The following is a 144,179-nucleotide window of genomic DNA, read 5'->3' on the forward strand; positions in this document are numbered from 1 at the left end:
GATTCCTCACATTTTGGTCATCTTCCCTCTTGGTGGGTTGATTTCGGTTGCTGCTGCTTCCTTCACTGATACCAAAACCAGTGTTGTCAGACTGTCTTCGTGGACTAAGGACCTGGAACCTCCCAGGTTTTAGGCCCCCAGCCTTGTGGACTGAGCGACTGCTGGGTGGCTGGCCTCTCCTGGGGAAATCCAGCTGCTTCAGGACCACTATTCCCACAGCTGAGTCCCTGGGCCTCAGGGTTGGGCACCTACACAGTCCTTAGCTTCTTGGGTGTGATTTGGCTGCTGTTACCGTTTTAAGGTAACCTAACCTAAGAAATTCTTTATATATTAAATACAAATATATATCCACACCATTAATTCCAGTTCTCTGGAGAAACATGACTAATAGAGTCACACAGAATAAAAAGACACACAGTGGTTTAATTAATAACATTTATTGCTTTATCAAGGGCATTATTCCACAAAACTGTCCTTTTTCCCTTCCTTTGAGTGGACTCATCAAAGGAGTTTATTCTGTGTGTTTGAAAAATAACTGACTTCATTTCAAAGACTCCTGGAATATACCCAGCCTCAAAACCATTAATATCCCATCAACTACAATGTCAGTTTTAAGTCTGCCAATCAGCTCAATCACTGCAAAAGAAAAAGAAAAAAAAGAAACAAAAACCTTAAAACATAAGTCTATGGTAGTAAAATTTTGAATATTCATAACAGCCTGTGTAGGTTGGTTATAGAAGTTCTTCTCGTGCTCTAGACTGGATGATGTGGTTCACATTTTACACGTAAAGTGATGTGCTAGGAGCATTCATCACTGTCCATTCCTGACTCATTCCAGAAGCCTCAGAGGCACAGACTGAAGAAACCAAGGAGTAAAAAGGAGCAAGGGAGGGCAGTCAAGAAGACAAATACAGGTCTCTCTCTTGTTCAGGCCTGAGATGCTCTGATGGCCTCACCTCTGACTGGTTATAATTAACCTGTTTGGCCCAATGAGTTGAGAGGATAAAATCCTCTACTCCTGCTCACACTGTGGTCCCTTGCCCATCTCCCCAGTAAATTCTATCTCCAGCCACACTAAGGTTTTAAGTTAATGAGGGAGAGCCTAGGGATGGATGGGTCCACAGTTACAGGTAGAGAAGTCACTAGGACGTAAAAGCTCACATCCTGGAACACAGGAATGGGCAGGTCTGCTCTGGGAAGACTGCTTGGGATTCTTTTTTTTACTCTTCCTTATTGATCTTCTGTGAATGTGTTGGGGTCCAGATCTACAGACCTGGTCATTTCTATTGTCCTCTTTCTTGGTCAAGCACATTAAATGGTCTGGTTCCAAGATTCAGGACAAGGTAATGGAGAGGTACCCAAACATCCTCTTTGGGTTTCAAGTCTGAACTGTACTCATCCATCAAGCAGGAAGGTTTGTTAGGGTTTGTCACCTACTATCATGGGACCAGGTCTGTATTCATTATGTCATTTGAAGCTGTATGTAAAACTATCAGAAATCCTATAGGGGGATCCAAAAATATTCTGGGAATTCAGTAGCTATTTGTTCGGGTTTTTTTGTTTTTGTTTTTGTGTTTTTTTTTTTTTTTTTTTTTGGTTTTTCGAGACAGGGTTTCTCTGCAGCTTTAGAGCCTGTCCTGGAGCTAGCTCTTGTAGACCAGGCTGGTCTCGAACTCACGGAGATCCACCTGCCTCTGCCTCCCGAGTGCTGGGATTAAAGGCGTGCGCCACCACCGCCCGGCTGGTTTTTTTTATTAGTGTGTGTGTGTGTGTGTGTGTGTGTGTGTGTGTGTATAAAAGAGGGGGTGTACACCTTTAATCCCAGCACTTGGGAGGCAGATCTCTGCAATTTGAAGCCAGCCAAATCTACAAAGAGAGTTCTAGACCAGTCAGAGATATATAGTAAGACCCTGTTTATTTTTAATGAATAAATAAATACTGTATAGAGAGAGGTGGAGCCTTTGGGAAGTAAGCAGGGAATGAGTGGACCAGTGCTGTAATAAACCTCAGAGAACTCACTCACCTAGGGTCACATGAGTCACAGCAATAGGACAGCTGTCTGTGAACCACGACGTCCCTGACTGGATACCAAAAGGACCACCACCTGCATTTCCCAGCCTCCAAAAACAAGAAGTAAATCTGTGTTTTTTTTTTTAAGACACCAAGCCTGTGGTATTCTATAAAACAACCAAGAGAGACTAAGACAGAACTTGGTATTGGAAGCGGGGTGCTGCTGTACAAGGACCCCAAGTGAGTTAAGTCTTGGAACTGGGGAAAGGGAAGGCTAGAAGAGATCCCTGATTATATTTAGTAGGAACTGTACTATAATGGCTTTGAAAACTACATAACATCACTGAGGCTTTTTTTCAAGTTCAGGTCTGTCCTACCCTGTGTTGCTTCTCCTTGTTTTAGGAGAGCACCAGTAGGTAACCAGACAATATGGCTGAACGTTCTCTGGCCGCAGTAGACACCAGCAATGCTCAACAGCAGACGGCCTGCCTACGATGATAGGATGGCAACACGTGCTAATGACAATCAGATTCACCCCGAAGGAGGGTCCAGGGCATTCACTTCCATCACCTGGACCAAAACAAATGGCTGTTTGCCGTGAACCGGACATCTCTTCCTCTCCCGCTCTATGGTATAAGAAACAATTAGTGAGCCGGGCGATGGTGGCGCACACCTTTAATCCCAGCACTCGGGAGGCAGAGGCAGGCGGATCTCTGTGAGTTCGAGACCAGTCTGGTCTACAAGAGTTAGTTCCAGGACAGGCTCCAAAGCCACAGAGAAACCCTGTCTCGAAAAACCAGAAAAAAAAAAAAAGAGAGGGAAGGGACATTTGCCACAGTGGGACAGACTGCCTCTCGATAGAGAGGAGACCCACAGGTAAATGGTAAAGAAAAAGGGGGGACAACTATGTTAGAACGAGATGTTTAACTCTGATTGAGCATGTTAATTAGGGCAGCGAAAAGGAGGCTTTTGATTGTTGGACTTTAAAACTTCGATAACTGAGCCTTGGTGGTCATCCTCAGGGGCATGAAGTGGCCAAATAAGGGACCAGCCCTTGGCGGCTAGCTTTACAAACATAACCTAACAGTTTAGCAAGACGGAGGGAACGGGGGAAGGGAAAGGCCTGCCTGAGCCATGAGTGCCATGCTTGGGCCAACTAGAGCCCCTTCGCTCGTGAGGTGGCTTGGGGGTGTAAGACGAAGGAAGATGTGTCCTTTAGACTGGGAGGACAGAGATGCCTGACACAGCTTTTCTTACTCCCATCCCTGAGAGCAGATGGAACCTCTCATTGCCAAGTTCTAATGCGCTTCATTCATTCTCTGCACCAAGAAACCAGGCTTGCCAAACACCAACGAGCTGCTGACAGGGAGGTGAGTATCAAACTTCCACAGCTAGATCTGCAGCCAGGAGAGCACTTGACCTTGGGTCAGTCTCCACAGAAGACGGCGAGCACATGGGTCCAAACGTAGAGACTGAAGACAACCAATGTCCACTCAAAAAAAATCTAATATTTTTTTAGTATAAAAATATAGAGGCAACCTCTAAAAGTAATTCACAGCTATTATCTGACAGGGCTCTTTGTGAAAATGGCTACAATTAATTCTTGTTCTAAAAGATACTCAATGGAATAGCTATTATCTCCAAATATTAAGGCATCCAAGAAAATTAGTCTAATTCTGTCATTCTAGTACCATGTAAAACTAGTCCTTGAAGACCAGGGCCCAAAACTCTTCAGATGAAAAGTTTTGATTTCTATCCACCAGCCACCGTAGGGCCTGGGCTTCTCTCTTAGACTGCTGGAAGCTGGGGAGCCACAGCTCTCTCAACGATCTCCCACGCAGGGCCGGCACGGCTGGAGATGCGAAGGTGAACAGGGCAGGCTCTGGGCAACTCAGGTGGCTAACGTCTGCCCTCCATTGTTTGGGTGGCAAGCCCTGCATTGAGAGAAGGAGGAAAGGAATTTAAAACATACAGTAAGGAAATGCAGTCCCCACATTCCTGCCACCAATAGGGGGACACAGCAAACTTTCCACAGAGCAAATACTTTCCCTCCAGTCTCGGCAGTTATATGGTTGAAGTGTCCATGGGGAAAGTACGGCATTTATTGAGACTAGTCTATGCATTGAACACCACCAGATCCTAGCTGAGATAGTCTCACTTAATTCTCCTGGCAATCAAATGAAACAAATACAAACACCATATTTTATAGAGACCGGAAGTGGCATTCTAAGTACAGTCCCAAAACAATGTATCAGCACACCTAAGATGGATCCCAGTTCTTCCCAGAGTCCTCTTCCCTCTCCTGCTTGTTGACTCATTTAATTACTTTTCTCCTGTAGGTCAATGCCCATATCCTCCTCTGCACAGGAAAGCTTTTTAATGTGATTAATATAGCTCTTGATATTTTGATTTAATGTTACTTTTCTATTGCTTTAACAAAATCCCATGATAAAGGCTACTTATAGAGAAAGATGTGTTTAATTGGGTTTATAGTTCCAGAGGGTTAGAGTCTTTGATAGTGGAGCAAAGACGCAGCAAGAGGAATAGCTGAGCGTTCACATCCTCACCTACAAGTAGGAGGCAGAAAGGACACACTGGGAATGGTGTGATTCTTTTGCTACCTCAAAGCCTACCCCCAGTGACACACCTCCTCCAATATCACGCCTCCTAATTCTTCCCAAATAATTCCACCAACTGGGGACCAAGTAATTATATGCTTTTCCCTTCCAAACATCTCCCCCCCAACACGGACATGAAACTTCATGTTCTTTCTGGCTCTTAAAAAAAAAAAAATCACAAATAGGCACATAGCCTCCTTGCCTGTTCTGTAATACACAACCCCAGGATCCCCCAACCCCTCCTGGATTGCCTGCCAAAACAAACAAACCAACCAACAAACAGAAAACCTAAATGGAACTGAAAGGACTCAGTTATCTTTAAGGGACTGGCCACTGGGAGCTTGACCACGTTCCAATGAGTGTATAGACAACATAAATTGGTTTGATGTATTTTTTTCCTTTTTATGTTTTTGGGGGGAGAGGGACACAAAGGCGCGAGGGTGACGGGGGGGGGGGGCGAGAAGTGAGTGTGATTGGGGTGAATTATATGAAATTCCTAAATAATCAATAAAAATATTATGTTGAGCAAAAAACTAAATTGCCTGATTTGTGTTAGTCAATGACTCCTGGGTATGCAACCTGCCCTGGAGTGTGCCTGACATGCAACTCTGTTAGAGAAAGGTGATTTTCTCTCTTTCTCCAACTATCAATTCCAAATAGCTGGAGAGTTAAAAAAAAAAAAAAAAAAAAAAAAAAAAAAAAAAAAAAAAAAAAAAAAAAAAAAACAAGTTTCTCTACAGTGAAATATGCCTGGAATCTGTAATTCAGTTAGTAGAGATGTACCAATAGTAATTTCTTAATGTTGATACATGTACAGTGGGTATATAAAATGTTAGCATTGGCCGGGCGATGGTGGCGCACGCCTTTAATCCCAGCACTTGGGAGGCAGAGGCAGGCGGATCTCTGTGAGTTCGAGACCAGCCTGGTCTACAAGAGCTAGTTCCAGGACAGGCTCCAAAGCCACAGAGAAACCCTGTCTCGAAAAACCAAAAAAAAAATAAAATAAAATAAAATAAAATAAAATGTTAGCATTAGGAAAGGCTAGGTAAAGGGTTTACAGACAGCAGCTTTTCATTGAAACTCTTCTGTGAATAAAATTCATTCAAGAAAAACATTTTTAAAGGCAATGGCAAAATACCTTAAAATTCCCAGGAAAACTAATGTTTCCATAGTTCATATTCAGCTAAGCTGTGTCATACACATTAGAGGATAATGAAGATGTCCCACACAGCTGTCAGGAAGCTACTGGAGGCTGTGATCAAGCAAAATGAGGGAGCAAACAGTGTCAACACGAAAAAGGACAGAATTCCTACGAGGCTATGGAAGCTACCGCGGGCTGACACGCCACATCGCCACAAGCAGTGCGGGAAGCGACAGTGCCCGTAGCACGATTGTGAAGGGTGGCTTTGTCTTAAATGTGTGGGATTATTTGATGCTTTCACCTATAGGCAGAATCATCTTTTTCTAAAAATAGGTTATTCAGCATAAAAATAACAGTGATGTATCAGGTTTATAACTATTATAATCCTAATGTATCTCAAATTTAGAAAGCAGAGCAGTAGACCAAACTTAGAAATAGAATAGCAATTTTGACGCTACCCATGGTTAGGTCAATATTCTTTCTTTTTTTTTTTTTAAACTGCCCGTAGGAAACATAGGCGAAGACACTGGGATGCTTACTTTGAGGGAGAGAGAGGACAAGGGTGAACAGCTTGTTTTTAACATCTGCCATGACCGTCAAGGGAAGTCTGAATTAGTTTACTTGGGAAGGCAAGCCCTCCCAACCCTCCTTATCTTAAGTTCCGTTTCTATTAGTTTTGGCACTGTTACTGGCGCACCACATGTCTCCAGTTCCCAGCACATCTGCTTAGACAAAGAACTAGAGACCAGAAGGGAAAGTGGGGGGCTTTTTAACAAAACCAGAGTACAGGGAGGGAGATTGGAGCTAGAGAATAAGGGGCAAAAGCAGACAAAAGGGACGGGGGCCGGTCAGTCACATTGTGTCTCTGACTTAGCTTTTATTAGAGTAGACAAGAAAACTGCACCTCCCTCTCGGACCAGGGGAGGAAGAAAAGAGTCATCACTGTGTTTCTGGCAGTTTTAAACTTTGTGTCAGTTAAATGCTATCTGTAGACCCTAAGATTCAAGGTGCGCGTGTGAGAAAGGAGGCAGCTAGCTGAATTTACTAGCTGGGTTCACCTGTTAGTTTGTGCCAGCCATGCGGCGAGAAGGGCGAGCACAGCGCCCACTGCTTTCGGTTTACCTTTTAGTTTTGTGGCCAGTTCGAGAACCCACGTTTCCCTTCAGATTTCTTTTTTTAACTAAGCCGTAACACGCAGTTTAAAGACTGTTTTCTGAAATGTTAGCAACTGAACGCTGTAAGTTGCCATTTTGACAAGCAGCCACCTCTCCCAAATCCCTAACTCTTGCCCCACCCCCACAACACTGCACCAAGAGTTCTTTACTGAGGCACTTCCGAGCACAGAGACCCAAACTGCAAGCTGTGAAGAAATGCTCAGACTTAGACTCCAACATGGGGTTGCTTTGACCACGCATTGTGTTGGAGTACCCCTGGGCAGGAGATAAAGAGATTCCACAAAAGGATACCAAGGTGAAAATCAGAAACAGTGGTTCACATTCTCAGCTGTGGAAGAACCAGAGGCAGGTAGTTAAGAACTGACCACCAAGGGGCAACTTGGGATGCATACAAAACACCACACACCTGTCCCGACTGATGGAGGATAAACTAAGCTGTCTTTAGAAAGTCATGGAATCAGTGGTACTGGGAATGCGCTGGAGACAAAGACAGTCTGAACCATCAGGCAGCTAGTAACTGTATTGGCCCCGTCTGGGAGTCCTCCTCCACCATGATCCTCCACGGATGTTTCTATGAGGCCATCAGCAATAAAAGCTTTCTTCTGCCACTCAAGAGAAGGGTCTACTGAATGCTGTAGTGTCAGGTTCCATCTGCAGGTAACACTACAGAGAGAAGAGGCATAAGCAATGCACTGTGGCTGCCTAAGGGTCTACCAGGAAACTTTCACAACATGATCTGCCGTGTGTTTGATGAAACGGCGATGGCATTTTTAGAAATAACTAAGTTTCCGCACCTCCTTCCAGCTGAGGACTTGAGTAGGCAAACCAGCTGTTTCTAAAATAATGGGTCTTCAAAGACTGTGCTTCCAAAGAGAATACGCCTCCTAGGCCAAGAGATTCCGAGTCCTACGATTCTGAACTCTTCCAGTCTGTGAGGAGCTGAACTGCTAAGAGTGAGAATCCCTCCCCAGGAAAGGGAGTGTGAACTGTAGCGTTGGGCACTAGACTGGAAAGGGATGGCTACCACACAGGTAACGAGGAATCAGCCAACATTTCCCCAGATTCCTAACGGTCAAGAATGGTCTACCATACAGTGTGGGACAGCTGGGAGGCCCCATGCAAATAAAGCTCAAATGCGCTCACTGTTCTTCTCTGTGAGCTTCCATGGAACACCAAGGAGGAATGAAAACACAGAGCAGAAAACACAGAGGGTCCCCCTCTTTGGTGCAACGTAAGAACGGTGGACATTCAAGAATTCCAGGTTCTTTTCTCATAAGGAAAACCATCTAGTGTCACTAAGCGATTCTAAGAAACTCCTTCTACCCCTAGATCTTCTTCAGTGGGGAAAACAAAACCAAAAATATCATCTTTCTAATGGTTGTAGAAAGTCTAGAAATGATTTTGTGACCAGCAGGCCACGGTGATACTAGAAGTCACCTGCCATTGGCGAGGGACATGGAATTCTCCCATCCAAACCGACCAGAAATATAAAGTATAATATGTCATGGGAAGGAGAATCATGAAAATCTACACAGCCTTACCCCTTGATGGAGGAAATCAGAGCTGGCCTGAGTTTAAGGCTTCCAAAAACAAAAGTCAGCATGCCCCACCATGAGCATGCCCCACCATGAGCATGCCCCACCATGAGCATGTCCCACCATGAGCATGCCCCACCATGAGCATGCCCCACCATGAGCATGCCCCACCATGAGCCTACCACTTCATAATCCACAGCAGCAGTCTACTATATGGCAAGAGGAAAAACATTGAAGCCTGTGGCAAATTAAAAGCAAGCAACAATGGTCTAGGAGCGCTGCTCAGTGGTGGAGTACTTGACTAATACATACAAAAGCCAGAGGGTGATCTGGGGCGGCGGAACAAACACAAAAGCAAAATCCAGCTCCACTCTTAACTAGACTGACGAAAGCCAGACGGTGACATGTCTGACATGTCCACGTTCAAATGCAAATGTTAGACGACCTCCATGTCTGTCCTGTTGCTTGCAGCACCAACCATTAGTCAAGGACCATGGGGCACATGAAAAGTAAGACAGTAGCTAAGTAAGCATTATCAAGAGAAAAAGAAATGAATGCAAACAAACCTGGAGATGACTCAGACACTGACACCCTTGGGGGGGGGGGGCATTTAAAATGATGGTCAGTAACATGTTAAAAGCACACAGTGGATACTAGGGAAAGTAGGCGATCACTATGGTGATTTTATTGAGAAACAGGAAATGAGTCAAATGGAAATGTAAGGTTCAGTAGCCACTAGGATGTTCTATGATTTAATTTTTTAACATGTATTTGCTTAGGGGTGGTAGGGGACGCCATATTGTACACGTGGGTGCCAGAAGACAGCTTGTGGAAGTCAGGCCACTCCTTCCCCCACACAGGCACTAAGGACTCTAACTCAGGTCACCAGGCTTGAGGGACCCAGCACATTTACCCGCTGAGCCATCTCACCAGCCCATCCACCTCTGATTTTAAAACCACCACGTCAAGAGGGGGAGAGAAGAAAAAGCAAAACAAGGACATTCGTGGTTTTTCTGTGGGAACTATGAGGCTACCAACAGTCTCAGAGCTCTCTCCTCACATCTATCTATAACAGAAAGAACAGAGACATTTCCAGGCAACTCTTGTTACAGCAAATCCTATTAGCCTGAAGTCAGGCTGCTTTGTTTTGTGGAAGTGGAAATAGGAAATGTTTTAAACTCTCTAGCCCAGTCAAGCCAGAAGTATCCCCCATCTTCATATAGTATTTAGCATTCTGATCCCTCCAACATTATCCAAACTACATAAAATATTGTTTAGCATTTAAGAAGCATTTTGGTCCAGGATATGTTCGTTGGATAACTTTTAACAGCGAGTGTCTGATACAGGAAGTACTAGTCTGTGCATTCAGTAGATGGTAGATAAAAGTTTGTTCATAGAAATACTAAGGGCTAAATAAATGTTGGGGAGAGGGCTCAGTGAGCGAAAGCACGTGCCTCTGAGACCTGAGTTGGAATCCCCAGAAGCCCTGGAAAGCTAGCTTTGTGATAATGTACAACTCCAAACACATTGCTGCTGAGGTGAGATGGGGTGCCAAGACAGGGGCACACAATCGAGTTAGCCTGGTCTACACAATGGTACCACACAGCAACGGCCCTGTTTCAGATATGGTGGAAGATGAGAACCAACCCGAGGCTGTCATCTGACCTCACACCTAGTCTGTGGCACACATAGCCATACTCACACATGTATATGTATGCACACATACACACACATGCACACCTGCTCTCTCCCTCCCTTTCTCTCTCCCCAAAAACAAAAAAAAGGAATAAAGCAATTCATTCTCTCCTGGCAAGTGCCCAGCTGATGATTTATGGTTATGATGAGGGTGCTCATTTAGTACCAATAGCTGTGTGTATCTTGCCAGGAAATGCTGAAATGTGACTCCGACTCTATTTAATTCTATCTTTTGTTACTGGAGTGTGCACTCTCTGAGTAGTTTAATGGAGTCACTGTTAACAGTGTGTATCCTCAGAACTGTGGCAATTGTACTAGAAAGTTTCTTCCAATACTGAGGATGGCCCTTTGGAAGATTCTAATAGAATCTGTACTGTAAATATTCATGTTCCCCATCAGAGAATTTTTCCTTCACAGAGCCTGTCAAGGTTTATTTCCATAAGTATCCAATGCTGTCTGTTCAAACTGCAAGCACATGACAAAGGCAATGTCTTTTATTGACAGCTATTGTGTAAGTCAGTCAGTCCAAGATGGGGGAGCTGCCTAATAATATTTTTACAGCATTATTTTTCTGTAAATAAAAGAGATGTCCAAATAAAACAGTATTGACTAGACACATAGTTTAATTCCATTCTCTCCTGAATTCCCACAAGATGAAAATAATAGTATTTTGTGTTATGGTATGGATTCATAAAGAAAAACAAAAACGATGAAGAAAAGAATAGCCAAATTTTGGAAATCGTGAAGTTATTAATAGATGGGTGGCAAATGATTTCGCTGAGCAGAGAAAGCCCAATTCCAACACGCCGCAAGTACAAGGAGACATTCTGGAACGTGGTGAGAGATGGGATCCCTGGGCATAGCTGTAAAGCTGAGGCTAGCAGCAAAGCTACAGCCCCTTGTGGTCTGAGTAAAAGACTCGCTCATATCATTCCTCTGCACGCAGAAACTGCGACGCGCGCCATTCCCAGAGAAAACAGCTCCGCTCCGAGAGCCTAAAGAGTGGACTTATTTTGTTAATAACGAGTCACAGCGGACTTTCTTTCTTTTCCTTGTTGATGGGAGGGAGAGATGTGCACGCTGACGCGCTGACGCGAGAGAACAACCCTGCGAGTCAGATCTCTCCTTCCATCACGTGGTTTCTGGGGATCCAACTCGGGTTGTCGGCCTTGGCACCAAGCACCCTTAATTATTGAGTCATCTCACTGCCTACCAACGAGACTTTAGATCCCAAAGGTTAAGGGAGAGTAGGCTAGATGAGGGTAGGGGCACTGAATTCCAGCAGATAGTTTACGATAACTTAGACATGATATCTCCCCAAAAGGCTCATGTTGATGGCGCCGTTCTAGGCGGCTCTGGGACTTCAGGATACAGGAAATAACTGGGTGAAGGAGTTCACTAGGGCCCCTCAAGGCGTCCCTCTCCCTCTCCTTCCACCCCGCCCCTATCTTCCACTTCCATTCTGCCCTGAGGTAACTTAACTGGCCACATTCTTGCCGCCCTGGTGTTCTCCCATCAGCACTCCAAGAACAAGCTCAAGGACGGAGAACTGACATTTCTAAAACCAAGAGCTAAAGGAACCCTGTGCCCTACGCTGTCTGCATTGGGGATCTGCCACGGTGATTTGACTGCCACACATCTCAGGGGCCTGAAGAGCTCAGATCGTTCTCTTGTTGCAGCTGAGTAGGGAGGGCTGTGACCAAACACATACTCCACTTCCCTCTGTGGGACTCTCCCTTTCTATCTTCAAAGTTAAAGACCGAAGTCACGAAAGTCCTCGAAGCCATATCCCAGCCCAACACAAAAGAGGGCCCTCTGGGGTGCCCTCTTTTTAGTCAACAGAAGACAGGTTCTGTCCCCTTCCTACCCTGAAGAAATGGTCCCGAGACGCAGGATACGTGCCACAGTGGATAAGTACAAAAATTAGCCAATGAAGCTCACAGAAAAGACCTCAGCCCTGTCACATCCTGTCTGGTCCCCTTCCTTCACAGCTTCCTTCCCCTCTTCCCCCTCCTCCTCTCTGGTGTTGTACTCCCTAATAAAACCACTTAAGACTCAGCTTCCAGTCTGGCTTCCTGTGAAGACTGGTGAAGTGGGTCCCACAGAGCGTGTTCTCCCTGATGACTGCATGCTCCACAGCTGTGATCAAGGGTCTCGCGTGTTAACAAGGGTAGTGCCCAGCTGTCACCAGCTCTGAGAAGAGACAGCCTGAATGAACCACAAGAATCCTCTAGCAGAGCTGACCAGGCCGTGCTGGCAAGAGCTAGGGAAGCCATGTGGAGCCCATCTTAAGGTGTGTGGGCTGAGGTGGAAGGTACACAGACCAGCTTTCACAAGACCTGGAGGGACACACTCATGAAACTCAATGCTGTCACAAGAATAACTGAAGCTGTTCCTAGTGGCATGTTGAGTGAACTTGGCCGCGCTGACAACCTGCTGTAAATAGAGACGTCAGGGCTTCCTTGGCGGAACACCAAGCAAGGTGGTCCAAAAGCTCTGGGAGCTGGGAAAGCTAGGATCGGTTTTTACTATGTGATTATGATCCCGGTGGCAGAGGACATTCCCCCTAAGATATCAACATGGAAAGCACTAGCAAGAGGACTGACTATATAAGTGTGTGTGTGTGTGTGTGTGTGTGTGGGTGGGTGGGTGGGTGGGTGTGTGTAATTGTACATAGGACCCATAATGTTACATTTAAATAACAGTAAATACATGACTTTCTGCAATTGTATTTACAGCTCTCCCTTCTCTTTCCTCCCTCCAAACCTTCCTAGAGTCCCCCCCCCCACCCTCCTTCCCATTCATGGTCTCCTTTTTCACAATCGTCACCGCATATGTTTATGTATATACATCCATGTTCTTAAATATAACCTGTTCAGTTTATGCAATGTTACTTGTCTGTAGGTCTTCGGGGATGATTATTTGGCACTGGACAATGAATTGGTGTGTTCTTCCCTGGGGAATTCTCCTGCTCCCAGCATTCCTTGGTTGACTATAGTTATTTGTGTGGGGTTGATACAGGATTAGGGAGTCCAGTGCCAACGGATACACAAACACACACACACACACACACACAAAATACTCCCTCACCTAAGGCTCAGGGAACACTGCAGAAGAGGGGGTGGAAAGATTGTCAGAGTCCGATGATCAAGGAGTTTGCTTTGAGATGTGTTCCCTACTAATATCAGAAGCTACCTCATAAAGTCTCACCAAGATGATCACCCAAAGGTGAACTGACCAAGGATGACACTGATGGACATGCCAACTGGACAGGAACAGGCCTCTGAGACCTCAACCCTACATTATATATTTCTTAAAACTTTATTATCATATATATTTATCGTACCTGTTTCTCTGTTATGTTTAGGCATTTTTATGTAAATATATATGATATTTATGTAAATATAATTCCCCCATATCACTCTCCTCCTCCCCTCTAAGTCCTCCCACTTCCATTAATTCCCTTTGTTTCCTTAGATAGTTTTGTTTTAAGTTATTTGTTTACATGGGGATTTATGGATCTAATTAATCAAGGAACCACATATGAGAGACATTTATCTGAGACTGGATTAATTCAGTTAACATGATTCACTCGAGTTCATCCGTTTCCTTGCTAATGACTTAATGTCGTCAGAGCCGAACAAATCTCTATGTCTACGATCCATGTTTACTTTCTCCATTCCTCCGCTGCTGGACAACGTGGTTGGTTCCGTAACAGCTCCTTGTGAACGGTGCTGCAATAAGCATCAGGGTGCAAGTTTCTGAGCGGCATTGATCTGCAGCATCTTATGCAAATACCCGGAAGTGGTATAACTGTGTGGTATGACAGATAGATTCTCATCTTCCTTAGGCGCCTCCACACTGATTTCCATGGTGACTGGACTAGTTTCCATGCCTACCAGGGTTCCGTCATGACCATAACCTCATCATCATTTGGTGTTTTCACAATGACTGCCATTCCGAATGGAGTTGGGATTTCAGGGTTGTCATTTCTCTTTCTCTGATGACTAATGGGGTTGAGCATGTTTTCATACGTTTCAACGGCCATTTGTGTTTCATCTTTTAGGGCTTGTCTGTTTAGATCATTGGCCCATTTATTATTTTGGTTTTTGATGTTAATATTTGCCATTCTTTATATAGTCCAGATATATCATCACCCCTGCCTGAAGCATAGCTGACAACAATTTCCTCCCATTTTGTAGGCTGTGTTGCTTCTGCTGATAGTTTCTTAGGCTATGCAAAAGCTTTTTAATTTCATGAACTTCCATTTGTCATTTCTTGAAGGTATTTGCTGTGTCCAAGGGGGTATATTTAGAAAGTTCTTGCCTATTCCTATACCTAGAAGTCTTTTCCTCTAGGAGTTTTTTTTTTTTTTTAAATTAAGGTCCTTGATCCACTTTAAGCTGATTTTTGTGCACGGTAAGAGAGAGGGGTTTAATGTCATTCTTCTGCAGATTCCAGTGTGTATTTTTAAATCTTTGTCAAAATGTATAGAAAGTCTTTCATTTCAATTAATTCTTTAAGATTTTAATTCAATGTATTTTCATTATATTGACTCTCTAGTCTTCTCCCGACTTCTTCTAGCTCCATCCGTACCTTTCTACCCTCCTTCATACTTCATGACTTCTTTTATTTTTTAAATAATCCATCCAGTCCAATATGTGCTGCTCTTATACTTCCTCCAGTGTGGGGCCATCCACCGGAGTATGGCCCTACCTACCAAGGGTCACGCCCTTAAAGAAAACCGACTCTTCCTCTCCCAGAATCAACCATCAATATATCTTCAGCTAGGAGTGAGACTTCCTGACCACCGCTCCCTCCATGCTGAGATGTGTCTGTCTTGAGTTTGGACAAATCTTGCATATGCTGTCACAATCTCTGTGAGTTCGTATGTGCGATTGCCCTGCTGTGCCCAGAAAACACCATTTCAACTCTAGCCCTAACCCTAACTCCCCGCCTCCGGTTCTTACTCTTTCTCTTTTCTCATCTGCAATGATCCCTGAGCTTTGGGAGGAGAAGTGTGATAGACACATCCCATTTAGGGCTGAGTCTAAGCTCTTATTCTCTACTCCTTGAGTAGCTGGGGAATCTCTGTGTTAATCACCATAAACTACAAAAAGAAGTGTCTCTACTAAGGTTGAGAGATACAGTAATGTATGGGCACAATGATGAGTCATTAGGACTTGGTTTAATAACGTAACAGTAGTAGGCGCTCCCCTAGGGACTGGGGTCTATCCAGCCATAGCGCAGGTTCCTGGCCCTTATAATAATGCCAGGTATAAGTACAATCTTATGAAGAAGGCCTTAAAACCAATCAGAAAGTGGTTGACCACTCCCAGAATATTTGTGACATTGTTGTGTCAGTGGGCATATCTTGCCAGGCCAGTCTTTTTTTTTTTTTTTTTTTTGTTTTTTTTTTTTTTTTTTTTTTTTTTTTTTTTGGTTTTTCGAGACAGGGTTTCCCTGTAGTTTCTAGAGCCTGTCCTGGAACTAGCTCTTGTAGACCAGGCTGGCCTCGAACTCAGAGATCCGCCTGCCTCTGCCTCCCGAGTGCTGGGATTAAAGGCATGCGCCACCACCTCCCGGCAGGCCAGTCATTTTTTAAGTTCACATAATTCACGGTTAGCCAAGACTGATGGTTACTTTTCTCCTCGGGTAGTATATCCAGCATGTTCCAATACACATAAAGCTTCCAGGTCAGTACCAGCCTGGTTTCTCTATGTTCTATGGCTGGAGTATAGTTTGTCTTCAGCCAGAGTCTTACCTAAGTTCTGGAGGGTAGTGTAACAGTAATGGCAATATCCTATAACATTTTGAGGGGGAGTCCATGGACCAAACAAGTCAAAAAGAGAGGTAACTCATTCTTACATTTAGCTTTTGATTGCCTATGGGTTCTAGGTAGGGCATTGTCTTCATATTAAATGGTAACTCCATTTAAAAATACATATGTATGTCTATATATATATATGTTTCTATAGTATTAGGTTTCTATGACCTTTTCAAATGTCTGAAGTGTTAGTTATCCCTCCCCATAATCCTTCATTTGCCCTACAAGCCCACTTAATCCTCCTTGCTCCATTATTTCCCATCCCCCTTCAGGTTACCTTCATTTTATATTCCTTCCCTTGAACCCAACCCCTCAAGCCTCTTACTAGTTTCTTGGCCTCTATGGATATTCCAAAAACATCTAAAGATTCAATGCTAGTATCCACAATTGTGAGAAAAACTGCTGTGTTTGTCTTCTTGGTCTAGGTTATCTCACTAAGAATATTTATGTCTGGCTCTATCCATTTACCTGCAAATTTCATGTTTGTTTAGGTCATCTACTTTTCCGTAAAGTTTTTGTGTTCATTTGTCAGTTGCTATAAAATTACTTGATAGACTTTCTATTGATATTATGTTAAATCTGTATCAATTTTAGAACCGACAACAATATTAAGAAAATCCTTGGGCATGATTTATCTGTCCATTGATTTAGCTCTTCCTGGGTGTCTCTGAATGGTATTTTTCACTTCTGGAGTGAGTTACTTCTAACTGGCCAGACAACTCTAATTAGTTCATATGTTATGGTACTGTAATAGTATTTTAAACAACTTATTTTTCTGTCTATTGCTAGAATATGGAGAAATCGTTTTATCAACTTTGTATACATTTTTATTCAATTTAATTTTCACAAATTAGTTCCGCCATTTTTCTCATACATAACACTTGTTTACTATCCTACATTGTATCTTAGGGTAGTCACTAAATTTTCTGCTATAGAACACTATAAACTAGGTGTTTCTAACAATTCTCGAGTCTGAGTAGTACAAGATCAAAGAGCTAGAAATTTCCATGCGTAGTGAGGTCCTGTCTCTGCTGCAGGCATCTGGGGTCTGATTCAGATCGGACCCCCTGCTTAAACCCCTTCCTGTACGAAAGTCCCTTAAAAATTTCCCAATCTTGGTAATTCCAAGGTCAAGGTCAAGAAGCCCCCCACACACACACACTGCGCCAACTGCTGCTTCTGACTTCTGTTAAACAGCTTGCTTGCAACTGACATCCAGGATATGGTTTTCACCTTTTAAAGCTCCCTGCAGAAAGTAGTCAGGACTTCTCTGTGAGAACTGTTTCTCTCCAGGCAACTGCCAACCATATTAATAAGTACTACCAAATTAGTAATTCTATTTTGTTGAGTGGTCCTTGTGGTCTTCGCCCCACAATATTAACCTCATTGTTATTTGAAGTCTTCATATAAGTTGAGCATCCCTCACCCAAGAATCTGACAAGCTGAGCATCCCTCAAGTGAGACCTGAAGATATGAAATCCGAAATGCTCCGAAGTCTGCAACTTTTGGAGCAGCAAACTGACTGACATTCAACACTTTTAGAACATTTCAAGTTTGGGATTTGAGGATTAGAAATGTTCAAACGGTAAAGGTTGTGCAAATAATTTATAAATTGAAACATTTCAATATCTGAAATTCTTCTGATCCCAAGCATTAGGGATTAAAACAATTAAATTACATTAGTCAGCATGAGTATATGTCAGAAAGAACAAGATCAAGAATGGAGACAGAGGTAGCTAAATGCATATGCAAGGTGAGTTTCCTAATGGCAGGCTGTGGGGTTAAGAGAAGGGGGCTGGCACAACTCACGAGGTCCTTAACAACAGAATCGAGGGCAGGATTACAGACTGCTTGTGCGGTTGGAAAGCAGACCTCTTAAGTTTCTGATCTGGGAACCTTCTCCCTTCTTCTGCAGCCCTGTGTGCCAATGCCCAGCACCTGTAGAAAAAGTCTTCTTCAGAAGAAACAAGGAAGACTGAAGAGCTTCAGAAGGTCCTGAACTGAAACCATGCCAGTGTCCCCAAAGAGTAAAATGATCTTCTACCTTCTTGTATGGCCTACCACTCTGCTAGGAATGGAGAGCAGTGGTAGGCAGCAGCCACAGACAGAAGGTCCACACCACACAGAGAGGCAGAGACAGCACACACACACACACACACACACCAAACTTGCAACAACTCACCTGCTCTTGTAGCCTACTGTTTTCCCACACCCTGTGGCACACCATACACTCAAAAGTATCAATGTAGTTGTCCTGGTTGATGTCTTGCACTCCCCACTTCCGTTCCCGGAGAGCTGTCAGAAGTCGCTCATTAGAGATCTCGCCCTTGAGTTTCCACTCTACATAGGCCTCATACGAGCGGTCATCATAATCCAGCTGCCTTATGAAATTCGCCAATTCTCTGGGGTGAGAAAATTCCGAAACAAGAATGGCGCTTCTGTTACTTGGCAGCCAGTCTGCGATGGTGGGAGACCCATAATACACGGGCACGACCCCCAGTTTCAGCGGTCTCCAGAACTTCTCTGTGATGTAATCATCACAGACTGCATTCTCGAACGCCAGGATGAACTTATACTGGGCGATGATTCTGTAGAAGCCATCGGCGTCCATGGAGGCTGGGTTTTTCAGCTGCTGAGGAAGCTCTTTGTTCCGCAAACACTCACCGTAGGAGTCGACTTCGATGTAAGCCATCAGCTCCCGAACATAGCTGTCCCTGTCTGACGGTGGATCACAGTCGGACTGCACGTACACCAGAGGAGCAAGTCTTTGTCTCAGGTTGTTTTTCAACTGCAAAGGAACTAGGTATCGGCGTGACTTCAGGACTTCCGCATCCTCCAAGTACTGGGTGGTCAGCGGCAGGTGGGAATGCCTGCTGAAGGTGGCTGTGTGGTTGAATAAGGTGATGACTGGCTCGTGGAAGAGCTTATAGTTGTTTTTGGGGGACTCTTCGTGGAAAAGGGCCCAGTCATGATGGGCTCTCCGAGGCAGAGGTAAGCTGTCTATGTTAAAGTCAGTACCTAGGAGGAGAAAATAAAGTATGAATGAACATGTCCGAAGGAAGCATCAGGGTACGAGCAAACACTAAAGGGATGTGATGCTATAAATAACAAGTGTATATGTCAGCGCTCCTCCAAAGCGCCTAGAAGTCAACGGTAAGGCATGCACCCAAAACTGAACAAGGAAGGAATCACCAAACATGAGGATTGTCGTTTTCATTCTTTAAAAAAGGTATGGGGAAGAGTGCCTGGGTAGATTTAAAAAGAGGCAGTATTCTATTGCCTTCTGCAAATGGCTCTTCATTTCAGAGGTGTTGTCTACAAGATAGCAAGGAAATAAAGACATCAAGACAGACAGTTCCTTAAAAAGAGAAAAGCAAGAAAGGGAAGTCAAAATGGAGAAAAGTAACGGGGCTGGCAGACTGATTAATCAAGCTAAGTGGGGAGGAATCACGCAAGAGTAGCCTTAAGAAATAAATATGCATGGTAGATTTTTTTTTAATCCGAAATGATTGATTTCAACAGAGTGCAGCTGATCAATCTTAGTCAAGATAGTAGACAGGAGGCTTTAAAAGACAAAAGCACTGATAATAGCCCTATGTTACAGACTGCTGCAGGGGTAGGCATGAATTAATAAGTACATCAAAAAATAAAGAAGCATAACAGGCTTATAATTAGGAGTGATTCTGGCTTCCACGGGATTAATTGGAAAACCTCTGAAATATGATAATATGCAGATCGGCGTGATGGATGTGGTCAGCAGTCGTTTCCTGACCATGGGGGTAGAGATCCGTTCAGGGAGAACTAATTTCTATGACTAAGGAAGAAAAATGAAGACTTCATCACAATATGAAATGTCCGGATGCTCCTGACAATGATGCTGTGAACACTGGCTTGAGGTTGTTAAACATTAATGTACGGAAAGAGAAAACCAAAACACACACACACACACACACACACACACACACACACACACACCAGAAGAAGAAAACTCCATCGTCTGCCACCTACTGGGGGACTAAAATGTACCAAATAACTACGGCAGTATGAAACAGCCTCTGGTGGACTCACAGAAACCAGTCACTTAATGTTAGTTCAAATGCTCTCAAGTGAATATAAACTCTTTGATGCCAACAGTACGTCCAGGAGAAATCAGGTAATCAAAAAGTGCTTTTAGTCCAAACTGGTAAGAATGAATGTGGTAACCTGGAGCTGCTTACTCACAACTGACTGAGCTCACATTGTGGGCAGGGTGAGAGTCATCCCATACCTCCAAGCCAACAGTCCTCGTTGACTATGTGAAATTCAACCACAACTTCACGGCTAGATAATATCCAAAGTGGAAGAACCTGTGCTTATAGCAGCAGCACATATCTTACACCTGGCTGACTGTGAGGTACAAGCATGATGGGGCATGTCTGAGAACAGACACTACATGCTGCTGGAACAGACAGGCTAGAGCATCCCTGCAATGCCCAGAATCTTGGGGTCTGTTCCCCATCAAGTCCATGCTGCAAAGTGACGAGGGAACTGAGACACAGCCAACTTTGCATTTTGTGACCACGTATACCAACGTTGCTCACTGATTCTTTCCTCTTCGCTAGTTCTGCCAGGTGTAATGCCAACTCATTCCAACAACACACTGCGTAGTGTTCCTGAGTTCTATGGAACATACATTTTTCTCATTCATGACTCAAAACAAAGAAGGAAAACAGGCTTTAAACCTTTATAGGTGACACTAGATTACATCAGAAACTGTTCCTATGGATACTGGCTAACCCCATCTTCTTAATACCATACCCATCTCCTTCTTGTTTTCCTGTATGTAATAATCTCCCCTCCTTGTTCAGCTGTGCAATAGCCCTGCCTCTCTGTTCAACTCTACATAAGAAACACAATGAGCTTTTGGGCTGCTGTAGTTTCTTCAGCAGAGAGCCAAGACTACCCAATTCCAGCAAATCATGTGTCCATCTATGATTTTTTTTCCTTCATTCCCTCGTCACCTAGACAAATACGTCTCTGGAGCCTTGCTGTGTGCAGCAGAGCAGGGACACAGAAACCACAAAGCAGCATTCACAGGGCACAGGAGCCTGAGCACTACCTCTGCTTGTCTGCATTGGTAAAGCACAGCAGGAAGCAAAAGGAGCTGCACCAAGGCTTCTGTGGCCAGTAGGAAGGGCCAGCCATGTTGGGTTGGTAACATGAACGGGACTGAAATGAGCCTGTTATTCATGACTCACGTGCTGTGCCTCTACATGAGCTACTACAGAATGCCAGCATCAGAAAGGACAAAAGATGATGAACGTCCCATATATGCAGTCTATGGTAACAAATTCAAAACAAAACCAAGCCTTGCAGAATCTAAGCAAAAGTATACTTGTTTACTAAAAATCAATATACAGAGCTGGTCATGGTGGCATGCGCCAATAATGCTAGAATTTGGGAGACTGGGGGAGAAAGAATGAATTCAAAGCTAGCCTGAACTACAGTCAGAACAACACAGCACAACCCTATCTCCAAAACCAAGTACTGAGAATTTACCTCAATGGCAGAACGTGGTACCTAGCATGCACAAGAATATAGATTCAGTGCCCAGTAACCCACCCCTAAAAAACCTAAATGTGAAAGCATGGGGTTCCCATTCTCTCCTCTTAATTCTGTTGAGTCTGCAGAGATAGGAAAATGCCCCTATTGGTGGGATATGTCACTTTAATAGACAGAAAACTTAAAGGGCCTACCTTACCAGAAATAATTCACATTTTGCTATTTTAAAAAAGCATTTCCCAGCACCAGGCAGTAGTGGTGCACAGCCTTTAAGTCCCAGCACTCAGGAGGCAGAAGGCAGGTTGAGTCGCTGGTATAAGGCCAGGCTATCTATAGAGGGAGTTCCAGGACAGCTAGGGCTACACAGAGAAACCCTGTCTCAAAGAAAACAAAGACAAACAAACAAGAAAAGCATTTCTCAATATCTTTACTAAGGAAATAATTTTTAAAATGTCACTTTGTCCCCATAAGTTACTGTCCTAGGCCTTACCATCACATAGAAAACACTCAGAAAGAGTAAAATTGAAGCCGCCACAGATCTCAACTACCACACTGGGGACATCATAGCCTACAGCAGAGTCAGTGCTGGACCATTCTAAAGGAAGTGGCTGGAAAACCAGGTGAATGATTTAACTTCAGCTCCAGGATAATGTCTATTACAAGAGTGGAGCTGAGCCAAGCGATGGAAATAAAAACATGGAGCTCCATAAAATTCTATCTATGTTTATATAATCACTTTGGCTGCCTCTTCCACTTAACAACTTTGGATTCAAACTTTCATTTCTCTGGGTTATTTCGTGTTTGCTGACTATTGATACATTTATTAGTTCCCTTAAACAGCTGCTGATGAACAGAACTCACACACTAAAATGCACTGTAAAGGGAATTGCAGTTTGGGATAAAGTTGATGCTGGCAAATGGTGCTAGACTGCTGATGACAGACACTGATTTGCAATAGCAGTAAGAGGAGTGGCATGCTTTATGGGACCCGTCTATGTGCCTTCCTCCTTCTCAGGGCGCGTGGGCATCTTTCACCATCCCCACACAAACTGGGAAAACAGACGGCAACTCGGATTATTGACCCTACTTGTTGACTGAGGTTTCTGTCCCGCCTGGTCCTGCAGCTGTTAAGTCCCAAAGAATCACACAGAGGTCTACATTAATTATAAACTGATTGGCCCATTAGCTCAGGCTTCCTATTAGCTCCCATTATTCTTGTCTGTGTTAGCCACGTGGCTTGGTACCATTTTTGGCGAGACAGTCACATCTTGCTTGCCCTGTGTCTGGGTCATGACTGCAGACTGCAGAAACTTCTTCCCAGAATTCTCCTGTTCTCATTGCCTCACCTCTACTTCTTGCCTGGCTACCGGCCAATCAGCATTTTATTAAACAAGTACAAGAACAAATGTTTACAGGGTAAAAACCATTGTCCCACAGCACCCACTGCAATCACAAGGTTGGCTTACTCATCTAGCACTAAAAAGGCAGATGAAGACCAGGAGTCGAACTGGCCAATGTCGGGAAGCCAGGAATAATGGACGTGATGCTGATTCTAGAGACGTGAATGAATGAATGAGTATGAATGAAGGGCTATGGGCACCCTCAAGTGCCCCCCACAGAAAAATACAACTTTAGTACCTCTAGTCAATACAGTTTTCTTTGAAAGAAAGCACGGCTTAACCTAGAAGACATGATTCCCAAAGTGTCTTCAAACCTAAACAACAAAATATTCAAACCGTGAAGCCGAACAGCCTATGAAAACCCAGTCTACCAAAAATACTCGACAAGGAGAATTAAAACTTTCTGAGGGACAAACAGTGGAGGACAAAGGGAAGCCTGGTGTTGCTCAGCGAGTACATTTAATGGTTGCTTTTAAATCCTTTGCCTGTGAATTTTTTTGACTTACCCCCATCAACTCCAGAGTTCTAAGAGGTTAACTAAAAATTATGAAATAATATTAGGAGAGGATCTTGTGACGTGAAACAAATTCTGAACAAAGGAACTAGCCACAGGCCACCTCTACAGACACCCTTTCTCTCTAACCAGTTGAGAAGGGGCTCTGACAGGGCCCTTGGCTCAGAGAGTCCTCCAACCAACTGCTGGGCCCATATTCCTCCTGCTCCTCCACTAACTCTCTCCAAGGATCTCTCTGTCTCCCTTAACCAATTCGCCATCACACAGCCTCCCTCTCTCATTTATTAAGCAGCCGCCTATTCCACCCCAAACATGGACATTCCTCAAGCTCTTTATGGAGTCTCTGCTGAGGGCCAGTCAATAACTCTGCAATCCCTTCGTAATAGGTGCAGGGCCTAAGGCAAAAGAAAGATCGAGTCCCATACACCACATACCTAAGTATTTTAAAGGCTAAAGATCAATCTAACAGGCAATTCAGTGTTCTCTCCTTTTACCTTTGCAAACATAACTTTATGATTACTAATGTGCACACGCATGCACGTGTGTAAAGCAGTAAATGACATGTACTTAAAACAAACTTTTTAAAGTATGGTACTACATTGCCCTTAATTCCTAGCTTACTGAAGGATGAGGCAGGAAGATCGAAAGTTCAAGGTCAGCCTAGGCTACACAGCAAGTGAAAATAGCTTGGGCTATACATAATGAGACATGCCTTTATAAAGAAAGTGAGGCATCCCTGTTATCCTAGCATTCCAGAGACCAGAGCAGAAGGACCACAAATTCAAATTAGCCTGGGTTACATAGTGAGATTCTATCTCAAAAAAAAAAAAAAATCAAAGATTATGATTATCTTTAGAGGCTTGTTGGCAGAAGGTGAAGAAAACAGAAAGAGATTGTTCTGGTCAATATCATTAGATGTGACAGAATCCAGAGCCAACCTAGGAGACAAACCTCTAGCTATGTCTATGAGGAGGTCTCTAGGCTCTGCGATTTCTTCCTCTATCCCACCTTACTGGTTGACTATTAACCCCAGCTATCTCTCCTACATTCACAGTTGAACCGGAGGTTCATAGTAAAGTATGTATCCCCTACTGCAGTAAAGAAAATGAAATGTCTTTCTGTTTTTAACAAGTATTTAGTGCAGAACTTTTTATGGCCCATAGTTTGCTATCACCCTTTGGCTAACCACCAAGCCTACGTACACCCTAGCAGTACAGCCTGCCCTGGAGACAACAAACCAGGAGGTATACGCCAGCACAGGTTCTGGAAGGGGGACTGTGTGCGGCCTCTGGGGGCAGAGAATTCTCTAGTACTGTTCTCGAACGTGATGCGGTGCCAATACTGTCGTATTACATGGGACTTCATCCCTGCAAACCTGCTCTCTCAGAATCCCTGAGCAACTGCCCTGCAATTAGGTCCGCCAATGGGAGCACAGGGGTTTGGAGAGTAAGAAGGAGCCTCCCTCAGTGGAGCCTCAAGAGGAGCAGCCAAGGCTGGTCACTTTGCAGGAAGCCGCTGCCCGTGAGCTTCACCAGCACACGGGGTTTGCTATAACTGCTCCTTTCTGTAACTGCCTCCTTCTGTTACTCTATCAGTCGGTGCTTCAAGCGCTGTCAACCGGCCCTCTGCTGAAGGCCCGCTGCTTGTCACGCCTAGACTGACTTCCGCTTTCTTCTGCCAACAAACTTACCCATAAATCTCCTCTTGTTCTTCTGTCCCCTCACTTTCTCTGAAAATACTGTTTGTTTGTTTGTTGTTTGTTTGTTTCGTTCACATGTCTAACACCTTGTCAGCACCCCTGGGCTTCTATTTCCCCTGCCCAAAATTGACTTTCCAATCTATTCCTTTAGAACATCTGATAAAATATCAAAACATAAAAATGCATGCTTCCCTTTTATATAAAAATAAAAAAGAAATGTTTTTAAGAAAGAACCATCAAATTACTTAAAAACAAACATGAAGCCCACATTTTTTCATCCCTGTACTCCTTTATAATTCTCCTCTGGGTTGTGAGTTAAATTCGTACAGGACACTAAGATCCACGCAGCAACAGACAGATTTTTTTTTTTTAAATGCAAAGGGAAATTGTATCAGAGTAGATTCAGAAAGACAGCTCAGCAGGTGAAGGTGCTTGCTGCCAAGCTTGAGGACCTAAGTTCAGTCCCCTAGTCCCCCCGGTGCAAAAAAAGAACTGGCCCTGTGAGTTGTCATCTAATTTATGTGTGTGCCACAGTAACGAGCATGCCTTCCTTCCCCTGCACACATGCATGCATGTGTGCATACACCACACACACACACACACACACACACACACACAAACACCAACAGGAAATAAACATAAAGAAAAATTAAAGCCATGTTAACATCCTTCCATGAACCACATCCTTGTTACTCACATATGCAGTCAACATGCATGGAGACAGCAAATACTGAAAGAGGTACAACCACTCCTAAAGATTTTCTAGGTCCCGCTAATTGGACATTAAACTAAAACTCGGGAACTTCAAAGAGGATCAAAATGAGCCTCGGGGGATCTTATGATGATGATGTAAATGTTAAGCCATTAGCTGAAATTCAAACTAGAGTAGGATACATACACGCCGTCACTTGCCGAGAAAGAAAAGAACAATTATGTCTGACTAGTCCAAGAGACTGGTGCTGAACTACTACTACTACATGTACACAGAAGACCTAGTAATCAAAAAATCAGGCTCAATTACTAGCTCAAGACAAACAAGAAAAGCCGTCATTGTATTCTCTGGTTTAGCTATGAATATAATCTGCATGATGATGACGACGACGACGATGATGATGATGATCTACCAAGCACGGTGATTAGCCATATAGGGGGTGGAATACAGGTAGACTGAGCATGAGCACTAACAGGAATGAGTAAATGAATGAGCGCTCATCCAACAAGGCAAGGAGTCAGCGGACGATGCTTAATACTGAAAATGATGACAGCGTGCTAGACTGTCACAACGCACTATTCAGAAACATGAAAAACCTGGAGAGGGGAAATTGTTTTATAATGAGAAGAGCTTTCCACATAAATTGAAACCGTGTACAGCTGTAAACCTGGCATTATCCATATAAACAGAGGGAGTATTTCTACCGTGGTGCACACAAGTCTTTCAATTGTCACATGGCATGACACCACTCTGTGTAATGCAGTCATGTCAATATTCTCCCAAGACCTCCTGCTTATGAGGAAAGGTCAATAGTATGAAAGCAATCAAGACAACACTCTTAGGCCCACTGAGTCCTAAGGCAATCGAATGAGCAGTTATCTTCAACCACAAACAAAATTTCAGGAGCAGTATGGTTGCCCGTCACAGCCCTAAAGGTATACTTTACTTAAGTCAAAACCTAATGCTGAATCAGTCTACAGTCCTAGTGAAGGTACCAATGACACATTTTTTCAAGCAAGTCTATCCAGCAGGTACAAATGGAAAGTGCCAAGTCATTTTCCCCCACGCTTAATGTTATCTAGAAGCTAAGACTTAGAAAAATGAATTCATTCTCCAAACCGGTGGTTTAACTCCATTTAATCATGCTAAAGTCCCTCTCTATACTGAAGGGAGAAGCAGTATAAAATAAAGCACTGTCCTCCCACATCCATCACATCTATATAATATCTATATAGTATCTCCAGCCAGCTTTTAATGGCATGCCTCATCATTTAGGCAACAGACTCGATCAAGGGTCTGAGATCCCCATTAAGAATCTCTACTAGCCGGGCGGTGGTGGCTCACGCCTTTAATCCCAGCAACTCGGGAGGCAAGAGGCAGGCAGATCTCTGTGAGTTTGCGGCCAGCCTGGTCTACAAAAGCTAGTTTCCAGGACAGGCTCTAAAAAGCTGCAGAGAAACCCTGTCTTGGAAAACCAAAAAAAAGAAAAAGAAAAAAAAAGAATCTCTTACTAATACAAACTCCGTGAATTTCATCTTAGAAATCCAGATCTAATGCTATAGGCAAGATTCAAGGCTCTGTCAGCAAAGAAAAAGCAAGGTGGTAAGTGTTGATGTAAAGCAACAGAACATCTGTGTTTTCAAATAGCTTTTCTCTTTTTAACTGTTCCCATGAAATTTTTTGTACTAAAACATACATTACTACCATAAATTCTATTGAACTCAAATATGTGGTGTATGTGTGTGTGTGTTGTGTGGGCGCGTGCGTGTTGTAAAAGAAGCAGAAGAAAAGGAAAAACAGCCCACCCATGTTTCCTCACTCAACATGGAAACTTGTTGGCTTTTCCCACAGCATGTGTTTTTGTATATGTCCAAGGAGAAGGAGAGCATGTGTGTATGTGTGTATGTATGAGCAAGAGTGTAGCATGCACATATGTATGAGAGAGAGTGTCTGTAGAAATAAATGAAAGGATATTCCAAATTCACCAACAGGGTATCTGCATTCCCTCATTCTCTCTCTCTCTCTCTCTCTCTCTCTCTCTCTCTCTCTCTCATCCTCTCTTCTCTCTCTCCTCGATCTCGTTCTCTCTCTCTCTCTTTCTGTGTAATATTCCTTTTCACTGTGTGAGTATGTGTCACTGTGGTTTGGGTTAACAAAGAAGCTGGACAGGTAGAAGTTAGGTGGGACCTGCAGAAAAAAGATAATGCAAAGAAAGAGAGGAGCTTCACAGAACCAGGAGAGATGACACAGAGAGAAGGAAATAAACTTGTCACACCTGAGAAAAGGTTTCAAGTCATCTGGCAAAGCATAGATATACGGGTTAATTTAAAATATAAGAGTTAACAAATAATAAGCCTGAGCTATTGGCTGAGCATTTATAATTAATAAGTCTCTGAATGGTTATTTGGGAGTGGCTGCTGGGACATGGAGAAACTCCACCTACATGTGTCTGCATGTAGTTTCTACATGAGTTCACGCATGTCCATGGAAGTCAGGAGACATCAGTGGATTTGGTCTTTCCCTTCCACCTTGCTTGAGACATGGTCTCTCTTGTTCACTACTTCATAAGTCACTAACTGGCTTGTGAGCTGCAAGCAATTCTCCTGTCTCTGCCTCCCAATGCCCAGCTGGAGGCACACTGGGATTACTGATGTGTACTGCAAATGCACCCATTCTTCTAGGAATCTGAATTCCATGTAGCTAGCACAGCAAGCACTTCACTTACAGAGCTATCTTCCCAGCTCTCAAAAAGTCTTGAGAAAATCAGTCCACAGTAAGATTAGTTCCTTTGATACTGCTCATATATAAATTTGAAACTATGTATTCTAAAAATATGTAAAGACTATGACTCAAGGAAAGAATAGAACAGGCCCCAATATGAGAAATGACAGTCCCTACCCACGCTGATCATAATAGTAATACCTGGAAAGAAAAAGCTCCCTGCTTCCTGGCCCATCCACCACTGTCTCTGTATATGAGTGCAGCTCAGGTCTGCAGTTGGGCACAGAGGCAATTAGCAGGCAAGCAGATATACAGAGGCACAAGCACAGCACACGGCAGCGAGAGGGAGCTCATTAGACAAAGTGTAGGCTTTGCTGGCTACTCTTGAATAAGTGATTTCATAACGCCTTCAATCTGGTGAAGCCAATCATTCTATCACATAGAAAGCCTCACCAACATGTGGAGAAAAGACAGGGTTAAAAAAAATATGTTTCAATGAAACTGAATTCCTAAACAAAACAAGTCTGCTTGCTCTGAACTTCTGCTTAAGTTAATAAATAAAGGTCCTTATTACCAAGCCACTTTGAGCCAGGCTTTTGGCAGTTATAATCTAATCCACCTGAATAACACTGATATTAGAGTATGGTCTAATACATGGAGGTCTACACATGGGAGTTTAAGAAGCAGTGTAGAGGGGGCCTTTTCCCACTTTCTTTTTCTAAATAGTTTAACTTGGTTCTGACAGTAAGATTCTAGGAAGCAAATATTTCTCCAGGAAGAATTTTTCAAGTTGCTCAACTGCTGGATGTTCCTATTCGGTTATCACAAGGTCTTTTGCAAGTATTGTGACAAAAGCACTTACCATACTCAGCTATAATTGTATATGTATTTGGCTGGCTCCCTATGGGTCAGGGAGCCCTTCAAAAACACAAGTTATTTATCTTTGCCTGAAGAACTCAACACAGTGCCCGCCATCTAGTAGGTATTTTAAGGTACTCAGAGGGAAAAAATGTATTATAAGCTCTTATTATGTAAACACCCAGGTCATAGCCTATTCTTTCAATTCTATGTCAAGAATAAGGAAGAAAAAGAGTCCAGCTGTGGACTAAAAGCAAGTCTCCAACAAGGGGCATAGCTCAAACATGGATGCACTGGGAATTCTAAAAAAATCTTAAATATTGAAATATGGGACAGCTCTCCGTGTAACTGTCATGTGAAGGCTCTCATCACATGAGAGCAAGTATTCCAGTTCACACTGCTAGCTGTTAGATTCTGGGGCCTGTGTTTCACCCACTGAGGTCAAAAAGCACATACGGCCATAAAACAAGATAGTGAATTAGAAATTGGTGCAGCAATTTGCTGAGAAAAATCACTTGTCTTATGAAATCTTTATTGCCTTATTTTCTTGGGTAAGTTTTATTTTAATTTCTCACGATATTTCATAGCAAATAAGTATGTTACACTACCACTTTGTTAAAATAATACTATGCAATAAAATATAAGCAATAATTTGCAATAATATAAGCTATTCTTTGCACAAATTTATAAAGTCGGTATTTGAGAAAGAACTAAGGAGTTACAGGCATGAAAAATGATACTTTAAAAATGTTAGGCTCTCAATTTGAGCTTTGAAATGAAAGACCTTCTGGTTGGCTGTAACTTCTTGGTTATCCCATGCGACCGGATCCTACTTGCCCAAGTGTTTATCATCAGTAGTTGGCCATGAAGAAACACTAAGTTTCACTCTAAAACATGGGAAATCCTGAAGCTATCACTGGCAAACAAATCAACAAGCCAAACATACTAAGTGTGTCTGAGAAGCTTTATACAGGTCAGATGTATAAGTAAACAAGTCATATTTTGCTTCAAGTAAGAAAATTTATGACTTAGTAGTGCTTAAAATTTTTTACTACATATATCAAATGTTGAGATATAGATACCTAACAATTCAGATAGAGAACTAATAATACATACAATCAAAGAACAACAAAAAAGTTCATAGTAAACTCTTACAGGTTGGATCTGAGGCACCCTACGAAGACCTGTGTGTTAACAGCCTTGGTGACTGGCCTGCCTTCAGTCTGCAGTGGTGGAACCTTCCAGATCGGAGGCCTAGTGGAAGGCAGTTGGGATTTGAGTGGGAGTTCCCTTGGGGGTGGTGGAAGCCTGGTCCTCCTCCCCTCTTGTTTCCTGGCTGTCACGAGGCCATCAGATTTGCTCTATCACAGGCTCCCCACCAACCTCCTGTCTTGTGTCACTGCAAGTGACAAATGAGGCAAGGGCCATGCTCTGGAACTCTGAGGCATTTCCCTCTCTTGTGTCCCTCAGGTATTTCGTCAAATGGGTGGAGATCTTCCTAACACAGCACAACACAAAAAGAGATGATAGGCGGGGGACTAATAAATGTTTAAAACAAAGTACATGTACAATTGGAATCAACATAGCTTTAAAACAACAAAGTTTGAAAAATACCTAAATATATATGTTCATTTGTATATATGTATATATTTGTACACACACACACACACACACACACACTATGTGTGAATCAGCTCAATAAAGCAGAAAAAACTACAGGCCAAACAATTTTACATTAAAATTCTAGAAGAACAGCCTTTATTACGACTGAAATGTGGATTGTAAAAGATGAAATTTCATTGTTTCCTGGGAGACTTCTTTATGGTTTGAATTTTTCTAAGGTGATATATTCGTGCACTATTTGTCTAATTTTTTGAAACCAGAAATTTATAGAGAATGGCAAAGAAAAGCATAAGAAGGCCTCAGAAATTTAGTAAAGTGTGGAAGGGCTCAAACACATTCCTAAAACTGCTACCTGGTCCCACTGCTCCTAAGAAATACTGCTGCTGGCATCCTGCCTGCTTGTAAGAGTAGCACAGATCACAATGTACATGGAAAATTATGTAGTACAGTAAACGATGCAGTGGGTCTGTGTTGCAACTGATAGCAATCTGCTCACAAACCCCATTTAAGTGCTCTGTAGCTGGACTACCTGAAAGTGCCAAAGATGTTCTTGCCACCAGGATGAACCAAGAAGCTGTCTCTTAAAGGAGCCATGCATCTGCTTGTGGCCAGGGAACAAAGTCTGAAAGAAACGTGGTTACCAAGAAGCAGAAATTGACACTGGCTATTTTTTGTCTTGAAGCACATTTTAAGCTTCCTTTGGCTTCCTGTGAGTGCACACCGAAGGTGGAATTTATAAAATAATCCCATACTAGCTCAGAATTGAGTAAGCCAAGGGTTTCATCTACCTCAGAGAGCAAAAGCACAGATTATACTTGAACATCAGCAGGTGAGGTATTCTGCTAATTCCCATCTAATGAACGATTCCGGATGCAGATAAAGATCAACACCCACCTGCTCAGAAGTCCTGCTAGGAAAATGCCCAACAGTTCAGCCTAAAAACTGGCTAGATTTTAAAAATTAAGATGACATCAAAATAATCAAACTGGAGCTTGTCAAACCAAGCACCTTACCTTGAAATAATAACACCTCGTAGTTTAAGGTATTAATCTTACTGCTTCTGATTGGGTACTACTTTTCAGTATATTAAAAACCTAAGTGAAGGTGATGCTCTTAAAATAGAATGGTGGAAGACAGAAAAGTAATAAAACATAATATGTACATAATTTTTAAAAAGAAACTAAGTTATAAAAAGAATTTTTTAAAAAAATTAACTAATTGAAATCAGGGGATGCTTTTGCCTCCAGCAAATACTCTAGCTGGATCTGGCTTCCAAACGGAGCCTCTCCAAATGCCTATCTCTGTCCCCTAGTGTTGCTTGCAGTATGGCCTAAAGGAGGCTACAGTGGCCAATTAACTCCAATTTGTCCAGAATGCATATTTTCCCACTGAAAACCCTGTGACAAAGAGTCTCCCTGATTCTGGGCATGTGGAGATGGATCCATAATCCTATTTAAAACAAACAAAACAAACAACAACGACAAAAAGCCCTCCAATCGTATCAGCATGAGGAAAGGCATGTAACTATGTTCAGCTATGCCTAACTCTTTGCCATAAAAGTTTGCAATGTGGCCTAAAGATCAGAATTTAGTTCCTTGAATGAAAAAAAAGAGGAATGTCGAAACCATGCTGTCCAAGAAGATGCCAAATGCAAGAGGCAAGAGGACAGAGTGTACAATCCAATTCACATGAGGTCTTCAAACTGACAAAAATGAGACTCTGGTGACAGAAATCGGGTCAGTGCTTGCCTGGTTCCTGGGAGGTGGCAGGAAGGGAGGTGACTTTACTTTCTGGAATTTGGAAATTTTCTGTACTTTGTCTAAGGTCATGAGAACAAGATGCATTTGTCCAAGATCACCAACCGGAAGCTTAAACCATCAACTTGCCCTTTAGATAGTTTGAACTGAAGCAATACATGACTGAGTGCCATTTACAACAGCAGAGGTAAGGGATCATCTAGAGTGTTCAGCTGCAGGTGACTGCATACGCTATATACATACAATGAGTATTAATTACTCAACCACATAAACATGTAATACATGCTAATAAGAAAGCTTTAAAAACTGAGTGTGGTAACAGGTGCTAGTAAACCCTGCACTTTGGAGGCTGAAACAGGGAGAAGGGCAGTTTGAGGCCAGCCTGGGCTACCCAAAAGAACCTGTATTAAAAACAAGTGGTTTAAAATAAAAAAAGTAAAGTAAAAGCAGAGCTGCCATGTGATCATGTGATCTAGCAGCCCCGACGCTGGGTGCAAATCCAGGGGAAGTGACAATGAAATCAGTACGCTGACGTGATATCCACATGCCCACGCCTATTGTCGCACTCTTCTCAATCACCAAGACACGGAAACAACACGAGTGTCCATCAGTTGATGACTACAAAGGATGGAGTCTTGTCATCTGTAGCATGATGGGAACTAGAGCTGATTTTCCTACGTGGCATAAGCCACGCCCAGAAAGATCTCACTGATATGCAGAAGCTAATCTTGTAGAGGTTTCAAGTAGCCTAAAGGCTACTGAAGGCTGGGGAGACTAAACTGGGTGGCGAGGGAAATGGGAAGAGTTGATGGATGGGTACCAAGCCACAGAAGGAAGGAGCCTTACTATGCCACTGCACAGAAGGGGGCCATCATTAACAATACTTCTCTGTGTTTTAAGGAGCGAGGCAAGATTTTTAATTTTTATGGTTAATCATTTAGAAGTTATAAATGATGCACCAGATATTTTTAAACAGACTTAAAGTCATTAGATTTAAACAAGCTAAGCACAGCATGTATGTATACATGTCCAAATAGAGTATAACCTTGAATCCTGTTTACAGGCTCAACGAGTGCGTACCTCTGTTTGAAAGGCTCACTATTTTACAAGGGTGACTTTGAACTCATAATACTCTTGCCTCAGTCTCCTAAAAGCTGAAATTATAGCCATCACACCCGACCCAACTTTTGCACTTTTATATATAAGCTTAAAAAATATTTGTAGGGGTGCTGGAGAGATGGCTCAGCATGTAAAAATACACATTGTTCTTACAGAGGACCAGGTTCCATTCCCAGAACCCACTAAGTGTCTCACAACCACCTGCAATTTTAGTTCTGGGGATCCAATGCCTTCTTCTGATCTCCTCAGTTATCAGGCACATACATGATACACATACATGCATACAGGCAAAGCTTCATACACATAATATAAATAAAATCTAAACAAAGATTTAATAATGTTAATAACTGAGGAACAACCTTCATTCAGGAAGTGGTCTGTGATCTGATTTCAATGCCTTAGCTGCTTACTTCAAAGAATGTTTACGAGTCAGTTAGGTAAAAGGTAAGACATTCTGAACAGAAGGACAGATGTACCAAGAGGGGACCAGGAAACACAGATAACCTTTGGTAAACAGAGGCAGCCATGGAACATTTAGGGTGTTCTAAAACATTAGTTTTTGAGTGTTAGCTTGCCCTGATCTGAGGAAACCATGATCCTAATGCACCCCAGAAGACTGGTATGCACTGCCCACAGCTGGCACATGGGGTTGCAACGGATGGAATCCACCTTGTTGCTAAGCAGCCAGAGACAGACTGCAGCAACCACAGGAGGGACGGTGCTGCCTGCCAGTGGTAATGGTAGAAGAGGAATGCAGCTCAACCCTTAAAATGACCCACAAGGACCCTTCTGTGAACTTGCATGGAAAATGTCTCAAGTACAACAGCCAGAAGTCTCTCACTTGATACATATTTGGCAAGGGATAAGGCCTGGGAGCACGCGGGTGTGTGCAAGCACATACATTTCTATGTGCCAGAAGTCTTGCTGGTTTCTGTTAGCCAACAAGGCAGGCCTTTGCACTGCACCAACTGAGCCAAGCATCTTCCTGGAATTATTTCCCGGTTGGGAAATGGAAAGGTTGTTGGATGGCCTCTTCCATCCAATGGTATGTAACAAAGTCTAGTACACAGTGGAGATCCTGGCCCAGTAAAACATCAGAGCCAACTGGATCCTTTGCAACCTGAGAGTCAAACTGGCACTCAGGGGCCCAAAACGGTACAGTCTGCCCAAGTCGGATCCTTCAGGACGGCAGCCTGTTCCTGATGGCCACCCCTAACAGCCACTGCGCTCAGGTTTCCTACCACACGCTGGTCCCCTCTGCCTAATAATGTGCAGTGGACAGCCATAGGTGTTATGGGCTGGGCTATTTAGATGCCAAATGGAGAAAATAAATCCTCCCCCAGTACCTCGCAGCTAGTGCTTGGGAAAATAATGGCACTGTAGAGATAACGTTGGGTCTGCACGAAAGGAATTAGAGGATTAGAACGGGTGAATGACGTTATGAGAAAAATACCACATGCACCAATCCAAGATGAGAAAATTAAGATAGAATAACGTGAAGTAGAAGGATCAGGAGACAGGGAGCACTGAGGCAGTTTTCATCTACAGCATGGCTAGACCAGGGCCAAGGTCAACTACGGAATCATAGCTTTACAGTTTACGAACCTGCTCTCTGACAGATAGGGCAAAGAGGGTGTGCTGATTTCAATTTATTAAATGAATCTGTCCCAAAGGGGAAAACCTATAGTTAATAAGAAAATAAAAGACAGCCATGGTTGCACACACCTATAATCTCAAAATGAACTTTATATGGCTGAATATTCATTTTGGACTTAACAGAGTTGTATGACAAAATAAGAGGGTGTAATCTAGAACACCAACACAGGACCAGCTATGTACCAACCATAGAGAGTGTCACCAGACTATGACAAACTAAGAGGGTGTAATCTAGAACACCATCATGGGACCAGCTATGTACCAACCACAGAGAGTGTCACCAGATGACATCAGTTCCACAGCCCAAACACTCGCAATGACTGCTCAGGCGTCCAGTACTCATCTCTCTCAAGACAGATGAATTTGCTTGTTCCTGAGTTTTGATTGATTTACAGACTGCACACCAAGAATCAAGTCTTGGGCACTGTACAGTAACAGGAGAAATTTGATAGAGCTAACCCATGAACACTGACTGAAAAACAAGCTTCTGGATTTAAAATCCATCCTTACCAAATACACACGTTTTCACATTCTGTCTAAACTCCTGGGGCTGGAAAATATTCAACAATCACAAAACTCGGCCCCTTTGAAATCAGCCATTACCAAGGTAGTTTCTTTGAACGATGCCTCAACATGTCTTCAAAGGCATTAGATACAAGGCCAAGGAAATTGAAAGCGATACACTGGGAATTAAGAGTAAGTCGACTGTGAACTGGTAGAAAGGCCTCCAAAATAGACAGGGGTGCCTCTCACACAGGCTGCACCTGCCTCTGCTCCATTCACTCTGGCACCACAGAGACGCACACGGCAGGGAAGAGTCAGAACCTGTCACTCACAAGCCTCCCAATGGAGGAGGCCTAGCCTATGGAGCTGCTCAGGCTGCTCCATTAGTGTTAGCTCTGGGTCTGACTAGACTCACGACGCAAAGCGTGCCCAGCTATGGCAAAGATGTATTCTGTACCTAAACCTTTCCAAGCAATTATTGTATCTCTGTTTTTCCATCTTAAGACCTTGTTTACTGAGGTAAGGGTTCATTAATTAGAGAATGAAAATGTGTACTCCTTAGCCATATAATGCCATCATAGTGATATGTTTTCATTTGTTTATATTTATCTTCAAAACTGAAAAATGCTAACATGTTAGCATTTAATTTAATTGTTAAATTTAATTTGTTAAAACCCTAATTTGTAGCCAGGCATGGTGACTCACATCTTTGATCCCAGCATTTAGGAGGCAGAAGCAGGAGGATCTCTGTGAGTTCAAGGCCAGCCTGGTCTACAGAGTGAGTTCCAGGACAGCCAGAGCTATACAGAGAAACCCTGTCTTGAAAACAAAAACAAACTCTAATTTGTTGATACTTTAAGGTTTAACCTCTAAGAGGTAAGCAATTAGGTTCATATGAGCTTATGAGAGGTGGGGACCAGTGTCCCTCCAAGAGAAAGAGAAACCTTCTTCTCATTCTCTCCAACAAGTGTAGACACAGCAAGAAAACAAATATCTACAAGCCAGGAAGAGGACCTTACCCAATGCAGGCTTCAAAGCTCTTTGACCTTGTACTTCCCAGGTTGGGGACTGTGAGGAACACTCCTTAAGCACTTAGCCTATGGGATCTTATAATAGCAGCCCAAACTAAGACACACTGCTGTCCTGGAGCGATCCTGGAGAACTGTCTTCTTTCTTTTTTTCTGCTGCCTCTACTATGGTCAAGTTATTCTATTCAATTTCAGTACCATTATTTCACCAAATAAGTCACCAAGAGATTAGGTGAACAATGTGATGATGATGTGGTATGTATATATTAGTGTACAATGCCATAATATCCCACCAAAAAAGCAAGCAGTTCCAACACATACAACACATGCACTTCTCAAGCTCTAAAATAAGCGAAAACGGTAGAATGTTTAACATGCACTGGGTCATGGTTCAACTCCCACTGCTTATAAACAATAAATAAATAAACCAAAAGAATTTGATAGCAAGATGAACTTGACCTGTACTTATAATTTACTAATATACACGCCAACTTTAGCATTGTAAGAAACACCAGGGTGAATCAACTTTTAATGAGAATGTTTATGTTGCCACTCAGCTTTGGTGATTTCAGGCCATGCTCTACCGGCCCACTTGTTCATGGTGGCTATTCTGGTTGAGTACATGATGGATAAAAATTTCTTATTTCATGGCTGGAACATGAAGAAATACAAAGGGAGGGGTCGTAAAGTCCATACCCCCATCTATGGCAGGCTTCCTGATAATCTAAAAACCTCCCACTAGACGGTTTTTAAAGCTTTTAAAGGTTCCCCTACCTCCAAGTAACTCCACATGGTAGAACAATGGGTGTTTGGGAGCACCTAAAATCCAAACTATGGCAGTATCTTTCTTTCAAAAGCACAAAGCTCTGAGATGATCAACCAAAACCTAACACCTAACAATTTAAACTCCCTTACCTTAGGCATTGTCTTCCTTCATTTATTCCTAAATTAATATACTGTCCCTCTCTCTCTCTCTCTCTCTCTCTCTCTCTCTCTCTCTCTCTGTGTGTGTGTGTGTGTGTGTGTGTGTGTGTGTTAAATGCACAATATGAAGTTGGACACGTGAAGCTCACAGACAGCGTAAAGGATAGTATTGAGCTCGGCTCACTGGGTTACACATTCCTCAATTACTGGCTAAAGACAAGTCAGCTCTCTCCCCATCCCAAACCACCACTGAAATGGGGAAAATAGAAACCTACAATACAAAGCCAGAGGAAATCACTGAATCAGCAAGGGATTTAAATGCACAATGTGAAAGGTACAGATTATGGTGGTTTGAATGTGGTTAGCCCCCATACACTCATAGGGAGTGGCACTATTAGGAGACGTAGGTATGGCCTTCCAGGAGGAAGTGTGTCACTGTGGAAGAGGGCTTTGAAGTCTCATATATGCTCAAGCCACACCCAGTGTCTCAGTTCACTTCCTGCTGTCTTCAGATGTAGAATGCACCATGTTAGCCTGCATGCCACCATGCTCCCCATCATAATAATGCACTCTGAGCAGTAAGCAAGCCCCAGTTAAAATTTTTCCTTTATAACAGTTTCCATGATCCTTGCAGCAATAGAAACCCTAACTAAGACACAGATGAAGGACCCAAGGAGGAAGGTGATATGAAAGAGGGGGTGTTGTTGTACTGGATCTTGAAAACTGCAAGACCACGCCAATAACAGACAGGCCTTGGAGGATGGGAGTAAAAAGATTGGGACTGATAAAAAGTCTAATCACAGATAAATCAAATACCACACAGCAGGTGACCCATGTGTTCCAACCCAGAAAAACAGGGCTCTGTCTAGTTCGGAAATGAAAATCATCAGTCTTGGTTGGCACACAGTACAATAAATGGTAAGATTGAAGCCCCAGCAACAACACCTACCACCCCAGGTCCCATAATTTTGGCAGTTGGGATTTACAGAGTGATAACACTCCCTTCAGAAAACAAGCAGCTCAATAAAAAGGATCTACGTTTAAGTTTAGAACTTAATAATCCCCTGCAAGGAAGACAAGGACCATCAGCTTCCCCTACAACCTATCAGAGAGAATAAGCAGACAGGAAAAAATGGAACTAAGGAGGAAAAACATTTAAGTATTAAGAGCTTACTACAGAGAAATTGTGTGACCGCAACCACTCAACAAAAATACTAACAGGAAAAAAATGGAATTAAAAGCATTATAAGAAAATGTTATAAACTCCGATAAAAGAGTTGAAGTTAAAACCGACATCTCCATGAATGCTGAGCAAGGGCTAATGAGCTGGCTCAGCAGGTAAAGACAGAGCTGATGACCAGTTCCATCCCCAGCACCCACATGGAGAAAGGAGCACTGGCTCCCACAAGCTGTCCTCTGACCTGCACATCTGTGCTTGTGACCTGAGCATCTGCCTGTGTGTACACACACAAATAAGTAAATGTCAAAAAAAAAAAAAGAAAACAAAATGACAAAGTAATGGAAAAGAAAAATTTAAAAGTAGCAAACTTGAAATTTTCAGTATCATCTTCACAGTAGCTTCAAAAGCTGCAGTCAGAGAGGACACTGTGAAGAAAACACCATGTCACACTTTTTCTGGCTACAAGGTTTGCTAGGTGACCATTCTGAAGAAGAAAGGGGCCCATAACAAGCTACATCCACACAAATTCTTGAAATCTTATTTATAAAAGAAAGAAAATCAAAACAATTACATATACAAATAGGACTGATCTAAGAGTCAACCTAACTCTAGACAGAAACACTTCTAGTTAGAATGCACGGTACCTTTTCTTCAAAGATACGACATGGGATAGGAACTCAGGGAGATGAACAACCTGATGAACTGTAACGAAATTGCTTTGTGTGACTTACTGGTTACAAGGGTAAGAAGAAGAAGCTGAACCACAGCCATATCTAAAAGACAGGAGCCTTGAGTTCTCAGGAAAATGATGCCCAACCTCAATTCCATACTCCCTTCACACCTGGTTTAGTTAGGGTTTCTATTGCTGTGAAGAGACACCATGACTGGGCTGGAGAGGTGGCTCAGCGATTAAGAGCACTGGCTGCTCTTCCAGAGGTCCTGAGTTCAATTCCCAGCAACCACTTGGTGGCTCACAACCATCCATAATGAGATCAGGTATACATGCAGGAGACAAAACACTATATACATAATAAATAAATAAACCTGAGAGACAGAGACAGACAGAAACCATGACCACGGCAACTCTTATAAAGGAAAGCATTATTTGGGGCTGGCTTTGAGTTTCAGAGTTCAGTCCATTATCATCATGGCAGAAAGCATGGTGGTGTGCCAGCAGACATGATGCTGGAGAGGTAGCTGGGAGTTCTACATTTTGATCTGCACGCAGCAAGAAGAGATGGTCACACTGGGTACGGCTTAAGCATATATGAGACCTCAAAGCCCATTGTGACAGTGACGTGCTTCCTCCAACAAGGCCACACCCACTCCAACAAGGTGGTGATACCTCCTAATACTGCCACTCCCTAGAGACCAAGCATTCAAACAAGTCTATGAGGGCCATACCGATTCAAACTACCACAACACCCTTCCTAGGAAACAATTAGAAAATGGGCAGTAGCTACTCAGGGGGAACAAAACACAGCACCAACAACAGGGACTCCACCATAAAGCAGCAAAAATGAGGAGACAAATACTCTCAGACTATCTGAAACTCCAGAATGAGGATAGTCCATAATATTCAGCACTATTAAAAAGCAAAACAAATATTCCCTATGAGAAAATCAATTTAATTAACAGGTCACTGTCATAGGAGACCTTTTACTTCAATCTTATTCATTTAAAACTTATTTACAGATAACTTTGTGTGTGTCTTATCTGTCTAATGGAACACAGACTTAACCGTAAGTAATTAATAAAATTTCACAGACTTTGAAGATTTAGTTCAAGTAAATAAAATATACCAAAAAAAAGAAGAAGAAAGAAAAGAGAGAGAAAAGAAATAAAGTCATTGGATCTAAGCACGGTTTCCATGGTGACAGTAATGTCAACAATGATGCTCTGGGATCTATTTACAGCCATGTGAAGAAGAAGATGATGCTCAGGGAGTAATCAAACCCAAACAGGAAGCTGACGGCTGCTGCAGAGGGTGAGGAACTAGAGATATTTTTCATTCTATCCGCTCTGAGTCTCATGGGAAATGTGCCATGAGGAAAAGTTACATTACAGCATTACATTGCAATAGATTTCTGATGTAATATAATGTAACTATATTATATTTGAGGTAGAGAAATATATGCATCCAGGGAAATTTATTTAAAAATGAAGCTAACAGGGCCAGTAAAATGGCTCAGCAGGTGAAACAACTGCCGCACAGCCTGATGGCAGGAGTTGATCCCCTGGACTGACATAAAGGTGGAAGGGGAAAACCGACTCCACAAAGGTGTCCTCTAACTTCCTCACACGTACCAGGACACACATGCACCCTTACACACACATGCACCCTTACACACGCATGCACCCTTACACACGCATGCACCCTTACACGCGCATGCACCCTTACACGCGCATGCACCCTCACACGCGCATGCACCCTTACACACGCGTGCACCCTTATATACGCATGCACCCTTACACACATGCACCCTTACACACACATGCACCCTCACACACACGCACCCTCACACACGCACGCACCCTTACACACACATGCACCGTTACAAACGCATGCACCCTCACACACACATGCACCCTTACACACGCATGCACCCTTACACATGCATGCACCCTTACACACACATGCACCCTTACATACACATGCACCCTACACACACATTATAATCCTGCTCCTTCAACCTCGTGTGTTCTGGAATAGGCAAGGGCCACCGCACTAAGAGTGATTTTGTTTGTGTGTGTTACTGTTATTTAAAAAAGAAAAAAGTTTGACTTTAAACATTAAATTTAAATATTAACTTGATAAAATGGTCAAAATTCTTCATCCTAAGGTCGTTTGTGCTCCGCTAGTATATTACCCATGCTTCTTTTTTCCTTTGTGTAGAGAGATGAAACATTAAAGAATGACACGCCAACATTTTAAAGCATAATTGGGGGAATAAAAAACGCCCTGCTCCTTTCCAGGTTTAATTGTACATAGCGCCCTCTAGTGTCACCGCATGGGAAACCATCCTGAAATCTGTTAATGAATTTACTTAGCAATGTGCTCTTAAATCTTCGACTTTCTTCATGTGCTCAGTCTTCTAATTCTAGGCCCCAGAATTAGGCTAGGACGATTTCTTTGAATGCACTGCTTCACTGTGGTCTTTTGCAAAAGTTTTCACCACATCCTCATGGAACCCAGTTAATGATAAATTTAGAGAGAAATAAGTTCTAAGTCCCAAGCAAATGCTTCTTTAGTTGGAGGGAAAACCCTTTTGCTGTTCCTAGCATCTTTCCAATCTACAGGTGCTTTCCGAATCCAAAGCAGAGTCGGATGGAAGCTTGACATGATGGGGCGTGCACACAGAGAACAGGAAGGGCCCGTGGCAGTAGCTACTTCCACGACCCTTACTGATGTCTGTAGGCATCTGAAAAGACAGCTATACTGTCACCATTAGTAACTGCTTGACCAAAATTACCTAAGAAGGACAAGGCAATACAGATAATGTACCTAAATCATCCCTGCTGGTGAAAAGGGGGAAGCAAGAGGCCACACTGATGCTCCTATTCCTTCCAGAAAGGAAAAATGAACAAATTCAACAGGAACAATTGCTTTTTTTTTTTTTTTTTTTTTGGTTTTTCGAGACAGGGTTTCTCTGCAGCAGGAACAATTGCTTTTATCACTCACTTCTGTGCACGCAGAAGAATGTGTTTCCTTCCTAAGCATTATTGACTGTTTAATAAAGTTGCGTATTTCTCCCTGCCAAAAACAGTGGCTCGTGTTCAGTTCTCTGTTGCTGGCCCTGTACTTCCTCGACTCTACTGACTCTCAGTGTCTTGAGGTGATGCTCTGCCCCCCCCCCCCCAGGTCACAGATCTACCCACACTGGCTCTGCTGATCATTTAGTCAGGGATCTGGGCTACAGTGCTCAGGCATAGCAAGTCAGAGCCTAGTGGGGCCACTGGGGGCAATGAGAACAGCAGGGGCGCTGAAAGCAGTGGGGACAGTGAGGGCAGTGCAGACGGTGGGGGCAATGAGCATAGCACGTGTTATCATCGCCACCAACGCTTACCCACCCAAGCACCGGCACTTCCAGGTTCCACAGGCGCTCGCATGCACAATCAAGCGTTCAGGCAACTTACATAGCCACCTAGAGTCCTCAAGCCCTACGTGATCTATGCGTAGCGTGGTCATGTGATCTATGCGTGCTGCAGCTAAGTCCCTTAGCGCATGCGCTAGAGGGCCTTTAAAAGCTGGACACTGGGTCCATGCTCTCTTCCCACACCACACTTCAGACAGTCCAGAGCATCCCCTCTTATTCCCTCTTAATTAACCCTTAAAGTGGGTTCTATTATGTGTTTTGTGATCCATTCTCGTGCTCGGTAATTTCAGTATGGGTAGTGGAGATAGTGGGGATGAGGGAGCCCTCACAGAAACCCATGGCTCAAGGTCAGAAATTCAGTGTCTCTGAAAAGATTTTAAGGCTGGTTCCTGAGCTGCGAGCCGATAACCCGCTCCCCTCTCTACACTGGTATCAGCTTTGACCACGAAACCCTCACAAAAGGTTTGTTTTGTTTCCATATAAAATCGCAAGAACAGCCCTGACAAAATTCCCCTTTACAGACAAGCCACCTGGACAGGACTTGGACACCAGCCTAAAATGCAATATTACTTCCCAGGAACCAAACAAATACATAATTAGGATAACAGTATCCTGTGTAGCTTTTCTGTGTGGGATGCTGAGAATGGAATCCGGGGCCTTCAAGTACACTTAAGCAAATCCTCCTCCACCAAGCTGAATATTTTTATCTCATAAAAATGTTGGTCCTACTGTGACATAGAGATGAAAAGAACATATTTTTTTTTGTTTTTTTGTTTTTCGAGACAGGGTTTCTCTATGTAGCTTTAGAGCCTGTCCTGGAACTAGCTCTTGTAGACCAGGCTGGTCTCGAACTCACAGAGATCCGCCTGCCTCTGCCTCCCGAGTGCTGGGATTAAAGGTGTGCGCCACCACCGCCCAGCTTAAAAAAGAATATGTCTTTTAAGTTAAAAAAAAAAAAAAAAAGCCAGAATCTTCACACCTTCTGAGTATATTAGAGACACATAGACTGGGCACAGTCGTCTCTCAAATGAGTTAAAGGGTGGTCTCACCAGACTAGCTTGTGTGTATAACACAGAGAACTTTGAAAATGTTAGTTTGCACCCATCTTCCTTGTCTCAAAGTCCAGCCTGTTAGTTCTGGATCCTGTGGAGGGACAGAACTGCCACCATCTATGCGCCTTGAGCTCCCAAAGGACAGAAAGGGCTGACCAAAACAAAGTGCCGCCCCCCACCCTCCCCATTCTACCCCCACCCCCGCGACCTCATGCACCAGCCAGTCTGCAGCATGGTTTCCCTGTATACTGACTGGGGCGGGATCCTCTCCAGTCCCGGAAGGAACCCTGTGAATGAGGATGCCCAGATACAGACTGAGGCTTGCTCACACACCCTGCCAGCACCGCCCCCCTCCCCCCACTCCCCCCGCCTTCCCTAACTCCAGCTAGAAGCTTCTCATTCTCACCCCATTTTTCGTCTGAACAAATTGTTCTCTGGCTTCTCGGTTTCCAAATTGACATTTCTCTCTCCCCTAGTCTGTTCCTAATTAAAGGGCCTGACAAATTTGGTCTGCTAACCTCACAGCGGCGGCTACTCTGACAGCTCTCTGCTGCCCCCTCTTGTCACCGTGTGGAACAGGAGACTCATTATATACACGATGTATTTTGGTCATGGCAACTCTTTTGACAATACTTGGCATGCCTGGCACTGTGCTCAGTACTAGAAATGCCATAGGGAGCAAAATGAAAAAATGCCCTCCTTTCTATGAAACTCAGGATGCAGTAGGAAAGGCGCACATTGACCAATCACATAGTAAACGTTACGTCAGAGCTCAGGGGGCTTAGAAAATGTTTTAAGAGCAGGTTTAACGTTGTCAGGGGATTAGAGGAGACCTCCTACAGTAGAGATGCAAGCTGGGATGGAAGGATGAGTGGAACAAGAAGAATGAAGAGGGGGGCATCCCAGAGGAGGAAGCAGCGTCGTGGTCTCAGATGGCAGGAAATCATGGAAATTACATGAGAAGAAAGAAAATCCACCTGGTTCGAGGAAGCTGCCAACTGGAAGGCAAAGCCACAGAAGAGGCAGACAGCTGCAGGCAGGGCCACCGGAGGCTGCTGGGAATGGGCAGTGTCCAGGGACGAGGTAGTGGTACTTAAGTCGAGAAGTTAAGGTAGAGCACGGGAGAAAAGAAGAAATTTGGTAAGGGGACAGAGGCAAGAAAACGTTTTCAAGATTTAGGAGACATTATGGAAACAAGGGAAACATTCGACGAACTGGTTCCCTACAAAAGGAAAAGGAGGCCCAGGGATGATTTCCAGTTTCTAGACAGGTCAACACTAGAGCCATTTTCTGGATTTGGGGGTGACTGTGTGGCCCTTGAAATGGGAAACTAGCAAGCACAGAACGGGCACTGTGGTGGTTTTAATGAAAATGATCCCCACAGTCTCACAATGGGTGGCATTGTTAATTAAGTGTGGTCTTGTTAGAGGAGGTGTGTCACTCAGGACAGACTGGGAGATTTCAGGCCTGCTGGCACTCTCTCTTCCTGCCGCCTACAGATCCTATGGGACTCCCAACTATTTCTCCAGCACCATGTCTGCCTGCACGCCACCATGCTTCCCATCATGATAATAATGGACGAAACTTCTGAACTTTAAACAGCCCCAATTAAATGTTTCCCTTTAAGAGCTGCCGTGGTCATGGTGTCTCTTCACAGCAGTAGGACACTGACTAAGACAGGCACTCGGAACTGACGACCAGGAAAGCTGTATGGGACTGACCTAAGCCCTCTGCATGTATGTTACAGTTGAGTAGCTTGGTCTTCTTGTGGGACTTCTAACAGTGGGTTTGGGGCTATCTCTGACCCTTTGGCCATCTTTTGCAACCCTATTTCTCATAGTGGGTTGCCTTCTTCAACCTTAATACAAGGGAGGTACTTAGTCTTACTGCAACTTGATAAGCCATGTTTTGTTGATATCCATGGGAACTCTGCCCTTTTCTGAATAGAAACTGAAAAAGGAGTGGATTTGGTGGGGGGAGGACAGGGGGGACCAGGAGAACAGAATGGAGGGAAAACTGTCGTTGGGATGTTGGAAGAAAGGAAGGAAAGAAGGAAGGAAGGAAGGAAGGAAGGAAGGAAGGAAGGAAGGAAGGAAGGAAGGACGAAGGAATTCAGGCACTCAGAAAAGAGATCTGCAGAAAAGGGGTATGTACTTGGGCCATCAGCCAGGGTCCTGTATGAGTCTGAACACTAAGTAGGGCCTTGCCTTATTCCATTTTCTGCTGCTATAACAAGATACCCAAATAAAAAAGTATGAGAAAAATCAATCTATTTCTAACATTTTTGGAACTGAAGAAGGAGGAGCCTTATTGTTTGGTCATTACGTAGTGGAGGGCTTTGTGGCATACATGTGGGGCATGCAGGAGAGAGGAGGGACCCACTTTTATAATAACACACTCCCTTCTCAGATAAGCCTCTCCTGCAGTGAGGACATTACTACATTCACGCAGAGTCCTCGTGGCCTAAGCACTGCTTATGAAACCGCATCTCCAACACCGGTGCATTGGAACTAACATTCCAGCATCGAACTTCAGGGATCCATTCAAACCACCGGGAGCCCTTCGGGAGTCAGGGGAGTGAGACTCTTTGTGGTTTTTTTTCAAGAGTGATGCAATAGGAACATGTTTCCATCAGCAATTTGGGGTTGCTACTGTCACCGATGGGAGGAGTTCAGGGAGACCAGCAAATCTCAGCACAACCCAGAGATCAAACGTCCCATGTCCCACTGCATCAAGGATGCTGAAAAGCTTTGTTTTCAATTAGCTGAGCCTGGGATCGAACCTAATCTTATTATCAACACCGAGGCTTGTACTCCTTCCCTGCTTTCAATTTATATTCAATCTTCCAGGAGTGTAGGATTGTATAAATTATAGGGAAAGTGGTCTCTTGTTGAGTGCCTCCCCAGCACTACTTCCCAGTGGAGGAAACCCCATGAGCACTGAAGGGAACTCACTGTTTCTCTATCATCCATGCTGGGGACTGCGTAAAAGACCCGTGGTCACCATCAGTGACTCTACAAATATATACAATTGTCTATTACAGCCTCCACATGCCCAAACACACAAAGATTGAAATACTTAACTAATCGCTAATCATTTTTCTTTATATGTCAGGAGGGTATAACATACATTTTGAATTGCTCTCGGTTGTACCATGTGGGCATCGTTGTACCAAGGCTGATGGGATTATCAACCACCATCCCAAGGAGAACAAAGAGAATGAGAAACCAGGCCTTAGTGTGAGTTCTGATGAATTCCACCCTGGAGTTCCAGCTGGACAATGGTGGCCTTGAAGCCAGAAAATTCTGGGTAGGCAGAGACTCATCCCTGCCATAAATACTAGAATGAGGACTTGCTTCGGGCTGCGACATTACACAGTAATTGCTCAGCCATCTTTTCACGAGTGACTGACTCATCAGAGCCAGGGGCCCTGATAAATGTTAAGCCATAATTGAAGAAAATTCGGCGTTATTGCTTTGTGAATAAAGTAGCTGTCTTGCTGGAGATTTTCGCAATAGCTAACTCCCCTTCTGTTACATATTTGGGTATTAATTCTCACAGTTCAGAACAGTCTCCTATGCCTTTGGGGTTTACGAATCACATTCCCCTAGCTATGTGTGATCCCGCTGCCAGGCCCTCCTTCCTCTCTCCTAGGTAAACACAGAGACCTGCCTTCCTGCAATTATCTTTAGCAACAGGCATTTGTTTAGGGTTCAGGCAAAAACATCCCATTTAAGATATTCTCAGATATCCAAGGACACAGAATTACTGCTTGCCCAAAGCTGCCGATTCATAGCTGCTCAGACAGTGAGAAGAATAAGATACCCTGGTTTTAGCTCACTTAAAAGACTCCTAGCTCCTTATGCTCACCTTCGCCTCAGTTTACTGATGATTTTAGTTCAGGCAATTTACTGCTTGTGTTTAACTCTCAAGGACAGCAGGAGACATAATTAACTGCAACCCAGAGAAAGACCCACAGTGCCCACGATCAGAGCGACTGATAACAGCACACTCCGGAACTGATAATTTAGAGGCCTGGGTCTCCTCTTTGTTTCTACCACTTAGAGCAATAAGTGTAAACTGCAGATCTAGACCCAGAGAAATTGCAGCGTCTGGTGAATGTGCTGATCAGATCAGGAGCCATTAGCTTCCCCCTGACTGCTTGTGTAGGTTGCCTGGTTACCTGGTATCATCTATGCATGCTGGGAGAGAAAAAAAAAAGTGGCGCGCTGATAAAAAAAAAAAAAAAAAAAAAAAAAAAAAAACAGCACTCGGGAGGCAGAGGCAGGCGGATCTCTGTGAGTTCGAGGCCAGCCTGGTCTACAAGAGCTAGTTCCAGGACAGGCTCTTAAAAAGCTGCAGAGAAACCCTGTCTCGAAAAACAAAAAAAAAAAAAAAAAAAAAAAAAAAAAAAAAAAAAAAAAATCCGTGCCCTATTCATTTTACTGAAAATAAACCTTTTTAGCTCTTTACTAACCACCTAAAAATGTAGTGTAAGGCACCAGCCTTCCCCTCCAGAATTCCCTGATTTAATTTCTTTCTTAACTAACTTTCTCCATTAAGGAGTTCACCAGACACCTTTGAGCTAACAGCCATGGATCTGATTCAGCAGTGTGGATGATTTTACACCAGGAGAGTCTGGGAAAAACAGGCCAGAGGTGGAATGCAAGGAATTCTGGGAAATGAGTAGAGACTGGTAAGACAGAGACGGCTCCGACACACCATTGTGGAACTTAGTATAAAAGAGGAATCGCCCATGGCCATGGGAAGACAAACTGGAAATTGTGTTTCCAAGGGAAAGACGGTACACAGAGTTTACTAGTGTGGTCTTCCCTCTTTGGGTGGGCACTAATTCTCTGGACTCCCTCCTCAGCAAGTGAGGAAAAGAAGTCACGATCTCGGGTGCTCCTGGAAGAGGAATCCAGGTAAGATCTGGTCTGGTCCCCAATCAGTATGTGGCACTTCAGAGTGCCCATAAAGCTGACCTTACCGCATTTCATGAAATTAAGGTCCAATCTATGCTCTCTAAATTAACCCTTCACATAACATCTCAAGAGCAAATCAACAGTTAAGAAATGGCAAGACCTGCCCAACTCAGCCTGCTATTGGGACAAAAGAATAGACTACCACGCAGAAATTCGTCACATCGGGATGAATATGATTAAAAATATATGGTGTTAATTTATCAAAGAATTGATAAAAAAAATAGTTTAAATAAGACTAGTTTTACTTTGACTTTTCCAGAAATTTACACTGAATTTTCCAGGACAGTAGGATTGTATAAATTAAAGGGAAAGTGGTCTGCTCTTGAGTGACTACATGACACTTAAGTTGAGAAAACTGGATCAGTGCTCATGGAATTTAGTACCAATACAGCATTTCTCTCTTATCTACACTAGAGTCTCTGTAAAGAACCCGTGGTCCCCATCTTTGACTTCACACAGTCATACAAGTGTTCATTATGACGTCCATGTGTCCCAGAAAACCTACAGATACAAGATAAGGGTTCTGACCGTAAATTATTACCTTTATGCGTGAACAGTATCACGTGAGTATAAAAAGGGGTACAGATATAAAAAGGATATAAAAATATCCTTCCATTTGCTGATGGATATTTTTACAAGCAGTATTGCCTGTGAGCTATGAGGCTTAGCAACGGTCTTGTCTAAACAGCTTGCGACACCTTTGGAAGGATGCAGGCAAGGATGCAGAGGAAGTCACAGGAAAAGGTATCCATGTGGAGACAACGCTGCCAGATCTGCTCAGAGAGTACTCAACTCTCAGAAGAAGGAAAGCGGACTTTCTGGAGACCAGTCCAGCTTCTCAAGACTTTCCATCCAGTAGACATAAAAGAAAACAGCAGATCAAACCAATATTAAAGCAAAAGCTTGAAACCGTTCTTCCTCTCTAGGTGAGGGGATCTATCTTCCAGATTCCTTAGATTAAATATGAACAGGCCTGTAGAAGCATAATACTTAGTGATCGAAGTTTAGTTGACATTTTCACCTGCCCAGAAGGAGGTGAGTAACTGAACTGACATTTTTATACATTGTAACTATGGTAAGATAAGGATGGACAGAGTGCCTAGCCAGACAAGGAATTAAAGGAATTTGTTAATTTTTCTCTTTCTACACAGACATCTCATCATCAATAAATAAATTCTTTTTTAATTTATTTATTTATTATATATACAATATTCTGTCTACATGTTGCCAGAAGAGGGCACCAGACCTTATTACAGATGGTTGTGAGTCACCATGTGGTTGTTGGGAATTGAACTCAGGACCTTTGGAAGAGCAGGCAATGCTCTTTATCGTTGAGCCATCTCTCCAGCCCTCAATACATAAATTCTACCTCCAACTCACATCTCCAAACTTCCCAGTGTTTCTTCCCGGCTGACCCACCCTCGTCTAGGGAACTATCACAGATACTTACTTCATCCGCTCTAGTCCAGAGTACTATTGCCGACGCTTGTTTTGAACATTTCAGCCTGTTTCCCAGGAAGAAGCAACGGAGAATTTTGACACATATATCAAAACCAAACCAAAGAAAATGCTGGCTGTGAGGCCGTACATCCCAACACTTAGGAGAAGAGACCAAGAAGACCATGAGTGTCGGGCTAGCCTGGGCTACACAGTGAGACCCTGTCTCAAAAACAAAAGAATCAAATGAGTAACTAAATAGCCAATCATGCCATCCCTGTTTAAAACTTTTATGCTTTCCCATGGCATCTTTAACAAACAAGACTTCTAAGACGTAGCTCGGTAGCACCTGCCTAGCACACACGGCCCTGGGTTCCACTTCATCTGGTAGTACCCCAGAGCTCCAACCCCATCTGGTAGCACCCCTAGGCTCCATCCCCATCTGGTAGCACCCCTAGGCTCCATCCCCATCTGGTAGCACCCCTGGGCTCCATCCCCATCTGGTAGCACCCCTGGGCTCCACCCCATCTGGCAGTTCTTCTCTTCCACCCATTCTTCAGTTCTCACACACTACCCCAGACTAGAGTGCTTGCTCGGAAGCTGGGACTCCCAGCTGATCGACGCTTATAATGGATGTTAGGTTCTTGTATCACCTACCGTGATTTTCTTTAAGTAGGAAGATTAAAAAAGTCAAGTAACAATAACAGATAGCTCTTTTTTTAATGAAAGGAAAGATATTTCTTAGCTGTGAGAAATACTAAATTCTTTATATATTACACTGTTCCCAAAAACTATCTGGAAAAGGAAAAAAAAAAAAAAAAAGCCAGGGAGCTGTTAATTTGTTCATAACTTTCGTTACTGCTTTTGTGCACAGCTATCTCTGAGGACAGAATGGTTTTGTCAATTACATTTGTATTTAAGCCAAACTATGTTATGGGCCTTTAATGGTGACACACCGGTTTCGTCAGGCAGTGCACAGACATCAGTGTCCTCCCCACCCCCGCTCCTTGCTGCCACATGCCAGAGATCACTGCCCCTTCAAGACTTGAGAGCATCGATTCCTAGTTCCTTGTCAGACAGACGAGCCAGGGTTCCTTCCCACCATAATCCTTAGGAAAACAACCGGGTGTCTGGGCTGCAGACACAGAACTTAATTGAGATCAGAGTATCATACTCAAAAAATAATTAGTTTGCAGACAAGATATTAACAGCTCAGCTGTCTTTTCCAACTCAAGTCCCAGAAGGCTGTCTGTCACTCTCATGTTATCCTTTGAGAATTCTGTTCCAGTCTGGTTTCAATTGCTATGATTAAGAAAACAAACTCAAAACCCACTCTGAACGGAAGCAACTTAGGGGAGGAAAGGGTTTGTTTCACCTTACAAGTTAGAGTTTAGGGGACTCAGAGGCAGTGCTCAAGACAGAGCCAGAGGCAGAAGTCATGGGTGAATGCTGGTTGCTGGCTACTGGCTAGTTTTTTGTATGAACCAGGACTACCTGCTCAGGGAATGGGGCCGCCCACAGTGGGCTAGGCACTCCTACATTTATTAGGATCCTACCATCAAGATAATCCCCCTCTGACATACCCAAAGGCCAATCTGGTCTGGGCACTCCCTCACCCTTCTCAGGTGACCCGAGACTGTCAGGCTGAGAGTTAAAGCTGACTGGGTCAGATCCTCACTGGGAAACTTGGCCCATCCAAGAGAAAGCTGTAATAGTGACATGAGGCAGTTGTAGTTCACTGCAAGCTGAGCTGTTAGTGTAAGTTAGGGTTAAACTCATATAAGTTCTGATAATAACCTAACTAAAATCCTTACATTCCTTCAGAAGAAGTGGATGGATAATGCCTAAAACAAAAATTGCAAAATTATGAGTGACAGTACACGCATGTTACCAAGAAAACCGTTAAAGGGATAAATGTAATTATTTCTACAGACTAGGAAATACGGATATATTCTTCTGTTCTTGGAAATAAGCCTTATACCCAAATGTATACTCAACTGTGTAAATGAATAAATCTGATAAAATAAAATCATGTTTAGTTAACAGGTTCTGGAAAACTCTCAGGGTAAGATGGTCAGGCAAGCCTGGGTAAGTACCCTCACATCCCAAGATTATATGAAGAGAAAATTACCCATATTCCCCACTTCTTGGCCAACAACGCTTTACTTTATGTGGATGGGTGTTTTGTCTATGCACCATGTGTGTGCCTGGTCTCCACAGAAGCCAGAAGGTAGCTGAAGCCCTGAGACTGCAGTTACAGGCAGATGTGTGTTAACGTGAAGATGCTGGGAATTGAACCTGTGTCCTATGGAAGAGCAGGCAGTATTTTTAGCCACTGAGCCATCTCTCCAGCCTCTTGGTCTATAATAAATGAAGATGAAGCTTGTGTCACTTATTCAATCATTCATTCCACAATGCTGCTTGAAGTTTTCCGGGCCCTGTTGTAAGGGAGGCTACCACAGAGAACCAAAGCCCCGCCTCTTTTCAAGATGAGTAACTAGTCACCAAGTGAGGAAGAGAGGTATTTGAAATTATGAACAAAAGATGAAGCAGAGCCAGGTTTTATACCACGAGAGGCAGTGTGGGAAAAGGCTGCCAGTCCAGGAAGAAGCGGGAAAGATCTCTACGAGAAATGACATCTGGGCAGAAATCTGTCTGGCATGGAAGAGAAAGCTGGACAGCACTGCCCAGGCAGTGGACGGGGAGGTCAAAGGTCCCATAGCTGGAAAACCCTGGCTTTGGGAGATAGAGCAGAGCGGTGGAGAGGGGCCAGGCACAGGACAGTGGCAGGAGCTGAGCCAGAAGACCAAGCACAAGCAAGAGAGGCAGAGCCTCGGACTTGGGAGCTGAAAGATTTGCTTCATTACCTTTCTGTTATCCCCAGAAGTGCATTCTGTGAATGTAAACGCAGATACTGATGAAGCCAGAGGTGTCGGATCCCCTGGGGCTGGAGTAACAGATGGTTGCAACACACCCAACATGGTTTCTGGGAACAGAACTCAGGTTCTCTCCAAGAACAGCAAGTGTTCTTAATCACTGAGCCACCTCTTAGCCCTTCTCTTTTTTAAAATATTTGTTTACTTTAGTCAGGTGTGGTGGTGTTAATCCCAGTGTTCAGGAGGCAGAGGCAGGTGGATCTCTGTGAGTCCGAGGCCAGCTTGGTCTACAGAGTGAGTTCCAGGACAGACAAAGATACACAGAGAAACCCTGTTTTGGAGAAAAAAATGTATGTACATATATGCATGTGTGCGTGCATATGTGTGTGTGTGTGTGTGTGCCTGCATGTAAATCTCTGCATCACGTACATACGTGGTACCCACAAAAACCAGAAGAACATGCTTTATCCCCTAGAACTAGAGTTACAGAGAGTTGTAAGCATCCACACAGACACTTGGCATCAAACCCAGGTCATCTGCAAGAACAGCAGCCAGTGTTCTTAACTGCTAAGCCATATCTCCAGCTGCAAGACTTGAGATTTTCATGAGATGCGAATCACTGCAAAATCTCAACAGAGCTGCATGGCTGGATTTCTATACATAAAACATTACACAGCTAATTGTGTGACTAGAAAGTGAAAGTCTACTTAAAATAAGGGGATGGATTACAGCACACGAAGTCCTCACTTGGCTATAGCCTTCTTCTCTACATTTTATTTTATCACTGACAAACATTCCAATTAAGTCCATTTTTTGCCACCTCCATAATAAGTCTTGGTAAGTCGGCATGTTGTTAGCATGTTATCTGCCTTCAATACACGGAAGAGCAGAAATGTCTGCCCCTGAGAATGGTAAAAACCAAATGCAATCCAAACAGCCATGGGCAGCAGCACAAAGGCATTTCCAGTACAGGTATTAAATCCATGGTGGTACAGTAACAGTAAGATGCACCAGCTTTCTTCAGTGCAGCTCAGACACAAAGGGGGTCTGGTAAACGGCCTCTCACCTAACACATGCATAGCACAAATGTAGTGGCATTTCGTTTGTATTTTAATAAATAAAGCTTGCCTGAAGATAAGTAAAACAGCCACACTGCCTTACTGACCAGGCAGCAATGATGTTTAATCCCAGCAGCCACAATGGCACTCATATTTAATCCCAGCAGTCATGCTAGCTTGCCATAGAAACTAGATGGTAGGGGAGCACACCCTTAATCCCAGAACTAGAAAGGATTATAAAACGGGAGGAGACAGCTTTCAGACACAGTCTCATTCTGAGGTTTCCTGGAGGCAGGATCACAATTTCAGAATAAGGTCAAGTGATGTGGGATTCCCTCTGTATGCTATGAATATGTTTTATTACCCCTGGTTATTAAAGAAGCTGTTTCAGCCAATGGCTTAGTAAAGCCAGGCAGGAAATCTAAACAGAGATATAGAGATAAAGTAGGCAGAGTCAGCAAGAGGCCATGTAGCTGCCAGGCAGAACCTTACCAATAGGCCATAACCTCATGGTGACTCACAGATTAATAGAAATGGATTAATCTAAGATGTAAGAGTTAGCTAGAAATATGCATAAGCTATTGGCCAGACAGTGTTGTAATTAATATAGTTTTGTGTGATTATTCGCATCCGGGTGACCAGGAAATGAACAAGCAGTCTTTGTTTACAGTTGAGGTAAGAGCCAGGCTGCTTTGTTTTTCTGGTCTTCGGGTTGAACCCCAATATCTGTCTCTGAGTTTTTATTGTGTTTTACAAAACATTAGAATAAAACAACAAGCTATCAAGATTGCAAAACAATTATAAAATCTCCCAGCTGCCTACTCTCAGAGAGATTTACAGGAAAAAGAAGTCAAACCCAATTCAGAGCTCCTGGTTTGCTCCCCAGTGTCAAGAACACAGAGATGGGAGAAGTCGGGGAGAAGAGTTTGTGTGGACAGAGCTGTGGGCGAATTCTGAAGTCCTGAGTTAAGTGGTACTTCCCAGAGGGCTTCAAGACACGCTAGACTGCATACATGACTAGTGCAACTCAAGAGGACAGTGTTCCAGGTCCCAACTTCCTCACCCCATCTGGCAGATATATAACACATGTGTGCGCACAAGCACACACATGCAAACATACACATTCACAAGCACACATGTGTACACAAACACACTTGTGTACATACAATCATACACATGCATACACACAAGTATATACATGCAAACATGCACGCTCATAAGGACACACATGCAAACATGCACACTCACAAGCATACACGTGCATACACATGAGCACACACATGCAAACATACACATTCACAAGCACACAAGCACACGCATGTGTACACACAAGCATATAATGCATACACATAAGCACACACATGTAAAAGTGCACACTCACAAGCATGCATGCATACACACAAGCACACACATGCAAACATGCACACTCATAAGCATACACATGTGTACACACACACGCACACACTCAAAGACACATGCCGTCAGCTCCATGCTTATTCATGCAGACTTCCTTTCAGTGATATCTTAGCTCATCTGAGTGGATTTGCCTTCATTTGGTAAGTTCATTCATCTGCCCCATCACGGCACCATTTGCCTCCCAGACCCATGTCCTGCCAACTACTGCTGCATATTGACAGGCCCACCTACCTGCATAGGGTGGCACTTCAATTCCAGCATGACAGATAATCAGCTTCAGCAACTAATAAGTTCTTTGAAAAATAATGCTGAGAAATTTCAATCTGTGTGTGTGTGTGTGTGTGTGTGTATGTGTGTGTCACACCTCCCTTCCTCCCTCTCTCCTTCCTTTCCTACCTCTCTTCTATGTAAGTAGTATAGAGGTATGTATATGTGTGTGTGCGTGTATGTGCACGCATGCGTGCCTGCAGGGTGCATGCACAAATGAATGTAGAAGCCAGAGGACATCTATCTACAGTTATTATTTTCCAGGTGCCACCCACCTTGGGTTTTTGTGAGACAGTCTTTCACTGACCTGGAGTTTACACGCGGGCTAGTCCAGCAAGCCCCATGGATACTCAGGGCTCTGCATTCCCAACACGTTGTTAACAAATGCACACCTTATGTCTGGCTGTTTTAAAGGTCCTGGGGATTGAATGCAGGTCCTCGTGTGTGCTGGTTAGAATGAAAATGATCCACATAGGCTCTGTGTTTGAATGCTTGGTCCCCAATTGGTGGAACTGTCTGGGAAAGATTAGGAGGCGTAGCTTGTTGGAGAGCTGATACTGGGGATGGGCTTTGAGGTTTCAAAAATCCTCACCATTCCCGATGACTTTCTCTTTCTCCCTGTCTCCAACTTTTGGATAAGATGTAAGCTCTCAGCTACTGCTCCTGTGTCATGCCTTCCTGCCTGCTGCATGCTCCCCACCATGGTGGTCACGGACTCTGCTACCCTCTGGAACCGTGAGCTTTCTAAATTGCGTTTGTCACGGTGTCTCTTAGCAACAGAAAAGTCTCCATAGCAATCACCTTAGCGACTTAGCTCTCTCTCCTCAGCCACTCTTTTATTCTGATTAATCTAACATCAAAGAAATAAACAACATCACGCTTGTTTATGTCCACTTACATGTCTGTCATGATCATCAAAATTCCCTGCCTGCATCACAAATGGATATTGAAACTGATGTCAGCAATACCAAATTCCACGCAACAGATTTAGTAAGCACTACATTCGCCTATGAAACCACTGAGCAGCCCATCCAACCAAGCCTGTGCTGGTGTCTTAGTTGCTGTTCTATGATACGAAGAGACCTCATGACCGAGGTGTTGTAGAATATAATTTTAAGATGTGTTACGTTTGTTTATGCTGTGGGACATGTGTTTAATGATGCAAAGATGTGTTGCGTTCTTTTATGTTGCATTTGTTTAACTCTGTGAAACTGTGTTATTTTGCCTGCTGAACACACCTGATTGGTCTAATAAAGAGCTAAATGGTCAATAACAAGGCAGGAGAGAGGATAGGCAGGGCTGGCAGGAAGAGAGAATAAATGGGAGGAGAAATCTGGAGCGAGAAAAGAAGAGACCAGTCACCAAGCCACACAGTCAGACATGGAATAAGAAGGAAAGAAAAGATATTAAAAAATAGAGAAAGGTACAAGCCCAGAGTCAAAAGGTAGACAGGGTTAATTTATGAAAAGCTGGCAAGGAACAAGCAAAACTCAGGCAAGGCATTTATAAGTAATAAGAACTCTCTGTGTGTTTTTACGTGGGGCCCTCCCAATGAGTAAAACAATCAGCTACACCCAGACAGCTTATAAAAGGCAGCATTTAATCTGGAGATTGCTTACAGAACTAGAGTTCTAGTTCATCACCGTGGGAAGCACGGTGGCAGGCAGGCAGGCAGACATGGTACTGGAGCAGTAGCTAAGATCTGACAGAGGAGACTGGGCCTGGCACGGGCTTTTGAAACCTCCAAGCTCACCCGCAGTGACACACCTCCTCTAACAAGGTCACGCCTCCTCAACCTTCCTAAACAGTCCACCAACTGGGGACCATTCATTCAAACGTGTGGGCCAAGAGGGGCCATTCTCATTCAAACCAGCACAGTTGACCAGGATTGTCTAAAATTTGCTCAATGCCTCCAGCCTTCCACATAGCCAACACTGAAGAAATCAGGTGTTCTAATATATATTCAAGGAGAGCTCTGGCCTCTCGGGGGGTTGGGGGAGCAGAAACTCGCCTTTGAACAAGACATTAGCAGATGGAAGGAGGAAAGAGAAGTCCAACTCACCATAGAAGAGGAAGGCCTTGGTCATGTGATGCTGCTGGAAGGTCCGGTTGACGGTGAAGTAGCAAGCGTCTGCCCCACACTGGCCCAGCCTGCCAGTCTCCCCTGTCAGTGGGGACCACCACAGCACAATGGGGTAGCTCCCAACGTCTACTGTGTTCTTCACACCCAAGGCTAGGACCTCCTTTTCAGGAAATGGGTTGAGACGGTGAGGCTCTTCCTCCACTCTTTTATGTCCATCTTGCAAATTGGAATTTCTAAACTTCCTCCTTTCAAATCTTCCAAGCTCAACCACGACCTGGGAGTGAAGACAACCATTATCAGAATTTGATGCTTCCATTTCATTCGACACAGCTCTCACGGATGAAGATTTAGCGTCCTGTCAGTTTTCTGTAACAACATACCACAACCCCTTTAAGATAACACATTTACAACCACACGGTTTTGGAGGGCAGGAGCTAGAGATGGGTGCATAGTCTAAAGTCAAAGGGCCAGAATATCTACATCCTCTACAGAGCCTGCGGGACAGTACAACCTCTTACCTTTTCTTTTAGGCATAGCTCACAATGCTTATTTGGCTCTCGGTCCCATTTTCAATCTTCAGATCTATTGCCACCACTCCTCTTGCCCCCTCTGTGAAGAAATCCAGGAAAGTCTCTCTGGTTTTAATGACTTGTGTGATTACCTTTGACCTCTGTGGACAATTCTGGATAACCTCCTGTCTTGTTCCACTGGGTACTACTATAACAAAATACCTGAGGTTGATAATCTCTAAATCTTAAAGCTCTGGGGACTGTGTTGTCCAGTGCTGAGGAGGCCAACAGAAGGAAAGGGACAAGAAGCCGTGGGCTTCGTCCTGGCACCTGCCCTCCACCAAAGAGATTATTTTAGAGCCAGAGTAATGGTATATACATGCGACCCTAGCACTTAAGAGGCTGAGGCAGAGGCCGGGGGGCGGGGTGATGCACGCCTTTAAACCCAGCACTCGGGAGGCAGAGGTGAATCTCTGTGAGTTTGAGGCCAACCTGGTCTGCAGAGCAATTTCCAGGACAGGCTCCAAAGCCACACAGAGAAACCCTGTCTCAAAAAACCAAAACCAAACAAACAAAAAAGAGGCTGAGGCAGTAAGATACCAAGTTCAGGGTCAACATGGGGCACAGAGTGAGATCTTGTACCAAAGAAGGGAAGCAAGAAAGAATCAAATTCATCTTTTTCATCAGGAAACTGCTCCTAAGATAGCGCAATTCCATTATAATAGCACTAATATTAATAACATTAATAATAATAGTGTCCACAAGAGGACACGCACCCAGTAACCAAGGGCAGCTCCTTTTTAATGGACTTGCTATTCCTGGTGTGAGTAAAGGGCCACTGGCCACCACACATCACCTGGGATCCACAACTCCCCTAAGGAAAAGGCAAAATTTCGACGAGATTCTCAACAGTACCCATGCCAACTAAGATGTTAGGACCTCCTCTATGAAAGCCAAGTGCTATTCCAGAAGAGTTAAAAAATACATTAGCTCTAAGGGACCAAAACCAAGTCTGTCCCTGCCAAGAGCTTCCTCGGCACTTTTATAATGTAATAATGTGGCTCTTCCCCAAAAGCTTGATGGGTGGAAGCTAATTTACAGCCCCAGACCCCTCTCTTCATCTGATCTTCCTTCTTACTAATGTACAACCAGTAACTTAAAGAAAAAGAAAGAAAAAACTGCCAAAACTCTATGAGCCCCTAGAACAGGAGTGAGTTTGAAGTTAGACTGGGCAGGAGAGACAGGGTCAGGGACAGGGACAGGGACAGATCCACCAAACCAGTCTCAAAAGGAAAAATGATCCATATTTGTTAGAGAAAAAAAAAAAAGAAAACCATTCTGGGAGATTCTAACCCCGGCCCACCAGTGGACTCCAGCAGCATGCCATGCGGCCGGGATAGGCGAAACTCAACCAAACGCATCCACCAAGAGCCCGCCTGCACCTATAATAATCTCTTTGTGATAAGGAAGCATGGTCCAGCCCAGCATCATGGTGAACTGAGTGGGACAACAAGAACCAAACGCAGGCCTGGAGCTGTCTGCCCCGGGCTCCAAGGAGAAAACATAGTCCTACCTGGCACCTTGCAGTGCCAGCCAGATGGGCACAATATGATAGAGTGAGCAGAGGTATGGAATGCTGTAGTAAGGGAGGGACAAGGAGACAGACAGACAGACAGGCTGGTTCATGCCTGTGGACAGAGGCATAGCTGATGAGGCGAGAGAGGAAGGGAGCGGGCTGAGGGGAGTGGCTTCATTGCCACCCAGGGTCAAGATGATATCCGGCCTTGAGCTGCTGCTGGGACTCATGGCTGTGTTCCTGGCTTGCCAACCATGGTCTCTGCTGACGGGCCTCTGATGCCAACAAAGGCAGAGAGGCCAGAGCTGTACAGAGCTGGCCCCAGGCTGTTACCAAGGTTACTGGTTGCTCTCCACAAACTGGAGGTGAGGCCCTATTGCTGAAAATGCACTTCCTTATGTCACTGAATACTGAGACATCCATCTGGGGACCAACTAGAAGCTTCACCCATATTGACTTTGGCATCCACGGTGCTGGAAGACGCTCTGCATACTACAGAGGAGAAAGGTGATGATCAATACCAGCCAGCTATGAACCCTGCAACCTACCTACCTGCGTGATATAACAGTTCAACTGTGGCACAACAGTTATGGGAGTAACCGATCGGTTTCTGACTGGATGTAAGGCCCGCTCCTTAAATAGAACCGCTGAGACTGCTGGGGTATCCAAGAACAGACTGGATAGGTCACGGGCCTACAGGTAAACTATGAATACTATTGTCCTGCTAAAGGAACAGATCAATAAAATGCCTCACAACGCATCCTTTTACACCAATAGATCAGTGCCTTACTCAGTCCGGCTTAGAGACGCTTCTTCTTGCAGTATATGGGAAGCGACACCGAGACCTATAACTGGACAGTGTGCAAGAGTGAGAGACTTTGGAGCACTCGGTTCTAAACGGGATGTCGTCATCAAACCTCTCACCTCAGGGGTCAGAGGAGGAAGAGGAGGCAGAAAGAGCCAGAGGTAACAGCGTCTTCCAGACAAAACAGTACTGAAGCCCATATGAACTCACAGAGACCATGGCCGCATGCATAGGACCTGCACAGAGTCGAGCAGATGCTATCCCAGCACTGAGACAGGAAAGTGGACTCTGGCTCCCATCCCTGACTAAGACGTTATCTAGACTTGATACAAGCTGGCAATGGAAAAATCAATTCTCTCCAATGGGGTGTCACGGGATGGATCAACCACACTGCATGGCAGGCTCCATGCCAATACAAAAACGCTCCATTTTTTCTGTGGGCTTTTTGTTTCATTTTGACTTTTTTGGTCTTGTTCTTGTTTGTTTTGATTTTAGTTTTTGTGTTTCTCTGCTTTTTTTTTAAGAGAGAGAACAAACAGCTGGATAGGTAGGAATGATTGGAGAAAAGCTGGAAGAGAGGAAAAACATGATCAAAATATACTATACGAGAACAATTTTTAAGTAAAATTTTTTTAAAAAGTGACTGAACGTGGTGACATATGGCTGTAGTCACACAGTTGGGACATTAGAGGCAGGAAAATCAGATGTTCAAGGTTATCCTTGAATACGTATCAATTCTGAGGCTCACCTGGGTTACATGAGACAATTCTAAAAAGAAAAAGAGAAAAAGAAAATGTTCTCCCAAATGGGCATGGTGGCTCCTTCCTTTAATCCCAACACTTAGGAATCAAAAATAGAAGTATCCTGAGTTCCATACCATGCTGGTCTACACAGCAGAAACCCAGACACACACACACACACACACACACGAAAACAAGAGAAGAAAAATAGAACAAGGGTGCTCTTCTTTGTATTGTGTGTCATGGGCTCAGGATGCAGAAAAGTTAAGCAGACATCAATTACTCAGAGTTCTCTGAGGAAAGGGAAGGGAACTGGGGAAGAAGGGGCTGCTAAGGGCCTAGCAACGAATCCACTCTACACAGCCCGGATTCCAAGTACCTGCAGTGTGACCATCAGAAAGACAGTAGCCGTCATGCACAGGCAAGACGCCAGAAGCTTCCGCCTCTGAATCCGCACCATGCTGCCCTGTCCCGGATGACTGAGAAAGGGCTGGCCTGGCCACCAGGTGTCCTCCAGTCAGCCCGCAGCCAGAGACAACTTCACATGGAGGAACCATCTGGGTGCCAATTTCCTGCCGGGAGCTGGTCTCCATGAAGGACTGAGATCCAAGGTTCAGAACGGATCCGGCTTGGCGCTGGGAAGGAACAGCATGCCGTCTTCTCAGGCTATTATCAGAGCAGCCGGAGTCCTCAGACACAGCGCCATCCAAAAACACTGCAACAAATGAAAAATCTTTTAGCCATATGAGCTGATAGACATAGGTTTAGTGCATAAAAGCATTGAAGTCTTAAACCAAAAGGAACCTTTTAGATCAGATCATATACCTCACTAAACCTAATACCTAATCATACACATGCCTAACACCTCACTCAGAAAGAAAGTAGCTGAGACCAGAATGGTTACCTAGCTTGCTCAAGGCCACACAGCCCCATCAAATCCCATGTCTCAAATCTTTACCTAATTTCTCTGCCATTAGAAGACTGGATTCCAGGGTTACTTAGATGAAGTCACTTCCTAACTAACTAAGTCTCAAAGGAATAAGAAATAGACCACGCGCCCACTTCTGAAAAGGATGGAGGAAAAAACAATAAAGGCTCAGGTTTTGGCTAAAAATGGGACAGTGATCAACTGAAGAAACCAACCCTCTCAGGGAGGAATTCTGTTTACTGGGTTATCTACTGAGTCTTCTGTGGGAAGTACAAGAAAGCAATGGATGTGTGGGCAATATGAGTTTCTAGAAGTATCAGGCAGGATTTTCATGTATCTTAACTGGCTGTGTTTTGCTTTGTTTTGTTTTGGGGGGGTTGTTGTTTTTTGGTTGGTTGGTTGGTTGGTTTGGTTTTTTTGGTTTTTGTTTTGTTTTGTTTTGTTTTTTGGTGGTTTTGAGACAGACCCTCATGAAGCCAGGCTGGCCTCAAACTCACTGGTGTAGCCAAAGACAGACCTGAACCTCTCATCCCTTCCCCACCTGATTTGACCTCCTAAATGATGAGATTATAGGCATCCACTAACATGCCCAGATTTATGGGGTATTAAGAATAAAACCCAGGACCTTGTGCATTTGAGGTGAGGAGTGTATTAACTGAGTTACCTTCCCAACCTTTTCAGGAGAGAAAAACAAAACCTCTTAAAAGGCACAGGATGGTAACCATGAATGCTTTTTATTCCTAATATGGAGTAACTCCAACATCCTGGGCAAAGTTCTATGGAGGCAAAATTGGAGCAGAAATAGAGGACACAGTATGTTAAGGGCTGGATTCTAAGTCTGAGTCGCATGTCTCCAGGATGCAGAATTGGAGAAAACTAGAAAGATAATATTGGAGCAGAGGTCAGGAGAAGGGCCTGTATCTTAACAGCATGCTCCTCTCTCATGACTCTGTTTTATTCTCTTTTGGTTTTTGTGTTTATGTGCTTGTTGTGTCTGTTTGTGAACTCGTGTGTGAGTGTATGTGTGTGTATGTGTGCACCAACAGAAGCCAGAAGACACTGGAAACACTGGAGCTAGAGTAATAGGAAGGCTGTGGGCCACCCAGTGAGGGAGCTCAGACCTGAACTCCAATCCACAGCAAGAACTCTTAACTCCTGATCCATCTCTCAAGCCCCTCTATTGACTGATTTCTAAATTTAGAATACTTTTCTTCCTCAATAATAGCACATTGATTCTTGGTCTCAGAAAACACGAAAAATACATTTTTCCTTTTATTCATGGAAATTTCCTAAAATAAAAACAGCTAAGTGGACAGGCTCCAGAGTTACCCTTCCAGAGCACCGTCCCAACATCCCAGCTGGCTTCACCGAACCTCTCAATACTTCACCTTCTGAACACAGATAATGACGGCAACTAATCAGAGTTACTGTGGACACGACAGGAGATTGATAAGTCTACCTATCAAAACATGACACAGAACACATGCCCGCTGTGTCTTCTTTTATTCAAATAGTATTCACATTATTAAAACTTTAGAGAGAATGCGAAGTTGAATTCATACAACAGGCAGCTGCCTCGTCAATTTGAATCTGCAAAAGCTAAGCGGACAAGGCAAAGGACCCACAAACACCTGCTAAGAAAGCCATGGGGAATGAGGCCATTGCTAGATGCATAGCATGCACAGGCACATGCAGTATCCCTCATCCATGACATCCCAGGTACCATCCTCACCATCAAAGGAAAGCTGAATCTGAAGGCAGCGGAGTCTCTGGCTCAAATCCTTAATTTTACCACAAATGGGTGTTGTTCTTACCCATCATCAGAGAGAAGTCTCTTTTACCAACAGACCATGGTGGGGAAAAAAAACCACCAGTTGAGCAGTGGTGGCGCACATCTTTAATCCCAGCCCGTGGGAGGCAGAGGTAGGCTCTCTGGTGTCCCAGGCCAGCCTACAAGAGCTAGTTCCAGGACAGGCACCAAAGCTACAGAAAAACCTTGTCTCGAAAGAAAGAAAGAAAGAAAGAAAGAAGGAAGGAAGGAAGGAAGGAAGGAAGGAAGGAAGGAAGGAAGGAAGGAAGGAAGGAAGGAAGGAAGGAAGGAAGAAAGAAAGAAAGAAAACAAAAACAGAGCCGAGCGGTGGCTCAGCGGCGCCTGCGAGTCCCAGAGGTCCCGAGTTCGATTCACGGCTGAGAAACAGCAGCTTTTGGCCGTCCGTCCCGAGCTCCTGCGCCCTCTTGTGGCGTGCATGGGAAAAAACAACAACAACAACAAAAAAACACCACAACCAATCAAAAGGCAGAGCTGTGGCATCCACCAAACAACACCTGCACCTAAAGCTCGGGGATCTTTATGGAAGAGAGGACCGAAAGATTGTTAAGATCCATAAGAACCGGAAGTTAGCTGTGAGACTGTGTCTCTTAGAAATGTGAGGGGGAAAAGTCTCACCAACATGGCTGCCTAAACATGACCTGAACAAAGACAATACCAATATACATGCTAGCATAGAAAGGGAAATCTTATAGGATTCCAACCTCAAAGAATTACAGTAGGCAAGCAAGGAATTCTGGGAACAGGAGAAATGGTGTTCCCCATAGAAGAGTCCTCAAATTGATTATACAATACCAAGTGGTCAGCCCTATTCATGCTAGTAACATTATACAGATTGAGTTGGCTTTATATGTGTGTGTGTATGTGTGTATACATATATATATTTACACAAACACACATGTATAACAATTTTTAAAAGGCCATAAATTTGCAAGAGAGCAAGGGGATATAGGAGAGGAGTTGGAAGAATGAAAAGGGAAGGGGATAATAATGAATTATGAATTATGTGCACATGTAATTATATTATAATTATATTATAATCTCAAAAACTTAGTCATAACTCTGGCAAGTACTACAACCAGAAACAGTTTAGCTCTGAAATTCATGTCTTCTTTCCTCATTTTGAACATTAATGCTATAAAAGTCACACTAAATGATGCTACCACAGAGAACAAACGAGTCTGTGTAGAACGAATGTCATCCGGTGGGGCCAAGAGGAAGGTTACAAAAGGCTCTAAGAACCTCGGAAGTGCCCTGCAGGATCCTATTCAGAACATATTAATAGCTATTAGCTACATAAGATGTGGACCTAGCACTTTGAATCCCAGGTTCGGGTCTGTCATTCAGACAGTATAAATTTGGGGAAGTAACTAAGTATTTCTTTTTTTTAAAAATATTTTATTTGTTATGTATACAATATTCTGTCTGTGTGTATGCCTGCAGGCCAGAAGAGGGCACCAGACCCCATTACAGATGGTTGTGAGCCACCATGTGGTTGCTGGGAATTGAACTCAGGACCTTTAGAAGAGCAGGCAATGCTCTTAACCTATGAGCCATCTCTCCAGCCCGTAACTAAGTATTTCTGATCCTCAGTGGATTCACTGTAAGTAATAAACGTCATCCTTTCCGCTGCATGCAGTGAGGGTATTAAACTTTCATTTTATGTGCAAAAGTAATTTACTATAGCTATAATTAATATGACCAGATTAGGTAGTGAAATATTAACATCTTAGATGAGAATACAACTACACCACCTCAGACCAGCAAAGTGGCTCGGTGTGTAAAAACATTTATTAAGCCGGGTGGTGGTGGCGCACGCCTTTAATCCCAGCACTCGGGAGGCAGAGGCAGGCGGATCTCTGTGAGTTCGAGACCAGCCTGGTCTACAGAGCTAGTTCCAGGACATGCTCCAAAGCCACAGAGAAACCCTGTCTCAAAAAACCAAAAAAAAAAAAAAAAAAAAAAAAACCAAAAAAAAAAGCCATTTATCATGCAAAGCTGCCAATCTATGTTCGATCCCTGAACTCGTGGTGGAAGACCAGAAACAACTTCCAGAAAACCATCCTCTGACCTTCCCAGGTACCCGCTGGCACACGCCACCACATTCACCCCACACCAATCACATACACAATCATATAAACCATTAAAAGTCAACTTAAGGCTGTAACATTTTACGAAGAGTTTTAAATCTGTCACTTCGTTTAATATTACTTTTAACCACCTTGGAAAAACAAGGTGGGTATTATTAATTCCAGTTACTACAAAACTAAAGTTAAGCCTCACTAAATTTAAGCAGTTGGCCTGGGATCATATTTTTAGCAGTGGGTCTAAATCAGGAGACCTGACTCCAAGATCAATAGAAAGGAAAGAGACACCAGAAACAGTAGTGGCTTTAGGACAGGAAGTTCGAGAGTAAAGAAAAACAGAAGGTAGAGATTCTGAAACTAGCTTGGGATATATTTATTGCTAAGATCTCAGGACGACTGGAGGGCCTTTTTGCAATTTTTAATCAGTCATATCAACTACCAACAAATAATTCAAGAGTACAAATTCCCTTGCATATAGAGAACCTCCAGTTAGTTTCCTGCCAAAGCCAAGAGTGTAGGAAGGTGTCAGGAACCTGGCTGTGATTAAATATTCACCACTGAAGAGCAGCCTCCAGTGTGTGGATTACACTCTCAGCAACCTGCCAGGCCTTAGGGTACATTTACAATAATAGCCCTCAATCTAACCCATGCTATTAATTAGCCTGGAGCATGTCATCAAGTCACAAGTCCTCCAACTGGTGAGGACAGATGGACCCACAGAGTACCATGAAAGCCCTCAAGCTCCAATGTAATGGCACCCCAAGAGAGGGAGGCTCCCTGTGTTTCTGTTTCATCTTTGCCTCCCGGGTGAACCTGAGTCATTCAGGACAATGCCCCATAATATTCTTTTCCTGGACAGAGGAAAGTATCTGTTTATAGGCCGTGGTATATAATGTCTAAAATGGTCTCTAACTAACCAACTCCTAACTCTAAGAGTTGAGTTTCTGCAATGCATCACATGCATGGCTGGTGTACACTACCATCTCATTGGTATTCGGGTATCTGTACTGGCCGGCTCTTGGGGTTCTCACAGGATACAAGTGCTCAGCTGCAGCCATTAGGAGCACCTTCTGTGCACATTCACTAAGTTCCCTTCCAAAAGGGCCCTGCCCACCTTCCATGGCATGCAGGCATTCCCTCCCTCCCTCCCTCCCTCCCCCCCTCTCTACTTCTCTGCCTGTGTCTGTCTCTCCCACTCTTCTCTCTCTGCCTCTCTCTTCTCTCCTATTGCTCCTTTCTCCAGAGGCCAGTCTCACTCATTCCCTTCCCCCTTCTTATGTTCCCTTTCCCCTAAAAAAATAAAAATAAAAATAACAAAAATTTAAAAACCCTCCACATAAACTCTGTGGCATGGTGTCTTTCTCTCGTGCAGTTTTTTGGGTTTTTTGGGTTTTTTTTTTTTAATTATAACACATCTGCTGTACAGAAAGGGTCCGGATGAGCAAAGCATCTATAAGTAGTCTTTTACCAAAACCAGCAGTATCATCATCTTAAAATAATTCCTACAGAAGTCAAGACTGAGTATCTCAAAGAGAGGTAGCAGACTGTAGGGGCCTAGCTTCAAACACTGGCAATGCATAGCTGGCAACTGAATCAAGGGATGATTTCTGTCATGCCCCTGATGATGGTGATAAACCAGGGTCACTGGTGTGCTTGGCACACTGAGTCATCTAACTCTGGCATAACTACTTCTCTTATGGCGACTTATAGAATGTTTGGGTTTGGCTCACAATGTGAATGTACAGTCCGTCACAGGGTCACATACAGTGTGAATGTACAGTCCATCACAGGATCACAGTGTGAATGTACAGTCTATCACAGGGTCACAGTGTGAATGTACAGTCTATCACAGGGTCACAGTGTGAATGTACAGTCCATCACAGGGTCACAGTAAGAATGTACAGTCCATCACAGGATCACAGTGTGAATGTACAGTCTATCACAGGGTCACAGTGTGAATGTACAGTCTATCACAGGGTCACAGTGTGAATGTACAGTCCATCACAGGATCACAGTAAGAATGTACAGTCCATCACAGGATCACATACAGTGTGAATGTACAGTCTATCACAGGATCAGTGTGAATGTACAGTCCGTCACAGGATCACAGTGTGAATGTACAGTCCATCACAGGATCACAGTGAGAATGTACAGTCCATCACAGGATCACAGTGAGAATGTACAGTTCGTCACAGGATCACAGTGAGAATGTACAGTCCGTCACAGGATCACAGTGTGAATGTACAGTCCGTCACAGGATCACAGTGAGAATGTACAGTCACCACAGCCATCAGACACAGTAGTAGCAGTGTGAGGTGGCTGCTCATATCAGGAAACGGATGAATGCTAGCGCTCGGGTCCCTTCCTCCCTTTCATCCAGCACACAGGATGCTGCCGCCCTCATTCTGACCAAGGCTTCCCTTCTCAACTCAACCTTTCTGGAAACATCCTCATGACATTTCCAAGTCATGCTTCCATGACTCTGACGATCAAAACTGACCATGACAAATCCTGATACTTAATGTGATCCTCTCCTCCTCCTCCCTATTCCCATTGACTGGAAGGAAGCGAGGCAGAAGACAGACAGCTCTAAAATGACTCTTCTGATTGCTCTCCATTAGCAATTGGGGAATTCATAGCAATGGGCTAAATATAACACTAGAGAGGGGTTTCAGAAGAATCTAAGTATCAAACCTAAATGAGCCACAGTAATGCTTAATTTCTCAAACAGGTTTGGTTCTCCAAGAGATCTATCTTGTCCATGACAAGCATTGGTGGTGCACGCCTTTAATCCCAGCACTTGGGAGGCAGAAGCAGGTGGATCTCTGTGAGTTGGAAGCCAGCCTGGTCGACAGAGCGAATTCCAGGACAACCAGGGCTGTTACACAGAGAAACCCTGCCTTGATAGCAAAACAAACAAACAAAAATCTCTAGTACACCCCTTAATTGTGGCCGTCCTTAGAAAGAAATGGCATGGTAGGCTGGCAGAAATGTGTCTTATTTTCAAGCACGTTTTACTGCCTCCTTTCAACTACACCACATCAAGACCCCTCATTTATCCCGATAGCGGTTGCCCTCAAAGCCTCAAAACTGGTGTTCTTCCCAGCCCCAGCCCCTTGGATTCTGCACTCAGCTAAGTATAAATTAACGTCCTGGAATGACAATCAGTTTTCTGATTTCCTCTGGCCCTGACTGAAGTCTGTGCATGCCTTTGCAAAAGTTCTAAAAAGAGGCCCAGCATGGGGCTATAGCTCACTGGTAGATCACCTGCCACCATACACAAGACCCTGTGCTTCATCCCTAACACGGAAAAATAACATGGATGTGTACCCCCACTTTATTTCTCTAGCTTACTTCCCTGGTCTCCTCCTCGAGGTCTGTGCTCCCTGAATGTAATTTGCCTTTTCTGTACTGCTGAACCAACTTTGAACACCAGCACCTCTTGTACCGCCCTAGACATTCTAGACATTTCCCAAGACTTCTGGGGGTGGGACACACCTTATACAGCGCGATTGGCTGAAGTCCCCCATCAAAGAGGGACAATACTATGGACTGAACTAAGGACTTCAAACACACTAATTAGACAAATGATCTACCACAGACCTACATGATTGGAATTATTTTTATTTTCCTTTTTGTTTTTTGTTTCTTTTATTTTTGTGGTTTTGTTTTTGTTTTGGAGACAGGGTTTCTCTGTGTAGCTCTGGCTGTCCTGGAACTTGCTCTGTAGACGAGGCTGGGCTGGAACTCACACAGATCCCTGTGCCTCTGCCTCCACCCCAGATGGTGCTGGAATTAAAGGTGTGCCTAGCTCCATTTTCCTTTTTAGCAATTCAGTATTTCTTTCTGAAAACTAAGGTTTTACATAAACTTTTTCAAAAAGTATTTAGAAAGCATGTCAATTAAAATAAGCTTAATGTTTCCTTTTTCCAAAGCCCATTTTGGGAATGCTAATTCACTATTCACTAATTGTTGTCACTGTAAGGAAAACAAAGCCTGACAGAAGCAGCTTACAGGAGGAAGCACTTTCTTTGGCTTTCCATTTCAAAGAATTTCGGTTCATCCTGCTGGAGAAGAATGATGGATCAAATAGCTCCCTCCATGGTAATGGGAGTACCAGGTGGTAAGTGCTCCCACAAATCAGCACCAGTGGCTAATATAACCTTCACAGTCCACCCCTAGGCGCTGTAGGACCCAGCCATGACAAGCTCAATAGAGGCCGGAGTCTCAGTACTTTACACTAAGGCAACACCTGTTCGGAAAGACCACAAACTGAGACCACCCACTCACCACCCGGCAACACACCACACAAAAGAAATCCCAACCATTGTAGATAGAATCACCTGCCATCACACACCCATCGCTTTTCACCACGACACCCCTAGACAAATGTCAGCCAATCAGGGGTCCTGAACCTTAGAAATCCCTCACCCCCACCTTTGCTACTATAAAAACCCAACCCCAACTGTGCTGGGGTTCTCCAATCAAGCCAATAGTTGGACACACAGAGAGTCCAAGTTCTAACTTGAATAAGAATAAAGTCTCTTCGCTTTAACATACAGGGTTCAGTCTCCTAGTTGGTTTTGGGAGGACTCTGTGATCTGGACATAACGGTCACCTCCTTCCATCCCTGAGGCCACACCTCCTAAAGGCTCCACAACCTCCCAAAACAGCATCACCAGCCGAGAAACAAGTGTGCAGACGTGAGCCTGGGGGGAGGGGGCATTTGGTGTAAAATGATGAGATCTGAGTGAGATGCTATGTTTCTTGAGAAAATCAACTCTATATAAGTATAAAAGCACTTAAATGTAGGCTGGGAAGGTTTTTATATGATGTCAAATTTATACATACATGTAACACGAATCAAATTATAATCTTTTCCTCTATTTCCTAGATATACTCCTAAAGAGGGGTTTCTAGATGTTGTTTATAAGAACAAAAGTGGAAACTGTTTTACGTTGGTCCTTGAAGAATACGAGGTGAGCAATAACACAGTAACAATGGAGCCTTTGATTCTCTATTAGACACTGCCATCTAGCAGGAAGCCAGCAGACAAATTATTACAATTTCAGAATTTTAACACACCTTATTGGTCATCTAATGCACTGCCTTTGGCTTAGAGGCAAGAGTTGAGTTCTGGATTTCTATTTTGTTTTTTCTTTCCTAAGACAGCATCTGGCTACATAGCCTGGGCCAGCCTCTAAATCGCTTTCTCCCACCTTGGAATCCAGAATGAACATAAGATACACAGGAAACAAGAAATAGAAGGGCACAGCTGCTCTGGGTATGGTGGAGGAGAAGGTTTACTGTCAATAAGAGGAAGCATAGTCAGAGGCAGGGACATCTGAGAGTCCAGAGTGGACGTGACTGGCAGGCTGAGCCATGTGGGGAGAGAGGGGAGAGACAGGAGACCAAGAGGCCAAGAGGGCTGTCATAGACAAAATGGCTGAGTTATATGGGGGAAAGTGGCTGGGGGAGGGTCGCCTAGATCTGTGCTGGAGAAGTTTAGGGTAGGGGTGGGGTATTCTAGCTAGATGGATTCTATAACAGGTTGGGACTGAGGGATGCTGGGAGAGCCTGGCAGGCCACCAGCATACGCTTTGATGTGTTCATGGACACCTCAGGGGACTGTGAACTACAAGAGTCTCAGAAAGCATTTGAGAGACAGGTGTAAGACAGAGACCATGGTGCTGTCTGTATTGGGGGACAGAAACTTGAGTGCTCAAACACTTGAGCTGCTTATTCAATTCAGACATCAATCCAGGCCCTGCCTGAAAGAACTCCATCAGAGAGTATGGTGAACCAAAGAGACGCAAAAGTAGAGTTTATAGTATGACATCTCTGGCCCAAGCTTGTGCAGAATGCTGCACTTCATCTGAGAGAAGAGAAGCTACAGTGGAAGACATTAAGGTCCTGAGCAGGTTCTGCATCTTATGATACGACATGAGTCTCATATTGAGCGCCCTAGCTGGGTACAAACGCCCTGAAAAACAACTTGTGTGTAGATAATCAAAACCAGCTCCTGCAGAGGCTCTTCCAAAGTATATACTAAATGCACAAAGTTTCCACCTCAGGAAAGGCAAAACTGCTACTCGCTGGGCACAAGATTCTATCAACAAGTGTTTCTCGATGAGCACCCAGGTACCAGGGAGCAGTTCTCAAGACAGAGGGGGCAGTGAGACTTTTGCCTGGGGCCTTGCAAAGGAAGCTGGGCTGCCGCCCCGGCCCCGCCAGGAAGAGCACTAAATCATACCCTCGGGATACCATGCTCCTCCTCCCTACTCCCCAAACCCAAGGCTCCGGTGCTTTCAGAGGCCAGATCAGCTTGCACCCCAGTTTCTGACTTGAAAAAGCGGCACCAGGGTTTCTAGGCTCTCCCAGCAGACATGGGTTCTTTGCCAGGGCCCAGCAAATTGTCTTCTCTTGCACTCCGCTTCCGTGCAGAGCAGCGGTGTCCTTCAGCCCTTCAGCTAGCTCCAGCAGGCGCCCAGTCTCCGCCAGCCCAAAAGACTCACCTTAGGCTCCCGAGAATCAAAACAAGTCCCCATCAGTGTACTTCAACCAGCCTCTGGGGTGCGGGACGCTCGGTGCACCCCAGGGTCCTCATTTTCTATCTATACCCCCGAGCTATCCCGAAGACCCGGAAAGGTGGACTAGCAGTCGCAGCTCCAGAGTCATCCCGCTGCAGTTAGTCTCCATAATCCAGGATCCACGTTTTCATGGATGCGGTGTTTAAAAGCTCCCGGTTTCGGCTTCAAAACATTTTGGACCGCCCCCTCACCCGCGTTCCTCAAGACCGATAGCTCAAGAACGCCTCAGGTCCTGAAAAGTTTGGAAAGTTCTCTATAAAAGTCCCCTGGAGCTGCTCTTCCAGAGGACCCGGGTTCAATTCCCAGCATCCACATGGCAGCTCACAACTGTCTGTAACTCCAGGATCCAACACCTCACACAGACATGCATGCAGACAAAATGCCAATGCACACAAAATAAAAATAAATTATATTTAGAAAAAAAAAAGCTTCTCAAGAAAGAAAAACTCTTGATGTAGGGAGATGGGGAGGGGAGGGTAAGTGAGACGGGAAGAGGGAAACCAGGTGCAGCAGCCAGGAGGCCCAAAGGTACAAAAAGAGCAGTCACCCAAATGTTTGGATTATATTGGGAAGGGCAGCCCAGCCCCCTGGGCTAGAAAAGTTTAGCGTAGGTATTGGGGCCCAGTAACAGATAGGGACTGAGGGATTGCCTGGAGAGCAACGCTGCCAGGTCCTCTCTGATGTGTTAAAGAGGCACCTCAGCCTCTTTAAGTGTTAGGTTTGAAACCTAACAGTTTTAAAGTCTTAGGAAACTGCCCTCACTCTCTCAGAGGACAGACACACAAAGTCAACTTTCAACCAAATTAAGCCAAAGCACGCAGCAGGGGTTTGCTATGGGCTCAGTGTCTTAGATGCCCGCACATTCCTGGTGCCCATGGTGTTGGCAGCTAGGACACCTTGGTGACTAATGAGATTCGACCCCTAATGAAAAGGTAGGGGCACCACTTCAAACTATCAGTTTATGCATTCAGATCCTAACAGGTATGTTATGTTACACAGCAAGACTAATTGAAAGAAAAAAAAGGCATCTGAAGTTTTTTGTTTGTTTTTTGTTTTGTTTTTGGAGACAAAGTTTCTCCTGGGTGTCCTGGAAATCCCTCTGTAGACCAGGGTGGCCTGGAACTCAAACTCACCCGGTAGACCAGGCTGGCCTCTGCCTCCTGGTGCCGGATTAAAGGCATACAATGCCCAGTTTAAAATAGTCTGTGTTGTTGTTGTTGTTGTTGTTAACAAGACCACTGTGGCACTGGCCTTGGGACAATGTGGTGCCCAAAGGCTGGAAAAAAAAAAAACAGTAATACTGTATTTATTTGCCTGACTTTAGTTATTGTATGCTGAGCCCCATTTCGGACCCAGATAAAAAGCATTGTGTGCTTTCTGATCAATCATTCAGTAATGGCAACCATTCAGGATACACGTGACTGATCCTGAGGAAAACAGAAACTTTGCAGCTGAGAAATACCCTTATAAATAATAATAATAAAATATATCTTGCTCTCCATGTTGCCAGGTATTGAATCCATGGCCATTGTGCTAAGCAGTCTATGTAGCCAGGCCTAAAAAACCTGCTTTACTCCAAAAGGAATCCAAAATTCGGAGGGTTGTTTTTGGGGTTTTGTTTTGTTTTGTTTTGTTTTTGTTTTTTGATCATTAAACTAATAAGATATTGCATCTGATTCTTGTGAGGAATACCTATAATCCCAGCACTCTGGAGACTGAGATAGAAGCATTATGTAGCCCAGGCTGGCTGGAGATTCTTTGTTAAGATGCCACAAGCCCTGGGCAGTGCATGGCAGGTGTTTTCAGTCAGAAACATGTCTCCCTACCTCACAGCACCCTAACATGCCTGAGGTAATCAACCTCAAATCCAGAGAGTTTTACCTGAGAAAGGAAGAAAGGAAGGAAGGACCCAGTTTTTGTCAGATGGAGTAAATTTAAAATCAAGAGGCTGCACAGGGTGCTCACCATGTTTTTAAAAGTCTCACACGGTGAAAAACACACCCAGCTGGAATATAAAGGGCTGAAAAGAACACTAGGCTGCAGAAGGGCACGGCTTTAATCCCAGCACTCACTCTGGAGGCAGGCAGATCCTGAGTTTGAGGCCAGCCAGGTCCACAGAGTGAGTTCCAGGACAGCCGGGGATACACGGAGAAAAACAGTACTTCCTGACTGTTGTCTTTGTAGCAGCTCTCTCTGCCACAGCTTTCCTCCAGTGGCACTGAGCCTTTTACCACAGAAGAAATGAAGCCAACATGAAGGCCTACGGGTGTAAGCCAGATGGGGTCCCAGTGCTGAGACTGGAAGTGAGCACAAGCCCCCACTCCTAACCCAGAAGATTAACCACTCGCAAAGGAAAAGTTAGTTTTCTCCAACAGAGTCTTATTGGGCACACAAACCACAGACTGCTTCCCAGGGTTGGCAGTAGATGCCTGAAACAAACCGAACTCAGTAGAATTCTGGGAGGTTTTGTCTTGCAATGCTTTATCTGGACTTTTGTTGTTGTTTTGTTTTTGTTTTTGTTTGTTTCAAGATAGGGTTTCTTTGTGTAACCCTGTCTGTCCTGGAACTCATTCTGTAGACCAGGCTGTCCTCAGACTCACAGAGATTCACCTGCCTCTGTCTCCCAAGTGTTGGGATTAAAGGCGTGTGCCACCACCACCCAGCCAGGAATTTTGTTCTTAACCTTACAAACCTTTCATCTCTATATTATCATTTCCTATTTTACTTTTATAGATTTTCTGTGTGTGCAAATATGTGTGTCTCGGAGTCTGTATGTGTTTCTTGTGATTCTTCTTTGGGCTTTTTTTTTCCTGCTTGCTTGTTTGTTTTGTCCTGTCCTGTTTGTTTGTTTTTATTTTATTATTATTATCATTTAATATTACTATTTTAGATGCCTGTTTTATATTCTATGAGAGAATTGTGAATTTGGTGGGTGGGAAGTGGGGAGGATCTGGAAGGAGTTGGGGAACAGCAAACCATAATCAGAATATGTTAGATGAAAATATCTATTTCTTTTTTTTTTTTTCTTTTTTTTTTTTTTTTTTTGTTTTTTTGTGTCAGGGTTTCTCTGTGGCTTTGGGAAAATATCTATTTTCAAAAAAAAAAAAATAAAAACAAATTTGTAGCCCAGGCTGGCCTTGAACTCACTGTGCTTCCCAAGAGGGCCTTAAACTGTGGCAATCCTCCTGCCTCAGCCTTAAGGTCCTGAGATTGTAGGTGATCCCATCATGCCCAGCTATTATTTGAAGTTTTGGTTCTAAGTCTTAGCCTTTAACAACCAAGCTTTGCTCTCCAGCCCAATATTATTCACATTTTAAAAGAAAAGAGATTCCAATACATGCTACAATATAAAAAATAGTATTTAATTCTATTAATAAATAAGTCATAGGAACATAAAATGAAATTTGCTGGTGTGTGAAGTTCAGAGGAGACTGGGGATATTTTGTTTAACAGACAATGTCACTTTGGGGTGACGAGAAAACTCTGGAGATTGACGTATGGTAGTGATTGCTATTCAACAATGTGTGCATACCTACTGACACTGAACTGAACACTCTTCCAATGGCGTGTTCTCCAATTGAGTCTCACTAGGTATATTCGCCAAACTTCAGGGTGGGCCCCGTGCCTAGCAGTATTTGGCCATCATAAAGCAAATTCAATGATATTTTTGTAGACTTTAGGCCTCATTTTACTTTCATTGGCCATTTTTGTCTTGTTGATCTTTTGCTTATGTATTTTGGGTTCCATTTTTTGTGTTTTGGGGTGGTGTTTTACGTATGTTTCATTGTTCTTTAAGGAGAGAGAAAGAAAGAAAGAGAAAGGGCATGCATTAATTTGGCTGGTGGGAGGTGGAAAGGATCTGGGAAGTTTAGGGGAAGGGAAAAGAGTGATCAGATATATTGTATGAAAATTAAAGGTTTTAAAAAGACTATATATGTATAAATACATATACATAAGTGTGTACATATGTATATACACACATATGTATTGGGGGAAACAGGTATATATATATATATATATACACATATATATATATATATATATATATATATATAGAGAGAGAGAGAGAGAGAGAGAGAGAGAGAGAGAGAGGGTAACAACGTGTAACACCGTAGATTACCTGGATCAGGCTATTTCTCTGACTTCATTTTGCATAGCTCTCCATTCACGCTGTCCCCACCCACACCTGTGTAGGATCTTTGCCGCTAAAATCTAGAGAAGGTCTTCCCCCAGATTTTCACGGGTCACTCTCTACTTCTGGCCACTTCAATATTGTATTTGACTCCTAAGAGAGTCTTTATTTGACGCCCTGTTCGAAACAGCCTTCCCACCACTCCTCAGTCTGTGTCCTGCTTCTTTTCTCATGCAGCATGCCTGTATTGTCTGCTCCTTCTGTTTGCTCTATCAGAATCTCAAGTTTTCTGAAGGCTAGATGGACAGAGGTTATACTTTCAAAGTTCAGACACATTTAAGACTTGCAGCTTATTTTCACTGAATTGAACATTGCAGACTGTATAATGTTTAATTGATAATATACATATATAATATAATCCTATGCTAAGATAGAAATTCATGCATTATGAAAAATAGGAGCTTTTCCTTGGAATTTAGAATCTCTATCCTTTTGGACTGGGGTTACAAATACATACTTTTCCTCCTTTATCTTTCAGCTCATAAGCTCTTGAAGAATGCCTCAAAAAGACTCTGTTGGAGAACACTTTCAGAGCGAGAGATCAAGGACAGAAGAGCAAACTGTCAATTGAAGAGGACTCTTAGCCCTGCTATTTCAAAAACCACTCCGCGGCTGGGTGAAGGCTGCCAGACAGGCTTTCGCAGTACTCGGAGTGAATCCAGGCTCCTCATCTAAGATTTCTCTGTGCTAACACTAGAGAGATCCTCAGGGTCACTTGACTTAAAGATGAAGCTCTTGATGACATCTTTGTTCCACCTCCTGCGTTTTCTCACTTGGCTTCAAGTGGGATACCTGAGTTTCAAAGCAATGTCCTTCCAGTCTCGTCACCGAAATCCTTCCACTTCACCAATCCAGAAGGACAGGCTAAGGTACTTCTTAAAGGTGAGGGGGAAAAAAAAACATAAACATTATTCTTTTCATTCCCAATAATTATGTCCTAACAAGTCTCACTAAATAGATGCCCAGTAGTCAGAGTCACTAATACAAAAGCCAAAAATACAAACAAGCTATATATGTGAGAGGACCTCTCGTGCTAGAACATTTGCTATTTCTCCTCGAAAAGGATGTGCACACTGTTTCTGACTGACTGACCAACAGATGTGGTTTCTGCAGCTCAGAGTAGGTGGCCCCGTTCAGACTGAGGCAGCTCCAGGTGTCACCCACAGAGTCCAAGCCGTCAGAAAACACCCAACGTCAGCCAGCCGGTTCTAGAACACTGAATTAAAAGACCCAGTGCTGTGAACTCCGGTACAGAAGCCACACAGGGATTTGTGCATTCAATTATTCAAAGACTAAACTGGATTTGGGGGATTGTGTTTGCTGGTTGATTGCTTTTTACAGTCCTGGAAAACAAGATTTAAAGTGAGCGAGTTAATTATCGCAAAGGACTTTAACAGCTGGGTCATGGTGTGGCGTTACAGATCTATAACCCCAGTGACTCAGGAAGCTACTGGCAAAAGGAATGAACAGTCAAGGAGGCCTGCCTGGGCTACAGAGCAAGTTACGAGTCAGTACTCTAGGCAACTTGGTGAGACCCTGTGTCTTTATTATGGTGATTCAAAAGGGAAATACAGACTCACAAAATACAGGACAAGATTGAAGCCACTGTGGGTCCAGCTGTGCCCATCTGCCCTGGAGAGATGTGAACAACCCCTCAAGCTTGCTTCTGCTCTGACCCCCACAAGAGAGTGAGAGACACCCCTCCTCTTCCTTATAAGAGATCATGTCCACACACAGAAGCCATGCCCTAAGGCCGGCACTCCAAAAGCTATTGGGGGAAACAGGTCTAGCATGCATGAACCCTCAGTCCAACCCCCAAGAAACCCCTCTCTGTTCCACAATACTTAAACACAACATTTTGATGCACTTAGGCATTGCTCTGTGTGTTTTGGACAGCAAGAAAAGTGACATGGTACTCCTTACCCATGGGACCGGGGGTCCCATTTGGCTTCCCATTCTCAGAACAGCAGCAACAATTACAGACAATATTAACTATGCATCCAGCAATTCTGTTAAATGCGTCATGAAGATCATATCATTCAGTGTTCACCTCAACACTTTGAAGAAGTTTTTCTTTGTTCCCATTTGGCGGGTGAGAAATGAAGCCAATAAAGAGGCTAAGCAAGTCTCCCAGGGTGCTGTCCTAGTTACTTTTCTACCAATGTGGAAAAAAAACACCATGGCCAAGGCAACTTATAAAAGAAAGGATTTATTTGGGGCTCACGGTTCCACAGGGTTTAGCGCCTAACATGGTGGACAGAAGCAGCCGGCAGCCATGGCTGGAGCAGAGGCTGAGAGCTGAGGGCTATTGTGTTGGGGTGGGGATGGGACACACACATGCCACAGTGTGTGTGTGTGTGTGTGTGTGTGTGTGTGTGTGTGTGTGTGTGTGTGTGTTTTGTGGGGAATGGGGAAGGACATCCTGGGGGAGTCAATTCTCCCCCTCCATTACGAGACCTGGGAATCAAACTCAGGTCACCAAACTTGATGGCAAACACTTTTACCTGCCAAGCTCAGGAATGAGAGTCTCATCATTAACTGGTTCAAGTAAGCAGCCATGTTAAGAAATCTCAGAGCCGGGTGGGTGGTGGCGCAGCCTCAATCCCAGCATTGGGAAGCAGAGGCAGGTGGGTCTCTGTGAGTTCAAGGTCAGCCTGGTCTACTGAGCAAGTTCCAGGACAGCCAGGGCTACTAAAAGAAACCAAGCCTCCAAAAACCAAAATCATCATCATCATCATCATCATCCTCATCCCGCGTGGCAGGGAGCTGCAGTTGGGTTCTTAGGCCTGAGGACAAACCATGGCTGTGGCTCACAAAAATTTGGGTCCAGCACAGGCACTTAGACAAACGATTAATAAATGGAACCTCATGAAAGTGAAAATGTCTGTATGGCAAAGGGCACAATCATTTGAAAAAAGTAGCAGGCTACAGAACAGGGGAAAATCTTTACCAGTTATACATCTGATAGTCAATATAATTAAAAACCTGGATATCAAGGAAACATATAGTCTAGTTAAAAATGGAGTACAGAATTAAAAAGAGAGTTCTCAATAAAGGAATCTCAAATGACTGAGAAACACTTAAATGCTCAACATCCTTAGTTAACAGGCAAAGGCAAAAAAAAAAATTACTTTGAGATTTCATCATGCACCAGTCAGAATGATAGTAAAATTTTTTTCTTTCTTTCTGTATACCATACTTTCCTACTTCTGCCTTTCCTGATTCTTCTGTGTCTTTCTAGCCATGGAGGTCTCTTTTTCTTTCATCCCCCCCCCCCCAAGCCTAAATTCCTCCTTCTGCATACTTGGAAGTGGGATTAAGCCTGGAAGACCAGCCTATAGCTCCTCCTTGGCCATTGACCATCCAGCTTTTTATTAGATCAGTCAAGTGCTTTCTTAGGCAGGCAAGATAAAACAGCAACACAACTTTACACAATTAAACAAATACAACACATCTTTACATAGGTAAACAAATATTCCACAACACTGGGCCTGGCGTGGGCTTTTAAAAATCTCAAAACTCAGCCTTAGCGACAAACCTGCTCCATCAAGAATACACCTGTTCCAGTAAAGCCATAACTCCTAATCCTCCCCAAACAGTTTATCAGCCAGGGCCTAAGCATATGAATATATTAGCTAGCAGGGCTGGGGCGGGGCAGGGGCAGGGGTTCTCGTTTAAACCACAGAGCACTACAGAGGCATATGGCTACCTACTCCTTTGCTATTGTTTCTGTGCTTTTTTTAAAAAAATATCTTTTATGGTTTATTTAACTTTATTTTATGTGCATTGGTGTGAAGGTGTCAGATCTCCTGCAACTGGATCTTCAGACAGTTGTGAGCTGCCATGTGGGTGCTGGGAATTGAACCCGGATCCTCTGGAAGAGCAGTCAGTACTCTTAACCACTGAGCCATCTCTCTAGCCCCCTGTTTCTATGCTTTTAATTAGCTAAGAAATCTGCCCAATCTGAAATCATGAAGATGTATACATATGTTTTTTGCAAAGCTTTCTACTTTAAGCTCACCTTTTAAAGGCTGATCACTTTGTGGGGATTGGTTGGTTGGCTGGTTGGTTTTCATTTTTCAAGATAGGGTTTCACTGTGTAACAGCCTTGGCTGTCCTGGAATTCACTCTGTAGGTTAGGCTGGTCTTGAACTCACAGAGATAGAGATCCGCCCGCCTCTCGAGTACTGGGATTAATGGCATGTGTCACCACACCCAGACTCACTTTGTATTTTTTTTTTTATTTTTAAGATTTTTTTTTATATACATTGGTGTATTGCCTGCATGTGTGTCTGTGTGAAGGTGTCCTCAGGTCCTCTGGAGCTGGAGTTACAGATAGTTGTGAGCTGCCATGTGGGTGCTGGGAATTGAACCCAGGTCCTTTGGAAGAATAGCCAGTGCTCTTAACCCCTGAGCCATCTCTCTCGCACCCCCATTTTGCATTTTATAATCTTTATAATGAGAAAGCTGACCTGAGCATTCCTTCTTCCTGCTACCCTGTAGATTATTTGAACTTAAAGAATTACACTTTATCATATTTTTATCGTGTCCTGTCTTCAGTGGTTAACTGTGAGAGAAGCAATATCATGTTGCCATATTCTGTCATTGCTGTTTGGACAGAGACGCAGTCTAGGCACCAAGATCTTTTAAAAGACCCCAAGAGTTTACTGGGAGGGCTGCATATGTTTTGGCTCTGTTTTCCTCCTGGTCTCATCCCCTAGTGTCGTTTCCTCTTGCTCTCCATTCTCTAGGCTGCACTTTCCCCTGGCTCCTCTTTCTGCCCAGCATCTCCTCATCTGTGGGACTCTGCGTTTGTTCTTTGCCTTCCTTCACAGGTAGTCGTGTTGTCATGATGCATTATAGCTTCACCTCATTGGCATTTTCTATTAGTTACTGCTTCTAAGGAGTTCTCCCAATAAACCTTTCTGAAAACCCTCTCTCTCTCTCTTATCTTCCTTTGCTTTATCATTCTAGTTATCACCAACACCATGGAGAAGCAGTCTCCCTATAGTACTCAAGCTCCTGAACAAAAGCAATCCTCCTGTCTCTGCCTCCCAGCCAAGAGGGATTTATATGGTGCACAGCTGCTTCATTGCTTTTGCAACACTTGCTAGTACCTAAATATTACATTATACAGTATGTGGTATCATTTATTTAACTTATTTTCTGAATCTCCATGACTAAGTAAGTACCCCGAGGACACAGAACAATTTCCCTCTTTGCTGTTGTTTCCTTAGACCCTGTGAATGTATCTGGTACATGGCAGTCGCTCCAGAATCACTTGGTGAATTATTTCATGGCTTTCGGGGGAAATAGGGAAGCAAACCTCTATTTTGTTATTACCCCTGATGACCTTTTAAAAGCATTTTTCTCAATGGATAATGGCTCGGTAATGAGCCTGGTAACCTGAGTTTGATTCCCAGCACTATGGGAGAAGCAAGGTTGAGGGGAGAATTTGTCAGTTTTGGGGGTCACCTACACACAGGTTTGGGTTTTTTTTTTTTTTTGCTTGTTTGTTTTGCTTTAAAGTAGTTCTACAGTGTGTATTTCAAAGTGAGGAGGGAGATGGCCGTTAGAAGTCGCAGCAGGCTGGTAAAAGCTGACACCTTTAGTCCTTACAGGCTCGCGGCCACAGCCCAGAAGTAGGACGGAGTTAGCATCAAGTCCCCGCGCGTGCACAATGGGAGGCTCGGGAGCGCGCCTTCAAGTAGAGAGGACAAGTGAGTCCCACTTTTTAGAGGTTTTGGGAGAGTCCACAATGTGGACTCTGAGAAAGACGCTAGGCACGAGCGCTCCGAAAACAAACCGAGCAAACGCGCAAGGCCGCTACCTGCGCCGCTAGGGTAAAGGATGCAGGCGGCGAGCACAGCCGGAAAAGGTTGAGCTCGAGACAGCGGAAGCGCGCACGCGCAGTCCACTAGGAGACGTCACGGCCTTCCGCGAGATTGAGACGATCTCGCGATAGGTTATGTCGGGCTCTCCGGAAGTGACTCTCCGGAAGAAGCATGTCTGCTTTCCTTGTCCTGCCTAACGCGGCGTGCTGATCCGCCGACACCATGCAGTCGGATGATGTGAGTTCCCTCCTGTTGCTCTGGAGCCCCGGGGTTTGTGCGGGCCATATCGTTCTCTTAGGACTCAAACATACTTAGGTGGCCCGTTCGTCTCCTGTTTTCTCGGATTGCGAGACTTGCAGAACCGGGTTTTCAAAACTGGGTCCCTACTCGAGCCCCATTGCAGTTCAAGGGCCAGGACACCCCACCCTCCCGCCGGATCGACTCACTTAGTCCCTGGTGCCTAGCGGTAAAGGTCCTTGTGCCGTTGCCAGCTGAGTGACAAGTGTCCCGGGACTTGGAAGGCGGGAGAGGTGCCAAGTTTACAATTCATGTTTAAGGGTCCCGCTCGTCCGTGAGTGTTCCTTTTCAGTATTCGTATCTTGTGTTAGGCTTTTCTCTACCTTGCTCTACTGTCTGGGTCATAATTTCAGCAGTATCCTACGTTCGTCGGTTTGCAGGAGTTGTTAATACTTATCAATTCCAGTAGGCACTGTGGTAATTACTGAGTACTTGGTTGTTAATCAGTCAGACAAAACTTGTGATTTCATAAGCACTGTGGAGATGGAGAATAAACGGATGAAACGTTTTCATGGTAAACGATACCACGAAAGAGGAGTTATGAGGAAGACTGGAGAGGCCACTGCAGAAATGGCCAGTCAGACATTTCAGTAAAAACCAAAGAAATTGGGAACGAGCCAGCCACTGAAGGAGGGTAGGAATGGTAAAGGTACAGAGATCGGAGATGGCAAAGGCGGAGTATAGAGCGCATTGGAGGGGCTTGTTACAGGAATCAAGATGGTGAGAGAGGGATGATGGATTTGATATCCTTGCCAGGGCGAGGTCAGGTGGAATCTTAAAGAAAACGTTTTTAGGTCTTTTTAGTGAGACCTGGGGAGAATGTATTCTTTGGAGGAGTGTGGAATTAAAAGTGGCATCTCGGTATGTTTATCATTGGGATCCTTTTAGAGATGCTAAGTGGGCAGCTAGATACACAGACAAATGTAGTGCTTAGGAGAGGTCTGATCCAATGCTGCTTAAAAGCCACAGTGTGAGTGGTATCCGCACCCTCCCATCTCATTAATTTGTTTCCTATCTTCCCACCAGACACCCCTATTAGATACTCAACATATGCTTTATGCTTTGACCCTTCTTTGTTTTTTCTTTTGTTTTAGAGTCTTTCTCAGTTCCTCTAGGCAGTCCATCCAAAGACTTCTGTGCTCTCATACACCCATATATAGCTCTTAAATTGACTGCAACTTGTTGGTGCGTCATTTATATACTTGCCCCTAACTAAATACTGTGCTTGAAGGCTGTACTTTCTTTCATCCACAAACATTAGCGTGTTTATGATGTCAGGGTCTGGAGATGTCGGTGCTTTTGCATTAGGATAAAGAACACGTTAGCTAGTGAGAGACAGTGAAAGGGGATAAAGCTGTGGGATGTATGTCTAAGGATCGAGTACTGTGCAGCCTTTGACAGTGGATAATGAACACACATGAAAAAAGTCACCGGGTATATGTGATGTGACTCTTTTTAACACTATGCACAGGTGCATACTACAGATGACAAAATGTATGCATATTCTGGGAAAATGGTTGCCAACTATTAATTAAATTCTGTTGCTAAATAATAAGCCCTGTAGACCAGGCTGGCCTTTAATTTACAGAGATCCGCCTTCTGCCTCCCAAATGCTGGGATTAAAGTCATGTACCACCATCGCCTAGCTGTATTTAGGGCTTTAAAAAAAAAAAAAAAAAAAAAAAAAAAAAAACCAAGACTATGTTATTGTGTAAAGGAAACAAGTCAGGCCTATTAAAAGAACACTTATTCTTTCCTTTTATATTTGGGTGCTGCAGCACTGTGTTATGATAAAATCCTTGTCTTTTTTGTTTGCATTTTGGTGTTGGACAGAGGGCTTTGCACATGCTGGGAAGAATTGTACCAGTGAGCACCATGTGCAGCCTGGAGAATACTGTCTCTTTTTACATTAAACAGCACCTTTGGGGCCAGAGTAAATGGGTTTTCACTTTGTCTTGCAGGTTATCTGGAATACACTAGGAAACAAACAATTTTGTTCTTTCAAAATAAGGTGAGTATATTGCAGTCTAGACTAAAACGTATTTAGTTGCCCCCCTGGTTGGAAACATTTCTTTCCTTTCATCCTAGAACCAAGACTCAGGGCTTCTGCAGAAATGAGTATAGTCTGACTGGGCTGTGTAATCGGTCGTCTTGTCCTCTGGCAAACAGTCAGTATGCGACAATTAAAGAAGAGAAAGGTATGAAAACCACACAAAAGTTTATAAAAGGTTCTTTCTAGTTTGTCTGTAAATAGTAACATGGCTGTTTAACTTATCCTCAGGACAGTGCTACCTGTATATGAAGGTCATAGAACGAGCAGCTTTTCCCCGGCGGCTCTGGGAACGGGTAAGGCTCACTGAGAAAACTGCAGGGACCGTTGCTCAAGAGCAAGAGTGACACTTTGGCCATCTCTAGACACTGAAGCCATCTTCTGTATGCCCTGTCATTGCTAACATGAAGGCCTAACGATTTACCTTCCCCCTCGTTTCCCTTTTTTGTTCCACAGGTCCGACTTAGTAAAAACTATGAGAAAGCATTAGAACAAATAGATGAAAATTTAATTTACTGGCCTCGCTTCATTCGACACAAATGTAAGCAGAGGTTTACCAAGATCACCCAGTACCTGATTCGAATTAGAAAACTTACACTGAAGCGGCGGTAAGGGCCAAGTTCATCCTTTATTTACGTTCAGCCTTTTCCCAGACCGTGTCACCAACAGCGCTTCCTATTGACTCACCTGTGACTAATCTTTATGATATGCCAAGACAAAACTGGGATATGGATGTGCCCAGTGGATTTTAAGGCAGAAGATGTGTACCCTACCTACCTGAAAATTTTTTCTGTGTAGATCCCTGAGAAAAGCTGAAATGAAAGGTTTCAAAATGATGTAAAAATGTGATTATCAGAAGTATGAACTACACTCAGGGTAAAGATGACATGGAATCCACAGGAGTGCCAAATGGAGGCCTTTTCATTGAGATCAGCAGAGAATGTTAAAAATCATGTGAACCTTTTTCAGAAAATTCCCATTTCTTGGTTCACTGAAGCATTAATCTTAGTGTAATGAACCTAAAGAAAATAAAAATAACCACATTAAAATACATGTTAAAAGCCGGGCAGTGGTGGCGCACGCCTTTAATCCCAGCACTCAGGAGGCAGAGGCAGGCGATCTCTGTGAGTTCGAAGCCAGCCTGGGCTACAAGAGCTAGTTCCAGGACAGGCTCCAAAGCTACAGAGAAACCCTGTCTCGAAAAACAAACAAACAAAAAACCCCACATGTTAAAATATCTGACTTCTATAGCTGGGCATGGCAGCAGACACCTTTAATCGCTTAGGAAGCAGAGGCAGGTTGGTCTCTGTGAGTTCAAGGCCAACCTGGTTTACAGAGCAAGTTCAAATCTTCTGACCCTGTAGTACACGCTGGCCTAGAACTTAATATGTAGCTTCCAACTCACAGTGATCCTTCTGCCTCAGGTCAGTGCTATATTACTGATGTGAATGAAAGAGCCACTACTTGGGCTCCTGGCTTTTCATACCATTCAACTGTAGGTGTGTGTGTGTTCATGCTCATATGCACATAGCAATCTAACCTAGAGCTTTGCATGTGCTGGGCAGATGTGCTGTCAACAGAAAACCAATTATAATTCTTTAATCTTTAGAATGAACTTGAATTTTTTAATATAATGTATTTGATTTCTGCTAGGAAGAAACTTGTTCCTTTGAGTAAGAAGGTTGAGCGGAGGGAGAAAAGAAGAGAGGTAAACACTGTTCTGATGCTTACATAGCTTCTCTATCTCCATGTGAGAAAGGGGTTGGTGCCTGGGATCTGTCACAATGAGTCACAAATTGGGAAGTATATCTTCAGTGACATATGGTCACTTTCATATCTTCAGATTATTATTTTCACTGAAGGCTAAAAGCAGATGCTCTGGGGTGTTTAGATATAATGGAAAACAGTAAAAAGGTATTTTCGGTAACCCCATATCTAAAATTCCTGTCAGACATTTCAGAATTTAGAATTTTGGCATTATCTTCAGCCGAGTTTAAACCCTGTCTGGGAGTAGCCTTATGACTATTTTGGTTATGTTACTTAGAAAATTGAAAGGTTTTGATTGTTAGTTAAAAAAAAATGGGACACTCTGCTCTGGTCTTGGGCTAAGCTACTCTGAAGTAAACTAGGTTGTTTTGTTACTAAAGGGTGGTGATGGTAATAAGCATGGAGAGGATAGCTTGCTCCAGAATTTCCAGCTTTTGTTCAGAGCAGTCTGTCTGTCCTCCTGCTCTCTGATACTTCTGAGTTGAGCTGAGCTTCCTCCTCAGAGTCAGCTATTCTGACAAGTTCCAGCTCTCGTTCACAGCGCTCTCACTCTACCAAGTGACATGCGCTTCCTTTCGTCCTTTTAAGGACTCATCACATGGACCTTTAGATCTCTAATCTGTTGTTTCATTGCTGTCCGAGACAGCCTCTTACTATGTGACCTAAACTGTATCACCACACACTTATATGATTGGAGACTGCACTGAATTCTTAATTCTCCACAAATTATAAACCAATTTTTATTCAAGTCCAGCTAGTGACTTTCCATATTCCCTAATTATCAAACAGGTGCTCTTGCAAACATTGCAGAGAAAGTTACATTTTTTCCATGTGAATTCAGAGGCCTCCTTCCCACCAAAAGTATTTTCTGACACTTTTTTTAAAATCCACTTATGTACTTATTGTGTACTTAGAGCACACATGCATGGTATAGCATGCATGTGGAAGTCAGGACAGCCTTGAGTGACAGTCCTCAAGCTCCTCCTATTTTCTTGAGAGCTTTTATTGGCCTGAACTCTGTAGGCCAGGATCTTTACCACAAACTTCCAGGGCTCCACCTATCTGCCTCCTTTCTTGCAACTGGCACAGTTAGTAGTATGTGCCTTTCTGTGTGGACCCTTGGAGTCCAGACTCAGGTCCTCATACTCACAGGTCAAGCACTTGACCAACTGAACCATCTCTCCAGCCCCTCTTGACATTCTTAAATGTATGTAAGCATATGCGTGTAGTTTGTCTATCAAGAACTTGTTAAAAATCCAGAATACTATTGCTGAAGTCATAGGAATTATTTTATTATGTTTATGCAAATTATAGATGGGAATTCTTGAATTGAAAGGTCCCGAGAGTTTTTTATTTTATTTTAATTTTATTTTATTTTATTTTGTTTTTCGAGACAGGGTTTCCCTGTAGTTTCTAGAGCCTGTCCTGGAACTAGCTCTTGTAGACCAGGCTGGCCTCGAACTCAGAGATCTGCCTGCCTCTGCCTCCCGAGTGCTGGGATTAAAGGCGTGCGCCACTGCCGCCCAGCTCCAAGAGTTTTTTAAAGGAAAAGAAGAAATGTGACTGGCTAGAGAGGCAAAAGCCTCACTAATGGAGGCAAGTAGAAAATAACTGCACTACATCATACTGCTATTAAAAGCTGGTAATTATTGTACAGGCTAGAAAATGAGTCCTAATGGAATAATGGATTTGTACTTTTTCTTATAGGAAAAAGCATTAATAGCTGCCCAGCTGGACAACGCCATTGAGAAGGAATTACTGGAAAGACTGAAACAAGAAACGGTGAGAAAGCTAGTAGTGTTGGGGCAGGTGTTTTCATAAGTTGTAGCACCATGCTAGGAAATACAGAAAATGCATTTTTAAAATTTTGTTTATTTATTTATTTAGGTGGGTGTTTTTTGTTTTTGTTTCTGTTTTTTTTTTTTTTTTGAGACATGGTTTCCTGGTTGTTCTGGAACTCATTTTGTAGATCAGGCTGGCCCCAAACTCAAACTCACAGAGATCCACCTGCCTCTGCCTTCCAAGTGCTGGGATTAAAGGCTTGTGCCACTACTGCCCGGGTAATCCATTTATTTTTAAACATGCCACAAATAGCTGTCCCATGGCAATTTGTCCATGGAATAAAACAAATTCATGTAGGCCTGTCTTCCCAGTGAGACTTTTCCATTTGCCCTTATTTCCAGTTGACACTTCCAAGCTCAACAGTTCTGTATAAAAACATAGAAGTCATAGGTTTTCCCTCTGTCCATGCATAGCCTTCAGGGACAGACCAAAAAGATATATAGAAAGCTGGGATTGGATGGATTGGGCTCTTGGATGAAAAACCTGAGCACCCTGGAAGCTCATCATGTTTACTATCTAGAGATGAACAGGGAGGCAGCTTATTACACACAGCTGAACACGGGAGTGGGGTTATTACATGCAGATAAGTAAGGAGGCAGGGTTTATGGTACACAGCTGGACCAAGGAGACAGGTTTAGCTAAATCTTAGTAGGGGCAGTCTCTGCAGTGGGGACTTCTTCAGACCAGAGGCAGAGCTATAGTAGACATTTCTGTACACATTGTCAGCCTGTGAACTCAGACGAGAGGACAGCTTTGCCATCCCTCTCTGAGCCTCACCTTGGGACACAGCTTTGCCATTCTTCCAGGGTCTTATGCTCTGGGGTCCTTGGCATAGCCATACCATGTCATCAGCATTCACTCACTCCAGTACCTCCCTGTAGTTTATTTTGCTGACTATATCTCATGATAGCATCACATTCACTTTGTAGCAAAAGATTATTTTAATTTCTTGATCTTCCTGTCTCCAACCTCCCACGTGGTTGGTATAGGGAGGTCACCATGCAGGTATATATGATGTTGGAAATTGAACCTAGGAATTTGTATGTGCTAAACAAGTACTCTGCCGATCACCCTCCATCCTCAGTCCCAATGGCTAGAGTGTTTACTTCTATGTGTTACTCTAGTTTTTGAGGTTCTTTAAAATAAATTTTTAAAAACCTTTTTAAAAGGTATCTCAATCTTTTGACTAATAACAGTGTCATTTAGAAAGATGGAAAGGTGATTTAAATGTGTTATTTCCCTTTCTAAGCAAAATTAGATTTGTCCCAATGCCTGTGGTTTCATAAACTAGTAGATTTGAAATGACTTGGCTCTCTTCTCCATAGAAGCTTTCTATTTAATATCAACCACTGATTGTTAAACGTTGTAAATAATACTGTACATAGGTTGGAAAGCTATAGAAATACTGTTCATCAGTTTCCTTATTTAGTCCCTGATGATGAATAACATGCTTGTTGGGCAGAGGAACTTTGAAAAATGTAATACTCAAGAACAGTTAAAGGCAGTGTATGTTTATTCTTCAGTATGGCGACATCTACAACTTCCCCATCCATGCCTTCGACAAGGCCCTTGAGAAACAGGAAGCAGAGAGTGACTCTGAAGATGAAGAAGAAGATGAGGAGGAAGATGAAGAGGTAAGTATGGTTTGTCTCGTTTTAAAATGTAGTAATCTTTAGGACAGCATGTTTTCATGCAATTCAGAGGCAACATTATCCCCCCCCCCTCCTTTTTTTAAGATTTGTTATATATACCGTGTTCTGCCTGCATGTCAAAAGAGGGCATCAGATCTCATTACAGATGGCTGTGAGCCACCATGTGGTTGCTGGGACTTGAACTCAGGACTTGAAGAAGAGCCAGTGCTCTTAACCTCCAGTTCTCCACTCCCCTTTTGTATCATGTGATGATTAATTCTGGTTTAGTAGAGTTCAGCCAATAAACTATAGGCTTTTACATCCTTAATTTTTCTTTTTGATTTATAATTGTTAAACTTGAGAGTAATAGATTTAGAAGACTCTGATTCACTTATTTATGAAAAGAGGTAAAACTATGTGTCTAACCTGGGTCTTCATTTTTTTCTTTTCTAACCTGGTAACTATGTTTTATCTTAGGATGTGGGTAAAAGAGAGTTTGTAGAAGACGATGATGTAGATGAGAGTGACCTGAGTGATTTTGAGGTGAGCTCTGTGGACTAAAGAATGTTTTGGGGAGCAGGGGGAACCTGAACACAGGAGCAGATAAACCCTCCTCTGTTCTGTACTGGTTGAGCAGGAAAGAGTCTGGAGAAACTGTGCACTTCCCTGTCTGACTTCTATCTCTACGTATTAGGATATGGATAAACTGGATGCTGGCAGTGATGAAGAGCAGGATGACTCCTCCAGTGAAGAAGAAGAGGAGAAAGCCCTTAAGGCCAAACACAAAGGCAAAGCACCCTTGAAAGGACCTTTGCGGAAAAAACGGGCCTATGTGGAGATAGAGTATGAGCAGGAGACAGAGCCCACAGCCAAAGCCAAAACCACATGAGTCTCCTTCACGTTTTATCCTGAAAAGTCAACACTTCCAACTGTGCTCTTTTGTGCTATATTTCATACAGTATTTATATTGTTAATATTTATGTCACTCCAGGGAGTGAGTGGAGAAGAGAGAGCCTTACAGTGTAAAGAGTATTTTTGTAACATGTGCTGTTTGTAACAGCCTGAGCCCAGGGAGCTGACAGGAGTCCCCGGAGCTGGACTGACACTGTGTGTAAATGGTTCTAAATTACAAGTCCTAAATTTTCCCTTCCCAATTTATCCTTTTTAGTTTTTTGAGACAGGATTTTTCTGTGTAGCCTGGGCTATTCTGTAACTCTTTCTGTAGACCAGGCTGGCCTCAAACTCAGATCCACCTCTGCCTGCTGAGTGCTGGGATTAAAGGCTTGTGCTACCACCACCCAGCTTCATTTTTTTCCCTTATAAACTGAAGGAAACAGAAGTTCCAACTTACAATGTTTAGTGTGAAAATAGATTTTTCATAACTCCATCCACACCCTTCCGTCCTGGTTGGTCATCTTAGGTGTCACTCAGGGACACCTACAGAGCACTGCTGCACTTTACTGATGCAGCTCACCACTGTGCTGTCTTCACAGGACAGGACGATTCTAGACAGAAGACCCTGAAACATGAAAACAAACAAACAGTAAATTTGTAAAACCTGTTTCCCCATTGTCTCATTTCATACACTCCAGTGTATGGCACTAAGGGAAGTGCCTCTACCAGAACAGGTGTCAGTTAAAACCTGTTCCATGTGTGTACATAGTCCACTGGCTTCTAAGAGCCTGCTTCATTCTAGCCAAAACAACTCAAGCTGGACCTCTGGCTGAAAAACCGCACAAACGTGTAAAGAGCAGCAATGAAATGTTTGAATAAACTGAAAAGCAAACCACACCTGAGCTCTACATATTTTGGAGCATGAATTTCTTCTCATGCTCCTTTAATCTTTAGAGATTCTTATTGTAATAAAAATGGGAAATTAGTCTTCCAATTACATATAAATAAATACATGTTATAGATTCCATAAACTGTAGTTCTGAGAATTTTGTGGGACATGAAAATGAGGAACTTCCTGCTGGTAAATTGAGTATTTGGAAACTGGGGAGCTAGCTCAGTGGGATGAGCATGAGGACCTGGGTTCAGTCCATGTTTAAAACTCACGCTTGTCATCAGTGGGAGCACACACTTGTAACCTAAGTGTGGGGAGGAGGAAACAGGTAGATCCCTGGGGCCTGCTTGGTCCACCAACCAACCAGCCAAGCCTGCTTGAAGAATTCCGTGTCAGTAAGAGATCTGTCTTAAAAAATGGGGCTGAGCGTGAATGGCACCTATGTCACATTTACCTGCATATGCACAAAAGAATATGGCCAAACATCTCGAAAGGTGTCCCTCGCACCATAGGAACACTGTGGTATCTCAACTGCAGTATTACTCATTTCTTTGGGCTTTGTTGGTACTGGTTTTAATTCAAAGTCTAGAGCAGAATTTTAGGGTGTCTCAATACAGTGGGTGTCGTGTCAATCTCAGAACACAACTGTATAAAATCCTGGTGGCTTGTTTCTTGTCCTGAATGCCAGTAGTATCTGATCTTTTTTGCTCTAAATGGTTTTGAATAGTATTAAAAGAATTTGGCCCTACCACCAAAAATAAATAGGGTAAGGTATCGGACAAATAGTCCAAGACTACAGAGTACAGAGGTAGGGGCCTAACACCCTCTATGTTCATGTCCAAACTTGCTTAGGCATACAAGTAGTTAAATTACAATTAATCACTGGGGTTACCTAGGAACGAGGCCAACTGAAACTGACTTGCAGACTCTTGCCTTACCTTCACCTGCCCCTGAGAACAATGGTCAAGAAGAGTCAGGCAGTCTGTGGCTTCCTGGAGCAGGGTGTTCTTAGTGGCCTCAGATGTTAGGCTTGTGTCCCTTGCTACATCGCATATCAGTTTCAGGAGAGCCTTCAGCAAGACCACAACTCTGCAGGAAATTCTGACATCACAAAACAAACAAACAAACAAAAAAACCAAAAACACTTCATATTGCAAACTGGAATGTTAAACTTGGACAAGACTTGGCCCAGATATGGGAAAACTGAAGTCAAATGATGTTTGCTATCGCAGTGCTACAAACAGGACCAAAGGCAGACCGCAGGTTGTTAACCTCAAAGTTCCTCTCTCTCTACTGCACCCAGCCTGTGTACACACATTGGCTCACTTGCTCAAGAACACTTGATACCAGTTAGGAAGCAGAGACAGGTGGATCTCTGAGATTGAGCAGCCGGGTCTTGCTGTCTCAAACTACCAGAAAACTGTTTCCTGCTAATGTTTAATTCTGTTCAAGAAAACTACCCTATTATGGGCTGAGATCATCCTGCTCAAGGCCCTATCACTTTGACCTGAGATGAGATAGCCTAGTCATGTGAGTTCATGCTAGGACATTAAGGGTAAAGTGGGGCTGCAGGCAGTGGTGTGGACTTAGACTCCCAGCACTGAGGACACGGAGGATCTAGAGCGTGAGCTTTACTAGAGAAACACTTGCCTTAGTGAAATAAGGATGACTGGCAGGGCTTAAGTGTCACCGAACCTTCAGTCACTGGCTACTCACTTGCCTCGTCTATTATTCTATTTTACTGTTAACTGCTTCTCTCTAAGTTTTCTTCCTTTTGATGAAATAGGCACAAGTATTGGTTACATGATGTTCTGACTGTACACCATGCCACTAAGTTATAGGCTTTAACTTGGTAAGTTTTATAAGCCAAACTTTAATGAAAGGTGGAAAATAACATGAAATGTGGGACATGGACACGCACACACCCGATATTTCTGGATAGAACTGTAACTAGGAAACTCATTTCCATCACTTCATCTCAACTGCTCAGTGTTTCCCGGCTTGTGTCTCTGTAATCACTCACTGCAGTCTGCGTGCTCACCACTCCCATGCTCTGCCTACACAGAGGTGCACATGCCCCTGCCCTCACATCCCGACATTTCTTCACTTTTCTCCTTTAATGGCCCAGTATAGAATGAGTTTGATTCAATTTCATTTAATTCATCTCTTCATCCTCTAAATACTTATGACCTAATAACAGGTGCCGAGTGCTTCAGGAACACATACGATGTCGTCTTCTGTAGTTTCGTGGGGGACAAAGATGATAGGTGAAGAAATGCCATACAGTAACAAATGTGACTAAGATTTTCACTAGGGCAAGTTTCTTGACTCCTGGTATATTTATAAGAAAGGAAATACACTCCCAAACAGACTAAGTTGGGGCTCTTGGTTTTCTGGCTGCATTCCAGAATTCCGTCCATTCGTGCAAGAAAGCCGTTAGGCGACTAGACAGTTCAGGTGGTCCCTTCCTCCTGACACCTTCAAGCCACATAAGGAATGCCTTCTAAATAAGCGCATCCTAAGTTAGCAACCGAGTCACTGCTCTGCGGATGTTGAACCATGTGCCATGGAGCACTCCAAGCACGCCATTCTTCCATTAGACTGAGGACCTGTAGGAAGAACACTTCAACACGCCTACTCAAGCACTTCTCTAAGTAGCCATTTTGGGGAGGATCAGTGATAAGGATCAAACCCTTGAACATAACAGACAAGTACTCTACTACTTAACTACACATCAATCCTAAACAGCCTTTAGTATTTTGATATAAATTCTAATTACAATCTGGACTGACCGTCTGTGTGCTGTGCTGAATGAGAATGGACCCCTTAGGCTTACATATTTGAATACTTGGTCCCATCTGGTGGAACTGTTTGGAAAAAGTTAGGAGGTGTGGCACCATGGGTGGGCTCTGTTTTAAAGGCCCATTCCGTTCCTAGTTGGCTCTCTCTTCCTTCATGCTTTGTGTCTCAGGATGTGAGCACTCACCTACCGCCGCACAGCCATGCCTGCCTGTCTGCTGCCATGCTCCCTTCTGTGATGGTCAGGGACTCTAACCCACTGAAGCTGTAAGCCCCAGATAAACTTTCTTCTATAAACTGCCTTAGTCATGGTATCTTACCAGAGAAATAGAAAAGTAATACAATGTACAATGTCTCCCAACTTCCATGACCATAGAATTTTTGTTGTTTCATTTTGGCTTTTTGACAAAGCTCTCTATGTAGCCCTGGCTGGCCTGAAACTCATTAAATAGACTAGGCCTGCTTCAAACCTACTGCCTCCGCTTCAGATCTGCCTGCCTCTGCGTCCTGAGTGCTGGAATTTAAGGGTTGTGCCACAATGCCCAGCCTTAGAACTTTGAAGGAAGAGAAGTAATTTAATTGTGTCAGAACCTAGAATCACTGGCGGATGAAAGGGATTCAAATATGAGTATTTGAAGTAACTGAGTGTCCTAGAGATGAACCAAGTAAAAAAGATTCAGATACATTGCATGTCCCGAATAGTTTATCTGGGCAAGTTCTGAACTGAAAGCTAACCTACGCATGCCCTTCCAGCACATCTGTCAACCTGGATGCTATACCTGGGCCAAGTATACTGCATGACAAGTTTCAGGGTTTCCAGTATCTTCAACCTGGTTTCTTCTTCTGGTCCGTCATAAACCTCCAGATAACCAATGATAACTTGCTCCAGCCTCTTCATGTGCCGGACAGTTAGAATCCCCAACCTAAAAAAGAAAGAGAAAATGAGATGCTAAGAAGTTGAACATGGTGTGTCTGACCAGAGCAGCCCAGCACTTACTTCTTCACAAAGGCAGGCAGGTTTCTGGCGTATGTCCTACGTAAGAGAAGGCGATGCTCCGGCTCCATGTGGGTGAGGATCAGGTGCAGTACGTCATGACAGTGTGAAGTGGCTCGAGCTGCATCTCCCTTCCAGTGCAGAGCTCTCTCTAGGACAGGGAATAAATCTAGGAGGCACAGGAGCACAGCCTAGAGAAAAGAATGAAAAGAAACCAGAGTTCATTCATTTGTATCCACAGCATTTCTGACTCTTCTAAGATCTTCATTAATCTACTGCCCCTAGGATATGTCGCAGAACTCTAAAAGACATATTACTGCAAATTTTCAAACCTCCTCTCAAGAACTGTTCTTTACTAATCTGTGAAGTGGAAAGAATGGCTGAGCTCAGGCCTTGCTTAACCCAGGAATCTAGATCTATCGTCCCTTAGACTTAGTGATACATGATAGTCATGGACACTTTCAATCAGACTGCTCCACAGAATCGAAGATGGCCCAAACTTCTGTATTTGAAGTTATCATGTCCAGGCATTCCCTTTTAGAACTCTAGCTTTTCTAGGTTTCTGACAATTTTAAAAATCTCCTTTCTCCGCCATGCTAATAAATTTTCGATCTGATATTAAGTGGATTCCCAGGACCCAAAATATTAGATAGGTAGAGAAAGCACAATACAGAAGCAGGGAGGAGCTGCTGATCACTGTGCTTTGCACCTGCCATCCCTGCACTTAGCAGCAAGTGTCAGTGCAGGTTTCTGGCCAGCTAGAATCAGACCCTTTTACAGAAAACAAGAGCAACAAGTTGAGGAGGCTCAGTGGAGAGCACTTTCCTTGCATGTATGAGGACTGGGATTCAATCCCAGCACAAAGAAAACCAAGATAGCTCTACTAATAACTTTCTATAGCTTGTTTCTTCCGTCTTCAGTGTTCTCCCTCCTAAGAAACTACTTTTTACCCTTCATTAACATCTATCCCGTCATTCCCAGTCTTCTAAAGCTACCCTCAACCTTGCTAGTTGCCTATTGCTGCTGGTCACACATTACACCTCTCATAATATAGCTATTGCTGTTGTACATACACAGGGATCGATGTATGCAGTCATATATTTACATAAAGTCTTCCAAAGGGTTTCAAGCTAGAAACACTCTCCGAATCACTTATTCTTGAACCTACCACAAACACGTAACCGCTATCTGTTAATGGCGTTGGGTGGAGAATGACACTAAAGTACCCACATACAAGAGGTTTCAAATCCATTTGTTGACATGGACCAGCAAGGAGGAACATTTAATTAATAAAAACAGACCTACCCACAAGTAGCGTATAGTTGACATGCATGAAGATAAAAGCCGGGCTGCTCTGCAGACATTCAGGAGAGTGGATGCCCGCTTAACACTGAGATGCAGCAGCTCTCAGGCGCCCTCCTCTTCCCAGGGGACCACAGCTCTAAACTGCTCCGGCTTACACAATACTACCCTCGAGGCATCCCAGAACCCAGGCGGTTAGGAGTAAATCTTACACACCTGAATGAGGTGGTGCTCTGGCATGTACAAGTGGTTGAAAAGGGCGTGGTATAGGACCTGGGCTCTGTTGTACTGCAGCAAATCAGCAGCGGGCTGCAAACACACAAATTATCCAGTTAAAGGTTTCTCAAGAGTGGCAAAATGTGGCTAATTTTAAATTAGATATTGGGGGAGGGGGTTGCTGGAGAGATGGCTCAAAGTTTAAGAGCACTGGCTGCTCTTCTGAAGATCCTGAGTTCAATTCCCGGGAACCACATGGTGGCTACACCATTGGTATTAAAATTTGATGCCCTCTTCTGGCCTGCAGGTGTACATGCAGAGTACACAAAAAAATACAAATAAATGAAATTAAAAACAAAAATAAATAAATAAATTAGATATGGGTATATGCAAACTTAGTAAACCACTCTCTTCTGCATGTATTTTAGGAGCACCACAGTACAAAAGACTCCTTCAGCAACACTGTACATTTTGGCATGATCCCTTTTGAGTTCTGACTTTTTTTTTTTTTTTTTTTTTTTTTTTTGGTTTTTTTCGAGAAAAGGTTTCTCTGTAGTTTTGGAGCCTGTCCTGGAACTAGCTTTTGTAGACCAGGCTGGCCTCGACCTCACAGAGATCCGCCTGTCTCTGTCTCCTGAGATTAAAGGCGTGCGTCATCACTGCCTGGCCTGACTGTTTTTAAACTTGAGAGGTACCAGTTAATTTCTATAAGCATGTTTTGTTTTTGCTTTTAGTTTCATATATATATATATATATATAATATATATATATATATATTATATATATAACGAAGCATGACTTTATGTCTCTTCTAAAATTGCCATTTTATTTATTATATTATCAGTGAGATACTATTTCTACCAGATTGAGGGAGAAAGATATATATACGGAGAAAAAATATAAATAAGTGAATTAAATGACAACATGAAGAGAAAGCTACTTATAAGACATAAATAGAGAAATATAGCTGAGAAAGGAAGCGGAGCCATGAGTAGCTCAGCCCGCCCAATCAGTACAGGCCGGAGCAAGGCTGCTCACCACATTAATCACAATGTGATGGAGGCACTGCACACCCAGGACTTTATTCTCGGTCTGATAGTCATCTGAGATGAGCAAAGACGGAGGAAGTATCTTCTCCAGGTGCTGGCTCAGCCAGGGCTGAGTGACCTGCTGCAGAGTCCATGAGAAAACATGTTTAACAGCAGGATTATTCTTCCAGGATTCCCTGCAAGGACCACATGAAAACCACAATAAATAAAATGACAGTATTAGCAAAGAAACTATTTAAACTTTAACGGATTTATACATATACATTTATGCATGTATGTGTGTGTGTATATATATATATATATATATATATATATCTTCTATACAACTGTTTTCTCAAATACATTTTATGATTTGAATTGAATTACTTTACATAACTTCCATTATATATATTCAGCAACTGCCCAAACTCTGGGTAATATAAGCTTATCAAATAAGCAGCAGCCATGTACTACAGCTATGTAAAAGTCCTCTAGGGTCAGTGGTCATGCTGGCGGATGATGTGCCATGTGCTGAGAAGAGAGAGGAATTACAGTGTCCAAGTAACAAATCAGAACACGAGCGCCAACTCCTAGTTTATAAAAGGAGCCTGCACATCTGACTCAACCTCCTCAAAATAATTATTGTCTAACAGCTATATTGCCTTGAGTTACAAATAATAAAACAGGATTCATGGACACCACCTGGCCCAGTCCTAGCCAAAACAATAAAAGAACACTAAAACTGTGCACAGTGTTGCACCTCTGTAATCTTAAACATGAAGGAAACTGAGGCAGGAGGGTCTCTCAAGGTGGAGGCCAACGTGGGCCAACGAGGACTACATGAGGAGCTCAGAGATAGGCTATAAAGTAAGCATGTCTAAAAAAATGGAAGAGGCACTAGTTTCAAAGCCTTTTAGCGCCAAGTTTATTTTGTGTCAGCATCTGGTGCCAGAAGACTAGGGATCCAGCTCAGGCGGTAACGGGCTTGCCTAACATGCACAAAGCCCTGGGCTCAATCCGAGGCAGTGCACACAGCAGGCATGATGGGGCAAGCCTATGGGGCACATAATTAAAATAATAAAATTCTTTTAAAAGTGGGGGGGAACCCTGCCTGGAATAGATGTGATGATACACAAAGAAATCGGAGGCAGACCAATCTGTTAGTCCCATGTTGGCCTGGTCTATAGAACAGTTTCGGGTCGGCCGGGGCTGTACAGTGAGACTCTACCTCAAAAATGAATAAATAAAATAAATAAATAAAATTAAAACCTGGCTGAAAACAAAACAAAAAAATAAACGTAGCAAGTCAAAATTCACAGCAAGTACTTTAGCTAATCCAATTCAGTCCACTTTAGAGTGGTTTTCATTTTATTTCAATTAGTTCTTTATATAATAATCATCCTAATTTAATAATTAACAGTTATCAGAGTTAGAGGTCCCGATATTTAAATCCAAGATACTTGATTCCATACAAATGGGACAGAATTTCCAATCTCCCAAGGCAGTCGTTCTATGCAGAAAAATGGAGTTAGAAGACTACGGTTCTAATCTGGAGTTTGCTTCTATCTGGTTACCTCATTTCTTGCAGGTCACTACCGCTCTGGGCCTTAAGAGATCGAATATGCCAACATTTCTATCTGCCTGCTAATAGCGAAAGATGCAGTACTCACTTATTCAAATGGGGTTTCAGAAGCCCCAAGACCGTAGCAAATCTCCCTCGGTCATCCTCATTTTCCCCGCATAAGAATCCTGCCACAGAACTGCACTCCGTAACCCGAAGCAGTAAGGACAGCACCTCATCAGCCACCTGCTGAGACCTTGCACTGGTCCAGGGCTGCTTCAGTCTGTGTGTGATGGCAAAAACATACACGGGTCCCGCCAAGTGGCGGAGGCCTGTCTTCCACGCAGGACAGACGGGAGAACTCTTAGCAACAGTTTCCACCTTCCCCAACAGCTTGAGAAACAGTAGCCCGACTTCGGTTGCCTTCTCGGGCACTTCGGAATGGCCATCGCCTCCCTCTGCCTTCTCCTGGGGCGGGGCTGCGAACTTCTCCAGGGCCTTCGCCACCTGTCCCAGGACCTCGGGCATCCCCCGAGTCCCACTTCCCGCAAATAACTCGTCCCCATCGGCGGCCTCGATTAAAGCACTGAGGTCGTGCAGGACGGCGGGTCTGGCGTGGCCCCGGCCTGACGCCTGGCTAAGACAGTGCAGAATCTTGGAGAGGGCATTTTCGAGGGGGCGGGCAGAGCCCTCGGAGGGCGGGGAGGCGTCGTCCAGCTTCATTCCCGCTCGCTCCTCGGGTGGGTTGGGTTCCCCGCCGGGGACGGAGACCCAAGCGTGGAGGGGTCTGGAGTCTCAGAGGGAAGCTCGCCCCCGGGGCGGGAATCTACCAACGAACGGCACGGAAACCAGAGGCAGACGAGTCGAGTGCAAGGGCCTTGCTAGGGCGAGAGCCTCAAACTCCTAACACGTGGAGGAATTAATCCCTCTGAAGGCCGAGAACCAAAAAGAGTAAGTTTTAAAGATAAACTACTGAGCCGTGACACCTGCGAGGGTCCCAGGACATACAGCTTTCCCCGTTCAGACTCTGCACTCAGCAACTTCCGGCTCCGGGCTTATAGTCGCCGTAAAGTGCAAAAGTAACTTCCGCCAGGGGAGCCGCAACGCTTCCGGTCACGACTTCCAGCCGAAAAGCAACAGCCAGGCGGAGAGGGAACGCAGTGAGAGGTGGAGCTATGAAGAATATATTTGCATAATTAAGCGTCCGCTCGATAATTTTGCTGCTGATTTTTATTTTTCTAGAGCAGAGACAAGAGCCTGCTCACAAAATCTCCCCTGTAGATTTTAAGTGTGCGAGACTTTGTGTGCAGAAGCTAAATAGAGCCGCACTATATCAGTCGCCCTCTCTGAAAAACCTGTAGGACTGACTTGACTGTTCCTCTCGCAAACAGGAAACCCGATCCTTTCTGGTTCATAAGCGTGATGATTGGGGTTTCACGCCACTGCGTGAAATGTGCCGCCCATTAAACCTTGTTACGACGTGGGCACATTACCCGTCTGACGTGAACTTTAGAGGATCCATAAGTTTTGTTTTGAATTTTAAGTGGAGCGTTACAGGTGCCCTAGAGCATACATTCTGAAGCTTGTGCTTTTTTTTTTTTTTTAAGATTGTTAGGATTGAGTGTTTGTTTAGTCTACAGGCATATCGGCCTATCTCCTTGGTACCTGGTTCCTACAGAAGCCAGAAAAGGGTGTTCATACACTCCTAAGAGCATACACTTCTCTTAAGAGAGGTTATTATTACAATTACTCTATTTTTGTAAATATTTAGTTCATACGTTTCCCTTAACTGCTGAGCCATCCCTTATATTTTGGTTGCCAGCCCAGCCTTTTAGGGGTGAGCCATTTCTCCGGCCAACAATCCCTTGAGCTCCATAACACACACTTCATAGTGCACTGTCTGCAACTACCCTGTGATGTCTAGCTGCCCCCCCTTTTCCTGTGTGACATTTTGCAAAAGTGCAATAGCTCAGATCTCTGTGTCTTAATTTCTGCATTGGGGAAATTTTTAGATAATACGAGTTCCCACTTCTTAGGACTGTTGGGAGAATTTATTTTTAAGTTTAATGCACGTAAATGCTTAGAACAGCATCTGATCGGCATAAAGGTCATACAGATGTCACTCCTGTGGTTATGCCACAGCACTAGCCTTAACTTTTGTTTCCTCTTTCCGAGGAAATTTGGTCATTAGAATCCTAACTCAAGGTCTCTTTCGTTTGTTTTTTCCTATATTGACCAATTGGTGGCACTCCTGATCAATCACACTTAAGCACATCCAAAGGAACCTTCCCACACAAAGGCCCAAGTGCAGCATGACGCTGGTCAATAAGAGGTTATTGTGTTCATTCTGTGTGGGACGTTTCTTCTTGGCAACATGTGCCCCTTGTTTTCAGTGGATCCAGGCATCCTCTTGGACTTAAGGAGGGCTCTTTATTGTAGAGATCTCTCGCTGAGCTTCCTGAAGCCAGAGTTGGCTTTGCCTTACTGCTAGTGCCTGGCACAATGTAGCCAGGCAACAAATGTATCCCGAACCTCCGTGGTGTCCACACACAGAAGACAGACTGAATTGATCACGGTCCATGCACGCATTGAAGCTGCATGGATCTGCATCCACACAATGCAGCTCGGCACAGCTGCACTGAGAAAAAAAGAGAGCAATCTCTGTGCAATGTTGTGGAACTCCGGGATATATAATGAGTGAAAAGAGTAGAGGGGACGCAGTGTAGGCTTTGTCTTGTAAAAAAGATGGGAAAATAGGTACCAAAAATGTATGCATTTCTTCACAGAAATGGAACCTAAATAACAAACTCGTAAAAAAAAAAAAATTCCACGTAGGGTGTACTGGCTTATTTGGTGACAACTTGACACAAGCTAGAGTCATTGGAGAAGAAGGAGCCTCAGCTGAGAAAATACCTACATGAGAAACAGTTGTAAGACATTTTCTCTATTAATGATTAATGGGGGAGAGCCCAGCATTGTAGGTGGTCCCATCCCTGGGTTTATGACTCTAGCTCTATAAGAAAGCAGGAAGAGGAATGAAAGCTAGACCCCACCCCCTCTCACGCACACATATGGTTTTGACTTTGGAATCATGTAAATGCCTTACATAGTTATTATCAGGCATAGCAGCATAAAACTATAATACCGGCATTTGGGAGGCTAAGACGGGAAGATCCAGGCCAGCCTCGGCTAAATAATAATGTCGCTTATTTGAGGGGCATGCATGCCTAGTATGCAGAAGACAATGAACTATAACCCCCAGCACCCCATGAAGCTACATGAAGGCCTGACTCGGAAGGAAGGAAGGAAGGAAGGAAGGAAGGAAGGAAGGAAGGAAGGAAGGAAGGAAGGAAGGAAGGAGAGAATTATGAAGTCACATTCACTGGAATGGCTAGAAACAACAAAACTGGAAACTTTTGGCAAGAACTTGGGGAATCTGGGAAAGAATACGAAATGTCCACACGTTGGTGAATGAAACATGGTGCAAATGTTGTGGAACAGTCTGACAGTTTTCTGAGAATTAAACAGACTTAAGAGTTGAACAGGATTCAGCAATTTTCTTCCTAGATATATAACCAAGACAACTAAATTCTTGTACTGATACAAAAATTTGGACATGAATGTTCACAGCTACAATCTTCTTAGGCAGTGAAACCAGTTCTACAGACAAAAATGGATAAACGCTATAGCTCATAGAGCAGATATCACCTAAAGCCCGTATCAAAGGCTTGTTTCCCTGAGTGATCCTGGAGGTTTTGGCAGCCAGGCATGCATTGCTGTGATAAATACTTAAGAGTATTCTCCCCCGCCCCCAAGACAGGGTTTCTCTCCATAACAGCAAGGTTGCCCTGGAACTCTCTAGACCAGCCTGGCCTCGAACTCAGAGGTCTGCCTGCCTCTGTCTCCTGAGTGCTGGGATTAAAGGCGTGCGCCACCACTGCCCAGCATGAGACTTTTCTTATAAGGAAGGAAAGATTATTTTGACTCATAGTCTCAGATGTTCTATGCCTTTGTGTATGTGGTAACACAGTAGATCATGGTGGGAGAGAACGAAAAAGGCTGCTCCTCCAGTGGCATTTGGAAAGATAGGCAGGTGGGCACGTAGGCAAGCACATGCATACGTGCGCGCATGTGCGCGGGCACACGTGTGTGCACGCGCTCACACACACACACACACACACACACACTCTAGTGAGGAGCAGGGAGAATGACTAGGGCCATATCTCCAATGTCTACTTTGAAGCCAGGCCTCTGATGATCCAGATGCTTCCTGCCAGGCCTTCCTTCTAAAGGTTCTACCACCTTGCAGCAGTGCCCCAAGTTAGAGACCAAGCTTTTGTCACATGGGCCTTTGGGGTGACAGTTCACATCCAAACAAGCCTGTGAGGTGAGTGATCATTCTCTGCCATGAACTCCCTGGATGATGCGCCACAGGCCCAACACAACCTGGCCAATAGATTATGTACTAGAATTGGCATAACTATGTAACAAACCTTTCTTCTTCTGCAGAAGTTGACTACCCCAGCTACATTGCTATGATGACAGAAACTAGCACAGAAAATGATGGTGATAGATACACTGAAGTGAGAGGTCCTTCTGTATATGTTTTGCTTTTATTGGTTGATGAATAAAACTGTTTTGGCCAATGGCTTAGCAGAGTAAAGCCAGGTGGGAAATCCATATATATATATATATATATATATATATATGGAGAGTAGGTGGAGTCAAGGGGACGCCAGCCAGCCACGGAGGAAACAAGACATGTAGAAAATGAGGTAATGCCATGGCCACATGGCAATATATAGACTAATAGAAATGGGTTAATTTAAGATGTAAGAGCTGGCTAGAAATATGTCTGAGCCATCAGCTAAACAGTGTTATAATTAATATAATTTCTGCATGACTATTTGGGCCTGGGCAGCTGGGAAGAGGAAGCACAGTCTCCGTTTACAGAACGCACAGTAGGATTTTGCTTAGCCATAATTGATGAAAGTTTTTGATTTGTTCTGTTTTGTTTGGTGAACATGTTTAGTGCTGGGAATTGAACCTGTGATCTTGCCCATGCCAGACACATGCTGCAGCCCTGTGCTGTGCCCTCAGCTCTGAGATTCTGATGCATACTACAAAATGGATGACCCTTTAAGGCATTATGCAAAGCAAAATAAGCCAGTGATAAAGGCACATGTTATATAATTTTACTGACATGAAATCCCCAGAGTACCCATATCAATAATGTCACAGCAAAGAGCAGTGGTTCCTAGGAGACAGGAGGGGGAAATGGAGGATGACTGAGAACATTTATGGGGTTTGCTTTTAGGATGCTAAAAATGTCCTGGATACGATTAGTGGTAGTGATTGCCCTAAAATGGAATATTATGGTTTGTACATTAAATTTCCGTTAAAAAATGCTAAGGGCCAGCAGAGATGTCTTCATAGATGTAGAACACACGGAAATCCATGTAAAGGTGGGAAAAGAATCAACACAACTCTCAAATGCAAATAATTATATGTAAACATATGGGCTCTGGACCGCAGGGATAAATAAGTAGCTTTTGGTTCATACAGCAAAAACCCGAGGACAAAGAGCAGGCGTTTTGGTGTCACGCCACACTAGCCTGAGAATTCTCCAGCCATGTGTTTTGTTTTTCTTTTTGTTTTCTTTGTTTTTTAGGGATGTAAAGCTAAACCAAGTAACCTTGCTAAATGGTACAGGGACAATGTACAAGGTAACATGGGGCTACATGTATACAACAGTGTTTTTTTTTTTTTTTAAATATCAGTGCTAGGCCGGGCGGTGGTGGCGCACGCCTTTAATCCCAGCACTCAGGAGGCAGAGGCAGGCGGATCTCTGTGAGTTCGAGGCCAGCCTGGTCTACAAGAGCTAGTTCCAGGCCAGGCTCTAAAAAAGCTGCAGAGAAACCCTGTCTCGAAAAACCAAAAAAAAAAAAAAAAAAAAAAAAAAAAAAAAAAAAAAAAATCAGTGCTAGGTTTGTGTAGACTCATGCAAAGGTCAAAGGTGAAGCCTAGATTTACAAGCACAGGTAGGTGACTTTGAGGGGCAGAGAAGACAGTGTTGGCGTGAGGGAAGGCAGGCTGAGAAGACAATGGACACGAGCCAGGCAGGAAAAAGATGACCTCAGCTTTTACAAGTCACTCACGTACTTATGGACGTAGACACATTTATGTACTTATCTAAAATAGGTATCAAGTGCATTCATGTCTAAAGGGATTACATTTTAGATATTCCTGTGAAGGGAAGCAGAAGACTACAGTCACTTGCAGGAAGCGCTTAACTAAGCATCCAGGAAGACTTCTCAGCTTTCCAGGGACTACATCCCGAACAGTTTGGGGCCACGGTGGAAGGAACTTGTCCTCTCAGCATTGGAGATGTTGATAAAAAAGGATCAGAAGTTCAAGCCCAACCTCGACTGCATTCTCTCACCAAACCTGTCTCTAAAAATAAAAATCCAAACCAAACACTAAAACAGTTTTTGGCTAAAATTAACTTCATAAGGAAAAACAAAATGAGAGAAAGTCTAAAGGAACAATTGTTTATTTTCCTGAGAATAGCAACTACAAGGGATTGAAACATGACACTATTCCTCAGGTGGCTGTCAAGGTCTCTGTGGCCCAAACATGGTTTATAGCAGGTTTTGAAATACTCTAAGCAATTATAGCTGGATAAGCCTTCCAGCCACATTTGCTTTGAGCCATTTGTCATTATCCCCAGTTTTAGAGGTGGTGCAACAGTATGCTCCGTTAGCTTTGCTGTGGATATCACCTGACACCGGGGTCATGTTGGCAATTCTCCCCGCAGGAAATCAGAGGTAGTTTACATAGGGTGAAAACATGGACCCTTCACTTGTGCCAAAGTGCCAACCTGAGCATGCCCGTGCCAAGTTCTCAGCATGCATCCCGTGAAGAGCATAAAACCATAGCCTGTTCCCACTTTCCAGACCACCCCATCTCTGTCTTGTAAGTACCCCTAAATATTATCACAAGGGAGAAGTGCCTGAGATTTGGGGTTCCTGTCTACCTGTTTTGGGCTGCCCATGAGTACATTTTGTTTAGGTCACTGCTGTACTGTGTCGCTGGTGAAACGTACCTGGCCTGGTAACAGAACAAGACAACCACGACAGCGTTTTTCATATGGGACCGTAAGCACGTTAACATTCATTGTAAAGACTGCTTTGGGCTCAAGGACTCACTAGTTACTTTGAAGAACATACTAGTGAGATAGGAGATATGCCCTTTATTTAGTAGTGGGGTAGGGCCCATAGTGAAAACTGGAGGTTGGACCACTGCTTTGATTCACGTGGCCCACTGTCACTCTCCACGGTACACTGCAAGAGTAAGGTTGTTCACTTATGTCGCAGGACAAAGACTGGATTTAAAAGAAAATTGAGGGCTGAAGTGGCAGGGTCTGGAGTACTGAGGAAGATGAATGAGAGGGCTTATAGCCCAAATAAAATCTTCTTTTTCTCCTCTTCCTTCTTCTCCTTCTCTTCCTCCTCCTCCTCTTCCTCCTTCGCCTCCTCTCCCTCCTCCTCCTTCCTCCTTTTCTTTTTTGGTTTTTCGAGGCAGGGTTTCTTTGTGTACTAGCCTTGGCTATACTAGCACTTGCTCTGTAGAGCAGGCTGTCCTCAAACTCACAGAGGTCTTCCTGCCTCTGTCTCCCGAGTGCTGGGATTAAAGACATGTGGCACTACCACCCAGCTTATACCCTAGCTTCTAATGTAGTTGATTGTAACAGACTAAGTAGTGATAGCTTCTAAAAATGCCTCCACCTGTTTCAAGAAGCTGCAGACCACCTTGTAGATAAAGAGTTAACTAAGAATAACTGGAGTCACCATAAGGAACAAAGAGAGCTTAAAATAACCAATAGCGCTGACTCACTCGCAACATTGGGCAGAAATACCAGTCAAGCGATGAGCAGAGAGCCAAGGTCAATAGCTCACAAAATCGGAGTCAAAGCTGGACAGGAGGGGGATTCCACCACCCCTAACGAGGTGGACAGTGCGTAAACAGCGTGTGATTATCTCCCCAGGCCAGGACAAGGTGCCTAGTGTATGGGTCCACCATTGGCTTCACTCATGATAGCTAGAGCTGATCAATTCCTATAGCAATTACCTCAGTTTCTGCTATGACTACAAAGATTCAAGACAAGAAATGGCTTTTTCCTTTTTGGAAACCCAACCCTTTGCTGGGAGCTTATCTCATTTTCCAAAAATTTCTCACTTTTCCTCAAAGTCTCATTTTTTTCTTTCTGGAATTCTCCCTAATAAATCTCCACTTTGCATACCCCCACAGCAGCCTACAGCTCTAATCTCCATGGGTGTGAGACAACAAACCCAAAAGTCACTACCCCTGGCTATTATTTGGGGATGGTGTCCGGCACCCTAGATCCTTGGGTAAGACTCTAGACCTGTTGTACTCAAAAGCCTTTTATCATGAATGCACGAAAATTAGTGTTGGGAAAGTCAGTTGAAGCATGTCAGAATCATAGTGAAACAAAAACCTTTGAAAAAGTGAGACTATACCTATAAACTAAAGAGTGCCATGAACATGAACTATCCATCAGAAGAGCTGGGGGCTAACCCATATTGCAAGCTAAGCTAACTCGGCTTTCTTCCTATGATAGAAACTCATCTTATCTCCCATGGTCCCTTTCCCCCTCAAGGCTCCAGGACTGTTTAGCTTCCCTTTTTGCTCCATGCTTCTATTTTCTGTTTGCTGCAGTCAACTTTTTTTTTTTTTAGGGTAGGACACGATCTATCCCAAAGCTCACCCTTCCATGAGGTCAGCTCCTGCTGTCTGCATCCAGTAGATCCCTCCAATTGTCTTCCCTTGGCCTCCCGTTTTCCAGTCATTCTCTTTACTGTGCCCGAATGCTCAGTTTCATGGAGAGCGCGTTCTCCCTGGTGCTACATTCTTCTAGCAACTATATTATCTCTCTGTGTTACAAAATGTTTAAAAACAGAACAACAGACTTTCTCGTGGTACAATTGTACATGCCCAGTTTCCCTACCTGTCATTCCCTATCACATGAGTTCTCTGTAATTAGGGAAACTTGGCATTTGGTTATGCCTCTCCAATATTTCAGACTTTACAATGAGTTATTTTGCTTGCTTCTTCATTCAGCTTTATCACCACGCGAGGTAAGTGATTTACCATTTAGCTACCCCCACAGCCATATAATAGTTGCTTGTTTTTTTTAATGTTGTTTTGAGAGGTATAATAACTTAATGGCATAGCTAATGGTTAGTACGTACAAGGCAAATAAACAGGACCATTTGTCTTAGAAGGTCTCCGAAAACTGCATTTAGCATATTGCTTGTTCTTAGTATTTTTGTAAGTTTCTGGGGAATCAAACTCAGGCCTTATACATGCTAGGCAGAGGCTCTCTGAGCTATGTCCTCCTTTCAGTTTCTTTCACTTGGTAGCATTTAATTTATTCCTCTAAATCCCACTTTTCTGGCTTGGATTGTGGCTTTTTAAAAAATATCACATTATATAACTAACATTTTTTTCATGTATTTTACATACTGACCAGTTTCTCCTCCTTCCTCTCCTCTCATTCCTTCCCCACCCCATTCACCCCGAACCCTATCTCCCCCACTCCCCATCCACTTCTCTGTCTCCATTCAGAAAGGAACAGGCCACCCATGGGTTTGAACAAAGCATGACACATCAGGTTTTGCTAGAACCAAGTTCCTCCTCCTGCATCAAAACTGGGAGAGGTAAAAGCCAGCTAAGCACCAGGGCCAGGTTCTGGTCTCGCTGCTAGGAGTCTTACAGACAGTTCAAGTTACACAACTGTCACACACATGCAGAGGGCCTAGGTCGGTCCCATTCAGGCTCCCTAACTGTTGGTCTGTCCAGAGTCCATGTGCTCCCACGAGCTCAGCTAGCTGTTTCTGTGGGTTTCCTCATCATGACCTTGCCCTCCCGGCTTGTATAATCCCTCCTCCCTTTCTTCAGGAGGACTCCTGCAGTTTGGCCCCCACGCTTGGCTGTGGATCACTGTATCTGCTTCCATAAGTTACTGGATAAAGCCTCTCTGATGACAATTAGGGTAGTCCCAATCTGATTACAGTGGATGGCCAGTTCAGACCCCCTCTCCTCTATTGCTAGGAGTCTTAACTGGTGTCATCAAAATACCAATAATCCAAATGGACTACAGATCTAAACAGAGAATTCTCAACAGAAGAATCTTAAATGGTCTAAATACACATAAAGAATTGTTCAGCGAAAGTATAAAAAGACAAGATCTCCTGAGTAAATAGGAAGCATGGGGACCTTGGGGGAGGATTGAAGAGGGGAGGGGAGGGGAGGGGGGAGGTAGGGAGGGGAGCAGAGAAAAATGTAGAGCTCAATAAATATCAATAAAAAAGAATTGTTCAGCATCCTTAGTCATCAGGGAAATGCAAATCAAAATGACTCTAAGATATAATCTTACACCTGTCAGAATGGCTAAGATCAAAAACACTGATGACAACTTACGTTGGAGAGGATGTGGAATAAGAGGAACACTCTTCCATTGCTGGTGGAAATGCAAACTTGTACAGTCACTTTGGAAATTGTTGTGGGAGTTTCTCAGGAAAATGGGTATCAATCTACCTCAAGACCCAGCTATACCAATCTTGGGCATATACTCAAAGGATGCTTAATCATACCACAAGGACACTTGCTCCACTATGTTCATAGCAGCACTATTTGTAATATCCAGAACCTGGAAAGAACTTAGATACCCCTCAACTGAAGAATGAATAAAGAAAATGTGGTACATTTACACAATGGAGTATTACTCTGCTGTTAAAAACGACTTCAGGGGCTGGAGAGATGACTCAGCAGTTAAAAGCATTGACTGCTTTTCCAGAGGACCTAGGTTCGATTCCCAGCACTTATAGGGAAGCTCACTACTGTCTGTAACTCCCAGATCTGACATCCTCACACAAACAGACAGACATACATGCAGGCAAAACACCAATGCACATAAAATAAAAACAAATACATTATTTTTAATATATATATAATAAAATGAAATTTTCAGGCAAATAAATGGAGCTCGAAAAAAATCATCCTGAGTGAGTTAGCCCAGACCCAGAAAGACAGGCATGTACTCATTCATAAGTGGATATTAGGAGTCAAAGACAGGATAGCCAACATACAATTCATCGTCCCAGAGAAACTAGATAACAAAAAGGGCCCAAAGAGGGATGCATAGATTTTCCTGGGAAGGGGAAATAGAAGAGATCTCCTGGGTAATCTGGGGCAGGGGTGGAGTGAGGGGGGATAGGGCATCCTGGGCACCTGAGGCAGGTTGGGAGTGGGATGGAGGAGGACAGTGAGAGAAGTCTTGTTGGGTGGAGCATTTGGGGGTTAGGCAGAGACCAGGGAAACTCCTGAAACTCTTTGGAGAGGTAGATTTGTTATAAATTTCCACATCTTTGCCCTGGTGGCTTTAAGAGAACCATACCGTGACTGTTGCTTAATTTCATGACTTCATTAAGATTATGAAATGGGAATTTTCTAGTTTTACTTCCTTTGGCATTCTTTCAATGGGAGCTACTCTGTAAGTAGGCCTTTCCATCCGTAGCTGGTTATTTGATCACCCAGAATGCCGCTCGCATGGAGAAGGCAGGGAAAATGCTTGACTCCTTCCCTTCATGAACCTGTTGGTGTTTACAGTAATGAGCCTAGCGCTCCAGTGGCCTTCAATTAACACCCAGTGTTTGCTCCCTGCTGTTCCTGTCAGTCTCATCTGGTCTCAAGGAACTCTGTAGATGTGATGAGTTTTTCTCAAAAGTTATACTTAGGGTGCCCAGACTATAGCCAACAGTTTTTTTCATTTTGGCTACTATGTCCCTTGTCGCGTAATCTTGGAATGTTTCCCGGATTTCCAGAAACAGCAAGCTTGCATCAGCCATTTCTCCAGAGAGCCCCGGTACTTTCTGAGAGGAACATTATTTAAAAGCTACAGCTGAGTATTAAAATGCCATTTCTGCGGGTGTTCCAACTGATTCCCTTCTTCGGCCTCACTAGTCTTGTGGACACACCTAGGAAGTATAGGCTTCGACATCAGAAACTACCTGAGCTTAATTCCCTCCCTTCCCATATGCAAACTATCAGAAAATTTGGTTGGTTTTTACCTCTAAAATATGCCTTACATCTTCCTCCTCCTCCTCCTCCCCCTCCCCCTCCTTTTCTTCTGCTCTTTCTCCTCTTCCTTCTCTCCCTCCTTCTTCTCCTTTTCTTCTTCCAGTGCTATCGACGGAATCTGCGGTCTCACCATGCTAAACAATTATTCTACCATTAAGCTACACTCCCAGTCCCCTCTCCTGTTTGCTTTCTTTACTGTCTCATGCCAAGCCCACTTACAAGGCTTCAACCTGACTTTTCTCCATTCATTCCCACACTTTTATTTTTATTAAAAATTCAGACGCTCTCATTTCTCTATTTAAGTCCATTGCTATAACTGAAACTCCTTAATATTGCTGCTCGGCCCTACGTGGTCTTCTTGTGTCCCTTGCATCCCACCTCGAACCTATCTTCTCCCTGTCTTGCTGTGCTCCAGGTACGTGAAATTTGCTCTCCTTCACTCTACGATCTGATCCAAGTTCTTCTATTTGTCCTTCTGTCTCGACTCTATCTTCTGCCATGCTTCTGTCCTTAGCTGAGATACCTCTTGTATGGAAAGACTTTATTCCATGCCCAGATCAGTTTAGTGTAGACAGATACTGCCTGGCTGATCGTGGTTGTGGGTATGTATGTTTGTTTAATAGCCATGTCTCTCAGGACCCAATACCCTGGGGGGTCAGAATCATTTAGTGCTTGGTCACTGGAACAGTACTGCTGTCTATAAGGCACACTGTAAACAAGTGCTAGCTGGTGAATACATTTGAAAGTTTTGACAGAGAAAGATTATTCATGTCAGATTCTCTATGAACGGCATGCTCAGTGGATGTCCCCATTTCCACTGAAGTAGAGAAAATCCTCACTGAAGTCCTATGACACAGCTATGGTCAGCAAGGAAAACAACAGCTGCATTCATTCAAATGGCTCTTTTTGTTGTTTACTCAAGTCTTTTGTCTTTTGATGCTGGGTCCCGCTATGTAGTCCAGGTTAGCCTCAAATTTGCAGCAGTCCTCTGGTCTCTGCTTCCTGACTGCTGGGATTACATAACAAGCTACACTTTTTGGTTTCTTTTCCCTCCATGTGTACGTGTGTGGGTGAACGTATGTTGACAGGTACGTGTACATGTGAGTGTAAGCATGCGGAGGCCAGAGGTTGACATCAATATCTTCACTGGTCCCTCTTCACCTTATATATTGGGGCAGGGTCTCTTGTGTTCAGAGCTCGTGAATTTTCCTAGTTTGCTAACTTGCCCTGAGGGTCTCATCCTAAGCACTGGGATTACACAGTGTGGTGGGACACCATAATCTTCCTGCCATTTACATGGGTGCCAAGAATCCAACCTCTGGTCTTCACACTATGTAATAAGCATCTTTGCCCACTGAGCTGCCACCCGAGTCCATTCCGTATGTCCTGCAGTCTTTTTATACAGTCCCCTTGTTTGTTTGCCTGGCTCCGGATGACCTGAGATGTGAAGAGAGCTCATAACTCTTATGACTTGGAGGCTTTCACGTCCATTCTTCCACATGCTTGCCTTGACTGCATTCTGCGGCATGTCCTGTTACCTCTATTGATAGAGGAGGGACAACGCGTCCAGCACAGCTGAGGACTTGACCCGACTCAGGCAATGAAGAATAAAGAAGGGACAGACACACAGTTACATGTCTAGAAGGGCAGAATCAGGTGGGTCTTCTGTCTGTCAACTACACGGATCCGCTCAGGACTTCGTTCTCTCCTCACACATTCGCCCAGGCATCCTTGACTCCCCATCAGGGGAAACTGAACTTAGAAACATTGAGGAACTAGCTGGGCAAGATGACACACATTTAAGACCAGCCTTGGATATACATTGAGTTCAAAGCCAGATTTGGGGTACATGAGACACTGTTTCACATACACACCCTCCATAATATTTTATAAAAGAAACGGAAAAATCGAGGAGCTAGACTGGGAATTCCTAGCTAAGGTGAGGAGGGCTGACTTTAAACTCACTCTTCAGATTCCAGTCTTAGTTTTGCTTAATCTGCTACATCTCATAACGAGGAGAGAAGAGTATCCGTATTTTCTGAAAACAGCCACATGTCATCACTGATTCTTGGCAGTGGACTTTTTTGTTTATAAAAGACTGGGAGGGGGGAAATTAAAAAAAAAAAGACTGGGGATTTGGGGGTTAGAGAGATGGCTCCGCAGTTAAGAGCACTTGCTGTTCTTCTAGATGGACCCAGTTCCCAGCACTCATAATGGATGGCTCATACCTTCCTGAACTTCAGCTCCAAGGGCTCTGACACCCTCTCTGGTCTCCATGGCTACTCACACATATAGCATATATAAACACATATCCGTAAATAAAATATTTTTATTTTAAACCTTATTATTAAAAATAAAATGTTGCAAATAAGAAAAATCACACATGGAAATAGTTTTGGTTGTAAGTCTAGCCTTTAATGGCTGAGCCATTTCTCCAGCCTCACACACGGAAATAAACCAGGCCCAAAGACTATACATTGAGGAAGAGACTTGCTCAGTCATCCTCATCAACTTAGACCATTAAAGCCAATATGGACAAGTTCAGCAGGACCACCATATACAAGCTGCCCATGCATGCTTCAGCATTGCCAGGGCATAAATTTCATTTTTTTCAAAAAGACTATACAACTCAAACGAACTTCAATTCAGTTGGAATAAAATATAAAGATAAAATACTGAGAACCAACTGTCTTGTGTTTGCTTATGAGGCAGGAGGACCACCAGATCAAGGTTAGTGTTGACATTAGGTGGTGAGATTCTGTCTCTAAAACTAGCAAACACAGCTAATTTCAGCCTGAAGATCCCAGTATAATCAAGAAGAGACCATGTAACAAAGGGCGGTTTGAACAGCCTCTTCCCCTCAAGCACAGGGGAGGGAGGGCAGAGCTAGACTTGGCCTGGAACCAGCAGCCTACAACCAGCAGAGGGCCTTCTGTGGGAAGGGTGCGTCCAAGATGCAGCACATGTGGAATATGGCAGGGAGTTTAGTTTGGTGTGCAAGTTCAAAGACTTAGCCTCGCTGGGAAGGGGTGGGAGAAAGGGCAGCTGTGAGATTGTTCCCAAACAGGCCTGGGAGTCCCTCTCCGTTTAAAAGGGGTAGCTGAGTAAAGCTAATTTAGAACTGTCCTCTTCTTCGTCTGTGCCCACTTTATGATTTTCTCTTCATAAGTAAGATTTCAAGGAAATTATTTTTAATTGTTTTATACATGTACCCCACTTCAAAATAAACTTACCAGTTTATACGCAGATTTTAACATTAAAAGTCTTTGACTCCCACTTTAAAGAATGCGTTAGAGCTAGGGATGTAGTTCAGGGATCAGCGATTGCCTAGCCTGGCCTAGGTCCTGGTTTTGACTCCCCAGCAGTTTTAAAAATGCTGGTTTAGCTATCAAAAGATTCTATGTAAAATCCTGCTAAATAATAAGAAAAAAACTCCCTGGTACATAGAAGGCCATTATTCAACTGCACGCACACAGTTTCCCAAACATGCAGAGGATGTAATTCATTACGGAGTCTTGTGTCTCAATCCGAATGTGTCACTTTTGACCCTTTCAAACCTGTGATGGATTTTCTGCATTTCTCTCTTTGCTGAGTCGTCAGCATATAATAAGACTCTGCTCCTTGCTTGAATGACCGAGTCAGGGATTGCATTTTAAGCATGAGGAAACAGATTTTTTCCCCCTTGTTGGTATTCCTTTCAAAAAGGTTGCTCAAAGTGGTGCTTAAAAGATAATTCTAGCTTGCTAAATTTAGGGTGTGGATAAAGTCCAAAGTGAGAAGACTCCATTGGTAATTGTGCAAGACATGTTAACGTGTGAGGCGAGGGAGGGTGTTTCCAACTCCGAAAGACTTTTCCCTCCCTCCCTCCCTCCCTCCCTCCCTCCCTCCCTCTCTGACACACACCATGCAATTTAACAAGATCCAAAGTTATCTGCGTCAGTGACAAGCTCTTTACTACCATGACTGAATTTCAAATATAAAACTAGGGGAGTTTTATATATAAAATACGGTTTAGGGGGACGGTACATGCTTAGTAGGTGCTAAGTCCTGGTTTCAATTCCTAGCACATTTATATAATGTAATATAGTAAATAAATAAAAATATAAAGTAGTAAATAAATGATTTCATATTTGAGTTATTCTAAAAATAAACTCCTTGAAGTCAGAGATACTTTTCAAAATCAGCAAGTTATTTTGTTATTTTTGGGGTACTAGGGCATCAAATGCAGGGTACTGGGCAAGGCTAGGGAAGCCCCTCCTGCTAATCTTCATTCTCAGCCTTTGAGGTTTTGGTCACTTTGTATCACAGACTGACCTTGAAATCCTGATCTTCCTGAATGAACCTCCAAGAATTATAGCTTCATAAAGGTATGTTCCCATGACTGGCATGCTTATCTTTGTATTTAAGGTATTGTTCTTTAGTCTTCTATCCAAAAACAAACAAACAAAAAAGCAGCAGCAGCAGCTCCCTATACAAATTGGTACAAGAAGTGTGCTATTATCTGTAGCCTGCTTTGAAATGCATTAAAAACATTGGTGATGAAAAGACATGTGATATAGATATAGCAGAATGTTCTTGTAATAATTCAAGTGGTTCACTCTACAACTTTTTTTCTATAGGTTGGGACCACACAAGTTGAGACCATATTTATTTCCCAGGTAGGACCACAGAGCTGGTGCCAGACAGGACAGCCATGGGGACCTAGATGTCTTCAACTTTGGACATGTCCTTAAACTCTCCATCTTCCAACCTGGTCCCAGATGAGGCGGTAGTGAGGTCTTTGGCGGCACAAAAGACAATCCAGGGCTAACAAGTACAGAAGGATGGATCAGACAGTATTGATCTGTGGTCCTTGAATATTTCAGGAAGGGATACGTTGCAGTTTCAAAGTGAAATGTCCCTGACAGGTTCACAGGTTGAACCAGACCACCTGGTATTGCTGTCTGAATAGGTTCTAGGACCCTCAGATGGAGACCTAGCAGGAAAGGCGGTGGGCCTTGAGATTTTGTAGCATGGACCTGCTTCCTGTCTTGACTGCTGACGAAATGGAACCAGCTGACACCCCATTGCTAGCACCACACAGCCTTTCAGTGGTGCGGGAGAACAATTCTATATCTGTCAATTATGTTTTAAATGAATGCTGATTGGCTGATAGCCAGGCGGGAAGAATAGGTGGGAAAACTAGACAGGAAGTAGAGGTGGGACAATGAGAACAGGAGTATTCTGGGAAGAAGGATGCTCTTTCCAGCAGTCCTTCCCAGATCACAGAAGATGTGAACTGCCCCACTGAAAAAGGTACCAAGCCATGCGGCTAACATAGATAAGAATAATGGGCTAATATAAGTTATAAGAGTTAACAAGAAGCCTGAGCTAAGGGGCCAATCAGTTTATAATCTTATGGAGTCCTCTGTGTGATTTTTCTTTGGGGCATAATGACTGTGGGAACTGGGAGGACAGAAACCCCAGCAAGCAGCCCCTCATGTTATATTTCAGCACCATGCCTTTCCTATAAGAATGGGCTGCATCGCCTCGAACCATGAAAGAATCATTCCTTCCTCCTTCATGATGCGTCTTGTTGGGCATCTGATCACAGAAATGAGAGCAGGCAGGATGTGCTCCCACTAGCTCAGAAAGGAACAGGCATGACTAACAGCAAAAGCAGCTTGCTAAAGGCCACCAGTGGCTTCCTTGTTCTTTGGTCTCCCTCCAGACACAATCCTTCAGTTTCTTGTTTTCTGGGCCTTTTGTTTAGGGGGCACTGGGGCAGAATCTAGGGCCTTGCCCAAGCTAAGTAAGTGCTCCACAAGCAATGACACTCCCAAGCCCTCCACCACTTTCTAAGCTATCCATGGCTTTCTATAGACATAAAACCTGAGTCAACCCAACAGAGATCCGAATGCAGCAAGAAACAGAGAAACAACCCCCTGACATTGTTGCATTTCGGATTTGGGTTCCAGTCATCACAAATGTTATTCATGTCTTTGAGGAGACCAGCACCTTCTTGAGACACAATGCTTATTATTCATTGAACATTTAGAACTCAGAGACAGTCTCTGTGGGGATTCACACCTTCATTTAGGCATGAAAGCAATCCCTGTGGTTTGTCCTTTGCGGGGGGTTGTTTTTTGTTTTCCTTTCATGGTAACAGCAACTCACCTGGAGAATTCTACAAGGATATGGTAGTCTTAGTAATAGCCAATGGGCATAGATGAAGAAAAATGTGCTGTTTTGTAAGAGATCACGACTGACCACACTCAGTAACCATCAAGTGCCCCCCAATGTTTCCTGGTGCTGATGTCCCTTTAGCGCCTCCTCTGCGGAGCACAAAAGATGTCTCGATGAGCTGTCACAGAGGTAAAGAATTAAAGCACAAAGTGACAGTTGATGTCTTTCCCTCAGAAAGGAAATGGGCGTGGCTTTTAATTTCTTACATTGCTCAGCTGCAATCCACTACGATTGAGTTGGAACAATAAACAGCTTAATATGTTCCCTGAATTTTGTACCAACTTATTGTATAGCTGGTCATGCTGTTCTTGCTTCCAAACTGATCACCCTTGTCCCTCTGAACCTGTGCACACAGCTTCAGCAGAAGGTTGAGCTGTGAGTGACGTGGCCCGGACAGTGAAGGTGAGGTCCAGGGATGGGGAAGGAAGAAACGGGACGAAACCGAAGGATAAAAGACTTTAGTGAAAATGGGGAAAACCCTGGTTGGGGTGGGTTGAGCAGGAGCTATCAGGAGGAACGGCAGACCTTTTGTGTGTGTGTGTGTGTGACCAGGGTCTATTTACATAGCCTGGCTATGTACATGGCTACTTATATGGCTCTGTTGGAACTCACTATGTGGACAGGCTGGCCCTGAACTCAGATCTGCCCGCCTCTGCCTCCCAGCTGTTGGGATTAAAGGCGTTTGCTATGCCCAGCCCAAGGTTACCAAAGCTGGTCCGTAGAGTACAACACAACTTTCTTTGATCTGTTTCCCTTTCAAACATATTCAGGGTATAAGTGCTTTGTTAATTTAAGGAGGACTGGGCATGTTGTAGCTGCCTATGACTATGTGGGACTCAGAGGAGAAATAATTACCTTGGTTCTCAGATGGTGCTTAGTGGTTTGGGTTTTTAAGTTTATCTGCATAAACTTCAGGAAGCTACTGTATCAAAACCTTTGTTCCTGGTCTCCACACAGTACTTGCCACCCCCACCCCCACATCCCACCCTACGGTCTATCCCCACATTAGCTTCATATAGAATGCATTCTTTGGTTCCCAAAAGTCTGGTTAATCATGGTAAATAGCCACGTGACAACTCTCAAGGTTGGGCACACTCCTGCTGTTGCTGTCAGCTGAGTAAAGACACATGCAAAGCTAAGTTGGAGGACTCAGATGATCGGGGCCATAAGGTGCCACCATGTGGAATTCTAGATGGGGGATAGGAGGCCAGGATCTATTACTGGTCAGGGACTGTAGTGACACAGAAATAGTAGAGATTGGGTCCCAGGGTAGCCACATGGACCTTTGAGGTTCCAAAGTCACAGGCAGTGAACTTACAGACAGACTCCTATGGTTCCAAGACTTAGTTGGTGAACGACACGAAGACATCCAATTGTAAAACATTTCCAAAAGTCCCGGTGATCAATCCCGGCTTCATCAGATCTTCACACCGGCATTCAACAGGTAATCCTTTTTCTTATTCATTGCTGGAAACTGAACCCAGGTCCTTGAGCATGTTAGTCAAGCACTCTACCACTGAGCTGTGCCCAGCCCTCGGTTTCCTTTTTTTCAAAAGGATTAGATCTCAAGGATTAGAAATGTCAAGTGTGGTCTGACTTGGGGAGGAAGAAGACGCAGGGTGAAGGGTTCAGTTCCCGCTCCTGGTACAGGTCACAACCATGAACCAAATTTGATTAGAGAAACATGTTATTAAATTTAATTTTCTTTAAATACATAACCTTTTCCCACTCTCAGCTGCTTGGCTGAAGAAGAGACTCCACCCCCTCCGTCCTCAAGGGGCCACATATGTAAAGCCTGAGATGGTGAGAATGAAGTATAAAAATACTGTTTACAGAGGGAAGCAGACGTCCACACTATTGTAACCCCCTGATACCCCATCCCAGGGTCCTTTTTGTTTCAAAATAATAATAACAACCCCTGGGAATGTGCTGATAGAAAAAGTTCCTTCCTCTAGAATGGGGTCTTCTTCAAAACCAGCAAGGAATAGGAAGCTCTGAGATTAACCAGGGTCGGGGAGAGAATGGATAGCACCTTACATCCTAACAGGGGATGGTTGGTCCCATCACCCTGCCGTTGGCCAGGACAAGGCTGGCCTTTGTTTCCTACACCCCATGTAAACATCGACTTTTCCCTTGTCTGGGGCCCTGCCCTCCTTTATTTCATGCTGAATCTTTCACCTTGGTTCTTTTGATCTTCCCTTCCTTCCCTTTAAACCATCCCAAGGCTCTGGCAGGAGTAAGGGATATGGGCGGAGCGGAGCCACCTCCTCCAAAGTCGGAGTAGCTTGTTCTCCAAAGGGAAGTGTCCACATCCACAGTCACAGGGTTGACTCCTTCCCAGGGCAAGGATGAGGCAGGCAGATAGTGTAGTACCAGATAGAGTGGTCTGGCTGGGTGAGGCCACTGAGACTGGGTAACAGGGAAAGAAGCACTGGGAGACAGAGCTGGGGCAAGTCCGGTCGGTACTGGTCCGGCACTGCTGGTGGAAGCCCAGCCCTGTCACCTTTGCCTTGAGGCAAGTATGAATGTCACCACCCAGAAGTCTTGTTCATTGTATAGAGGATCCCCAGTGTCCACACAGTAAGCTGTCTTCTCAAGTGTCCACGTACAAGGAGCGCTCACACCAGTTCATCCAGCAGGATCCCAATGCTCTGCGTGGTCTCTGTGGGGCCAGCGATGGGCTTGTTGCACATGGGGCAGACGCAACGCACTTCTAGCCACTTTACCAGACACCTGTGAACAAGAGGATGGTTATCTCGGAGGAGCCGTTCCAGATGGCTCCAGCTGTCTCCGAGTCCAGCTGCTTCTGAGAACAAAGTACCCCTGTGCCTGCCCTGAGCTCACCCCTCTGGGGTGCTGAACCTAGGGCATCACTGTTGAACAGCATGGGCAGGATTAGAAGATTCTTAAAGATATTCCCTAATTATTTCTCCTCTACAGACCCCCCCCCCCCCCCACACACACAATCACATCCCACATACTTGCGGTGAAAGGCATGCTGGCATGGAAGAACACCTAGCTCATCCTTCCCTTTGAAGTCTTCCAGGCAAACTGCACAGGTCTGCTATGGGGAGAGAGGGAGGGAGGAATAGGGGTGGGGGGGGAGAGAGAGAATCTGTGAGCTAAGGGTCTAGAGGCCCTCTTCACTCATCCCTCCTGAGCATCCACCATCTAATTTTCAGACAAGGAAACCAAACTCCAGCCCAGTCTCTTGCCTCCCGCAGCAGCCAGCAGAAGCTCAGTCATATTTGTAACACTGCATTAACAGGATAACAGCCAACACGTCTGCTTAAACTGAAATCAACCAAATGAAGAAATTATAAACATGGCTCCTCAGGAACACCAGCCACATTCCTTCAAACGTTCATCTCAGTGTGGAACTATGGGCTGGGGCATGGGTCAGTGGTTGAGTTTTGCACATCATCTATGAGATCCTAAATTGAATCCCCCACACCAAAATCACAAACACTAAACAAAGAGTGTGTGCTGATTTTTGCTGTTAGTGATAAGGCCCTTGGGAGAGGAAGCATGGATCTTTCTGCTCAACATCCTGGCTTTATTTTAGGTTTTGTCTCTTTCAGTGATAGACTCTCACATAGCCCAAGCTGACCTCAGACTCACTGTATAACCAAGGCTGTCCCTTGAATTTCTCATCTTCCAGTCTCCACCTCCCTAGTGTTGGGACTGTAGATTTGTATTAGCACTTTCAGGCCACTGTTTATATGCATGCCAATTCTTTTCCCATGATGCACTGTTTCCTCATGTGGACACCATTCTAGGTTGCTCTGGTACTCAATGGATACCATCTTCTCACAGTCTTACATCTAACAAGCCACAGTGTGATCAAATCCCTACAGTACCCCTTAGACATGGATGCTATTATTTATTATTTAGTGTTACTGATAACTTCCCAGCTATTCACACCGCATATATTTTGGCTCAGGAGAGAGAGTTGTGCTCGTGGTGCCTATTTAGCGGATGCAGGTCACTTTAGTATGAGTTCGTTCTAAGCCTCTCTCAAGCCCTGGAGGAGGTGGCTGTCCATATTTCCAATGTTCAACAGTTACCTATGGCTGATGGTTCCCAGATTGGAGAGGATAAACTCAGACCATTCTTATGAACATACAAATTTTGAATTAACAGTGTTGGTCTCAAATTCTAGCCTACAGCATGGGCTAAGGAGGAACACAGTAATAAAAAGGCCTGTAGGATAGATGTCATGGCTATCTTGGCTGTCAGTCTGACTACATCTGCAATTTACTAAAACCAAATGGCTCGGCACACCTGAGAGTTTTTCTTCTTTCTTCCCTTCCTTTTTTTTTTTCTGAGAATGGATTTCTCTGTGTAGCCCTGGCTGTCCTTGAACTCAGAGAGCTGCGCCTGCCTTTGAGGGCTAGGATTAAAGGCATGTCCCATCACCATCTGGCAGCGAGAGATTTTTCTTAACTAAATCATTAGAAGTGGGAAGACCCACTTCTAATCTGGATCTCTGAGGTGAGAAAATCCACCTGTACTCTGGGCCACACCTGCTGGCAGCCTATGGAGAGGACAATGGAAGAAGAAAGCAGCTCTCTCTCTCTCTCTCTCTCTCTCTCACTGGCAGGCCCATTCCTTCACTGGCATTAGAGCCTACTTCTTTGAGATTCCAGTATATAATTAAGACTAGCTGAGACATCCAGTCTTGTGGATTAAACAACTACTAGATTCTTAGACCTTTTAGTAGACAGCCATTGTTGGACTAGCTGGACCACAGCCCGTCAGCAATTCTAATAAATCCTTTATATATATTCATTCTGTAAGTCCTGTTCCACTAGAGAACTCTGACTAATACAGATATATGTGCTGTTACATTCTTAAAATCCATAGCTACAACCCCATTTGTGAAACTCCACCATCTCAGCTGAACGACTGCAAAAGGCTAAGGGAACACCTGAAATTACTCTAAGGACTGGAGGTGTGGTAGCAACGTGAAAACCAAGAGTAAAATGAGGCCATGTCTAGGGAGTCTCATGTTTGGTGATGCTGGAATTCTCCTCATTTTCAGACAACCACAAACGACTCACTCTCTGGTTAGGCTGTCTGTGGTTATGGATGGAAGCCTTGGGAGATGACTTAGGTAACCTCAAAAGGCTGAGGGGACTGGTCGGGAAATGGTCCAATGAAAGAAGGGGCTGGGGGAAAGAAGGGAAGGGGGGATGATGTAATTACATTTTAATTGAAATAAAAAGGTCAAAGTTGAGAGACCCAATGGAATTGGCCTTATATTGGGGGGGGGGTTGGGGAAAGGATGGAGGGGAGACAGGCCAGAACTCTTGCTAGGGATACAAGTCACTGATTTCTTAGGACAATGTCATATACATGAGTAAAAAAAGTACCTTATTTTCTTTAGTCATAGACCAGAGTACAGGTTCTGAATAAAGGGAAAGTTAGTAGCACACTGCCTATGGCAAAGAGCATGTGACACCCTTAAAGATTCAACACAGCACACTGCCTATGACCACACATAGATTTTGCACAGCATATTGCCTAGGGCCACCTGTATAGATTCTATACAGCATACTGCTACGACATAGAGCCTGTGACATCCTTACAGATTCTACATAGTACATTGTCTATGACATAGAGACCGTGACACCCTTAACAGATTCTGCAGACTCCTGTTCCCATTTATCTTGGTTCTTTTGTGATCCCTTTGTTTCATGCCTTATCTGACTCTAGACAAAATGCATTATCTACTGGGTTTGAAGTCCTTCTGTATGGATACAGGTAATCTAAAGGCAGGGACTAAAGAGTCCGGAGAAAGTCCAAGCAAAGAGCTCGAGAAAGATGCTCCCAAACTTTATCCCAGGACACTTACCCCATAGAGCTGCAACTTCTTGGCATCACCTTTAAGCACCACCTGAGGAGGAAAGATGCAGCTGATGTCTGTAGGTATCAACCACAGAGACCAGGGAGGCTCACTGAATGATGTGACCCCCCCCCTCTCTCCATGAAGGTGAAGGGCAAACCCAATTTGAGGACAGGGGCAGGAGCGGTAGACCTTCAGGATGCCCAGGAAGTAAGGGAATTGTAAACTATGGAAGTTTGGGCTTTCTCTCCCTATCAGGGCAAGTGGTGAAGGAGAAAGTTTAATGCAAAGAGACAGTACTTACCTCCTTATAGCCGTACCGTTCGCTCTGTGCCTGGTTCCGGAGTTTACTAGGTGAAGAAAAAGAGGAGAGGGCAGATTACCATTTCTTTTCTTTCCTTTCTCTTTCTTTTTAATGATGCATAGACAATGACCATATATGTGAAAAGGGCTGACTGCTTGGCCATTTTTCTGGAGATGAAACAGGTACTTATTTCATAGATGCCAATGGCGGCACAGTTAGGATGTATGCAAGCCAACCAGAGATAAGGATTAAGGCTTTATTACCAGGTCCCAGTCACACTCTGGGTTGTTCTCCAGTGGGGCATCCTACATGGCTTATCTGCTTTCTTTGCATTTTCAGTCGGTAAATTCCTCCAGGTATCCAAACCACGGAGATCAACTGTATTCTTACTATGTGCAGAAGGAGCTAGATGTTTTTACCTGCTTGTCTGTACACAGCCACTCAATAGCCAAAACACAGCATGTTGATACTCATAACAATGGTATAATGAATAGTCCATCCAGGTATGTTGTGTGTCCCTTGGAGATTGACATTGTCTCACTGAATCCAAGTGACTACAGGAAGGAGGAACTTTCCATTTTATAGATGAAAAAACAAATGAACCCCAAAGAAATCAAGCAAGTTGCCCAAACTTTACAGAGCTGATGGGAAGCTCCTGGGTTAAATAGAAGTCAGTCTCTGTGATTAGGGAGCCTGTACTGTTTACCACAGAGCATGATCCCCCTGCCTCCACAATTAGGTGGAATACATTGGAGTCCTGAGTTCTTATCTGATTGTGAGATACCCTGCACGCTTTATTAAGCTTTTTTGACTTCGGGTGACCCACTGTACAGATGACTAGAAACATGAGTAGACACTGACTCTGCCATCTTACATCAGTGGGGGAATTCTTCCTGTGAGTTCTACACATAGCCCAGACAGACTTCAAATTCATGACTTTCAAAAAGAACTGGGACCATAGGCCTATGCTACTGTGCCCAGCTGCAGGTAGGTGGAGAGGCCTCCCATGGGCATAGAACTCTCACCTTTTTTTTTACTGTTGTTGAGTGCTAGGAATTAACCCCAGTGTCCCAGGCATGCTATAATGATCAAGTTAATTTGATTAAGAAATGCCTTAAAAGCTAGTGGTGGTGGCACATGCCTTTAATCCCAGCATGTGGGAGACAGAGGCAGGAGGATCTGAGTTTAAGGCTAGGCTTGTCTACAGGAGCTAGTTCCAGGACAAGCTCCAAAGCTACAGAGAAACCCTGTCTCAAAAACAAAACAAAACACCCTTAATATCTCAGTATTAAGTAAAATATATCTCAGGGTGTACCTATGGGGTCTATGATGTCATTTCCAGACATAATCCAATAATGAGAGTTTTAATCTAGTCTTTCAATGGCATTAAAGAAGATTGCAGAAAGAGGAATCTTGCCCTGGCCCTGCTGTTTTCTCTACTTTCTGTTCTTGTCCAGTAAGAATTGACAAATAGCCCCTGTCACAAGTTCCTGCCACCACAATTTTCTGCTTAAGCATTTGAGACTACGTGACCATGGATGAAACCATCCGAAACCACAAATCAAATCAGGCATCTTTCATAGCAGTGATAATAGCATATTTTTAACATATGACATATTTACTGTATACATGCTTTACCACGGAGCTACACCCCCAGCACTTCTAACAGAGGTCTGGCTGAAGTATGGGAGGGAAACATGGCTACACTGGAGTAGGGCCAAGTCCTGTTCTTACAGAATCGACAGGCTAAGAATGGCTTTTATTCTTCACTATGTAAAAATAGAAAGAAAAAAAAATAACATCTCCTAGTATAAAAACTTTCATCTCACAATCTGAAAATTTAGCTCAGCAGCAGGGCACTTGTTTCCCACGTATGAAGGTTTTGATTCCCTGCACTACCAAAGGAAAAAAATCATTTTTCTAAAATGCCACTGACCCATCAGTTTATGAATTGTCCACGATTGCCTTTGGAACCGGCTATGAGGGCATAAGACCATGGCTGAATGGCTGGAGACTCTACAGCCAAGAAAGCCTGCAAATAAAAAGGTTGCTGGCCCGAGTTACGAAAACAGATCACCTCATTTCTGTGGTGGCAGCTCCTCCCAAGGTGGTGAAGAAGCAGAGCGCAGAGCCCAGCCTGAGAGGTGGGTCAGGACAGATAAGATCTGGCCACGGGCCTCCTCCATCCTTTCTGACAGGAAGTCACATGTTCTGGCGAGGCTGAATGTTCCTGGAGCCTCTGGGAAAGTCCCAGCCAGGTGGACTCCTGCCAGGGCTTGGGGCTGAGACAGCACTGCCATTGCACCCCCCTTCCCCGCCGCCCCCCTCCTGCCCCCTCTACCATGTGCTTTCTGCTCACTTTCAGGCCTGGACTAAGTCCCAACTGTCTAATCCTTTAATGTGCAGAACTACCTAGTCCTGGAAAGGCTTTCATCTATCATGTAAATGTGTCTTTTTCTCAGCTCCCAAAGGAAATGGGCAGGGAAGGGTGTCCAAAGCACGAGTGAGCTATTACCTGACCATACTGCGTGTGGTTTTTCTTTAGAAAAAAAATCTTTCATTTTCTTTCCTGTTTTTGAGAGTCTTATGTAACCCAGGTTAGCCTCAACACTTGCTATGCAGCCAAGGATGACCCTGACTTTCTGATCTTCCTTCCTCAATCTGAGATGCTAGGATTATGTGCTTGCTAGGCACTCTCCAGTTTAGTAAAAACCCAGTTCATCTACACTCTTGAGCTCATTCTTAACTTGCCCTCTAGGTCTAAGGACCAAATGCTTGCTAGGTCCCTGAGCGACATTCCAACCTTGTCTGGGGGTAGAAGTTTAAGAGAGAATGCCACACATTCTTTTAAAGGTTCAACTGCCTCCCCATCAACGCTGATACACTTGTGTAGTGTGTGCTACACTTTATGACCACTGGGGTTCCTGGGGCCCATTCACCTATTGTGTATAGCAGGCTCCCTTTAATGGAGGGATCCAGAACCCTCAAAACTCCATTTTCATCCTGTGTGGCTATTTCGGCTCTGGAAGGATTAGGTCGTGAGGGGATGAGGCTCAAATAGTTGCAAAGAAAACAGCAGAAAGCATACTCTGGGCTGTCCCAGCCAGGGATGGAGAGCCAAGAACTCTGGACAGGTGGCTCTCTCAGCTGCTGGCTGAGCAAAGCAACTAAAAATACCACGATTTCAGTGAGACCATTGCAAGCCAACGCCAGCAGGCTTTCTCTTCCCCCTTTTCCCTCTGAGAGCAAAACAATACAGCCAGCTCCTGAAAATAATTGTTCCTTTCCTGCCTGTTTGTATCCCACTGACCCCTGCATCCTGTGTAAGCAGAGGTCAGCTCTGAGGGGGAAAGAGGAGAAGACCAGGAGCAGCTGGCAGTTGAGGCGTCCTTGGCTCATGAGCTCACCGGGTCAGGAGTGGCAGTCACAGACCTATTTTGGCTGAGGTGGAAACTGAGAAACAGTGAGAGGAAGTAGCTTATGTGCCCGTGTGTCATTCTATATATAGACACACACGCCACATGCCAGTGAGCCTTTGGAACCATGAGACCCAGGGGTCAGCTGGCTCTGGACAGGCTACAGCACACAGGGTGGGGCGGTGAAGGAGCCGGACAATGCCAAGAGGACAGATGGCACCGCGCTGCACCACAGTGGAGAGATGGCTTTTAGTATCACGTGGTCACGACTCTCTCTGTTCTGCTACAGCCAAAACAAAACAAATCAGTAACAGACAGCACCCTAGCCTGTCTTCTATAGGACCCCGACTCCCAGCTGAAAGGGGCTGGCCATGTAGGTCTCAGCTGCAGGCTCTACTTCCCACGCAAGAAAGACACACAAAAGACAAACATGGAGGAGAGCATGAAAGGCTAAATTGTCAGATTAACCCACCTCAGCATCTTCCTGCATAAATTCTCAACTGTTCAGACATGAATGTCTTCATTTATGCAGTTCCCTAACCCTTACATTGGAGGCTTGTTCACAGAATTAAGTGAGCTAAATGGTTTACCACAATGCCCGACACAAGAAAGCCCTTAGCAAAGACTAGCCCAAAAACGCAAGGTCACGCCCGTTAGTGACAATTAGGAAAGGGACTTCAGCCATCTGCTTGTTGGTCAGAGAGCTAGCCTCTGGATTTTCTTCTGTTCAGCATCATTGTGTGTGTGTGTTTGTAAAGAAACCAAATGGAGAAAGTTTATTTTTCCTTTGTTTTTTTTTTGTTTGTTTTCTTTCTTTCTTTCTTTCTTTCTTTCTTTCTTTCTTTCTTTCTTTCTTTCTTTCTTTCTTTCTTTCTTTCTGGTTTTTCTATAGCTTTGGAGCCTGTCCTGAAACTTACTCTGTACACCAGGCTAGACTTGAACTCAGAGATCTGCCTGTCTCTACCTCCCGAGTGCTGGGGTTAATGGTATGTGCCACCACCACCTGGCTTTCTCCTTTGTTTTTGTTATGTTTTTTTTTTTTTTTCAAGACAGGGTCTCTCTGTGTAGCCCTGGTTGTCCTGACACTTTCTCTGTAAACCAGGCTGGCCTCGAACTCACAGATATCTACCCACTTCTGCCTTCCGAGTGCTGGGATTAAAAGTGTGTGCCACCACCGCCCAGCAAAATAGGTGTTTTTTTTTGTATAAATTTATATTTCTCCTGGGCAGTGGTGTGCATGCCTTTAAACCCAGCACTTGGGAGGCAGAGGAAGGCGGATCTATGAGTTTGAGGACAGCCTAGTCTATAAGAGCTAGTTCCAGGACAGGCTCCAAAGCCACAGAGAAACCCTGTCTTGAAAAACAAACAAACAAACAAACGGTTTATATTTGTACCAGTCACATCCTAAAGAAATCTTTGATATTTGCAACATGCATAACTTGACCCTTGCCGAGAATTAAGTTAATTGCTTAATAAAGGGTTTGAGGGAAAAGACCAGTGAATAGAATGGTTTGGGGAGGGAAACACAGGGATGGGGAACAGAAAAAAAGTGCTCCCACTTAGCAGCTAAATGTGGGCTTTGCACTAATTATATCAGAGGAAAAATCAAGCACTATTTTCTCTGCACACTTAGGTGGAGAAATTCAAGTTTTAAAGATCTGTTTGGAGGCCAGGCAGTGGTGGTGCACACCTTTAATCCCAGCAGTCGGGAGGCAGAGGCAGGCGGATCTTTGTGAGTTCAAGTCCAGCCTGGTCTGCAAAGTGAGTTCCAGGACAGCCAGGGCTACACAGAGAAACTCTTGTCTCAAAAAAAAAAAAAAAAAAAACCAACAAAAGACCTGTCTGGGAAGGTTCTAAAGAGCCCCACAGCAGCCATGGGCTGGGGAAGTAGTGCTTGGCTCATGTACTTCCAAGCACCTGCCTTTCAGGTAGATGCCATCCTCCAGCAGAGAATCCCAACAAGGTACCAAGACCCCTAGCTCTTAATTTCCTTACTGATTCGATTAGACCCAACCTAGCCCATGTCTCTCCAGGCATTAGGCAATGTGTGTGCCAGGGAAGAGGCCAGTTGTCACAAAGACTCCAAGGACTATTAACATGTTCTACCGACCAAAAATGCTCCATTGTCTCTAACGTACAGGGCAGACCCACGGGACAAAGAACCGTAAGTACCAACAGAACACCCCACCCCCGAGGTAGCACACTGCTCTGGTTTCGACTCTAAGTCCCAAGCATGTCCAACACTTTCCCCATGTGCACATCCATATTAATATGTGTGTTAGCACATATGTGTACATGTAGGAGACTGACACAGGAAGTCTTCCTCACGGCTCTTCATCACATTCACTGAGACAGCTTCTTGTCCTTGAACTCAGAGCTTCACTAAGAAGTTGGTCTAGATTGCTAGCTTGCTCTAGACACTCTATCTCCACATTCCAGGACTGGAATGACCTGGGGCCAGCATTAACACAGGTTCTGGTATTCAAGTTCCACTCCTGATACAGGCACTTTAAGTACTGAACCATCTCCCCAGCTTTTTAGTAGTAGATAGCCATAAACTCTTATGTCCTTCACCATAAGGAGAAATAGTTCCTGGAGCTCAGCTACCCCTGCCAAGCGAAAGTCCTTTCCTCGATCCCTAAGCAACTAAGAGTACGTGCCATTCTTCCTTTCTGCTCTCAAAAGTCTGACAAGAAAGACAGAGCAAACAAGGAGTTTTCCGTATGAGTCTGCTAACATCAGCATTGGGAGATCTGACAATTTCACGGGAGAACGAAAGAACCGATACCTACCGACCGACGTCTCTTAGCTGTGAGTGGGAAGCAGGTTAAGAGTCCTGGCTTTATCGCTCAGCTAAGAGTCATTCTAGACAGCCTTAGAATAACTGGCCAACGGGTGGAATGCAGTCCAACCCTCGGTGACCTTATGTGCTCTGGGATAACTTGATAGGCTGATATAAATAGAAACACCAGACCTCAAGAGTCCAGAGGGGCGAGCTAATGTACATCCTTCCACCAGAGGCTCTAGCACAAAGCTCTGGCGTGCTTGCGCGCGCGTGCGCACGCGCGCGCGCACACACACACACACACACACACACACACACACACACACACACACACACGCGCGCTTGACTTGCTTAATATCTTCCATGCCCTAGCCTCCTTCCTTCTTCGTTTCCCTCCCCAGATCAGCCATCTAGCAACCAACCTGATGAAGTAGCAGCAGAAGATGAGGCTGAGCATGAAGACAAAGATGCCTGTACCGAAGATGACCATGTAGATGTTGAGGGGAAGGTCTTGGAAACTGATAGGTGGCATTGAGCAGGACTTGTTGGTGCTAACCAGTCCCAGGCCACAGAAACACCCTGCAAAGCAAGAGGCAAAGAATACTAAAGTTAGACACTTACCACTGGGGCCCGTGGCACACTGTTAGTAGGAATGTCAGTTTCTACCTTATATATCAGCACTAACTACTGAATACATGATCCCGAGTAAATTACTCCATCAATCTATGAAATGAAATGTTAGGCAAAGTATTTAAATGGATTTAGAAGTCTAGCATGGTGGTACATGCCTTTAGTCCTTTGTGGTGGCAGAGGCAGGTGGATCTGAGTTCATGGTCTACAGAGTGGGTTCCAGGACAGCCAGGTCTATACAAAGAAACTGTCTCAAACAAAACAAAACAAAACAACCACAAAGAATTTAGGCAAGGGTAGAAAGTAGAAGAAAATATCAAAATTGCCTCCAAGTAGGAGACACTGAGTACATAATAAAAAGAAGAGCCTTAGGGGAGAAAATACATTGCGTCTTGCTCAATGAGTTATTGCTATAGAATTAACCTCATCATCATGGGGCTGAGATGGCTGAGAGGGTAAGAGCACTGGCTGCTCTTCCAGAGGTCCTGAGTTCAATTCCCAGCAACCACATGGTGGCTCACAACCATCTGTAATGAGACCTGGTGCCTCCCTTGCCAGCAGGACATTGTATGCTTAATAAAGAAATAAATAAAAAAGAAAAAAAGAATTAACCTCATCATAGGAAAACTTGCAAAATCGAGTAATAGAAATGATGGTTTAAGAAATAACAAATGCAAAGAACCATTAACCACCTGTCCCAGAAAACAAGCTGTATCAGAACTGGAACAGAAGAGTCTAGGTCGGCATTGCACAAGCTGGTGATGGGGACTGCCGCCAAGGAATATCATCTTCCTTGAGTGGCCATGTTTCTACTCACAGCCTCAAGGTCCCAGCTTAGTGTATCCCCTAAGAACTTGTTGAAATTGTGCAGTCTTGGGCCTATATCACACTAAATGAACTGGATTTGTTAAGAAGATCCTTGGAGGATCAGGTGGTGGTAGTGGCACACACCTTTAATCCCAGCACTTGGGAGGCAGAGGCAGGTGGCTCTCAGTGAGCTCAAGGCCAGCCTGGTCTACAGACAAGAGCTCCAGGACAGCAAGGACTGTTACAGAGAAACCCTGTTTCAAAAAACAAACAAAAAGATCTGTGGAGATCCTCCTGCACAGTCAGTTTGGAGCACTTGCTGCTTCCTGTCTCACTGGCCCTCCCATGAGGCAATTGTCTTTCCTTGCCCATGAAGTGGGTGTGAGCTCAAGACTGGGCAATAAACCAAAGAAAGTCTTCAGAAAAAGGCAAGATTTTCTTAACTGGGCATGATGACATAACATTATAATTCCAATTATCTGGAAAGTGTCTACTCAGGAGGCTGGAACAGGGAATCAGGGGTTCTAGGCTAGCCCAGGCTATGCAGTGATATCCCTGCCCCTCGTCCAAAAAAAAGCACAAACAAAAATAATCAAATTCCTTTAAGGAAATATTTCCTTCTTATATCACCTCAGACACGTAGGAAGGTATAGATAAGACAGAGCTGGGAAGAGAATAAATAGCCAAAAGCATTAATGAGAAATATCTCCAATTAACCAGAATCTGTGTCCTACATCCCAATCACATTCTCCACTCCCAGCCTTTTTACTTTCCCAGTACCGTCCCTACCTCAGGGCTAGCTTCTCTCCTGGCTCTTTGGTTAGGAGCTAGGATTCTACCTGGTACCACAAGTGAGTGCTACCTCAACTGCAGTAGACCAGCTACAGAGACAGCAATCGGTTATGACAGTGTTATGGTCTGGACTCAAGGCCACCCTGCAATAGACTTAGATGGTGACCCTTCTTCTTTCTCTCTGCTTTTTGGACCCCATGACATAAAGCTACATCTTCTCCACTTGGTAGACTTAAACCTCAAAAAGCTGAAGATTTTCTAAGTCATGTATGAGTATGATTCTGTGACAAAACCATCACACACGAGACACGTCATTCCTGTGTCTCTAACAGTGGATGACCTAAGCCTTCGTTCAATAAAGTCAAAGACTATGACCCATCCTACTGCCAAACCCCTCCTTCACACACATATTCCTGTCTTATTGAGGTCACCACCCTTTCTAGTTTCTCTAATTATCCTACACGTCTGGCACTTCTACCAACTCCACTTACCATGTAATTTCCAAACCCCTGTCTGGTTTCAAGTCTATATGAACAAGTACCTGCCCCCTTGCAATATCCTGTGAGTATTCTCTGCCTGGGCCAGTCTTATTAAATCTTGCCCAACCATGTCTTTGTCTCCACACCTTTGTCTATGGAGCCTTCTCTGTCTAGAATTCTTTCCTTTCTGAGGTCTAATCGTGGTCTTCCTGAGAATTTTCCTTTCTGATGCCAAGGCTATGGGATGAACTAGTATCTTGCATAGGCAATGATCTACTGAGATGAATCCTAAGCCCCTGCCATGATCTTTAGGATACTCCAATAATCTCTCTGTCATGGAATTCTACAATGCTGAGGACTTGCATCATTGCCATGGTTTTTGCTCAGAATACCTTGTCACACCGTTGTTGCTAATATCAACTTAAACTGACTTTTGTGGCTCTCTGTATTGTTTATATGACAAGCATGATAGTTGAGATTAAGAATAATCAAGTGCATAGAGGATTGGATGACTTTCCATATAGGAAAGAGACAGACTCAAGCACTTCCCTTGACACAGTTAGATGCTATAATAGAGGTGAGTCTATAATTCTAGGAGCAAAGAAAGAGCCAGGGAATTAAGTGTCCTAACAAGCCTGAACCTTCCTAGGCCTGGGAATACTTACTTGGACTCCTAAGCACTCGGCAGTGCCCTGAGCTAATGTTTGATCTGTCTATATAGCTAGTTAACAGACAGCTCCCTGTTTTCTCAAAGCAACCTAGTCTTCTTGGCAAAAGCTCCTACTTCAAAGAAGGAAGACTGATACTTGGGAAAACTGCCCAGAAACTGCCCTCAGCTAATAAATCACCAGTCAACCAACAGGTTTTGTTCCGGGTGTGTTTTATACACTGACCTAGACCTTGTGGGGGAAACAGAAAGCGAAAGAAGCTCTTGTTCTGGAAGAATTTTCAATTAGGGGAGATTAAAGAAGCAATTAGCTACTAACATTTGCTTTGCTCAAGAGGATGCTTCTTGCTTCTAGGTTCCACTGGAGGGTTAGGAAGAATACCATCTTCACCACTGATTCTCACTGGAGGATTTGCTTTCTGTGGGCCTCTCTCAGAGAAACTCTAAGATATCACGTTAGATCTGCCCCAGCATCCTCTGCTCTGCCCTAGAAAAGGGCCTCAGGAACTCTCTTCCAGAAAGTTGTACGTTTAGAACCAACAGACCTTGTACTGCCGGTAGCCTCCTTCATTCTACCACAGAAATATCTGATACTGTAAGAGGGCCGGCATCCTCTCCACTTTTGCCATGACTTTTCTATGGACCTTACTTAAGCAGGACTCTGGTATCATCTACTGGGTCCTAAAGAACCTCTATTTCTATCCTGGAAAACCAGAACTGTGTGTGCAGGGTTTACACTTGCACACAGTTTTTGGTACTTTGGTTCCAGCAGTCCTAGATCAGTTATCTCCATCTTTTCCCATCTCCTAAAAGACTCTCTCCTAAAAGGCTGTAGGACTGGATCAGTGAACTTGGGACTTTCTGGAGGCAGCTTCAAGAATAGATGTTCCAGCCTGCATTGTGAAATAATTTCTTTGAGATTATAATAGTTCATTCTGCAGAAAGCTCCTTAAGCAGGAAGGTGAACAACTCAAATAGCTTCAGGAAGTCCCTGAAACCTAACAGATTCACCAGGCCCCTCCCCACCAGAGTAAACAACGAAAGCTGATCTCCGAAGGAAGCTGAGCTGCAAAAAAAAAAAAAAAGACTCTGAAAACCAGACCAGCTACCTGGAAGAGGTTTAGCCCAACCAGGTCACCTATTGAGCTGCCGGCTGTGCAGTGTGCTCCAGGTTTCCCAGCTTTTGTGAGCCGTCACCCATGCTGGGGTGGGCTTTAGTGATATAGCTATCTGAACCATTTCTGCTCGCCCATATTCCTGTAAGAAACCCCAATGAAACTCATTGGCTCACCCAAGTTGGACTTCAGTGGTGCCTGTATTTTGGCCTGTGGTGGAATGCTGGGGAGGGGGTAAATATACGTGCAAGGTGCATCTCCCCAGGAAAAAGCGTTGTTACACAAAAGCCTGTTGTCTTAGCTTATGTGACCCCAGCAGTCTGATGGGCTCAGGCAGAGTTTTTCTGAGGCCAGCATGGGTAAAGGGGAAAACCCACCTCATTTAAAAAAAAAAAAAATTTGGGGGGGGCGGTTCAAGACAGGGTTTCTCTGAAGCTTTGGAGTCTGTCCTGGAACTAGCTCTTGTAATTAAGGCTGGCCTTGAACTCACAGAGATCCGCCTGCCTCTGTCTCCAAGATTAAAAGGCGTGTGCCACCACTGCCCGGCTTGAAAACCCCACCTCATGAGGATTTGAAATGTTTTTCCTTTAGAATATTTGTACGTCGTCTGGTATCTCCAGGACAGGGCTCAAGCCGAAACGTGAAATTCTCCTGTGTTTTATATACACCTTGTTCACGGAGCCTGAAGAATACATTACACATTTTAAGCAATTCTGTATACAGAGCAAAGTTTTATGGTGTGAAACTGTCTCTTGTGATTTCACATTTGAATTTTATATAATTTGAACTTTCCAGGAATTTTAATTTTCAGATTGGGAATGTTCAATTTATACTCTGGAAGAGAAATGGAAAAAAATAGTTATTGTCCAAACTGGACATTTGAGTTTTTCTTTGAAACTAAGGTCAAAGAATATGCATCCCAGATATAGGGTCTCTAAGAGATTTTTCAAGGGGGCAGAAATGGATCGCATTCCCTCTGGAGTCAGGAGACAGATCGTCCAATCACTTCAAGAAGTGCAAGATAAGCCAGTGGTGGTGCACGCCTTTAATCTCAGTACTTGGGAGGCAGAGACAGGCGGCTCTCTGTGAGTTCGAGGCTAGTCTGGTCTATAGAGCAAATTCCAGGACAGGCTCCAAAGCTACACAGAGAAACCCTGTCTCGAAACACACACACACACACACACACACAAAACAAAACAAAACAAAGTACAAGATAAAGACAGGGTGCATTGTACGTCAGTGATGAAGTATGTTTAGAATGAGCAAGGCATGGGTCCCACACCACAAGGGTGGGGCAGGGAAGGTGCAAGTTTCCAAAGGGAACTGCTCAGAAGAAAGTCGGGGTTATTGACAGCTTAGTCCTCCCTAAGTCTCTGGTCCATTGTCTTGACACCATCGCATCTCAGCAGGCAGGCTGCAAGTAGGAATGACGTCAGAGCAGGTCTGGCCAAGACCAGCAGATCTGGGAACTGCTTCTTTCCAGCCAAAGGGAATCTTTCCCAGATGCTGGGACACACCGTCAGCCTCAATCCCCCATCCCCCGCCCCTCTCCACTACCCGCCTATCACACACAGCTTGGTTCATTTTCAGGAAATTAGATCTGACTTGCAAAAGGAGGAAGGACAGGGGGCGGGGGAGGGGAGGATAGGGGCCACTCATACACATGCAGCCGAAACTCTGCCTTAAAACAAAGGACTCTTGAAATAATTAATCCAAGATCTGGCAGAAATCTACTCAAGAATAGCTTCCCCCCCCCCCCCTCTGGGTAACCAGTCAACCATTAAAAAAAAAAAAAAAAAAGCTCCAGCTGCTTTTCACCTCGCCCAACTCTTCATGTCTAGAAAGAGTGGCCAAGATATTCTGTGTATCCCTGGGGGGGGGGGGGGGGGGCGGAAGGGTGGGTGGTTTTAACATCAGTGACTGTCTCAGAAAGATTTATCAGCGCCTTAGACGGGGAATCCAGACCCGCTCTTAACCCGTAACAACTGAGCCACCCCAAAAACCTCAGGTGAATTAATTTAGCATCATTACCCGGTGGAGTGTGGAGTAGGGGTTGGTGGCGGGTGGCTGGCTGTGCATAGAGGCGCTGTCACCATCTAGACTAAAAGCAGACCCCGCGATCTGGCCTCCTTGCCAGAAAGCGAAGCTCTTGCCAGGCCAGCCCTGAGCTGGGGGCTCAGCAATAATCTTCAAGGCTTTATCTATTCAGTACTGACGCTCTTTAATCCTGCCCCTGGAAGCCGCTAGGAACCAACAAAGATGGGGAAAGTCACCCCGCGCCCGGTCCCGCACGTTGCACTGTATACATATTTAAAAGAGCCTGCAAAGTTTCAGAGCCGGAACTTGAGCTCCCTCTAGGAGATCCTAGCCGGAGCGCGGATTTAATTTTCCAACCACCACAACAAAGAACAGAGTTTGAGAGCGCACAAAGGCAGGCGAAGGGGGTAGAAGAGCTGGACCGCCACACAAAGGCCAGGAAGCCCTCGGCTCACACGCCCCTAGCCCTCCACTTGCTTCCAGACCCTTTTTATCCCCAGACACTGAGAAAGGGTCGTTTCAAACTGCGCGCTGTGCAAGAGCACCGCAGGACGCCAGGACGTCTCTGGGACCGAGAAACTTGGCTCAGGACCTAGATCTGAGCGGTGTCCGCTCACCCGCCAGACCCGGGACTCACCGTTACACCACTGAAATGGGTGCATCAATGAAGTCAAGGACGGCTTTCCGGGGCGAACGGAGACAGGGTGTTGCGACCTGGCGGGGTTGTGCACGGCGATCGCCGGGCTGGAGATGCAACTCTCGGAGGAGTCAGATGCTGTAGAGAGGCCGGTTTGCAGAGCAACAAAGAGGGCAGAGGAGGAAACAAAGTCTTTCGGAGCTAAGCTCTGCCGAGGTGAATCGCAAAAGGCCCGGGCCGAGAGGGCAGCGGAGTGGGCCGCGACGCCCAGCCGAGGAGACAAGCAGCCGGGGCACTGAGCCGGGCTGGGGTCCCACTGCACCGAGCAGTGCGCGCTGGGATTCCGAAAACTGACACCGCGCCGCTCACACCCCCTCCCTATGACTGCTCCCTCCGGGGAGTCCGCCCCCTGCTCGTCACCTGCCCTCCGGCCAATGGGAGCCTTTCTCCTGCCCCCGGGTATTATTTACAGGCGGATCCCCCCCCCCTCTGCAAAAGGGAGTCTTTTTGCTGGGTACGCTCCGACCCCGCCTCCTAGCTAGACCTGGGGAGTCCCCAGTCTGCGGCGCGGCCTTCTAGGACCCGGGCGGGGGGTAGGGGTGGGAGAGCAGGGTAGGGGGAAGGCAACCAGACGATTAGGGCCACTTTTGTTTTCCGCCTACAGATCCGTGCCTGTCTCGAATTTCTATAGCTCCGTAGCAGCCAGTCCTGGAGGGTTGTGCGTGGCAGCTAGCGCACGGAGACAACAAGGCAAAGCAGATGAAACTCAGAACTTGGATCTTCAAAGGGCTATTGTTCTCACCTCGCTCCAGGACAGCGCCCAAGGATTTTAGTCCTAAAGCTGAGAGACCGTCACTCGCCGGGGTTCCAATCTCCCAGATTGTTACTAAAAACCCAAGAAGCTGGCTTTGTCAATGCAGGGGGTCTTAAGTGGATGTTGAATGAACAGAGGATGAAGGAAAGATAATCCCAGTTTTCTGTGCAGTATTATTTATTTTGCATGACATTCCATCGTTTATTTCACTTTTTAAAACGAAATTTATTTAGTCCTTACTGGCCTTCAACTCAGATCGGCCATTCTCTGCTTCCTGATTGCTGGGATTACGGGCCTACACTAACTTCCACACCCAACGGGTTTATCTCTGTTTTTGTTTATCTTTCCATATGAAGAATTACCAACAAGTGTACAATATTATTCAATGTACCTTAGTACAGGAGCCTCATCCAGGGTCAGAGGCAGTGTTCGAGGAGAGCCACAAATAAGCAAACAAAATGTCCTGCCCTTCATGTGACACTTTTATTCCCACTATTGATCGGTCTATTGGAACTGAGTACGTTTCCTAACTCTGGGGAGTTCCTGGCACCTAAGTAAGCTAATGAGTGTGAGTGCTTTGCCATTCCAAAGTGTAGTCCTTAAAGTATCAAATGTCCTGCTTAGCAAAAAAGGCAGCCTTTCCTTTCTCTGGGGATGGTCAGATGGTCTCCAAATTCAAAAGGTCCTTGTGGGCAGCGACTTGTGGTGTTTACAAGTAAGCTATACATCCCTTACACGTCAAATCGTCTTTCCCTCCTAATTGCATAATTTGATAATGTGGAGGGCTCACTAGAGCCTATCAATTGGTTCGTTAACAATTCTGTTCTTTCAGCCCTAGTGGGGAGGGCGGTGATGTCACTTGCAGATTTGCTTTCTCTGTTTTTTTGATGTTTGTTTGTTTGGGTTTTTTGTTTGTTTCTGTTGTTTTGTTTTGGGTTTTTTGCTTTGTTTTGAGACAGGGTTTTAATAACGATGTAGCTCCGGCTGACCTGAAACTTACTATATTTGACTAGACAGTCCTGGAAATCAGAGATCTGCCTGCATCTGCCTCCTGCGTGCTGGGATGAAAGATGTCAGGAATGACACACTGGATGCTCAATGAGGTCACTGCAAAGAGTGCCTAATAACCTCTGATCCTCTTCTCTGACTTCAGAGTCACAGGAATCACGCTAATGGGAGCCATGTGACCTCTACTGACACCCAAGCCCCGGCTCAGAGCTTCTGTTTTAAAAGCCTGTTCCAGAAATCCTTCTGATAGATAGGCCTTGTTTTTTGCAACAATCCTGCTAGTTGTTGAGAGAAACAGAGCTCTGATTTGATGATAGTGACCCAGAATTATTTTTCTTTTCTTTTCTTTCTTTCTTTTTTTTTTTTTTTTTTTTTTTTTTTTTTTTTTTTTTTTTTTTTTTTTTTTTTTTTTTTTTTCGAGACAGGGTTTCCCTGTAGTTTCTAGAGCCTGTCCTGGAACTAGCTCTTGTAGATCAGGCTGGCCTCGAACTCAGAGATCCGCCTGCCTCTGCCTCCCGAGTGCTGGGATTAAAGGCGTGCGCCACCACCGCCCGGCCCCAGAGTTATTTTTCTAATGCATATAATCCGATTATTTCTTTTGCTTAATAACTTTTACGGGTTTCTGGTGCTTACAGGTTTGTGTGGCATTCACATCCCTTCAGCCCTCAGCTCTCTTCCTTCCTTCTTTTCTTCCTTCCTTCTTTCCTTCCTTTCTTCTTTCTTTTCTTCCTTTCTTCTTTTCTTTCTTTTTCCTTTTTGTAGTTGTGGAGGGCTTTACGTGTCACTGCTAGAGTATTGAAGTCAGAGGACAACTTGTGGAAGTCACTTTTCTCCTCCCATTATTTGAGACCTGGGGCTCAAATTCTGTTTGGGAGCCAGGTGATGGTGGCACACGCCTTTAATCCCAGCACTCGGGAGGCAGAGGCAGGCGGATTTCTGTGAGTTCGAGACCAGCCTGGTCTACAAGAGCTAGTTCCAAGACAGGCTCCAAAGCCACAGAGAAACCCTGTCTCGAAAAACCAAAAAAAAAAAAAACAAAAACAAAAACAAATTCTGTTTGGGAGGCTTGGCAACACGCATCCATTCCCACTCAGCCATCACAGTACCTTCTTTTTGAACTGATTTTTTCCTTTCCTTGCGCGTGCACGAGTGCGTGTGTGTATGTGTGTTTGTGTGTGTGTGTAAGGCTATGTAAGCCCAGGTGGACATCCAACTCTACACCACACCCTCCAGCTAGTGTGGAACTTGCATTACTGTGTAAACAAGGATGGCCCTGAACTCACACAGAAGCACCTACCTCTGCCTCCTGAGTTGGTGTTAAATAAAGTGAGGGCCACCATATCTGTATAGGTTAAACAGTTATACACACCCATCATTTTGGTGGGGGATGTAGGCAAGGGGGGAAGTTGTGCATGCCTTGAGACAGGAAGTCTGTGGGGATTTTCTGATGCTTCCCATCCATTTTGCTGTGACCTAAAACACGGAAACAAAAAATCCTTAATCCTGATTGAAAATCAAACTCCAAGTGTGCACAATCTTTACTAGCTAGATGGCAATTTCTACACATTGGTTCCAAGTCAGGTGTGATGGGTGATCTTGCTTTAATTAAAACTGTCAGGTGCCCCTGCCCAAAGTTGTAAAAGAGGAAGAACCTTTGAAGGGGAAAGTGACAGGATGAGAGAAGTTCCTTCCCTACCCATTTGCCTTCTGGCCAAAATGAGCCTTCTAAAGAAAACACCTACAAGGCAGGGCCAGGGAGGTGTTTCTGCAGACAGCTGGCAAAGCTGAGTGGTGAAGATCCCAGGACAGACTCACAGAAGCCTTGCTGTATAGTGGGTACCACGTGGTCTATACTTTATACCTTTTTGTGACTTTGTTTTGTTTTTCAGGAAAGGGTTTTCTGTAATTTTGGAACCTGTCCTGGAACTTGCCCTATCATCCAGGCTGGCCTCGAACTCACAGAGATCCACCTGTCTCTGCTTCCCACGTGCTGGGATTAAAGGTGTGTGCCACCACTGCCTGGCTAATCATTTATATGTTTAAGCACACCATTTCACAGTCCCGGTAAATTCTCCCGAGGCCAATTGCCATCCTTATCCCTCTTGGCATTGGCTACAGTTCAGCGCCTCAGATGATGGCTGGCAATGGGCACAGCAGATGGGAAAAGCTTTGGCCTTGAACAATTTAATGATTCGGTTCATCAGAAACCAATCTGTCCTCACATAGCCAACTGGTTTCTGACAGAAGTGCCAAGAACAGTGGGGGAAAAGACGCTCAATAAACAGGGTCCGGGAAACTTTTTGCGGAAGAGTGATAGTAGCTCTCACTCTGTCATCAACCCACCAGATCAAATCAAAATGAATCAAAGATCCATATATTAAGCTTGAAAGCCAAAGCCAGGTGAATCAGCTCAAACGTTGTTCAATCCTAGCGCCATCTGGGAGGCAGTGGTGGGAGAATTACTGTGCCAGGCCAACCTGGGTGACTGGGTGGGACCTTTATCACAAAAATGAACAAATAAACCAAAATAATAACAAAATGAAAACCCACAAGACAACAAAACAAAAATCCTAGAACTGTATATAATACAGTTACAAGAAGACACAGGGGAAATGCTTTGGGATATTGGTGTAGACGGGAACACGGTACACTGTAGATAAAACGCCAAAGGCACAGGCCAGTTGCAAAAGTGGAGAGGCTTGGCATAGCAAGGGAAATAATAAATTTAAAAACAGCCCAGTATAGTGGTACACGCCTTTAATGGCAGCAGTCTGGAGGTTGGGGCAGGCAGATCTCTGAGTTCAAGGTCAGTCTGGAGGAGATACCCAGGGCTACTCAGAGAAACCCTATCTTGGAAAAACAAATCAAACAAACAAATTTAATTCTCAGCCAGTCTGATTCTTGGGTCATTAGCTCTGAGGGAAGTCTCTACCAGCTGTAAAGACACTTACCAGCAGAGAAGTCACATGGTAAGGAGCTTGGTCTGGCTGTGTGACGTCAGCCTGAAAGTGAGCTTGAGAGAAGATGTTTCTGGCTATTGCGGTCACCATGCTGGTCACAGTGCTGGCTGCCACCTCCTGAGAGATCCTCAGGCAGCTGGCAGAGACGGGCTCTGCAGAACGGCTCACAGACATCACGAGACAATAACAAGTATTCGGGTTTTCATTATTGATTTACTTACTTTTGAGACAAGGTCTTGTAATACAGTCATGGCCTTAACCTTACAATGCTTTCCCTGCCTGTCCTTGCTTATGGGCATCTGCTTCACCAGGAAGCTCCATTCAGTAATGCTGAGCCCATGTTCCTGGGCTGTACCCTCTCCCCTGTCAGTTCCCTCTTTCTTGCAATAGATGGTTTTTTTGTTTGTTACTTTGTTGCAATAGATCCTTGCCAGTCATGTTTTGTGTTACAGCGCAAGGAAAAGGGAAGGGACAACCATTTCCTAAGAAAAAAGCCCCACTTCCATTCTCCTTCTGCTGGAGAAAACTTTGTCCCATGGTTACATTTCTCTGCAAGATTATGTGGTGTGTAATCTGTAACTGGGCAGTGATGTGTGTGGTTTTAGCTCAGGGCCATCTCATTA

The 144,179-nt window shown here is 44.1% G+C and overlaps 4 protein-coding genes and 1 non-coding gene across 8 annotated transcripts; 2 read left to right on the top strand and 3 right to left on the bottom strand.

The window, feature by feature from the left end:
- Positions 1 to 2,830: 2,830 nt before the first annotated feature.
- Fut10 (fucosyltransferase 10) lies at positions 2,831 to 73,631 on the bottom strand. The gene is made up of 5 exons (XM_038327046.1): positions 73,497 to 73,631; positions 62,518 to 62,853; positions 58,488 to 58,782; positions 18,184 to 19,019; positions 2,831 to 3,944 (listed from the first exon to the last, which is right to left on the bottom strand). Exons 2-5 carry the CDS (start codon positions 62,596 to 62,598, stop codon positions 3,711 to 3,713), a joined length of 1,446 nt encoding a protein of 481 aa, XP_038182974.1. The 5' UTR covers positions 62,599 to 62,853; positions 73,497 to 73,631; the 3' UTR covers positions 2,831 to 3,710.
- A 10,117-nt stretch (positions 73,632 to 83,748) lies between these two features.
- Mak16 (MAK16 homolog) lies at positions 83,749 to 93,109 on the top strand. The gene is made up of 10 exons (XM_038326278.2): positions 83,749 to 83,834; positions 85,856 to 85,905; positions 85,983 to 86,092; positions 86,176 to 86,240; positions 86,401 to 86,552; positions 87,598 to 87,652; positions 89,419 to 89,493; positions 91,077 to 91,187; positions 91,662 to 91,727; positions 91,879 to 93,109. The coding sequence occupies exons 1-10, from the start codon at positions 83,820 to 83,822 to the stop codon at positions 92,071 to 92,073; spliced, it is 894 nt and encodes a 297-aa protein (XP_038182206.1). The 5' UTR covers positions 83,749 to 83,819; the 3' UTR covers positions 92,074 to 93,109.
- On the bottom strand, positions 86,554 to 101,917 carry Tti2 (TELO2 interacting protein 2). Of its 3 annotated transcripts, none has more exons than XR_005285034.2 (8): positions 100,980 to 101,917; positions 99,320 to 99,506; positions 98,282 to 98,374; positions 96,767 to 96,954; positions 96,549 to 96,692; positions 93,909 to 94,071; positions 92,536 to 92,703; positions 86,554 to 86,963 (listed from the first exon to the last, which is right to left on the bottom strand). XR_005285034.2 is itself a non-coding variant. In XM_038326277.1 (7 exons), exons 1-7 carry the CDS (start codon positions 101,591 to 101,593, stop codon positions 92,608 to 92,610), a joined length of 1,485 nt encoding a protein of 494 aa, XP_038182205.1. In that variant the 5' UTR covers positions 101,594 to 101,917; the 3' UTR covers positions 91,049 to 92,607. The 3 variants fall into 3 exon arrangements, 1 of the variants encoding a protein (XP_038182205.1); XR_005285033.2 differs by lacking the exon at positions 86,554 to 86,963 and adding an exon at positions 91,049 to 91,149; XM_038326277.1 differs by lacking the exon at positions 86,554 to 86,963 and having other exon boundaries at positions 91,049 to 92,703.
- Positions 101,918 to 102,269: 352 nt separating this feature from the next.
- Positions 102,270 to 102,373, top strand: LOC119813870. Its single transcript, XR_005285313.1, has one exon. It is a non-coding gene; the product is annotated as a small nucleolar RNA U13 (small nucleolar RNA).
- Positions 102,374 to 120,988: 18,615 nt separating this feature from the next.
- On the bottom strand, positions 120,989 to 139,110 carry Rnf122 (ring finger protein 122). Of its 2 annotated transcripts, none has more exons than XM_038327661.1 (6): positions 138,775 to 139,110; positions 132,033 to 132,189; positions 125,410 to 125,455; positions 125,115 to 125,156; positions 122,239 to 122,318; positions 120,989 to 121,990 (listed from the first exon to the last, which is right to left on the bottom strand). In XM_038327661.1, exons 1-6 carry the CDS (start codon positions 138,797 to 138,799, stop codon positions 121,876 to 121,878), a joined length of 465 nt encoding a protein of 154 aa, XP_038183589.1. In that variant the 5' UTR covers positions 138,800 to 139,110; the 3' UTR covers positions 120,989 to 121,875. The 2 variants fall into 2 exon arrangements, with proteins under 2 accessions (XP_038183589.1, XP_038183588.1); XM_038327660.1 differs by having other exon boundaries at positions 122,239 to 122,321.
- Positions 139,111 to 144,179: the final 5,069 nt, after the last annotated feature.

This window comes from Arvicola amphibius, chromosome 4, assembly GCF_903992535.2.
Source record: "Arvicola amphibius chromosome 4, mArvAmp1.2, whole genome shotgun sequence".
Lineage (NCBI taxonomy): Eukaryota > Metazoa > Chordata > Mammalia > Rodentia > Cricetidae > Arvicola > Arvicola amphibius.

Coding starts and splice junctions, on each gene's coding strand:
- Tti2 (XM_038326277.1), bottom strand. CDS start 101,593: ATGAAGCTGGACGACGCCTCCCCGCCCTCCGAGGGCTCTGCCCGCCCC. Junction 99,507..100,979: donor CTGAAACCCCATTTGAATAA/GTGAGTACTGCA, acceptor TGGTCCTTGCAG/GGAATCCTGGAAGAATAATC. Junction 92,704..93,908: donor GTTCTCAGGGGCAGGTGAAG/GTAAGGCAAGAG, acceptor TTCATGTTTCAG/GGTCTTCTGTCTAGAATCGT.
- Fut10 (XM_038327046.1), bottom strand. CDS start 62,598: ATGGTGCGGATTCAGAGGCGGAAGCTTCTGGCGTCTTGCCTGTGCATG. Junction 58,783..62,517: donor TTCTGATGGTCACACTGCAG/GTACTTGGAATC, acceptor CTTCACTCCCAG/GTCGTGGTTGAGCTTGGAAG. Junction 3,945..18,183: donor ACAGTAGGCTACAAGAGCAG/GTGAGTTGTTGC, acceptor CTCTCAATGCAG/GGCTTGCCACCCAAACAATG.
- Mak16 (XM_038326278.2), top strand. Junction 86,093..86,175: donor GACAATTAAAGAAGAGAAAG/GTATGAAAACCA, acceptor ACTTATCCTCAG/GACAGTGCTACCTGTATATG. Junction 86,241..86,400: donor CCCGGCGGCTCTGGGAACGG/GTAAGGCTCACT, acceptor TTTGTTCCACAG/GTCCGACTTAGTAAAAACTA.
- Rnf122 (XM_038327660.1), bottom strand. CDS start 138,799: ATGCACCCATTTCAGTGGTGTAACG. Junction 132,190..138,774: donor CCCATTTCAGTGGTGTAACG/GTGAGTCCCGGG, acceptor CTTGCTTTGCAG/GGTGTTTCTGTGGCCTGGGA. Junction 121,991..122,238: donor CAGCATGCCTTTCACCGCAA/GTATGTGGGATG, acceptor TCTTGTTCACAG/GTGTCTGGTAAAGTGGCTAG.